A 139853-nucleotide genomic window follows, 5' to 3' on the forward strand; every position below is an offset into this window, starting at 1 on the left:
TCATTGGTATTGATTATCCCCTAAAAACCTTATTTCTAATGAATATGGATATATATGTATACTTAAAAAGAATTACCCATCTTTCAGTCAGTTCACACTCAACTCTCAATTACCCATGCGAACGTGAGTGACACTGAGAACTAGCATCTTTATTTCCTTGGCCCCACATGAAGTAAGGACACAGGGTGGGGACTAGAGGACAGTGGTGGTCAGATACAACAACGAACATGAGAAAGGATGAATTTCAAGTTCCCCTTGTATCAACTCTGCAGGAGCCATGACTAGTTTGTAAATTAAAGGCCATTAAAAAAAAATTAACAATCTTGGCCAGGCCCTGGTGGCTCACGCCTGTCTGCAATCCTGGCTATTCAGGAGGCTAAGATCTAAGGAAAATGACTCAAAGCCAGCCTGGACATGAAAGTCCATGAGACTCTCATCTCCAGTTAACCACCAGAAAACCGTGCTGTGGCTCAAAGTGGTAGAGCACTAGCCTTGAGTAAAAAAGACCCAGGGACAAGTGTCCAGGGTCTGAGTTCAAGCCCATGACCAACCCCAAAACAACAGAAAGTCTCTCAAGTATAGTCACTGTTTCATATATGGATAATGCAGAGTTGGTTGTAATCGTGTTCTTTGTGATTTCAGCCCTTTCATATTAAAAACTGACAAGAAAGCATAGTATGATAAAAAGATTAAAGACTGCCATATTACATCTAGAAGCATTTATTTTATGCCAAAAAACCCTTAAATATGATTAGGTGTACACAGAAAGTGCACACGTTACCAATGGCAAGAAACATACTATGTGGATTCAATAGCTGTGTGTAAGGTAGGTGAAACTGAGCCCAGACCAGAAACAGAAACCGACACTTACTTCCCAACAACACATGCTGAAGGCTGACATGACAGCAAAACCTCCAACTTCCTTACAAAGCTGCCAACAGCCAACTATTTGGAAAGAAAAAAAATCTTTTTTTACATCAATAATAAAAATCTGGTGACAAATATTATAAAACCAAATGTTGAGCAGTCTTTACTCCTTTAAACTTCCAAATATTCCAACTTAAGAGGAGTAAAAAACCACTTAAAGTGATAGGCTTTATGAAACAATATGTACATTTATTGCAAATTATATTAAACTAAAATGGAGGGGAAATCAAAATATGAACTGTTTGCTACTTGCAGATCAATAATTTTAATTTCTCACTCTGATAAAAATCAGAAAGCAACATTTATAAAATTGCCACAACATCACTTTTCATATCAGGGAACTGAAATCTGTACATCTCATTTTTGCAGAAAAGTAGACAGGCAGAAAGAATCATACATAAAATTTTCCAAAAAGGAAAACAAAAGAAATACGTAATCTTTTTTCTTCTAAAAAAATTAATTCAGTAGACTTCAATTTTTTTCTTGGGTAACATGGGAAATCCTGGCTCTAGAATGAATATTCAGTGTCAGTGTAAAGACATCTTGTTGTTATACTTTAAAATAGAAAACGCAGCATGGAAATTAATGGTGTATTATGCATTTAAACTCCAGATATGTAGGAACTGGAAGCAAGTGTTAAGCAATTTGCTTAATTATTGACTTTTCACAGGAAAAGTCTGGGGAAAGGGGGAACAGAGCTGCTTTAGCTTCTCTCTTTCAAGTTTCTGCTGTACATTTCCATCAAAGGACTCTGCTCATGTAAAAAGGAAGTCATAGTTTCAGTTTTCAAGGCAGAAAGTGTTTTGAAGTGAACTCCGTTTTCTGCTCAGAGACGTTTCTGAATCCATGTTTTTGCAGAAGCTGGAATCCGCTTCTGTTTGGCCTTCATTCTCTCCCTTTGCAAGTGATTTTTCTTTTTACCTTGAGAACAGAAGAACACAAAAGTTAGAAAAGATAAAAATGACAGGGTTGGTTTAGCTGATGCTGGTGACTCACGCCTATAATCCTAGCTACTCAGGAGGCTGAGATCTGAGGATCTTGGTCCAAAGTCAGCCCTAGCGGGAAAGTCCTCGAGATGCATGCGTATCTCTAATAAACTACTCAGAAAATGTTGGAAGTAGTACTGTAGCTCAAGTAATAAAGCGCTAGCCTTGAGCACAAAAAAGCTTGGAGACAGCATCTAGGCCCTTAGTTCAGGTCTCATTACTGGGAATAAAACAACAACAAAAAAATGGGTACAAGCCAAACCAGATGCTCAACTAACCTACTATATAGGCTTAATTTTCTTTCCCCCCTAGTTGGGTGCTGGTGGCTTGTGCCTATGATCCTAGCTACTCAAGAGGCTGAGATCTGAGGAGCACAGTTCAAAGCCGGCCCAGGCAGGAAAGTCCATGAGACTCTTATCTCCAATTAACCACCAGAAAACTGGAAGTGGTACTGTGGGGCTCAAGTGGTAGACCGCTAGCCTTGAGCCGAAGAGCTCAGGGACAGCGCCCAGGCCCAGAGTTCAGGGCCCATGACTGACCAAAAAAATAAAATACAAGTAAGTAACTTAATGAATATATAATTAAAAATAAGCTCTGATTCTTAAGCTGTGTAGACAAATATATTTTATATACTAAAAACAAAACCAGACAAACAAAAAGCAAAAAGCCGGTGTTAGTGACTTGTACCTATAATTCTAGCTCCTCAGGCTGAGATGTAATGACTGATGTCTGAAGTCAGACCAAGCAAAAAAGTCTGATAAGACTCTTTAATTGACCAGCAAAAAGATGGAAATGGAAGTGTGGCTGAATTAATTGGAAGAATGCCAGCTTGAGCAAAAAAAAAACGAAAAAAAAACCCCAAAAGGCTCTTGGCATAAACCTCAGATGTGTACAGGTTAGAGAGGATATAATCTAACGGTGTAGGAGGAGATTCTGGATAGAATGATAAAGACACCTTTCTCCCCACTGACACTGTCTAGACTTGTTCTCTTCTGTCCTGAGAAGTGCCTATTGGCCAGCTTGGCATTAATTTGGGGCAAGTTGTTACTAGGCCATCTTACTTATACTGTTTCTCCTTTTATTTCTTTTTTTGCAGTACTAAGAAACTCAGGGCCTTGCAGATGCTAGCAAGCACTCTTCCACCAGATAAAACTGGAAACTCTACATTTTTGTTTTTTAATAGGCACAGAGGATGGAGCCAGAACACTGAACATGCCAGGCAAGCACTGTAACATGGAGCCAAACCTGCAGAACTGTAGTCCCTTCCTTTGTTTCATTAGACAAGAAAACAGCTGAAGCTTCAAACCCTTGATCTGCCTCAGCCTCTCAAGCACTTGGATTATAAGGCATATATTGCGTATCCAACTTCATCTGTATTATTCATGGAATAAATAACTTAGAGGTACCAAGGTCTGAACTCAAGCCTCCCACTTGTTTTGCTTTAGGTGATTTTCCAGATAGGCCTTAAGAGCATGACTCTTCCATCCCTGCTTTGCAGCATAAACATGCCTGGTGTGTTATGACAGGGTCTGCCTACTTGTATGGCTTATTTTCAAGATAAAGTCTTGCTAATTTTTTGCCTGGGATGACATCTATTGTAGTCCCCATGTTTCTGATTCCTACATATATGAGATTATAGGCACAGAATAGTCTTCATACTAATAAAGCTGACTAAAAATATGGAGGAAGAGCAGGGCTCCAATAGCTTACACCCACAATCCTAGCTACTCAGGGGGCCGAGATCTGAAAACCATGGCTCAAAGTCAGCCTGGGCAGGAGGAGAATACACATGACTCTTATCTCCAATTAACCATCAAAAAGCTGGCAGTGGGGTTGTAGTTCAAATGACAGAGAGCAAGCCTGAGCATAAAACCTCACGAACAGTGTCTAGGCCAGAGTTCAAGCCCCAGGACTGGCATAGTATCACCCCCCCCCTCCAGTTAAAGGTAGGAAACAGCAGACCACCCATCGATTTAAAAACAACTAACAATAACATGGAACTTTTTTTAGTCTCAGGTAATATGTAATACATGTGTGTGAATTAAATTTTTGATTTTCAACTGGGTGCGGGTGGCAATACCTGATCTATAATGCATTTACAATAAAATATTACATAAATAACCATCTGTCTCTTTTTTTAACTGTTTTTTATTGTAAAAATACTGTACAGGGGGTTACAGTTACATGAGCAAGGTAATGAGTACATAAATAACCATCTGTATAAATGAATTGTGTTTACATTTGTCTCTTCTCCCCAAGTATCTTTGTTATGTATATGCAAATACTCCAAAATGCAAAAAAAATTCAAAATTTGACATGCTTCTGGTCCCACACGTTTCAAATAAGAATGTTCAACTTCTGTTTTATGAAGTTCTAAAACTGTGACATATTTGTTAACATCGCATTTGCCATTTTAACTCTGTGTGTGTGTATGTGTACACAAATACTAGAGTTCAAAATCAGGACCTAGGCACTATCCCTTAGCTTTTTAGCTCATGCCTACAACACCACTTCCAATTTTTGAGTGGTTTATTGGAGATAGGAGTCTCATGGACTTTCCTGCCCAGGCTGGCTTTTTTTTTTTTTGGTCGGTCATGGGGCCTGAACTCTGGGCCGGAGCACTGTCCCTCAGCTCTTCTGCTCAAGGTTAGCGCTCTACCACTTGAGCCAAAGCACCACTTCCAGCCTTTTCTGATTATGTGGTGCTGAGGAATAGAACCCGGGCCTCATGCATGCAAGGCAAGCATTGTACCTCTGAGCCACCCTCCTAGCCCCTCCCCCAGGCTGGCTTTGAACTGCAATCCTCAGATCTCAGTCTCCTCTGAGTAGCTAGGATTACAAGCATGAGCCACTGGGACCAGCTTACCTTAGCTTTTTTGCCCAAGGATAGTACTCTATCACTTAAGCCACAGATCCACTTCTGGCTTTTTAGTGGTTAACTGGAAATAAAAGTCTCAAAACCTTTTTCACTCTTTCCTTCAGGGTCATCACTAACCTTTCTATGTCTAGGAACTTAATTGTTCTAGGTACCTCATAAATATTAAACCATATAATAGCTCTCATTTGGTTCTGGCTTATTTTACTTTGTAGCCAGGCTTGCCTTGAGGTTATAATCAACCTATCTCTGCTTCTCAAATGTTGGGATTATAGGTGTAAGTCATCCTATGAAGCCAATTTTTGTATGTTTAGTGTATCAATCTGTTCAAATTATGAGAATGTTTTCTGTTTTCTTTTTCTGGTCAGTTATGGGGCTTGAACTCAGGGTCTGGGTGCTATCCCTGAGCTCTTTTGCTCTAGGCAAGAGCTCTACCATTTTGTACCACAGCCCCAATTCAAGTTTTCTGGTGGTTAATTAGAGACTCCAGTCTCACAGGCTTCCCTGCTTGGGCTGGCTTTGAACCATAATCCTTAGATCTCAGCCTTCTGAGTATAGTATAGGATTACAAGCATGAGGATCCAGTGCCTGCCTGTTTTCTATTTTCTAATAGAGTAGATAAGCTTCTTTTTCTTTTTTTTTTTGGGTCCAGTCGTGGGGCCTGAACTCTGGGCCTGGGTGCTGTCCCTCTGCTCTTCAGCTGAAGGCTAGTGCTCTACCACTTGAGCCACAGCGCCACTTCCGGTTTTTTTCTTTTGCTTATGTGGTACTGAGGAATCGAACCCAGGGCCTCACGCATGCAAGGCAAGCGCTCTACCACTGAGCCACCTTCCCAGCCCATGGATAAGCTTTTGAACTCACATGATGTGCAACACTTCAATCACTAAGTATTTGTTAAGAGAATAAGAAGTACAAAGCCACCAGACCCGGATCCATTTAATTCTTAGCACTAGTCAAAGATGAGTACCATGAGGTTGTTTTATAACAAGTGAATGAAAATTAACTTAGAGAGCCATTTACCTCCACATATTTCATTACTATCTTTTCTATCAGTTTGTATCCAAAATGAAGCATTTATATTATAAATACCCCCACGTAACCTTGTAAGACAAACAGCTAACATTCTCCTTGCTAACAGAAATATAAAAAATACCGTATAACTAAAAAACTGTATCATAATAAAAATTATCTAAAGAAGTCCAAATCAGTGCCGCTTAGAAGTGGAGATTATGAATGATAACTAAATGCTGTTTTTACTCTAATGGTATTTTGGGGGGGGAATGACAATGCTAAATTCTAAGTTCAGGAAGACTAGTGTGTATTACCTCTGTAGGTCAATTTGTCTCTCTGTTGGTGTTGCCTTTTTGGCCACATCTTGCAGCTTGGGCACTTTGGCATTTCCTGCTTCCCCAGGACTGTCGTGAGTGATAATAATTCTTTTCCTTCCCTTGCTAATGGGTTTGCTTATATCATCATTTTTGGTTACATTGCCCTGAGATTCAGACTTGGGTCGGCGTCCTCTCCTGGGTTTGGAAGGGGCAGGAGGTCCTGATTCATCTACTTTTTCATCTGATTTTTGTTGGACATTTTCTGTGCCAGCTGCTGTTACTGTTTTTTTCTTTCCTCGGTCACCACTGATGTTGCCTGGGGTAGCTTGATCAGAATTGATTTCCTAAAAGAGTACAAAAACAACTATAAATACAAAATTTTTAACATCAATAATATGCTAAAAAAAAAAGGATTCTGAAACTATTTAAAAAGAGTTACTATTCCTGGATTTATATCCTGTTAGAAAAGGAAATTCTAAAGATAAGACACTCACAACAAAACAACCAACATTTTTCCTATTTTCAGTGCCCAAGGTAAGCATTCTAACCCCGCCACAGAGCAGCACTCAAGTGGTATAAAACCTGGAGTAGCCAGGTGCTGGGGGCTCACGCCTGTAATCCTAGCTATTCAGGGGGCTGAGATCTGAGGATGGCAATTCAAAGCCAGCCTGGACAGGAAAAGCCATGAGACTCTTATCTCCAGTAAAACCCAGAAAACCAGAAGTGGTGCTGTGGCTCAAGTGGTAGGATGCTAGCCTTAAGCTGAAGAGCAGAGGGACAGAGTGCAGGCTGAGTTCAAGCCCCACAACTGACAAAAAAAAAGAAAACCTGGAGTAGGAATAGTTCATTAAACAGACTGGCTAGTATGTATGCAGGTGTTGGGCGCAGACTGGGCCAGTGTGCTGTGGCATGGCGTGGCCTGGAGCTTAGGATCCTCCGCTGCCTCCCTAACGCTGGTAGTAGAGGCCTTCTCAAGCACAGCTTTTTTTTTTTTTTTTGCCAGTCCTGGGGCTTCAACTCAGAGCCTGGGCGCTGTCCCTGAGCTTCTGCTCAAGGCTAGCACTCTATCACCACTATGTGACTTCTGGATTTTTGTTTATGTGGTACTGAGGAAGCAAACCCAGGGCTTCATGCATGTGAGGCAAGCACTCTAGCACTAAGCCGCATTCTCAGCTCAAACCTAACCATTTTTTAAAGTAAAAATAAAGCCAGACTTTATGTAGCTTGCACAGTGGCTTATACGTGTATTTCTAGCTCTTTAGGAAGCCGAGATCTCAGGATCATGGTGAAACCAGTGTGGCAGGAAAGGCAGAGAGACTCCTATTTTTTTTTGTCGGTCGTGGGGCTTGAACTCTGGGCCTGGGTGCTGTTCCTCAGCTCTTCAGCTCAAGGCGAGTGCTCTACCACTTGAGCTACAGCGCCACTTCCGGTTTTCTGGTGGTTTATTGGAGATAGGAGTCTCACGGTCTCTCCTGCCCGGGCTGGCTTTGAACCGCGATCCTCAGATCTCAGCCTCCTGAGTAGCTAGGATTATAGGCATGAGCCACCAGCGCCGGGCTGAGACTCCTATTTTTAAATAACCAGCAAAAACAAGCTGGAAGTAGACTGTGGTTCAATCAAAGAGGTAGAGCACCAGTTGGGGGCAAAAAGAAGCACAGGGATAGTGCCTAAGCCCTGAATTCAACCCAGAACAAGCACAAAACCAAACCAAGATCAAAACACACGCAAATAAGCCAGCCAAACACAGGTAGACAATGCCTATAATCCTAGCTACTGAAGATTCTTAGCTCTGTGGACTGCAGTTTAAAGTCAGGTGGGACAGGAAAGAGGGTCAGATGGCCATCTCCAATTCCCCATCCAACAGCCTCAAGTGGAGCTGTGCCTCGAGTGGGAGGGTGCTAGTTGAGCAAAAAAAGTTGAAGTTCAGCACCCAGACCCTGAGTTCAAGCCCTAGTAGTGAGGATGCACGCATGCACACGCGCTCACACACACACATGCGTGCTCACACACGCACACACACACACTCGCTCACACACGCACACACACATGCTCGCTCACACACACACACGTTAAAGTAAATAAACCCAATGTTTTTTAAATACAAAAGCTAAAAGTCAAAGGAGGCATCCAAGGAAGGAAAATAAAATTCGGAGAAAGCATCCATTTATAACTGGTTGAGTGGTTCTTTAATTAAAAATATTCCTTTAAGCTGGGTGCCAGTGGCTCACGCCTATAATCCTAGCTACTCAGGAGGCTGAGAGCTGAGAATCGCAGTTTAAAGCCAGCCCAGGCAGGAAAGACTGTGAAATACTTATTTCCAATTAACAACTAGAAAACTGGAAGTGGCACTGTGACTCAAAAGGCGCTTGCCGTAAGCTGAAGAGCTGAGGGACAGTGCCCAGGCCAGAGTTCAAGCCCCATGACCGACCAAAAAAAATAAATAAATAAAAATTTCTTCACCAATATTAAAACAGTATCTTGTTTTGTGAAAAGTGAAACTGACAGGAGAACAAAATATCTGAAAAAGAACCACAACAGTCAAATGAAAATGAAAATAATGGGAATATCTGTTACAATATTTGAGCCTGAAAAAACTCCAAAGAACTGTAAAATGTGCTGGCTGTTGTGTGTGTAGTGAAGAACTCCTTTTTATAACCTATTTATAAAGGTTACAATGATTCAGGAACATCAATATGAAACAATCTAAAATCAGTATTATATATATATATATATTCCTTGACTCTGCATTTCACTGAGTAAATAAAGCAAATGAAAGTAAATGCACCAGTACTTATGTGTTTAGGCAGAGAAAGGTCATATATAGGAAAAACCATTAAAAATAACATGGCCAGGGCTGGGAAGGTGGCTCAGTGGTAGAGCGCTTGCCTTGCATGCATGAAGCCCTGGGTTTGATTCCTCAGCACCACATATGCAGAAAAAAAAAAGCCGGAAGTGGCACTGTGGCTCAAGTGGTAGAGCGCTAGCCTTGAGCTGAAGAGCTGAGGGACAGCGCCCAGGCCCAGAGTTCAGGCCCATGACTGGACCCAAAAACAAAAACAACCAAAAATAACATGGCCAGGCATCGTGACACAAGCTTTTAATTTCATTAATTGGCATCCAGAGGAAGGAGAATTATAAGTTCAGGGCCAGCTTTAGTTACAAAGAAAACCCATATTCCTTGTCTTATTTGCATATATCTATATGTAAAAGGAGCTCACATAAAAGTCCTATGAAGAGGAAACCAGTTTTCGTACTAAAACTGGGAGAGAGGAAGGGAAGTGTGACATAATTTAAAATGAAATGTATTCATGAACCTGACTTATGTAATTGTAGCCTCTCTGTACATCAGCCTTAGAATAATAAAAAGAGGGGGCTGGGAAGGTGGCTCAGTGGTAGAGCGCTTGCCTTGCATGCCTGAGGCCCTGGGTTCGATTCCTCAGCACCACATAAGCAAAAAGAAAAAAGCCAGACGTGGCGCTGTGGCTCAAGTGGTAGAGTGCTAGCCTTGAGCTGAGGGACAGCACCCAGGCCCAGAGTTCAGTCCCCACGACCGGACCCAAAAAAAATAAATAAAAAGAAAAAAAGAACACTGGCAATATGGCTCTCCTAAATCTTAGTTTATTGTTTGCATGTGTGTGTATACACGTATGCATGTATGTGTTTCTATATGCATGCATGTGCACATGCTGGTGTATGAGGATGTTCTAGGGCTGAACTCAGAACTCTGAGCATTTTTTGCTCAAAGTTGGTGTTTCTCCACTTGAGCTACAAGTTATCTTCTGACTTTCTGCTGGTTACCTGGAGAGAAAAGTCTTTGGGATTGTCTGCCTGGCTGGCTTAAAGATCTCAACCCCCGCTCAGGCCCAGAGTTCAAGCCCCACAACTGACCAAAAAAAACCCAAAAAACAAAAAACTAGAACAAAACAAAAACAAAAAGATCTCAGCCACCTGAGTACTGTTTCAAGGTGTTGGGCCAGGCAGTATGGAGAAGCAGACCATTATGGTCTGTGTATGTGTGCACAAAGGTATAATCATTTTAGAAGAGCAGAAACAGCATAAACACATGCATAAAATTTTATTTAACTGCTGCCTGTCACTTTCTTACCACTATACAGGGTAAAAATATAAACTATAAAATATATAGGGAAAAAATCTACTAAGGAAAAATTCACTTGTTAAAATTTAAAAGCCTCTGCCTAAGATTTGGGTGTGCAAAGGGTATGGATTTGAACATTAGCACTGCAAATGAATGAATATTTACCTTATTCTTAACAGGGTCAATATTCTTTACAGGAGCGACAGAAATAATTCTCACAGGGTTCTCCTCATTCTCACTAACTCCGGTTTCTGCTGCCTCTGAACTCTGCTCCCTGGTAATTGATAACAAACACACACACAAAACAAGGCTTCTTCATCTCATGACACCAACATCAAGTTTACTCTTTAAAGTCTGCCAAGAAGGAATGTTGAAAACAATGCAAATGGTACAATGACAAAGGTTCAGATCTGTGCTCATTACACCATGCTAAGTAGCTCTTCCATTTAACATCAATAATGTAAGATATTGCTTAAAACTGCCTGACAAAAGAACTGTCAAGAAACACACACACGACTATTCTAATCCTCATCTCTTGGGGGTAGGAGATCAGAGTATGGCATGGTAATTTCCAGTGTTCTTAATGTTCTTCACAGTTAGGGGTTACCTCAGAAAAGGCCACTCAGGAGTTATGTGAACACTCTTTAATAAATCACAACTGTTCCACATTAATTTACTTTGCACTATAGAATTCTGTGGGAAAAAATTCCTTTTAAACATTGCTTAGTTTATGCTTAAAATTGGATGGTTAAGCGTCAGTGGCTCATGCCTATATAATCCTAGCTACTCAGGAGGCTGAGATCTGAGTATCCTGGTTCAAAGCCAGCCGGGGCAGAAAAGTCCCTGTGAAATTCATCTCCAATTAACCACTCAAAAACCAAAAGTGGCATTGTGGTTCAAGTGGTAGAGCGCTAAGCCTTGAGCACGAAGAGCTTGGTTCAAGGACAGTGCACAGGCCTTGAGTTCAAGCCCCACAACCAAGCCACAAAGAAAAAGGAAAAGAATGGTATCTCCAAAACTGCACTATTTAAAATGGTTCATTAAAAAAAAAAAAAAGGTGGTGCTGGGCCTTGCTGGTTCACACTTGTAACCTTAGCTACTCAGGACACTGAAGTCTGAGGATTCAGGTTCAAAGCCAGCCCAGGAAAGAAAGTCCATGAGATTCATCTACTGGAAGTGGCACTGTCGCTTAAAGTGGTAGAGAGCTAGCATGGAGCAAAAAAGCTCAGTGACAGTGCTGAGGCCCAGAGTTTGAGCCCCAGGACTGTCAAAACTGCAACAAGAGGGTATTTCAGTGCAGGCCTACTGCAGTCAGCAGGGGGACAAGTGTACCGGGTCCCCAGCATCAGGGTGAGACTGTATCATAAAATTAACCCCCTTAAAACACACACACACACAAAACCTTCCGTTTTTTAATAGTAAACTCAGTAGAAACTATTTATCTGTTAATATAGTAAACACAACATATTAAAATAATCATGGAAGACTTGGGACCTCACTCACTGGTACTTTCCTACCACGCATGGTGACAGATGTTTGATCCTCAACACTGAACAAAAAAAATTACCTCAAAATTTGAGTTAAAAACTTAAAAAGGATTTCAAATTATTTAAAAGTTATAATCTTAGCACCAAGGTCTCACGCCTGTAATCCTAGCTACTCAGGAGGCTGAGATCTGAGGATCATGGTTCAAAGCCAGCCAGAGAAAAGTCCATGACACTCTTATGTCCAATTAACCAGCAAAAAAAGCTGCAAGTGGAGGTGTGCCCCCAGAGGTAGAGCACTAGACTCAAGCAAAAAGCTCAGGAACAGTATCTGGGCCCCAAGCCAGGCACCAAACCCCAACAGGCACCAAAAAAAAAAAAAGTTTTATTTTCCATGGTATTTCTATATGTTGAATTTTGTTATATAAACAATATAAATATTTGTCAATTTTAGTTACATTACAAATTCCTATTTTTTTCTGGTTACTTTTTACAAACAGGAAACCTTTCCATTTCAAACTGTATAGTACGATATTGACTCTCATAATAAAAATACTAAAACTCAACAGCATGATTTTTGTATCACTTCTTAAGCCATGACTACATTTTGTAATACGCTTGAGGAATAAGTCAACAAGTGAGGAAGAAAGGAAAATCAACTTAAAAAAACTTGCCTTGAACGATTTCCGGGTGAAGGATTCATTTCTGAGTTTACATTAATGTTGCTTCCAGTCTCAGTACCAGCACTTCTAACATAAGGCTTCCTTCCGGTTGCAGATAAAGGTTTGTTTACTGTACCAAGTACTCCAGTTGGCTTTGGCTGAAAATCACACACACACACACACACACAAAAGCACGCACGCACACACACACGGTATTTTATATGTTAGTGAAAGAACCACATGAAAATAGGAGATCTTTGTTAGTGTAAGTCAAAGGATTGTTATCAACTCTGTAGAAATGTATTTGGCTGCCCAAATAAGGTTAAAATCATAAACATTTCCTCTACTTAACAATAACAAGGGAGGGCTGGGAAGGTGGCTCAGTGGTAGAGCGCTTGCCTTGCATGCCAGAGGCCCTGGGTTTGATTCCTCAGCACCACATAAGCAAAATGAAAAAAGCTGGAAGTGGCGCTGAGGCTCAAATGGTAGAGCGCTAGCCTTGAGCTGAAGAGCTGAGGGACAGCGCCCAGGCCCAGAGTTCAGGCTCCACAACCGGACCCAAAAAAAAAAAAACAAAACAATAACAAGGGAGTACTATTAGCCCTTATTTCCTAAAAAAGTGGCCCTTCAAACATTGATATACATAGTAAAATGTGTTTAAACAGACTCACTAATTGTAATAATACTACTTAAAAATTGTATTAGTTTTTTGATCTTTTAGGTTTCAATCACATTCAATATTTGAAAAAAAATTACTAATTCAATTAAAAAAACAGCTTCTGTATTTTACCCACCTTTTTCCTTTAACTCTTTTTCTTAGAAAATCTGTTTTGCGAATTGTAAATAAATTTCAAGCTAGAAACTCTGAAGAGAACACATGGAAAGGTGGCCATTGGGTAGAAGTTAACATCAGATAACGGCATTGAAACAGATGATATTCAAATCCAGAATAGCTGTTTGTTTAAAAAAAAGTACATAGAATCCCCAGAATGCCAAGTATATAATACCTTTCCAGTTAACAGAAGTACTCTTGTCTCTTCTGAAATGTAACTCTTGTCATTACAGAAGTCCTATTAGAAACAAAAAGGGAAAACATATTTTTATTCTCTAAATGTGGCTTTTGAGCCACTGAACCTTGCAACTGTTATATTTGTACTAATATATATATATCAAGTAAATATCTATGCAAATGTAAGAAGTCTCTCCAACTGCATATGCGTGTTACTGGAGATTCAGCCTGTGACCTTACCTTTACTAGGCTAAGGGCCTTACCACTGAGTGGAATTTTAAATAAAGCATACTGTTTTTTATATGTTTTAATGCAAAAAGACACAATACCAATATGTTCATTAAGTCATTTTCACCTTGACTATATTATAAATTTTACTCTCAGGGTTGCAGGGGTGGCTCAGATGATCAAGTGCCAGCCAATGAGCCAATGCGCCAATACAGGGTTTGAGTCCTGATCTTAGACAAAAATAAAATAAATTTTAGTCTGGGACTCAGTGAGTTAGTTGCCAAAATGGCACTATGCATTAATAGGCATTTAATATTTATTAAGGAAATTCACACCAAATTGTTAAAAAAGGATTTGTCATCTTAATTAAAAATATTTTTAGTTGGGTGCCAATGGCTTATGCTTGTAATCCTAGTTACTCAGGAGGCTGATATCTGAGGGTAGTGATTCAAAACTAGCCTGGGTAAGAAAGTCCTTGAGACGCTTATCTCCAGTTAACCACCAGAAAACTGAAAGTGGCACTGTGGCTTGAAGTGGTAGAGTGCTAGCTTTGAGCAGAAGAGCTCAGGGACAGTGCTCACACCCAGTGCAAGCTCTATGACAGAAGACAAAAAAAAAAAAAAAAAGTAAAGAAATACACACACATATATAAAATATGTAATATATTTTACACATATAAATATATTTTGAACTGTATGCAGTCATCTATACCTCTCACTCCAGAGTAAATTCCATGCCACTTAAGTTATAGAGTCCTTATCTCCAAAACAAAAGCAATTGTTTCTAAGAAGTATATATAGACCATCATAAAGGTAAATGTACCACCAAAATGTGTAATAGTGGTTTATACTTCTAATACTAGCTTTTTTTTGGGGGGGGGGGGGGGAAAGAGGGGTAGTCGATCATGGGGCTTGAACTTGGGGCATAGGCGCTGTCCCTGAGCTCTTTTTTGCTCAAGGATGGTGCTCTATCACTGAGCCACAGCACCACTTCTGGCTTTCTAGTGGTTAATTGGAAATTAACTGCCGTTCCTGTCCAGGCTGACTTTGAACTACGATCCTGAGATCTCCTGAATAGTTAGGATTACAGGCGTGAACCACCAGCACCCATCAACCCTAGTTATTTTGAAGGAGCAGACAGAAGAAGGATTACAGTTGCAGGCAAAACGTTAGCAAGACACCATGTCATCTACAAGCTAGGTGTGTAATCCTAGATACTTCCAGAGGCACGCAGGAGAATGGTAGTCCAACTCAGCTCAGGCAAAAATGTAAGATTCTAGCTGAAAAGTAACTGAAGTGAAAATGGCTGAGGGCATAGCTCAAGTGGTAGAACACCTAACTAACAAGTGCAAGGAAATGATTTCAAAGCCTAGTACTGCTGTAATTTTTTTCCACTTATTAATTTATTTCATACTAGTGGTATAGGAGAAACCAATTTAAGTGTGCATATGAAGAGTTCACACTCTTACAATGTGTGAGACACAATGAGATATCCTTTGCTTTGTTTTCTTTTTGACACAGGAGCCTCACTATGTATGTGTACCTTAGGTGTATTCAAACATGATTTGTTGTCACAGTCTCCAAAGTGCTAAGATTAGAAATATGGGAGTGGAGGTGTGGCTCAATTAATAGCGCCAGCCTTGAGCTAAAGACAAGCAAGAAGCCAGACACTTGTGGCTCAAACCTGTAATCCTAGCTATTCAGGAGGTTAAGATTTAAGGATCGACATTCAAAACCTGCTCAGGCAGGAAAGGCCATGAGACACTTATCTCCAATTAACCTGAAAAAAGCAGAAGTGGTGCTGTGGCTCAAAGTAGTAGAGCATTGGCCACTAGCCTTGAGCAAAAGAGCATAGGGATAGCACCCTGGCCCTGAGTTCAAGCCCTACAACTGACAAAAAAAAAAAAAGCAAGAGCACAAGCCCTGAGTTCAAGCTCCAGTTCTAGTATGCATGTATGCACATGCACACACGTGCACAGACATACACACACACACACACACACACAAAACAAAAATAAATGTTACAAAGCCTGGATAACCACGTTTAGTCACTTAACTCATGAAGAAATATAGACTCACACTATCTTATAAGCCTGGCATTCTAGTGACTGGTATTCTAGTGATTGAGTTTATAACATATAAAAAACAACATATTAGGAACAGCAATAACAAAAACACCAAGAAAGTGGTATGGTGAGAAAAAGAAAAAACTTATCCTCCAACATTTTAAGTTACAGATAATAAAAGAATCCACGCTCTTAGAAACTATTTATGTTCTTGCCGGTGTTACTATGGTAGCTGGGCTGGAACGCAGGGCACAGGGCCTGGCAAGCTCTCACCCATGAGTTACATCCATCACCTGGCTGTTATGAATATGCTATGTGGCATTATTCCAGTCAGGGTAAACCTAAATTCAAGAGTTCACTTAATATTTGTAAAACCACATCAATGTGGTATAAAAATAAGTAGGAAAAAAAAATTACCTTTCACAGATGGGAGGGGAAAACTGGGGGAAAGTAAAGGAAGGGGTGACATTGTCCAAGAGAGAAATGTACACATTACCTGAACTGTGAAATAGTAACTCCTCTATACAACACCTTAATAATAAACAATAAAATTATATATTTTTTGAAAAATTACCTTTTCAGGTTGTGTAAAAAATTTCATTGGAAGGACTGGTTCTTTTGGTGAATCTGCATTGCACAAAGCACTTTTACTGTTTATAACACAGAGAGCCACATCACATACTGTATAAAGTTTCTAGAAAGAAAAAAGGAAATCATATTATATCTAAAACTTCCATGATTGAAATAATCCTGATGACTAATTCCACAAAATATGTAAAGAAGATACAGGACCACTTACTCTTCAAACATTTCCTATTTCTGTTCACCATTGCTTCATCTTAGTAATTGAACACGAACGTCCAGTATGCGTGAGAATAACAGTCAACCGAACAAAGTACCCACTAGTACTCTTACTAGATGGAACACCCAAGACAGCACCATTAATTTTGTCGGGTCTTATTCTCCTGCATTGGTGAAGTTTTCGTATTCTTATTTTCCACTGTGATGCTAGGAATCAAACTGAGGGTCTTGTGCATGGTAGGAAAAAATTTTTTTTGTCCATTTGTGGGGCTTGAACTTTGGGCTTTGGTATTGTCCCTGAGCTCTTCAGCTCAAAGCAAGTGCTCTACTGCTTGAGCCACAGCCCCACTTCCAGTTTTCTGGTAGTTAATTGGAGATGAGACTCATGGCCTTTCCTGCCCGGCTAAATCCTTTACAATATTTTCTCCAGCCATACCTTTTCTAAAGACTAAGACAACAAAATTCATGTGATGAAATATAACAAAAATAGGCTATGTTTATTTTTAGAAACATTTTACAATTTTTATATTTATAATTCCCAGGAAAAATAGTGGTCAGTATGTTTTTCTATATTAATGTCTTAGTATCTATTTTCTTAACATTATCTTACTTCATTTGTTTTGGATTCATCTGGAGATTGAGCATCTCTGGTTAACTTGATGTTCTCTGCCATCTTCTTCATAAATGCATGGCTATTGTTTTCATTCTTTGTCATTAAAACTTCAAGCATGAACCATAGGCACCTAAACGGTAAACATATTAAATATACTAAAGTGAGGTGATTTTGCTTAATGAAATAAGTATCTATTAGAAAATTCTTTTATCTGAATATGTAAGATAAATGCTAAATATAATTCCATAAAAGACTGCTATAAGGAAAACTAGAAAACTCTCAAGAAACTAAAGAACAGCAGAAAATGCAAAGACCTCTTTCCAAGCTCATGGATTAGCAGAATTGGTATCATGAAAATAGGCATACTGGGGCTGGGAAGGTGGCTCAGTGGTAGAGTGCTTGCCTTGCATGCCTGAGGCCCTGGGTTCGATTCCTCAGCACCACATAAGCAAAAAGAAAAAAGCCGGAAGTGGTGCTGTGGCTCAAGTGGTAGAGTGCTAGCCTTGAGCTGAAGAGCTGAGGGACAGCGCCCAGGCCCAGAGTTCAGGCTCCACGACCGGACGCCCCCCCACCCAAAAAAAAGAAAAGAAAATAGGCATACTGGAACTCACCTGGGTTCCAACCAATGGTTTTTTTTTTTTTGTCAGTTCTGGGGCTTGAATTCAGTGTCTCAGCACTGTCCCTGAGCTTTTCTGCTCAAAGCTAGAACTCTACCACTTAGAGCCACATCTCTACTTCTGGTTTTCTGGTGGTAAACTGGAGATAAGAGTCTCACTTTCCTGTCTGAGATGGCTTTGAACCTCGATCCTTAGATTTCAGACTCCTGAGTAGCTAGGATTACAGGTTTGAGCCACCAAAATCCACCTACCAACTAATTTTTGACAAAGGACCAACAAACACTACGGGGAAAAAGAGAGCCTTGTCAATATATGTTGCTAGGAAAACTGGGTACCCACTTGATCAACTCCAATTGGTTCAAAGAGCTCAAACTGAGGCATAAAAATTTAAATCTACTATAGGAAAACAGAGAGAAAGTTATAGGATCACTCCTATAATCCTAGCTTCTCATGAGAATGAAATCTGAAGATGCCTATTAGAAGCCAACTTGACTAGGAAAATCCATGCAACATCTCCAATTAACCACCAAAAAGCCTGAAGTGGAGCTGGGGCTCAAGTGGTAAAGCATTAACCTTGAGCAAAAAAGTTCAGGTATAGCGTCCAGGCCTTGAGTTCAAGCCCTAGGACAAACACATACACACTCTGTCTCTCATCCAATTAATCACTATGCACGTGAACTGAACACAAAGCTCTCAGAAGAAATTCACAAATGGCTGACACATAAAAAGAAATCCTTAGACATAAAATGCAAATCAAAATTACATTAAGATTCCATCTCACCCTAGTCAGAATGGCATCCATCACAAAAAGCAACACAGGCAAAGACATGGGTACACACACATAATCCTCATTCACTGTTGGTAGGAATGTACACTAGTACAAGCACTAAGGAAATTAAACTCCTCGAAAGACTAAAAGTAGACTTTATGACTTCAATAAATATCCAAAGGAGACTAAATCTATATACCATGAAGAGACTTCATATCTATGTTCAGTATAGTACTGTTCATAATAGCCTAATAATGGGATGAACTGAGGTGCACAACAGGTGAACAAACCGTAGACATCCACATCTATGGAATATTACATAGTCTTAAAAAAAATGGGCTGGGAAGGTGGCTCAGTGGTAGAGCGCTTGCCTTATATGCATGAGGCCCTGGGTTCGATTCCTCAGCACCACATAAGCAAAAAAAAAAAAAAAAAAGCCAGAAGTGGTGCTGTGGCTCAAGTGGTAGAGTGCTAGCCTTGAGCTGAAGAGCTGAGGGACAGTGGCCAGGCCCAGAGTTCAGGACCCATGACCCGACCCTCCCCCCCCCCCCAAAAAAAGAAAAGAAAAATGAAGTGCCAGGCACCGATGGCTCATGCCTGTAATCCTAGCTACTCAGGAGGCTGAGATCTGAGGATCACGGTTCAAAGCCAGCCCTGGCAGGAAAGTCCGTGAGACTCTTATCTCCAGTAAACCACTAGAAAACTGGAAGTGGTGCTGTGGCTCAAGAGATAGAGCGTTCGCCTTGAGCTGAAGAGCTGAGGGACAGCGCCCAGGCTCAGAGTTCTAGCCCCACGATCAACAACAACAACAACAACAACAAAAGAAGTAATAATTTTCAGGAAAGTGGATGGAATTTGAGGACACCACACTGAGAAAGACAAGCCATAATAAAGAAAATCTGAACTCAGGATCTTGCATTCTTCTTCAGCTCTTCTGACTCATCCAGTTATCTTTTTGTTTGTTGGAGAATCTTTGGACTCTTTTGCACAGACTGGCTGCCCACAGTTCTCAGCTCTTAGCCTCCTAAATTGTTAGGATTATAGGCATGAGGCACCAGTGCCCAGCCTTGGATATGGATTCTTATATAGGACACAAAAGCTGTTAAGAGAATTCAACTCTGCTTCAGTAAAATTTAAAGCTCTTATTTATTAAAGGAGACCAGCTAGAAGAGGTTAAATCATATATCTCACAAGAAATATCTCAATATATAAATAATTCCTATAGCTCAATATTAGAGTAATTCAATCAAGATATAGGCAAACCAGGCATGCATATTACATATGTAGTTTCAGCTACTTGGGAAGTTAAGCCATGAGTGTTTCAGCATAGGAATTCAAGACTAGCATCTAGGTAACATAGATCTGGCAGACACAACGTGGCATTGTATTTATAGATCTATGAGAGAAAAACCTAAAACATTATTTTCTACTCAATTACACATTTTAAAATATCAAAACAAAATTTTATTTGGCACAAGTTCAAAAATACTAATAGAGAGGCAAGGGAAAGATGAGAGATTTTGACTCTGAAAGAGCCAAGTAATACATGAAATACTATGTTCTGAAGAGAGAATCTGGATGAACACTGGGAATCACAAAAAAGGTATAAGCATAAAGAAAAAGAAGAGAGAAAATAGCAGCCAACAGTTCCAAGCCTGTCCTGGCTCCCTAGGAGACAGAAGGGAGCCTGAAGATAGCATCAAAATGTACAGCGATAGGAAATTCTAGAATAGCCACATTTAGAAGACTGAAACTAAATCCCTACACCTTGCCTTACACTGCAATCTATTTCAAGTGGCTAGAAGATCTAAAATTCTGAAATTACTATGGTAAAACAACTGAAAAAAAAAGCATAGGCAATGACTTTTGAGCAGACAAATGGAATTGCATCAAATTTAAAGTTTACACACAACAAAAGAAATCACTACTAGAATCAGAAACCTACCCAGAGAATGAGAGAAAACTTTTGTCTGTTCAATGGATAAAGAATTCATATTCTATGTGTATGTGACTTTAAGCATCACTATCCCACAACACTGTGAAATTTGGGAAATTTATGTAATCACTTAATCACAATAAAGAATTTTAAAAAAAGAATTAGTATTATACATATACAAAGAGCTTATAAGTTAATCACAAGAACAAATAATTCAAGTAATAAATAGGAAAATGAGTTGAATGGTTCTCTCAAGTAGCACTATAAATAATAGTAATCAATATATGCAGAAATGTGCAGTATCATTAGCTATAAAGGAGCTTTCCATCTCACTCCAGTGAGAATGGTAGCTATCAAGAAAACAACAAATGGGCTGGGTATGTGGCTTATTGGAAGAGTGCTTGCCTAGCATGCATGAAGCCCAGGGTTTGATTCCTCAGTACCACAAAAAGCCTGAAGTGGCAATGTAGCTCAAGTGGTAGAGCTAGTCTTGAGCTAAAGAACCAGGGACAATGCCCAGGCCTTCAGTTCAATCCCCAGAAGGAGGAGAAGAGGGGAGGGAACAACAAATGGTAGTAGGACTGTAGGGGGAAAGGAACCCTCAGGCACTGCTGTTAAGAATGTAAAGTAGTATAACCACTATTGAAAACCACACAGGGGTTCTTAATAAAACTAAAATACCACTCGGGTATACAAAGTATTATTCGTGATAGCCAAGAGATGATAACCAGCACATGGTACTCAATGACCAAATAAAGAACACAATGGTGTGACAAAGAATAACACATCATTTGAAGGAAAATGGATGGAACAGCAGATTACTGTGTTGGACAGATATTACAACTTCAAAAATACAGTACTGCATGTTTTTACTTGTCTGTGGAATTTAAACCCATGTTGCTATTGATAATGATGGGTATGAATATAAAAGGGGCAAGGTTATGTGGAGTGGGGGGAGTCAGAGGGAAAAGGGGAGCAAGCACTGGGAAGTGAAGAGGATTGAAGTTATGTCACACATACACAAATAAATTACCATTTGAAGAGAAGGGAGAGAAGTGCTAAGGGAACACATGATGAATTTGTTTGAAGCACACTGTGTAAGTCCACGGAATTATCACAATGAAACAATCTATTGCTAATGTATGCAATTAAAATTTTTGCTAGGCTTAGAGGTGGGCCAGTGGTAGAGTACTTGCATGAGGCCCTGGGTTCCATTTCTCAGCATCATATAAACAGAAAAAAACCAAAGTGGCACTGTGGCTCAAGTGGTAGAGAGCTAGCTAGCCTTGAGCTGAAGAGCTGAGGGGCAGCACCCAAGCCCAGAATTCAAGCTCCATGACTGAAAAACAAAAATAGTTTTTCCTTCTGGCACATCATTAAACTATGCTATGGAAAACATTATTTAAAGTAAATGGTAAAAATGTTTAAAAATGAAAAGTGCGGGGCTGGGAAGTGGCTCAGTGGTAGAGCACTTGCCTTGCATGCATGAGGCCCTGGGTTCAATTCCTCAGCACCACATAAGCAAAAAGAAAAAAGCCGGAAGTGGCGCTGTGGCTCAAGTGGTAGAGTGCTAGCCTTGAGCTGAAGAGCTGAGGGACAGCACCCAGGCCCAGAGTTCAAGCCCCACGACCGGACCCCCAAAAAATAAAAAAATAGAAATAAAAAAGTGCTGCATGTGGAAGTGGCACTGTAGCTCAAGTGGTAGAGTGCTCGCCTTGAGCTGAAGAGCTAAGGGAAAGCGCTCAGGCTCAGAGTTCAAGCCCCACTACCTACCAAAAAAAAAAGTGCTGCATGTAAGACCAAACAAAATTAAGGACAAAATAATATGTGCCATTAATTTCAATTCTAACTCTAAAGACTCTGTGTAATTCAGTATTCTTCTTATAACAAAGCTTTTTTTTTTTTTTTTTTGTCAGTGGTGGGGCTTGAACTCTGGGCCTGGGCGCTGTCCCTCAGCTCTTCAGCTCAAGACGAGCGCTCTACCACTTGAGGTACAGCGCCACTTCCGGTTTTCTGGTGGTTTATTGGAGATAGGTGTCTCACGGTCTCTCCTGCCCGGGCTGGCTTTGAACCGCGATCCTCAGATCTCAGCCTCCTGAGTAGCTAGGATTACAGGAACAAAGCTTTTTTTTTTTAAAACTCTGGGCCTGGGTGCTGTCCCTCACCTCTTCAGCTCATGGCTCTACCACTTGAACCACAGCATCACTTCTGGCTTTTACTGCTTATGTGGTGCTGAAGAATCGAACCCAGGGCCTCATGCATGCGAGGCAAGCACTCTACCACTGAGCCATCTTCCCAGCTTCAAGCTGAATTTTTAAAAAAATTTATTTATTTATTTATTTATTTATTGTCGGTCATGGGGCTTAAACTCTGGGCTTCAGCTCAAGGTGAGCACTCTACCACTTGAGCTACAGGGCCACTTCCTAAAAAAATTTATTTACATGGTACCGTGGAATCGAACCCAGGGCCTCATGCATGCTTGGAAAGCATTCTACCACCATGCCACATTCCCAATCCTCAGCTGAAATTTAACAATGTAGTTTTAGAAAGTATTTACTTAGGGCTGGAGCTGCAGCTCAACTGTCAAGAATTCTTGTCAAGCAAGGCCCTTAGTTTAGGTAGTGGCTCACACCTCTCAACATAGTTACTCAAGCAGAGATTAGAAGATCATGGGGTGAGGCCAACACAAGCAAAAAGTTAATGCTATGTCCATCTCCACTAACAGCAAGATAATTTGGTGTATATCTGTTATTCCAGCTACAACGAGATTCGGAGGATTGTGTCCAGGTAAATCCAAAAGAGTTCACAAAAGACCTCACATCAACAGAAAAAGCTGATTGGGGTAGCACACCTATTATTTCAGGTATAGCAAGTAACATAAGTAAGTACAAGGATTGCAATTTAGGTAGGTGGATACAAAAGGCCAGATCTTATCTCAAAAATAACCAGAGCAAAACCTGGCATCAACAGTTCATCCTATTGTCTTAAGGAGCTAAGACCTACAGGATCACAGAAGCCAGTTAGAACAGAGTCTGTAAGACTCCATCTTCGATTAAACAGCAAAATGTTAGACTGGAGGTATTGCTTAAGTGGCAGACATGAGCAAGAATGTCAACCTAGAACATGATGCCCTGAGTTCCAGTTCCAGTACTGACAAAGGAAAAAAGTTCAAGAAAGAGCTGGAGATGTGGCTCAAGCAGTGGAGTGGCTTTCTAAAAGGGTAAAGATCTGGGTTCAACCCATAGTAATTCCAAACAACAAGAAAAAGGAAACTTGCAAATCAGTTAAATCCAAACTTTTTTTTTCTTTTGGGGGTGGGGAGGAGAAAAGGGGAGGCTCTGTTGGTCAGGGGGTTTGAACTCAAGGCCTGGGCACTGTCCCTGAGTTAAAAAAGCATTGACTTCAAGCCCCAGGACTGGCACACACAAAAAAAGTAGACTTTGGATTAGGAATGTGGTTTAGTGGTAGAGTGCTTCCTCAGTACCACATAAACAGAAAAGGCTGGAGCAGCATTGTAGCTCAAGTGGGAGAGTGCTAATCTTGAGCAAAAGCAGCTCAGGGACAGGGCCTAGGCCCTGTGTTCAAGCCACAGGACTGGCAAAATTAAAAAAAAAAAAAAAAAAAAAAAGGAGATTTCATGTATTTTAAATTAAAGGGTAACATCACATCACTGGGATGATGTGTTGAACAACAGAATGAGAAGTCCTCAAAATATAAGGATCTCATAATCTAATGCTTACAAATAATGTAGGACAATGAACAACATTTTTCCCATTAAGATTTTGACAAGGTTATCCACCAAATCTATACAATGCTTTAAATGCTGAGTTTTAAATCAGCTTAGGAAAAAGTTACTGTCTAGTAGTAAAAAATGTAATACTTTCAATATAATCTGACAGTATCAACTTGAGGGCAAAACAGCAATGAAGAAAGATAGCAAATATTATTTTATCATGTGTACATAACCTTTAGCCTGTTAATCTTTCATCCTGTGTCATATACAAAGTTTGGTATCATATACACTGGTTTACTATTTGTTTACAGACTAGCCATAGAATATTTTATGTATGGATAAGTATTTTTTATCTTCACTTTTCTGGTGGTACTGAGGGGGTATGAACTAATGTTCTCATGGTAGGCAAGTGCTCTATCACTTGAGCCATGTACCGAGAACTTTTACTTGAATTCATTTGGGATAAGTTCTGATATTTACTCCCAGGCTGGCCTGAACAACAATACTTCTATTTGTGCTTCCTAAACAGCTAGGATGACAGGCATGTACTACCACTTATGTTGATTGAGATGGACTTACAAAGTCTTTACCCAGGCTAGATTCAAACTGCATTCTTCCCAACTCTGCCTCTTGAATGATATGATTATAGATGAGTCCGTACTCCTGGCACTGGGATTATCTTTTCTTAAACTAAAGATTAAAGGAGATTGTTTTTCTTCTTTCTTTTTTTGGGTCTGGTTGTGGGGCCTGAACCCTGGGCCTGGGCACTGTCCCTCAGCTCTTCAGCTCAAGGCTAGCGCTCTACCACTTGAGCCACAGTGCCACTTCCAGCTTTTTTCTTTTTGCTTATGTGGTGCTGAGGAATCGAACCCAGGGCCTCATGCATGCAAGGCAAGCGCTCTACCACTGAGCCATCTTCCCAGCCCCAGGAGATTATTTTTCTTGTGGTATTGGGAATAGAACCCAGTGCGTTGAGTATAACACTATACAAATATACCACTACTAAGCTCTAACACCAACTTAAGTAGAGACGTTTCTAAATTACAGAACTGAGGCCTGTATCTCAATAGAAAGAACGTCACATATAAACACTAAGTCAAATGGATACATTTCAAAGGCATAGAAAGCTAAGTAACTGTACGATACTAAAACAAAACAGAAAGGGTTGGTTAGATGGAAATAATTTCTTTTCTTTGGGGGGGGGGGGGGGGGGGGGGGGTCCGGTCATGGGGCCTGGACTCTGGGCCTGGGCACTGTCCCTCAGCTCTTCAGCTCAAGGCTAGTGCTCTACCACTTGAGCCACAGCGCCACTTCCGCTTTTTTCTTTTTTGCTTATGTGGTGCTGAGGAATTGAACCTAGGGCCTCATGTAAGGCAAGCGCTCTACCACTGAGCCACCTTCCCAGCCCTGGAAACAATTTTGCAAAGAAAAATATTAAATATTCAAAAAATAAAACCAAAAAAGGTAATAAAAACTCCAACAAAAATAGTAATAGGAAAAGTTAACATCTTTAAAAAAGAAAAAATAACTCATGGAATTCCTGAAAAACAACATGACTTACTCTTTGATATCACGAAGTTGATCGACATCTTGTGATCTTGTAAAGTCTGGATCATGGGCTAGCAGGTGAATCATGTATGGAACTACATATTCAGGCAACAGTGATAATAATTTCTCTAAAGTGAAAAAAAATCAATATTAACAATTTTAATGGCTTTTATATAATACCTTGTTTGAGTGCTAGCCACTTTCGTTACCATTTTTTTCTCATCTCTGTAAAATTTAGTCACTATGAACAGAAAAATAGATATAAGCCCCTCCTTCATATGAACACACTGATAACAGATAAGTGCACACTGCCAACTCTGAGTTACTTACCAGTAGCCATAGGGTTCTGTTTAATGTACTCCCTGCGTATACTAATGTTTTTCAGTAAACACTGTCGTGCATGTGCTCGTCTCTCCTTCACAGGATCTTTGGCACACAAGGCAAAGATGGCCATGTACTCCAATGGGAGCAGTAACTTTACAAGTGCCTTGTGTAATTTCTGGGCAAATATCTGCCTTACTTGGTAACACTCATCCTGTATCAGTACAAAAAACAAAATATGTAAAATTGGGTAATCTCTAATAAGGGGGTACTTTAAGAAATTTTAGTATGTTGTTTTTACATCATACAGATTACTTAAATAGGTAGCAGCAAGCTCTTTATTTTTTTGGTCAGTCTTGGGGCTTGAATTCTAGGCCTGGGTACTGTCCCTGAGCTCTTCAGCTCAAGGCTAGCACGCTACCACTTGAGCCAGTGTCACTTTTTTACTATTTATGTTGTACTGAGGAATCGAACCCAGGGCCTCATGCATGCGAGGTAAACACTCTACTGCTGAGCCACCTTCCCAGCCCCAGCAACCTTTTTAATATGCATATTTATATATGAATCTATTCTCAAGGGCAGGTGTGATGCTACACAGGTACAATTCAAGCTATTTGATAGGGAAAGTGAGGAAAATCATTGCCCAATACCAGACCAGGCAGAAGCCTGAGAACCTGAGAAAACAAAAAAGGAGGCTGGGTGCTGGTGGCTCACATCTGTAATCCTAACTACTCAGAAGGCTGAGATCTGAGAATTGTGGTTCAAAGCCAGCCCGGGCAGGAAAATACCTGAGGCCTATGTCCAATTAATCAACAAAAAGCCAAAAGTAGAGATATGGCTCAAGTTGGTAGAGTGCTAGCCTGAAACAAAAAAGCTAAGGAAGCCGGGCATCGGTGGCTTACACCTATAATCCTAGCTACTCAGGAGGCTGACATCTGAAGATTCCAATTCAAAGCCAGCCTGGGCAGGAAAATCTGTGAGACTGTCATCTCCAATAAACCACTCAGAAAGCTGGAAGTGAAGCTGTGGCTCAAGTGGTAGAGCGCTTGCCTTGAGCTGGAGAGCTGAGGGATAGCGCCCAGGCAGAGTTCAAACCCCATCACCGACAAAAAAAAAAAAAAAAGCCAAGGAATGGCACTGAAGCATGCATGAATGCATATCTCCCCCCCCCCCCCCCCCCCACCACACACACAGAGCAAAAATAGGGCTGGGATTATTCAAGTGGTAGCCTGAGTTTGACATCTCAATAGTAGAAAAACATAAAAATAAAATAACAAAACTAAGAGGATCTGTATTAATAAATAATTTTAGCCTTTAAGGCAAAAAATTTATAAAAATAGATAATTACTTACATTAATGACAAGTGCACAGAGCTGAAACTGTTCTGGGGTAATAATTTCATGGTAACAAGGTTCTTGAGCAAGCTTCATTATGGCACTACCAGCAGCTAATCGCAAGCGAGACATGTCAGATTTACTATAAATAAACAAAAAAGAAATAAACATTTCCTATAACCATTATTACTCATAAAAAGCTTTTTTTTTTTTTTTCAGTATAAGATCCTTACGGGGCAATTTACGCTTAATATACAAAGCTGAGAAAGCTACTGTGTCCATGATCTCAAGGAAAGAGGCTCAAGCCATAGTGACCTGTTGCTAACAAATTTATCTGTCTTCATTCTTTATTGTGCTCTAGGTTACCCTTCTGCTCTACAAATAACTTAATATACTCTAACAACCAGCCTTCACCTGTTAAATCTGATTTTAAAATCCCAAAGAATTAAAAATCATAATTTTAAGTGTTTTCTCTGTTTTTAAAAATCTGTTGGCATTTATTGCAACATAATAAAAATTTAGCTTAATTCTATATAGATCTGATGAAATGGCATGGAGGAACAGAGGAGGGAAGAATTATCAAACACTGGAAAGGTTTAGATTGTATAAACTGCATAATGATGATGAATATTTTTTCAAGTCAACTGATAGTATCTAGTCTTCATGTACATTATGGAATGTTATTGATTAATAAGGCTATGCCTTTGCAATATATTACATAGTCATACCATATATGAACTTCTTGCTACCTCCAACTAGCTCTAATGATCACTGTTCTTAAAATGCTATCTCTGCCTTATTCTGCATGCAAATTAATTTTATTGTATTTGCTAAAGCATTAAAGAAAGCATCAATCTATTGTAAATGTTCATAATTCAACCCTTCAATTACATACTCTTGTGAGGATTTCTGTATCTATAAATATTATGTACTAATAGTACTAAACAAGTATTGAATGCACAAATGATATCCTCTTCTGTCCTGTCATACAAATTCTAAAACAGGAATGAATTAGAAGTGGAAATCTTTAGTTATTTCTGTTGGCCCTTAGTAAATAAACCAAGTCTTTGAAAGAAACAAGAAAACTGATATTGTTCCCATCTTATAAGGAACAGAAAGATAGCAATGTTACAGATTTGAAGAGTCCAATGGCACTTTCTTTTTGCATCTGTAGACTCTTCTATAAATTATCAGAAATCTTTGATTGTTTAAGCTATTTTTTCAACACGTTTAAGTTAATGCACTTATGAAATTACTCTGTAGATAAGATCATTTAAGGTAGGTACTGATCTATTTTTGCTGGAATACTACTCTCAGTGCTTTGGAAAAACTGGCAATTTAGCAGCTATTTGTTTACTTAACCAAATGCTGAAGACTGTAACGTTAGATTATACTTATTATGACTAAAAATTTATTGGTCTAAGTTCAGGTTTTAGAAGTAAAACACACCCACACATGTCCTATTAAAAGTACAAAAGACATAAAACCCTTGAAAACTATCTAAGATTTCACCCGAAGGTACATAGTATTATTCCAAAATTTAGTATTAATCAGATAAAATACTGTTATATAAATGTCTGCCTGTTTTTGAGCTAAGGAAATTGTAAAAAGAAAAAAAAAAGAAAAAGAAAAAAAGAAAAATCTCACCTGATCCTCTTTTGCTCTGTCAGATCACCCTCACTAACCAACATTGCTGATAATAACCGAAGAGTTGAGTTGGCAGATTTAGACTGGTTATTCTTCATACCCAAGAGCCATCTTACCAAAAGTTTAATTGCTTGTACCTATAAAATATTAACATACTAAAAAAAGGAAGGAACTTAAATTTCCAACTAAAGAGAACATTAACTATGTAAGTTGATCAGCTTACTTATCCTCATCAGTAGATACATCTTACTTGCCAGTGGGACAGTAATAGTAAGAACTAACATTTATTCCATGCTTAATCTGATATCAGTTGCTTTTCCCAAAGTTGTACACATCATATTATCTTAGTTAGCTTCCAAATAACTTTATGCCAACAGAGAAAGCAACTGGGACATAGTACTATAATATATAACTTGCATATGGTTGGGCTCTAGAACTCAGGGTTAACATTCGAAGACTTGTCCAATATTTTTTAATAATTGGAAAAAACTAAATAGAATAACTATTTAGTATACTGGTAACTAATGACTGGAAAGGGATAGAATAAGGATAATTAACTGATACAGGAATGAAGTTGAATAGGAAAAAACGTGAATTGTTCCACAGTAAAGATGGATAATTATAGTTAACAATAATGACTTGAATCTTCCAAAATATTGAGTAGAGGATTAGGAGTATGTCTAATGTGGTAGAGAGCCAGCTCATCAAATACCATGGCCTAAATTTAAACCCAATAAACAAAAAAAAAAAAACATAAAAATATCACCAGTACCTGGGTGCTAGTGGCTCACACCTATAATCCTAGCATTCAAAAGGCTGAGATCTGAGGATTGCAATTTGAAGCCAGCCCAGGAAAGAAAGTCTGTGAGACTCTTATCTCCAATTAACCACCAGAAAACCAGAAATGGATCTGTGGCTCAGAATGGCAAAGTGCTAGCCTTAAGCATAAAAGATCAAAGACAAAAAAAAAAAGATCAAAGACAGTGCCTAGGCCTTGACAAAAAAGGGAGGGAGGGAGGGATGGAAGGAGGGAAAAAAGGAGGGAGGGAAGGAAGGAAGGAGGGAGGGAAGGAGGGAGGGAGGGAGGAAGGGAAAGAAGGAAGGAAGGAAGGAAGGAGGGAGGGAGGGAGGGAAGGAAGGAAGGAAGGAGGGAAGGAAGGAAGGAGGGAAGGAAGGAAGGAGGGAGAGAAGGAAGGAAGGAAGGAAGGAAGGAAGGAAGGAAGGAAGGAAGGAAGGAAGGAAGGAAGGAAGGAAGGAAGGAAGGAAGGAAGGAAGGAAGGAAATGAGAAGTAGACTTAAATTCCATCTCCCACATGCCACCATAGTCATAAAGCCATGGCTACCCTAGAGTGCACTCAGGCTCCTGACCTGTTTCTCTCTGTTGTATTAGTCTTGGGCTGCCAACCTGTTGATTTGACATGAACCAAATACAACCAAACTTCCTACCACAAGTTCTTAGCTGGGTCTGCCCAGGTCCCATCCAAACCCTATGTCAGCAAAATTACAGGAGAAAGAACAACTAGCTGGTCTATAGTGTGTATAAAAGTTATCCCCAGTATAGGAGCAACTTCAAGTTCACATATTTCAAATTGATATGTTGTCTGTGAAATATGCTTTTTCTAAATAATTGACCTCTACTACTTTAATCCAGATTATAACTTAGAAGCAGTGACTGCTCACATTTTTTCTGAATGGCACAGCTGCTAGTATATTACAGGTTATAAGATAAAATATTTTCTTACACTAGTATTGACTAGTTAAGAAAATAAATAAGCCAGGCCCAGGTGGCTCACACCTGTAATCCTAGTTATTCAGGAGGCTGAGATCTGATGATCGAGGTTCAAAGCCAGCCTGGGCAGGAAAGAAAAAGTGAGTAAGACTCTTATCTCTCCAATTAACTACCTAAAACCTGGAAATGGAGGTGATAATCAAAGTGGCAGACCACTATGTGGACAGCACCCAGGCACTGAATTCAAACCCCATGGCCATCAACAACAAACACAAGAAGAAATTAAAAATAAGTTAGTTTAGAAAAAATGGTATTTGAAGGTTTCCAATACAAAGAGTAGTAACTATCTGACATAATATGCTAATTACCTGCGTCTAATTACTTATACATGTACTGAAACATACCACACTGTTCCACACAAAATGTACAATTACTATGTATTTCATTAAAAAGATAACATTTTAAAATAACATGTGGCTTAGGGGCTGGGAATATGGCTTAGTGGTTGAGTGCTTACCTAGCATGCATGAAGCCCTGGGTTCGATTCCTTAGTACCACATGAACAGAAAAGGCTAGAAGTGGTGGTGTGGCTCAAGTGGTAGAGTGCTAGCCTTGAGCAAGATGCTCAGGGACAGTACCCAGGCCCTAAGTTCAAGCCACAGGACTGGTAAAAACAAAATAAAACAAAACATGCGGCTTAAAAACAACCATTTAAATAGGCACCATTGGCTCAGGCCTATAATCTTAGATACTCAAGAAGGTCAGTCCAGAAGAACTAAAGTTTGAAACAAGGCTGAGAAAAAAAGTCTTATGACAGATATCTCCAATTAACCAGCAAAATCTAGATTGGAGGCATGGTTCACTTGATAAGAGTTGCCAAAGAACAGGAAGAAAACTGAACAAGAATTTGAGGTCAAGTTTAAGGCTTGGGACTGGCACAGAAAACCAAGCAAACACCTATTATAATGGAAGAGATAGAAAGGCAAGTGGGGGGTGGGAAGGTGACCCAGAGTTCAGGCCACACAACCAACAACAACAACAAAAAGACAAAGAGGGCTGGGAAGGTGGCTCAGTGGTACAGTGCTTGCCTTGCATGCATGAGGCCCTGGGTTCGATTCCTCAGTATCATAAAAGCAGGGGAAAAAAAAGCAGGAAGTGTGCTATGGTGCGCTAGCCTTGAGCTGAAGAGCTGAGGGACAGCGCCCAGTCCCAGAGTTCAGGCCCCATGACCGGACCAAAAAAAAAAAAAGGGGGGGGGGGGGGTTGGGAGGGGCAGCGCAGAGATGGTACCATGGTTTGAAATCTGAGCTCATAAACTTTCCTTCTTGGGCTGGCTTCCCTCACAAATACTCAGATCTCAGCCTCCTGAGTAGCTAGGATTACAAACAGGAGCCACCAGCAACCAGCTAAGTACTATTTCATCTATAAACAAAATGATCTCAATGAAAAACTTGGTAACTATTAGCATATAAAAAAAGAAGAGGAAGGGAGGGAGGGAGGGGATGGTAGGGGGAAAACAATGGAGGGGGGTAACAATGTTCAAGAGGAAGTGTACTCATTACCTCACTCATGTAACTGTAACCCTCTGTATAGTTATCTTTACAATAAAAAAAAAAAAAAAAAAAGAAGAGGGACTGGGAAGGTGGCTCACTTGCATGCATGGGGCCCTAGGTTCAATTCCTCAGCACCACATAAGCAGAAAAGGCACTAAGTGGTGCTGTGGCTCAAGTGGTAAAGCGCTAGCCTTGAGCTGAAGAGCTGAGGGACAGCGCCAAGGCCCAGAGTTCAGGCCCCATGACCAGGGGGTGGGGGCAGAATACTGTTAAACATTCCTTTTTTTCTTGTTTGTTGTTTTTTGCCAGTCCTGGGGCTTGAATTCAGGGCCTGGCATTGTCCCTGAGCCTCTCTGTGCTCAAGGCTACACTTTACCACTAAGCCACATTCCTAGTCCTAAACATTCCTTTTTTGAACATAAATTTAAAGACTTTTACAAACTTACCTTTGCCAGTACTTCAGGGGAAACTTCCTCATCTGGAGACCATAATTTTCCATTCTTTTCACCTGTTGACTATAGACACCAGAAGAAATTAGCTTGTATTAAAGAACATTTTTAAAGTTGAGAAATGTTTTCAGAAAATCTATAGCAAAAGCTATAGGTCTAAAAATGTTATATAAAATAGTATGGTCCATACTACAAGATTAACATAGTGAGCAATGGGAATAAAAAAGAACATCCAAACAACTGTTACTGCATTTATATGGTCAATTCATTTCTAACTGGGCTCACTTGAAACTTCAATCTTGAGGTCTCAGCTTCCTGAGCAGCTAAGATTATAGTGGTAAGCCACTGCAGCCAGTTTGACAAGGCTTTTATAAGGAAGTCTCAACTCAACTACAAGTGGTTATAGAATTGAGTAAATAGCTCTCCAAAGATACACAGATGGCAATCAACCAAGCAGATGAAAGCGGTCTTCAACATCATTTATATAGGTAAGACAAATAAAAACAATAATGAGATTAGGCACATGTATCTCATGAAATGCTACTCAGTAGGTTAAGATCTGATGAACATAGTTTGAAGAAAGCCCAGGCAAGAAAGTCCAATTATCAGTCAAAAAAGCCAGTAGTGTGGGGCTCAAGTGGTAGAAGAGTATCCTTGAGTTCAACACCCAGGCCTGCAGTTCAAGCCCCAGTACCAGCACAAAACAAACAAACAAACAAAAAAACAACAACAAAGCAAACCTATAATGAATTACTACTTCATAGCCAATAGCACAAATATTACTCTGTTAAGAAATAGCAAGTATGAAGACAACTTGAACCTTCAAGTATTGTTGGTGAGAATGTAAAATGGTACAGACACTGTGGAAAACAGTCCAGTGGAGGCTCAAAAAGTTCAACATTCAAACTGGATGCTGGTGGCTCACACAGATAATCCCAGCTACTCAGGAGGCTAAAATCTGAGCATTACTATTCAAACCCAAAGCCCTCCTGGGAAAGGAAATTCTATGAGATTCTTATCTCCAATTAACCACCAAAAAGCTAGAAGAAGGGCTGTGGATCAAGTGGTGGAATATGAGTCTTAAGCACAAAAGTTAAGAGATAGTATCCAGGCCTTGAGTTGAAGCCCTAGTACCAGAACAACAACAAGAAGTTCAACACAAAATGAGCATGTGATCTACCCATTTTGCTATCAGGCACATACTCCAAATATCAGAAAACAGGTAATGAAATGTACCTATCAGCTTTGCAAGCATTATAACATTGGAAACAAGTGTCTATCAATAAATGAATACACAAAATATGAGCTATAAACAGAAAGGAATATGTTTCAGCCATAAAAGTAACATGGTTAACTTGCTTAGTGAAATAAATGAAATACCAAACAAGTATTACTTTACGAGATATCTAGAATCAGTCAATTCATAAAGCCAAAAAAAACCCAGCTGTAATGATGGGCTATGGCAAAGAGCAATGAGGATGTTAATGAGTACAGAATCATCTATTTGAGATGATAAATGAGGTCTGCAGATAGATGGATGGTGGTGGTGATTAGTGACCCTATACCTAAAATGGCAAAATCTGTATTATATAATTGAGCATAATTACAAAACATTTGGTTAATGGGTATAAAGAAGCATGTGGACAGAACTACTAATATCCTATAACACAGTAAAGGATAACTAGAATAAACAATAATGGAATTATTTCAAAATTGTTTTTAAACAGGATTTAGAATGTTTACAAAAGAGTAATATAAGCCTAAGATGAAAAACTTACCAATTACCCTGATCTGACCATTACATATTGTGTACATATATTAAAATATCATACTACATGTTATTTTATCTATCACTATGTGTAAGTTTATTTGTCTATCAAAAATAAAATGCAGGGGCTGGGAAGGTGGCTCAGTGGTAAAGCGCTTGCCTTGCATGCATGAGGCCCTTGGTTCGATTCCTCAGCAACACATAAGCAGAAAAAACCGAAAGTGGTGCTGTGGCTCAAGTGACAGAGCTAGCCTTGAGCTGAAGAGCTGAGGGACAGCGCCCAGGTCCAGAGTTCAGGCCACACGACCGGACCAAAAAAAAAAAAAAAGCATAAAAGGAATTAGCCGAAGTACTCTAAATACAAAAGACACACTGGTTAAGTTACCAAGATAACTAACTATATGGTTAGGAAAGATTTGGATAGTTTGCATTTGTGATAAATTAAAACAAAGTCATCCACACTGAAAAATTTTAAGAATAGTTTGTGTCCTTTTCAATAACTCTTTTCAATTTATATCCATTTGGTAAAGTAGAAATCCTTCCTTTGCTTTCTTTCACTTTTGAAACAGGGTCTTACTATGTGGTTCTGAGCTTGTGATCACCTGACTCCCAAGCAGTGTTTGTTTTGGTTTGTTTTGTTTTTCTTTACATGCTAGTACTGGAGCTTGAACTCAGAGCCTGGGTGCTACCCCTGAACTTACTTTCTTTTCGTTTTTTTGTCAGTCGTGGAGCCTGAACTCAGTCTGGGTGCTGTCCCTCAGCTCTTCAACTAGCTCTCTACCACTTGAGCCACAGTGCCACTTCCGGCTTTTTCTGCTTATGTGGTGTTGAGGAATCAAACACAGGGCCTCATGCATGCAAGGTGAGCACTCTACCACTTCCCAGCCCTGCCCCTGAACTTTCATGCTCAAGGCTAATGCTCTACCACTTAAAGCACAGCTCTACTTCTGATTTTTTTGGTGGTTAATTGGAGGTAAGTTTTATACTTTCTTGCCAGGACTGGCTTCGAACAGTGTTCCTCAGAGCTAAACGTTCTGAGTAGTTAGGATTATAGGAGTGAGCCACCAGCAACCAGCCCAAGTAGTGATTCTTAATCAGATTATATTTCTGAAATGACATAGTGAAGCTTCCCTATTTGTACATTCTTGGGTTCCAATCTAAAAGTAAAAACACATCCACACATAGTTCAGTATCTGAAAACAATACGTAAGTCTAATGCCAAATGTGCAATAAAATTAGTAAAATTCAAATCCATTAATATTTTTAGTAATGATAGAAACAAGAGTGGTAGAAAAGGCAACAATAGAACTCTAGAAAACTGTGAATGTACAGTAATAGTATCTCAATTTTATCATTCATCTCTCATTTCCTTCCTTCCTCCATTGAAACAAGACTTTACAGCCTGGGTACTACTGACTCAAGTGGTAGCCCTGAACAAAAAAGCTCAGGCATATATCCAAGCCCTGAGTTCAAGCCCCAGGACCAGAACATACATAAAACCCTCCCAAAACAAGACTTCCCTATGTAGTTCTAGCTGGATCCAAACTCTACATATTTCTGCCTCAGTCTTCTGAGAACTATAATTACAAGTGCCCCAAACCACAATAGTCTTCTTAAATTTCTATTTTTGGGGGGCCAGTTGTGATGCTTGAACTCAGGGCCTGGGTACTATCTATGAGCTCTTTCCCTCCTAGCACTCTACCACTTTAAGCCACAGTGCCATTCTGGTTTTCTAGTGGTTAACTGGAGATAAGAATCTCACAGGGGCTTTCAGTCTGGGCTAGCTCTGAATCATGATCCTTAAATCTGAGTCTCCTAAGTATCGAGGATTACAGTCATAAGTCACTGGTGCCCAGCTTTAAAATCTTTCTTAAAAGGTTACCTCTGGCAATAGGTATCTCAAACACAGAAAGTGTTTGGGATAATTTAAATGGAAAAATGTGGAGGTGAAAGTACAACTAAGTGGAAAAGCTATGGTTAGTAAGATCAGTTCTTAAAATACATCACAACATACAAAAAGACTGAGAGGAAGAGAAGGAGATGAAGAAGTGAAGAGACTTCAGAAAAATAAAATGCTTCTGTGAAAAGGTGTAGTCAATTCATTTAATTAAATGAGAAACTTACCCTGTCATTCATTAGTAGATCTTTCACAATAAAATTTGCTACTACAGATTTCATTGGGGAAGCAAACTGATCAGGTGCCAACATAGAAATGTGACCTAGTGAAACTAATGGAGTAATAAGTTGTTCTGGTACATCAGCATTCAAACTCCTACTGAGTGGCTAAAAAAGTAAAAGAAACAATTACCAGTCTGTTTTATAAACATTTACATATTCTAAAATAAAAATTTCCTGAGTCTCCCAAAGTTTCCTTATCAATTTATTTTAATGATCTGACAATAACTGACTTAAGCCATATTAGGTATTTGGTTTTTAACTTACCTACTTAAATTTAACAAAATTGAAAGAGTGTACAGTAAAATAAATAAGGCTGTGGCTCAAGAGGTAGAGGCCTACACCTAGTCTTGAACTGAAGAGCTGAGGGACAGCACTTAGGCCCAGAGTTCAGGCCCTACGACCGACTAAATAAATAAATAAATAAATAAACAAATAAATAAATAGTGAAATAAGAACAGTCATATCAAATGTGCATTAGTTTCTGCCATTCTACATTATGTCTGCTAAATTGATGGATTTATTATTCTGTGAGGACATTTTATATAATCGTCAATCATAAAAAGTAAGTTTTATGTTTACTACCCTCAATGTATTAAAAAGAAAGAAATCAAGCCGGCGTTGGTGGCTCAGGAAGCTGAGATCTGAGGATCACAATTCAAATCCAGGCTGGGTAGGTGGCTCAGTGGTAGAGCACTTGCCTTGCATGCTTGAGGCCCTGGGTTCGATTCCCCAGCACCACATAAGCAAAACGAAATAAGCCGGAAATGGTGCTATGGCTCAAGTGGTAGAGCGCTAGCCTTGAGCTGAAGAGCTGAGAGACAAAAAAAAAAAAAAAAAAAAAAAAAAAAAAAAAAAAAAAAGAGCTGAGAGACAACGCCCAGGCCCAGAGTTCAGGCCCCACGACTGGACCCCAAAAAAAAAAAAAAAAAATTGTCTCACAATTCAAATCCAGCCCTAGCAGAAAAGTCTGTGAGACTCTCATCTCCAATAAACCCTAGAAAACTGGAAGTGGTGCTGTGCCTCAAGTGGTAAAGGGCTAGCCTTGAGCTGAAGAGCTCAGGGACAACGTCTAGTCCCAGACTTTAAGCCCCACTGTGTATATGTGTGTGTGTGTGGGGGGGGGGGGGGGGGGGGGGAGAAGAATCATGCATCCAAGAAACTTATATAATAGGGTAACATAGTTTTTTGAAACTCATCTAGATTCCATAAAACCCACATAAAGAGCTTACAAAGTAAAATCCATATAAACATATCCTATGTATTATAAATACCTCAAAAATCTGTGCGAGCTGGACTTCTTTATTTGTGAAAATGGCATGTATACAGTGCACAGCTTGTTTTGCTTGGTGTGGTGTACCCCTCTTTGCTTTCTGATGTAAAATGGGAATTAATGTCCTGCAAAAAATAGTATCATAGTTGTCATTTTGTTCAGCCCATAAAGTCACAAGTATTATTAGTCTCATTGTCTTCCACTTTGCATAATTGGGTATGCGTTGCTAAGAGAACACTCTGAGAAATTATTTGATGTGGAGAAAGATTGGAAACTACTTTTCTCTCTCTTTTTTTTTTTTGGTCAGTTGTGGGGCTTGAACTCTGGGCCTGAGTGCTGTCCCTGCACTCTTCAGCTCAAGGCTAGCGCTCTACAAGGCAAGCATTCTACCGCTTGAGCCACAGTGCCCCTTCCAGTTTTCTAGTGATTTATTGGAGATAAGAGTTTCATGGACTTTCCTGCCTGGGCTGGCTTTGAACCACGATCCTCAAATCTCAGCCTCCTGAGTAGCTAGGATTACAGGCATGAGCCACCAGCGCCCAGCTTGGAAGCTACCTTTCTATCCTAAAGTATGAATTAAGAAAAAGAAATACCTCATGATAAAGGTCATAAGACAATTCTCATTTTAAATCTAGCACATAAATATGAAGAAACAGTAAACAAGTCTCCCTTATTCTATAAACTAAAGCTTGTCCCAGGATACACTTTTACATTTACCTTCTAAGTAGATATTCCTATTTTCCAGTTTTTTAAAAATAAGTTCCTATATTTATATCAAAGAAGACAAAGAAATCAGAAAAATAAAACTTATATTTTAGCAAATAGTTGGAATGATACTGGCAAAAATAAGCAAAGTAAATCTATGATATTGGACAAATACTAAAAATAAGTTCAGTGTTGTCTCTACTCTAACTCAACTATTAATAAGGTAAAATGTTTGGTGGATTGAAGTACTAGGGATTGAACTCAAGGCCACATACTTGCTAGGCAGATTTTCCAGCCCTAGGTTCACAGGTATTTGTTTCCATAGCCCTAGAGATTAAATCCAGTGCTTCTGCATAGTGGTAGGCAAGCATCCTACCACTATGCCAACATGTCCAGCCTTGCTTTCAGCTTTTTATGATGAACATATAAGTTAAACTTAAGCAATGTAAAAATTTAAAGATACTTTTTCACATTTTATAAAATTAGAAAAGATGTATTTTTAGAAAAGTTTGGTGATGTCAAATGAAATGATGCCTTGACAAGGTTATCTTATAATGAAGGACTAGACTTCAATAGCAATATACAAGGCCCAAGCTGTACACCCTCAATCAAAAAAGCTGAGACACATGTTGCTAAGGATAAGTTTGATTTTATATTTAGGAAATGCTTCAAGATGTTTTCCATGGATATTTGATTATGAATATATATTGTTATGTTCAAATACCTACCCTTGACTCGGCATAATTTAGTCTCTCTTTGTTAACTCAGGAGAGTAACATTTTTTACTAGCACCAGTGAATAACTAAAGACACAGTTTTGATTAAACTCTTCATTAAACATAGTATTAATTCATCCTGGAAAACCTGTAATGTTAATAAGTGAGCAAACTCTATGCTTTATTTATGGAGTGCTAAAATCAAATGGTATCATCAGGACTAGTATTGAAGCCTTTGGTGGTGTGTTTCTGTTTTCCATTAATTTCTTCTTGCCCCAACCATTCTTTCTTCTCTCCCCATTTTTTTCTTCCTTCTCTGTGTGTGTGTGTGTGTCTGTTTGTCTGTCTGTGTGCACGCACACACACTAGACCTGGGGCTTGAACTCTGGTCCTGGGTACTATCCCTGAGGTTTTTTACCCAAAGCTAGTGGTCTACCACTTGATCCACAGCTTCAATACCAAACTTCTGGTGGCTAACTGGAGATACAAGTCTAATGAATTTTCCTGCCTAGACAGCTTTGAACTGTCAACCTCATGCATAGTTAAGATTAGAGGTGTGAACTACCGGGACCCAGGCTCGACTATATTTATCTACTTCTTCTCTTGGGATACAATTCTTTTAGGGATAGATTCTGTGATAGGAACTAATGGCTCACATGTATAATTCTACTCAGGAAGCTGAGATGTGAGGATCAAGGTTTATAGTCAACTAGGCGGGTAAATCCAAGAGAATCATTGCCAATTAACCAGCAAAAAGCCAGAACTAGAGGTGTTGCTCAAGTGGCAGAGCACCAATCTTGAGAGAAAGAGTTAAGAGGGAGTATAAAGTCCTGAATACTTTGATTTTAACAAATAAAAAGAAAAAACAGCAGGGTGGGAATGTGGCTTAGTGGTAGAGTGCTTGCCTAGCATGCATGAAGCCAGAAGTGGGACTGTGGCTCACTCAAGTGGTAGAGCGCTAGCCTTTAGCAAAAGAAGCTCAGGGATAGTACTCAGGCCCCAAGTCCAAGCCACAGACAGGACTAGCACAAAAAAAAAAAAAAAGGAAAGGAAAACAGGTTATTTTTTCTTTGTTGCTGCTTCTGTTTTCTTTTCCTTCTTTCTTGCTTATTTTTCTGTCTTTGGGAGCGTAAGGGAGGAACCACAGAGGGATAAAAGGTGAACAAATACAGCAGTGGTACTCACCAGACACTATTCTAGCTTGTGGGTAGGGACAGGAGACAGACTGAAAGAAGGGGTGACACTGTCCAAAAAATGTACTCTCTCCTGACTTAATGAGACTATAATCCCTCTGCATATCACCTTTATAAAAAATTTTTTAAAAAATAACATGTAAGATAAAAAAGGGACAGCTTTTTCTCTTTAAAGAAGTCAACAGCTAGCCAGGCACCAGTGATTCACGCCAGGAGTCTGCGATCTGAAACCAGCCTGGGCAAGAAAGTCCCTGAGACTCATATCACCACCAAACTACTCAGAAAAGGCCAGAAGTGGTGTTGCTCAACTGGTAAAGTGCTAGCCTTGAGCACAAAGAAGCTCACGGACATGGCCCAGGTTGAGTTCAAACCCCAGGACCCATAAAAAAAAAAAGTCAACAGAAACTCTTTCCTAGAGTTTTATATTTTCAGATAATGTATACATAAAAATTATCACGAAACTATCAACTCCTGGAAAGAATTGATTGATAGGTTAATTACTTTGTATTAACTACTACAGAGCAGAGTAAAGAGACTGTACAGTAAATATTGAATTACTTTACATATTAGCTCACAAGCTTAAAACTTCAGGAGTCTACTTGTATTATCCTATGAGAAAAAACTTGTTTTTTATAATTTACATTTTTCTTGAGCATGAAAATATGATTCAACAGAAATTAGCACTGTTTTTCCTTTAAAAAATGTCTCTAATGTATTTTAAATCTAAATAGAAACACTCAGGAAAAGTTGGACCCTAAGATACCAAGTGAGGGCTGGGAACACGGCTCAGTGGTAGAGTGCTTGCCTTCCACGCATGAGGCCCTGGGTTTGACTGCTCAGCACCACATAAGCAGAAAAGGCCAGAAGTGGCACTGTGGCTCAAGTGGTAGAGGTAGAGCACTAGCCTTGAGCTGAAGAGCTGAGAGACAGAGGCCAGGCCCAGAGTTCAGGCCCCACGACCAGCAGCCAAAAAAAAAAAGATACCAAGTGAAAACATACCAAACTACTGAACTGAACTCGTCTTCTCTTTTTTTCTCTGTACTGCATCTTTTTCAGGGTTTTATAGTTGCTAGGCAGATACCTTACCACTCACTTGAGCCTCATCATTCATTTGTCCTTTTCAGTGTTTCTGCCTAGAACAGCCTACGCAAAACCAAATGTTTTTTAAAAATAGGTTTTGTAACTCATCTCCCAACTAGTTATACTATAATGCTCATCCAACAATGTTCTTCATTTTTATGAGTAATGCTACTTCAAAATAAGTAACTAGCTAATAAATACCTATAAAGCATCAGTTGAATGCTTGTTCTTTTAACCTGGTAGTACAAGAAGGTAGCAGCTATTAAGTTTGTAACCAAGTTATTAAGAAAAAGGTACTGCAATCTAATGGTAATGGAGTAAGGCAGGGGACAAATAAAACACCTCAACTGAGGTATATACTCACGATCGGATCTGGGGAAGGTCTGTTTCTATTTTGTGGCCTGTATTTCTAAAGATTTGTATTGCAGCTTCTGCTACCTTGTCATCCTCCATTCTTAGGCACTGTAACAAGGACTCATATGTCTCTGCAGAGTGGAACGAGGTAGGATGTGTGAAAGACAGAACCTGGAGGAATAGATGTAGCTTTAGGAGTATAGACAACTGTTCTAATCCATTATAAAAGAATTAGGTATATTTCAGTATGGGAATATTTATTTAAAGTAAAAGCTTCACATTTAATGACTCAATCTTTGTGTGATATAAATAAAGCTTCCATTTATTTTAGTGTCAAAAAATAATCTAAATAGAAATTAGTTAAGCAAAATCTACCACCTAAAGTTCACTCATAGTTAACTATCAACAAAGAAATCATCATTGTAAAGTTTTTTTTATTTTTTGTTTTTTTTTACCTGTTCTGGAGCTGGAACTCAGGGCCTGGGTGCTGTCCCTGAGCCTCTTTGTGCTCCAGGCTAGCACTCTTATCACTTGAGCTACAATGCCACTTCTGGCTTTCTCTGAGTAATTTATTGGAGATAAGAGTCTCACAGACTTCTCTGCCCAGGCTGGCTTCAAACCCATTATAAAGTTTTAATTACAAGTATAAAAATATATCCTAGCTGGGTGCAGGTGGCTCACGTCTATAATCCTAGCTACTCAAGAGGCTAAGATCTGAGGATTGCAGTTCAAAGCCAACCCTAGTAGGAAACTCCATGAGACTCTTATTTCCAATAAACCACTCAGAAAACCAAAGTGGTGCTGTGGCTCAAGTAATAAGAGTGCTCACCTTGAGCTGAAGGGCTGAGGAACAGTGCCCAGGCCCAGAGTTCAAGCCCCACGACTGACAAAAATAAATAAGTTCCAAGCTACCCTCGGTCATGTGGCGAGAACTTGTCTAACACACACACACACACACACACACACACACACACACACACACACACACACACACACACACACACACACACACACACACACACACACACACGAAAAAAGAAAAAGGAAAATAAATAAATAAAGCAACCAAAGAGAGAAAAGTTCACAAAACACAACCCCAAAACAACATAAAAAGGATGTATGTGGGCTGGGAAAGCGGCTTAGTGGTAAGAGTGCTTGCCTACAATTCCTCAGTACCACATTCTCAAAAAAAAAGCCAAAAGTGGTGCTGTGGCTTAAGTGGTAGAGCTCTAGCCTTGAGCAAAAGCAGATCTGGGACAGCACCCAGGCCCTGAGATCAAGCTCCAGGACTGACAAAAAACTTGAAAGAAATAATTAAGATCATCTCAGTATAATCTGGTCACTTTCTTTTCTACCGAACATTGACCTGGTTTCTCTTCAACTTTTGTTACCTCTACTTCAATAACTTATTGCTCAATTCAATGGAAGAGCTATTATATTTAGTATCTGGTAAAAAAGACACCTTCCTGCTCCTCTGATAACCCATGTTTTCTCCCACTATGTCCTAAAGTAGCACTTTTCTCAAATTAAACCATGAAATTGAATCATCTGAATATTCCTAATTCTTTTGAATTCTTTTCCATGTATTATGATTATGAATTGTTTTAAAACTCCTAACCAATTAGGTGTTGTCATATAACCATTCTAATGGGGCGTCAATTGCTGGTTCTTTGGAAAGAGATTAGTTAGCATAAACTGTCCCAACCATAGCATAAACACAAATGAATCAAACAGGAAAATACAGAAATATTTATAATGTAAGGCAATAACATTAGAATGCTTAAAAATATTTTTTAAAACTTCTACTACTATTATTTTACTTTAGTTCAGAGGGGGTAGATATTTCATTGCTGCATCTCCACATATGGTTACACTGTATTCTATTGATAAAATATTTTACCCCAAAATTTTAGAATTTTGAAATTCTCCAATGAAATCAACATGACTCCTTTATATCCTAAAGGGAATGTAAATCATGACTCTATGGAAATAAATGGAAATAAAACTGTTTCAAAAATACCTTAAGAAGTTCAAGTCCTGAACGAATAGCAGTATCTGGACTTACACCCTCCTCTTCATCATCTGCAGTCCCCTCAATTGATTTATTCATCAATTTTACTAGTGCACTATTAAAAAAAAAAGTATAAATTAGTAAGACTACTAGATCAAAAAAATAATAATTACAATCTTTTTTCCTGCATGTCAGTTCTGGGGCATAAGACCTTGGTGCTATCCCTGAGCTTTTTCACGCAAGTATTCTACCACACTTGAACTACAGTTTCACTTTTTACTGGTTAACTGGAGTCTCACAAACTTTCCTGCCTGGGCTGGCTTTGAACCACAATCCTCAAAGCCTCTTGAGCAGTTAGGATTATAGGAGAGACTCACTGTCCCTGAATTGGATTTTCTTTAATGAGCATATATAGAACAGAAATATACATAATTTTTTAAGGTGGTTTAAACTAAAGTCTTATGCTTGATAGGTAGGCATTTTGTCCCTTAAGCTATTTCCCTCCCTCAAGAAAGAATTCGTCTTTGACAGATACAGGAGCTTAAATTAAGGGCTTTAAGCTTGCTAACTCAAGGCTAGCACTATCACTTGAGCCACACTTCCAGTTTGGCTTCTTCCTGGTTAACTGGAGGTAAGAGTCTCTTGGGCTGTTTTGAAACTTCAATCCTCAGTTTTGTCACAGCTTCCTGAATAGCTACAATTATAAGAATAAACCACTGGTGTCTGGCTGGCCAAAAACTTAAATAATACAAAGCACCATAAAAAGCCATATAAGATGAAAACTGTTTCATTGCCACTAGGAGAGGTTCACAGGAATGTCTATTGTAATGTTCTTTGTAATGTTCCAAAATTTAAACTTACAATATTGTAGCTTAAGATGAAAATTGTTTTTTAGTATGTTTATTCCCTAGCTTACCTTATAGCTTCTGAATCAATATGTACAGGTGCAATTCGTTCCAACAGAAATTTGACCATCTCTAGAAAAGGATTAGTTGGTTGCTTAGGATTCGCAAGTTTCCGAGCTATTTCTCTCTATAGAAAGAAAAGAGTTACTTTGAGTATAATTTACTTCCATGTTTTTTCCAAATAAAAATACTGTATAAAAAATTAAAGACTTAAAACCTGAATAAAGCATTTTTCTCTTTTAGACCCACATTAAAATTCATACTTTCAGTAATGAATGGAAAATCTGGATAGTAGAGAACAGAAGGGAATGAGATTTTGTAGTGATTTTTGCTTTTATTTCGTCCATGAAATTGCTTAGAAAATCTTTTAAATGTATTATTTTTGAAACATATATCCTCATGAATGTTTTGTTTCTTGTTATTTTAGAATTTGATGAAATCTTGTGTTTTCTTTTAGCAAGACACAATGTCACATATTTTTGGTTCTAGCTATTTAGCTTCTTGCTTCAGCTCATGAAAAACTACTTGAGACCAATCTGGACAACCATAGAGAGACCTGGTTTCAAAGAAAAGGGTAGGATAGGGAAATACTGAAAAGTTCTAGAGGAAATTGTCCAGGAATAAGTGAGAACTGCAAACTTCTGCCTCTAGAATTTTAATTATTAATAATCTGACCATCAAATTATTCCTAGGTATTCCATAAGGAACTGTATCTAGTCTCTGGTTAATTTTTTTTTTTTTGGACCGGTCGTGGGGCTTGAACTCTGGGCTTGGGCGCTGTCCCTGTGCTCTTCAGCTCAAGGTGAGCACTCTACCGCTTGAGCCACAGTGCCATTTCCAGTTTTCTAGTGGTTTATTGGAGATGAGTCTCATGGATTTTCCTGCCTGGGCTGACTTTGAACCACAATCCTCAGATCTCAGCCTCCTGAGTAGCTAGGATTACAGGCATGAGCCACTGGCTCCCGTCTCTTAAATTCTTAATATAGTTAAAAAATAAGTCATTCTTGTATAGTTAAACTTTCATTTTTTAAAGAAAGAATCACTTCCTATGTACATTAATCCCTGTCATACATTTTCTCCTTAACCAATTAAAATAATTCCAATGGGGGGGGGGTAATATTAGTATGTACAATTTACAGCTAGAATCTGAAAGGCACACTAATTTCTCATAAGGAATTCCCAAAGGCTTAACTCTTAGACTGAAGTATCATGTACATCATTCTCACTGAAATACAGAGCAGTGGAAGGGGCAATCAGCTGGGCTCCAGTGAATCATATTATCCTAGCTATTAAGGAGGCTGAAATCTGAGGGTCGCAGTTCGACATCAGCCCAAGCAGGAAAGTTGGTGAGACTCATCTCCAATTAATTACTAAAAAGTTGAAAGTGGAGCTGTATCAAGTGGAAGAACATTAGCCTTGAGCATAAAAAAAATCTCAAGGGACACAGCCCAGACCCTGACCTTCAATCTCCAGAAACGGCACAAAACAACAAAAATCCTAACAAGTATTCCTTCCAATCTTCTCAAGGATATTTAACTATGCTAAATCTTAAGTCCCAAACATCTCAACTCAACTCAGAGGCCACCCCTGTTCATCTTATATACTTACACCATTTCTTCTGATGCCCAATCTTAACTAGAATGAGTGATGCACTTCTGCATTACCAAAGCATATGATTCTACTAGCGTACTTATCACACTGTATTGTTTATCAAAGTATATGTGTGTTTTTCATCTAACCTATAAGATGAGTGAGAAACTGTTAACAATACTATCATCTGAAACACTACGTTATGTAGTGAACTGTAACAGGATGGACATGTTGGAGGGAGGACATATGATCAAGTGACAATATTTGAACTTCCTAAGAATAATCCTATAGGCAGGTGTCCCTCCTGCCCCAGACAAAATGTAGTTACTGTAGCCCTGGCTAGCCTCAAAATCACTATAAAGAATGTCAAGTTCAGAAATATTTACTTACTGACTAACATGGTATTAAGTGGCACAGATTCAGGACTATCTTACTAAATGTTAAACTTCTTAGAAAACCTTAAAATTTGGAAGTAGCTATCATAGGAAAGCAAAGCAATATAAACCAGCAAGCACAGCTGTCCTTTTATAGAACCTATATGTAGATACATAAAACCTAAAGTCAAAATGAAATATAATATTACAAACCCTCTTGCACAGTCATCACTACATACATGCACACACACACATACCTAGTATGTCTCTATTAATATGCCTTGCTAAAAATAGTTTCCTAAAAATTTTTCAAAAATAGAACTTGGAATACAAAAGGGAACTAGTAGAGTTACGTTCTATAAATTCTATTACTGAAAAATGTCCATCTCTGGTGAAGTGAATGAATCCCTGAAAGATGGGATCAAAATTATACAATATTATAGACTAAAATTTGCATTTATGTTTTTTTCTCCTTACTCTCTCCTCCCTCTTTCTTACTGTGTCAGCCCTTGGGCTTGAACTCAAGAGCTTAGACACATGTCCCTGAGATTTGTTGCTCAAGACTAGCAGCCTCCTACTTGAGCCTCAGAGCCTCAGCTCTACTTCTAACTTTTATGGTTAATTGGAGGTAAGTTTCACAGACTTTCTTACCCAGGTTGGTTTTGAACTGTCATACTCAGATCTCAGATTCCTGAGTAGCTAAGATTATACACATATGCCACATGTGCTTGTTTTTTGGTGCTGGTCCTGAGACCAAGAGTCTGGGTACTTCCCCTGAGTTTTGTGCTCAAGGCTAGCACTCTACCACTTGAGCCACACTTCCACTTCTGTCTTCTTGGTAGTTAACTGGAGATCACAGTCTCACAAACTTGTCTGCCCAGGCTGGTTTTCAATCAGCAGATCTCAGCCTCCTGAGTAACTAGGATTACAGGTGTACAAGTGCCCAGCCTGGCTTGTACATCAGAACAAAGATATAAGAGAAAATATATAACTAACGTTAAGTAGCCCATGGGAAAAGGAAGAATAATGAGAGGTATTCTGGACAAAGGCACGAAGCTGTTTATTTCGTTTTTGGAGACAGACTCATGCTATATAGCTTATACTGGCCTCCAACTATTAATGTTCCTGCTTTGGATTATAGGCATGCAATATGGCTGCATTTCCCTGATTTCTAAAACCAGAAAGAACTTCTTGGCACTGTATAACTTATACAATAATTTCAGGATTATATTGGTCAAATCATCTGTTTTACATATGTATTTTACATTTCTAGTCTGACAAATATCACTTGGGTATTTTCAAGCTATTTTACTCTAGAATTCCAACAGTAGGCAGACAAATGGAGAGGAATGGCAAGCAGTCATAATCCACAATGTACATATGTGATAATGGTACTAGACACTTTACAAGTGGGCATGTGGATGATGAAAGAAGTCACAATGATCGAGAAGCATTGTACATATAAACAAGCATGTTAAGTTAAAATTCTTATCATTTGAAGATAATTTTTAAAAGTATATGTATATAAGCATGTATGTATAATAGATTTTTCTGTAGGATAATAATATGAAACTCAAAAAGCAAAGAGAGCAAATAAAATCTTTCTTTAAATGTTATCAGATGTGGCATACCTATAATCCCAGCTACTTGGGAGCCAGAGAAAAAATTGTGCCCCAAGGCCAACATGGACAAAAAGGTAGTGAAGATCCTACCAAACAAGCCACACCAGGTGGGTAGCTCACATCTGTAATCCTAGCTACTCAGGAGGCTGAGATCTGAAGATCATGGTTCAAAGCCAGGCCAGGCAGGAAAGTCTGTGGTACTCTTTATTTCCAACTAGCCACCAGAAAACTGGAAGTGGTACTGTGGCTCACAGCATTAGAATGCTAACCAGTCTTGAGAAAAAAGAACTCAGGGACAGCACCCAGACCCCTGACTTCAAGCTCCACAAGTGACAAAAAAGAAAAAAGAAAAAGAAAAAGAAAGATGTGAAGGCATGCTATACAGCAGGCAGAGGTAGGCATAAAATAACTATCCTTCTCTTATTGATCTCTGTAAGCCTGGTGCCAAAATAATATGGATCATGTATGAATACTATAAGGTATATAGTGTAATTCAATCCAGGACCATACATTAGGAAATAGTATAGTATATATAAAATCCTAAGAGATTGTTAGCATATATAGGTGAGAAAAACAAGCTCAAAAAAATTGAGTAACTTACTAAAGGTCACATTGGTAGTAAATGGTAAAGCTGAATTCAAACCTAGGACCCTGTCTCTTAAAATGCTGAATAAATGAACAGATGAAGTTTTCTTTCTTGACAGTTTCATGGTTTTCTACAAAATAAGGAGTCCAAGAACAGAATGAGGACAAAAGTTTACATAGGAATTTGCCTTATCTGTAAGTGAAACCACATACACAGACATTTAGATAGGTAATCTGTTGACAGGTTATTTCATGTCAATACATAAGAAAATAAATGCATGCACAAAAAGCATTTAGAAAACTCTTGCATTCATTCAGTGAGTGTCCACTAGATACAAAACTCTTTATCTTGTTCAATTCCTAAAAACAGTTTCTTGGGCTTAGGCAAATCTGTTAGTTAGATCTGTAATTGGAGCGTACATAGTCAAGAGTGTATAGTCAAGAGAACTAAGTTGAACACAGATACACGGTTAAGTAACCAAATCCTCACAATTTTGTTTACACAAGCAGTGAATGTAAAAAAGGTTTTAATGAAATATTTCTATAACTGAAAGTAAAAATATCATTTACTAACCACACAAACATCTGCCTGTTTGCATGAACAGGTTGGGCTGATAAGTAACTCCAACTGAGACCGTAGTTTCTCATCATCACCAAGAACCTGGTTAAATTTCTTCACAAAATCTTGTGCTTTCCCAGGGTCAGGCAAATTCTCTACAAAATTAAGAATAAAGAAATATTAGTAAAGAAAAACTACTAGCCAAGCACCAGTGGCTCATGCCTATAATCTTAGCTATTCAGGGTGCTGAGATCTGAGGATTGCGGTTCAAAGCCAGCCCAGGCAGGAAAGGCCATGAGACTCTTATCTCTAATAAACCACTCAGAACACAGGAAGTGGTGCTGTGGCTCAAGTGGTAGAGCGCTCACCTTGAGCTGAAGAGCGCAGGGACAGCGCCCAAGCCCCAAGACCGAAAAAGAAAAAAAAAGAAAAACTTTAAATAAAAAGTAAGCTTCTTTAAAAGTGAAGTGGGGGAGGGAGGGATTGGGAATGTGGCTTAGGGTTAGAGTCTTTGCCTCGCATGCATGAGGCCCTGGATTCAATTCCTCAGCACCATATACACAGAAAAAAGCCAGAAAGTGGTGCTGTGGCTCAAGTGCCAGCCTTGAGCAAAAGAAGCTCAAGGACAGTGTCTAGCCCAGAGTTCTAGCCCCAGGACTGGGAATCAATCAATCAATCAACATACATTTTTAAAAAGCGAAGGGATAGCCAGACACCAATGGTTCACACCTGTAATCCTAGCTTCTCAGGAGGCTGAGATAGAAGCCAGCCTGGTCAGGAAAGTCTGTAAGACTTTCATCTCTAAATAAACTTCTCAGAAAAAGCTGGGAGTGGCACAGTGGCTCAAGTGGTAGAGCACTAGCTTTGAGCAAAATGCAGCTCAGGGACAGCACGCCTAGACCAGCAAGTGAAAGGGTGATACTATTAAAAAATAATTGTACTTGCAGGGCTCAGGCCTGTTATACTAGCTACTCAGGAGGCTGGTATTTAAGGATCATGGTTCAAAACTAGCCTGGGGCAGAAAAGTCTGTGAGCTTTTTTGTAAAAAAATTGTGAAAATACCGAATAGAGGTGTTACAATTACATGGGCAAGATAATGAGTACATTTCTTATCAAGCATTGTTGCCTCCTCCTTTGTCATCCCCCCCCACCAAAGTTATAAAGTTTGTTTTTTGACATAACAACTTGTACATCTCATTGTTGCAATAGGTCCACCTGTATCCTCTTATCTCCAATAAACCACCAGAAAACCAGAAGTAGAGCTGGGGGCTCAAAGTGCTAGTGTTAGCCTTGAGCAAAAAACTCACGAACAGCTCCCAGGCCCTGAGTTCAAGCCCCACAACTGACCAAAAAAAAAAAAAAGTACTCATTACTGACTTATGAAGTGGTAACCCTTTTGAACACCACCCTAATAATTACAATAAAAATTTTAAAAATACTAAGCAATTAAAGAGAAAAATCAGACAAATATAAATGCAATCAAGATAAGGATTACATTTCTTTTTTATTAACTTATAATAAGCAGTTGTACAAAGGGGTTTCTATTCAACCAGTCAGTTTTTAAGTATACTCCTTCTCCATAAATATTACTCCTTCCATTGTACAGAATTAGTTTTTGAAAAATTTCATTCATATTGGATAAATTAATGGATTTTGATATTCATTATATATTTACTGATAACTAAATATACTCACTTGCTATGGTCATCAGTTTCCCAAACATGGCAGAACAGTTAGCCTCTGACTGAAATTTAAAACAGAAACAGAAGAACAAGGTGTCATATGCAGTAATAAATTTCTCCAAGAAAAATCAACTCTCATTACTGTGCAATGTGGGTCATACTTAAAAATCACAATGTATAAGCCTGGCGCTGGTGGCTTACGCCTGTAATCTAGCTACTCAGGAGGCTGAGATGTTAGCCTGAGCAAGAAAGACAGAAACCAAATTTGGTAAACCATGCAGGAAGCTCTGGGTTTGACTCCTCAGTACCACATACACAGAAAAGCCAGAAGTGGCGCTGTGGCTCAGGTAGCAGAGTGCTAGCTAGCCTTGAGCAAAAAGAAGCTCAAGGACAGTGCCCTGGCCCTGAGTTTAAGCCCCAGGACTGGCAAAAAAAAAAAAAGAAAAAAAATGAACACTGCAAATAATTGATGACTTAAACCATTCAGGAACCTACAGTAGGCTGCTTGTGCAAATCCAATAGTTCCCGTACATGACTCCGAAGCATGTTCTGACACTTCCACATTTCATTGAGAGCTCTATAAAGTTAAAAATATAAGCATACATTAATAAAAAAAGAATACATTAATTGAATATAACTTTTCTTATTGTTGATATGGAAACACTACTTTTGTACATCCACATAAAAGTTTTTAAGAAACAACTTATTAGGATTTAAGTACAAATATAAGGGTTTTCATAAAAGGAATTTTTTAGTTTTCAGTGAACGCTGTGCTGGGATTCAAATCCAAAGCCTCATGAATGCTAGGAAAGAACTCTACCACTGAGAGAGAGTTCACAAGTCAGTAAGATCTTGCCAGGTAAACAAACAATTTTTTGAAAGTTGTCATAAACAAAGGCAGCTACAGAGTTCTAGACCAGGAAAGATAAAATGTCTAAATGTGTGGCATATACATGCCTCAAGTACAGAGTGGGAATGGTTGTCTATCAGACAAGAAGCAGAAGGCAAGGGACAGGTATAGGGATAATCCTGTATCAAGGGTTTGAACCATGAAAAATAAGGTATCTTATAATGATGTAGATTCCAGAAAAACACTTATTTTTAAATGTAAGTTTTTTGTTATTAAGGTGATGCATAGAGGGAATTATCATTTCCAGAAGTCATGTAATGAGTACATTAAAAAAAAACACTTTAAATGGTTTTTATTTTATTCTCTTTTCCCTATAAACATTAACTTCCTTTTCTCAGATCCTCTCCATACATTCAGGGTTACAAAGAGCACTTGTAGAAAGCTATTGTATCTGAATACTTGGGACAGATACATACAGTGGCTGATAAAAACAGTAAACCAGGATTGTTTTTGCCACCAGGAGTCAGAATTATCACTCATTTGCAAAACTTTAAAATAGTTAACATCTGCTGATGTGGTATATCAGGAATATAAGATTATCTTCACAGAATTTCTGCTAAAAAGATATGATATAGTGTAAGACATGGGTGGGGAAAATCAGTCCACAGGCTGTATAAAGCCCTCTAAATGATCTGGTACATAATGAGAGACAAATATGCTTGTCAGCTGATTGAGACCATTAGCCTGTACTCATATGGCCCTCTTCTGCTGATATAAATGGCCCATGGTTCAAAAAAAAAGTTCCCTACCTCTGGTCTAAGAATAAGGAAACATTGGGAGAATCCAAATTGAGACCATATGACATAAAACAATTGCCTGTCTGCAAACTCTTCCAAAACACATAAAAGCAAAGCAAAGATTAAACATGGCTCCAGATCAAGAGACTAGAGATATAATAACTAAATATGTAACTACAGGAAGGTGAAACATAAAAAACATTTTAACTGCAGTAGTGTTAATTTCTTATTCTTTTTTGCCCAGGTACAATGGTTCATGCCTAAAATTTCAGTGTTTTGCAGACTGTGCTAACAGTATCACCAAGCCTGAGGTCAGTATGGGCTATCCTGAGTTTAAGGTTAGCCAGGGACATATAACAACACACTATTTCTACATATATAAGTAATAATATTTTTCTAATATAAAAAACAAAATTCACATAAGAAAATGAATCAGTCATTTGGAAGTAACTTACTTTACAGCATTTGGATCCAAACTAGCATACAAATAATATAAGCATTTCATTCTTTCTTCTGTTTCCAGGTTGTGGGGAACAAGATACTGGGCAAAAATTTTCTCTACTAACAGTCTAGAAAACAACAAAATAACCCCCAAAAATATAATTAATTTAGAGGCCATAGTCATTTTAGCCATTTTAAAGTACACCAGTAGTCGTAGTCACAGGCACATATACAATGATCAGTTCCTTTAGCTGGAAGATTTACAGTTTGTACTGTGGCTTTATTTACACTATCATCTATGATTATGAAACATTTGCTCTAGAATTGTAAAGTATTATTTTGAGTGTGTGTTTATGCGCACGCACATGCACTGCTTCTGGGTCTGAACTCAGGGCTTAGGAGCTGTCCCTGAGATTTTTGCTCAGGACACAGTGCTCTACCACTTGGAGCTCCATTTCAGGCTTTTTTGGAAGTTTATTGGAAACCTGGGCTGGCTTCCAACCTTGATCCTCAGATCTCAGCCTCCTGAATATTATTCTTAAATATAGAAAGTTAGGCTGTCACATCCAATTCTTAGAAGTCTAGAACTCCAGTAAATTAGGTAAGACTACATACAAAGGTATGGTTCCAGGTAAAGGTAATTCTCAAGAAACACACTAACTTCCTCCAATTATAATTTGTTCCTTTTCCATCCTTCATGTAGTAAAAACAGAAGAATTTATTTTCCGTTATTTCCTGAAAAATGTGCACATTGTTTTTTTCTTCCTTATCAACAGTGGAATATTCTTCCTGCTTGCTTTAAATATACTACTCATTATCAGTGGAATAAGAGAACAAAAGCTTTTCATTTAACCAATGGAATATATATCCAGTGATAACTAAGCAATTTCAATTCAATGAAACATTGCAAAGTATTTCGTAACAACCAAAGGTTATTAGTATAATACAAAATAGAATCATAAAATGAAAGCAAATCAGTATTTCTTTGATTGGTAGAGATTGTAATGCAAAAATAAATTATCAGTGCTTATTATTATGGGAACTGCACCATGATGCTTTATATTTATTTAATCCTCATGAAAATCCAGTAAGGAAGGCATTATTATTTTTCACTTTTATATAAAACAGACACAGGAATTACATTCTAAATTGTAAGGGGCAGAATAAAACTTTAGTCTCTAGTATACCTCCAAAGTCCATGTTTATTTCACTATTAGGTTACTATTCAATCATAAACAGGGTCTTACTTAAATATACAATGTATAAATATGCAGAAATAACTGCTAACTTAGAAACAAATTATTTAAAACTGAAATAGACAACACAAGTGAAAAGCAGATTACATTAAGGTTTTAACCAACATATTAAGACTCACTTGTCATCAATGCTGTTCTGATAATAAATATGTAGAAGTTTGTCCTTTATCCAGCTGACTTTCTCTGCAGCTTCCTTTCCTGCTTCACCATGAAGACAGTATTTTTTATAAAGTTGTGCCAGACCCATCATAGCTTCTTTTCTTACTCGCCACTAGAAAATATAACATTCATTAGATAACAATCTTTATACTAATCTGCAAACACTGCTAAGGCTTCACCAGTTAGAACAAACAATTTTATGTAGAAATATATTGTAGAAGAATATTTTTTAAGCAGCTTTTACAAAATTACCAATTACTTTCAATGTTCTTACTTGGAAATGAGACTACTTTAGTTTGTATAAATAGATCCAAGCTGCCATAGATATTACCAATTTTTTATTTCTCTCAAAGCAACAGTAAATGTTATAGATTATTTCATTTGATTCCCTCTAAAAACATACTGGCCAAGTTTTAGATGTGATTACAAATTTAAAAAAATATATATAAAATCACTCTGTAAATCAGGGCTTTAACATATAGGATGATTTAGTCTGTTTTAGTACCACCCCAGAATAAGAAGAAAAAAATTGAAGCTGGGATGATAGCTCGGTGGTAGAGTGCTTGCCTTGCATGCATGAGGCCCTGGGTTCGATTCCTCACCAACACATAAACAGAAATGGCTGGAAGTGGCGCTGTGGCTCAAGTGGTAGAGTGCTAGCCTTGAGCTGAAAAGCTAAGGGACAGTGCCCAGGCCCAGAGTTCAAGATCCACGACTGACCCCCCCCCAAAAAAAATTCATTATCAAGAATCAAAGCAACAGTTAGAAAGAATTTATTCCATTTACATGGTAGATTCAAAGGGAAATTCAGGTACTGTGTTAGTTGGTAAAATACACTAGGATTCCATGTTGTAAATAGCACAATGAAAGCTGGGCGCCGGTGGCTCATGCCTGTAATCCTAGCTACTCAGGAGGCTGAGATCTGAGGATCAAGGTTCAAACCCAGCCCGGGCAGGAAAGACCGTGAGACTCCTATCTCTAATAAACCACTAGAAAACTGGATGGCACTGTAGCTGAAGGGGTAGAGCACTGGCCTTGAGCTGAAGAGCGCAGGGACAGCACCCAAGCTCAGAGTTCAAGCCCCATGACAGACAAAAAAAAAAAAAACACACACACACAACGAAGTCCCTTTATACAATTACGGGGGGAGACAAAAAAGAGGCAGGCACTGGTGGCTCATACCAGTAATCCTAGCTGACTCAGGAGGCAAAGATCTTCAAAGCCAGCCCCGGAGCCAAGTCTGTGAGACTCTTATCTCCAATAAACCACCAGAAAACCGAAGTGGTGCAAGGAAGCTCACAAGTTTGATATCAACTTTGCCTATACAGTAAGTTCAAAGGCAACCTGAACAATGTGTTAGTATCTTGCTTAAAAAAAAAAGGAATACCTAGGAAACCTAAAACTCAGAATTTAATAGTTAGTAATCTTAGTTTTACATAGAAAAACTATAACTAATGTTACAGAATAATGCTTCTGTGTGTATGTGTGAGTACACTTATCACACCAGGGCTTATACTCAGGGTCTCAACCTATCATTCTGCATTTTGCTCATGTCTGGCACTATACCACTTCAAACAACTCCACTGTTCTAGCTTTCTGCAGACTAATTGGAGTTAACAGTGTCTCTTATCTATCTGAGCTGGATTCAAACTATGATCCTCAGATCTCAGCCACCTGAGGAGTATAGGCATGAGCCACCACACTCCACAAGAATAATGGTTTTTATTATAGAAAATAATGAATTCGGGGCTGGGAAGGTGGCTCAGTGGTAGAGCGCTTGCCTTGCATGCCTGAGGCTCTGGGTTCGATTCCTCAGCACCACATAAGCAAAAAAAAAAAAAGAAAAAAGCTGGAAGTGGCGCTGTGGCTCAAGTGGTACAGTGCTAGCCTTGAGCTGAAGAGCTGAGGGACAGCGCCCAGGCCCAGAGTTCAGGCCCCACGACCGGACCCAAAAAAAAAAAAAAAGAAAATAATGAATTCATTTAGCAAACAATTTAAACACAGTAAGTTAGGAAAGAATAAAAGTCCTAACACTTTACCCGTTTATCCAGTGTCCTTTCTCTTACGAAGCCAAGTAGCTGGTCATTTACTAAGGCAAGATCTCTTTTGGCAGCTGTTATTATAGTAACAATGACATCATGACGAATAGCTTCTTCTGGATCATGTGATCTAACCTTCAAATATTCTATAAGGAAAAATAAACTTAAGGTAAATGTTAGGTAATTTGTCATGATTCAGAATGACAGAAGAATAATGCTTTAAGTTTTTGTCCAAATTCAAACTGTATAAAATGTTGCACAAAATGAAAATCATTTTAATGTAGTAGTAAGTACTCTGTGATAGTAAGAAACTCCTTATGTCTGTATAGTACAGTTTTGTTGTTGTTTTTTTGTTTTGTCTTGTTTTGTTTTGGTGCTGGTATTGGGCTTGAACTCAGGACCTGGGTACTGTCCCTGGGCTATTTTAGTGCTCTACCATTTGAACCACAGCACCACTTATGGCTTTCTTGCTAAATAACTGGAGTCTTATAGACTTTCCTGCCCAGGCTGGCTCTGAAACATGATCCTCACATCTCAGCTTCCTATGTAGCCAGGATTATAGGCGTAAGCCAGTGCTATACCAGGCTCATAGTACATATTAAGAAAGAATGCATTTTAGTGAAAAAGTGAAATAACACACTATTTGATTTATTTGGAATTTGTTACAACTAAAAGACGTAAAAAGAAATACAGAAAAATGATAAGAAGTTAGGTGATAAGTGATTGATATAAAATTGAGTATAATACAACTGTAACACATTCTTCGGCAACTTATCACACAAATTAAAACCAAAAAGGAAACCTATTTGGTACTATCCAATAGGTAGGTTCAAATGGTTTAACTGAAGAATAAATAATTCTAGTCTAATCAAAATGTCATCACTTTTCCAGAAGATAAATGCTTTTTGCCAGTGCTGGGTAGTATCCCTGAGCTTCTTTGTGCTCAAAGCTTGCGTTCTATCACTTCAGCCAAATCAACTCTCCTGTATTTTTCTAAGTAGTTTATTGGAGATAAAAGTCTCACAGAGGGCTGGGAATGTGGCTTAGTGATAGAGTGCTTGCCTAGCATGCATGAAGCCCTGGGTTCCATTCCTCAGTACCATATACACAGAAAAAAAGCCAGGAGTAGTGCTGTGGCTCAAGCAGTAGAGTGCTAAGCTGCAAAAAGAATCTCAGGGACAGTGCCCAGGCCCTGAATTCAAACTCCAGGACTGACAAAATAAAAAAATAAAGTTTCAGACATTCCTGCCCCAGCTGGCTTCAAATTGCTGTCCTCAGATCTCAGCCCTCCTGAGTAGCTTAGGATTATAGGCTAGTGTCACTAGCACCCTGCTTACAATTACTTTTTCTGTTTATTGGTAGATATGACTTGTGAATATGCCAAAAGGCATATGTTCTCAAAGGCTTATCTTCTCAAACTATGGTTCCTAAAATATTTTTTAAGTTAATTTTACTGTAAAGAGGCTGTACAGAGGGGTTGGATGCATGAGTAAGGCAATGAGCACAGTAGTTGTCAAGCACTGTTACCCCTTCCCTTGTTGTAAAGAGGCTGTACAGAGGGGTTGGATGCATGAGTAAGGCAATGAGCACAGTAGTTGTCAAGCACTGTTACCCCTTCCCTTGTTGTAAAGAGGCTGTACAGAGGGGTTGGATGCATGAGTAAGGCAATGAGCACAGTAGTTGTCAAGCACTGTTACCCCTTCCCTTGTTGTAAAGAGGCTGTACAGAGGGGTTGGATGCATGAGTAAGGCAATGAGCACAGTAGTTGTCAAGCACTGTTACCCCTTCCCTTGTTGTAAAGAGGCTGTACAGAGGGTCTGGATGCATGAGTAAGGCAATGAGCACAGTAGTTGTCAAGCACTGTTACCCCTTCCCTTGTTGTAAAGAGGCTGTACAGAGGGGTTGGATGCATGAGTAAGGCAATGAGCACAGTAGTTGTCAAGCACTGTTACCCCTTCCCTTGTTGTAAAGAGGCTGTACAGAGGGGTTGGATGCATGAGTAAGGCAATGAGCACAGTAGTTGTCAAGCACTGTTACCCCTTCCCTTGTTGTTCTCTCACTATCCCTTCCCTCCCCCATCTAAAAAATTTCAAATGGCCAAAATGTGAAGATTTAAGTTATAATTTTATTTTATAAAAATGAAATCATTTCTCATTCCATAAAAAATAATTATTTGAAACTATGCAGGGCAAGAGCGGCTGGCTCACGACTATAATCCTACTCAGGAGGCTAAGATCTGATGATCCCAGTTGAAAGCCAGCTTATGCAGACAAATGCATGAAACTACTGTTTCCAATTAATAAGCAAAAAGCTGAAAGTTGAATATGGTTCACGTGGTGAAATGCCAGCCTCAAGTGAAAATGCTATGCAAGCACATATCCTGAGTCCAAGCCCCAGTAGCAGCACCAAAAGGAAAGAAGGAAAGAGAAGAGAGGGAAGGAGAGGGGGTAAGGATTAAATCCTATTTAGAAACTGAAGTTAAGTCACAGGGGACATTTAAAATTTATTTTGGCAGGAGAGATCAAGGTAACATTGTCCAAAAAAATAAATAATATTCCCTGACTTATGTAACTACAACCCCTCTGTACATAACAATTTCTAACAAAACAATTTTCATAACAATTTAAAAAAAAATTTATTTTGGGTTTTTTTTTTTTTTTGGGGGGGGGGGGGGAGAGGGGTCTGGTCGTGGGGCCTGAACTCTGGGCCTGGGCGCTGTCCCTCAGCTTTTCAGCTCAAGGCGAGTGCTCTACCACTTGAGCCACAGCGCCACTTCCAGCCTTTTTTTTTTTCCTGCTTATGTGGTGCTGAGGAATCGAACCCAGGGCCTCATGTATGCAAGGCAAGCGCTCTACCACTGAGCCACCTTCCTAGCCCTGGGGTTGTGTTTATAGCTCAGTGGTATTTTGTCTGGCATGTACAAGTCCATGGGTTATTTTTGTGATTAATATGTGTAATAAACTACCAGGTAACTCAGGTAACTTACCTGTAAGGTCCTTTGCTAAATCTGGATGATTCATTAAACAGTGACTGGCAAATTTTACACTTTCTAATCTCACAGGAACATGAATGTCGTTAAATCTACATAGAGAACATAAAAGTTATCTTCAAGGATAATCCAATATGTAAATGTTTATAACAAAATGTTATGACCGCTAATATGCTCTGATGAAAGAATATAAAGTACAGAAGTAAGCAAAAATATACATAACTTAAAAAGTATTTGAAAAAATTGAATTTACCATGCTAAAACAAGTAAAAATCAGAATACTATATAATCCCAATACCAAACTAATTTTGTAGACCTAAAATGCCGAGACCTTTTCATTTATGCTAAAACAAGAAAAATTCAGAACACAAAAACAGTCTGAAAAATGTTTAAAAGAATTAAAAAATTTGGGTATAAAGCAAACCTTAGCTGGGCACTGGTGGCTCATGCCTGTAATCCTAGCTACTCAGGAGGCTGAGATCTGGGGATCATGGTATGAAGTCAGCCTGGAAAGGAAAGTCCATGAGACTTGCATCTCCAATAAAGTATTCAAAAAAAGCCAGAAATGGCACTGTGTTTCAAGTAGTAAAGTGCTAGCCTTGAGCCAAAGAAGTTCAGGGACACAGCCTAGGCCCTGAGTTCAAACCCTGGGACCAGCACCAGGTTAAAAAAAAAAAAAAAAGCAAACCTTATATAAAAGGAAGATCCAGAAGATCAAAAGGGACTATACAAAAGGGTGAACCATACTGCTTTCACAACAAAAATTTAATCTGGACAGGATCAACTTATAGAAGAATACTCTTTTAAAGATCTGGTATAAGAATCCAATGAATAGGAAACACAATGTGCAATTATCTAATAATGCTAAGTCTATTAATTCAGATTTGAGATAGACTGTACAACTTTTGAATGTATTTACTAATAGCAAATTACATTGGGCTAGGGTGTAATTCAGTATTGGACCATGTTCTCAAAAATGCGTGGCCTTGGGTTCAATTATAACTCTATAGTAGGGTAATAATGTGATTCTAACTGAATAGAAATATTTTTGTTTTTTAAGTGATCTCATAAAAATAACCAAATAGCCAGGTGAAGAGGTTCAAGCATATAATTCCATTTATTTGGAAGGCAGAGATCAGACAGAGTAGCTGAGCGCAGTTGCAAGTGCCTCTTATTCCAAGGTAGGGAGAAGCAAAATAGCTAGTCATAGTGGCACACACCTGTCATCCCAGCATCAGAAGAAAACACAAGGAGGGCAGTACTTCAGGTCAGCATGGCCATAAAGTAAGGTCCTAACTAAAAATCTATATTTTTAAGCAGAGTGGCTCCAAACTATAGAAGCCTGAATTTTCTTACCGTCCAAGAAAACATTGCCAAAGAGGACGATTTTGAGTTGCCAAATCAGAATCTTTAGAGCCAAACAATTTTGCTAAAAGTCGAACAACAGCTAATCTTTCTTCTCCATCATTGCTCTACAAAGTAAAAAGAAAGTAAATGAGGCCAAACTTACACTATTCAGATTACAAAAAAAGGAAAAACTTTCCAATAGACCTAACCTTGCAATTCTGGTTATAATGTTGACAACTTTAATATATCGTATGTGTTTTATTTACTACCAGAAATGTTTCCATGTTAGATCATCTGGTTCTTTGGTATTATCTCACAACAAAAATTCTGTCAAGGACAAAGCTACAAATAATTCTTTTTATTTTATTGTTCATGTGGCTTGTACTCTGGGCCTGGGTGCTGTCCCTGAGCTCTTCAGCTCAAGGCTAGTGCTCTACCACTTGAGCCACAGCTCCACTTCCAGTTTTCCGGTGGTTTAACTCAAGTGGTTGAGTGCTAGCTCAGGGAGAGTACCCAGGCCAGGGTTCAGTCCCCAGGACTGGCCAAAAAAAAAAAAAAAAAAAAGTAAACATATACTCAAGCCAGGCGCCAGTGGCTCACGCCTGTAATCCTAGCTACTCAGGAGACTAAGGTCTGAGGATCATGGTTCAAAGCCAGCCCAGGCAGGAAAGTCCATGAGACTCTTATCTCCAATTAACCACCAGAAAACCAGAAATAGAGCTGTGGCTCAAATGATAGAGCACTTGTCTTGAGCTGAAGAGAGCAGGGACAACACCCAGGCCCAGAGTTCAAGCTCCATGACCAACAAAAAAGAGGAGAGAAGAGGGGAGGAGAAGGGAGGGGAAGGAAAGGAGAGGGGAGGGGAGGGGAGAAAAAAGAGTCTCATGGACTTTCCTGCCCAGGCTGGCTTTGAACCACGATCCTCAGATCTCAGCCTCCTGAGTAGCTAGCTACGATTACAGGCATGAGCCACAAGCTCCCGGCTGAAAAAAACTCTTAAACGCAAAATGTTATTCATTTATTGATAGTATTAGCCAATGAATGCTGCTAGGTTACAAAACTCCAAGGAATCTAACTCTCTGGACGCTGGAAGTAGATTATGTATACAACCTGTGTCCAATAGCACATACAGAGAAAAATCAATGGAAGTTTTAGTTGAAGGATTTTCTAAGCATTTTTAATGTTATCAAAGGAGTACAACCAAAGGTTCTGAATTGTAACAGGCTGAGTCTATAGGGTTTGGAAATAAAACTGAAGAAACCACCACAGTCATAAATTTTTCCTAGGTTATATAGTACATACATATGACATCAAAAGGGTAACCTAATTGCATCTACTACCAAAACTAATCAAAACCTCAGTTTTTTTCAATTGAAATGAATACCAATACAAGCTAGAATTTCAGAAAGGAACAAAATATAGGTGATAGCACATGTTTCTTACTGTTGTAAGACAATAAAAAATTTTACATGACAGATAATAAATTAGTACTGGTTCAGTATAAAGCGTTAAAAGAATATTGAGACTGTGAGTTAAGAGAAAAAAAAAAAAAAAACACCTCATAAGCCATTTAAGATGTTACTACCCAGTTCCGGCCACTTTGTAGTCATATAAAGACTATCAGCCCAGCCAGGTTCCAGTAGTACACATTTGTAATTCTAGTTACTTGGGAGGCTGAGAATGGGAAATATCTGATTTGAAGTCAATCTGTGTAGAAAAGTTTATGAGACACTTCTTTTCATCTAGCTGGGTACAGTGACATGGGCTTGTCATCCCTAAGCTATAGGGACACTAGGAAGACTATGGTTCCAGTCAGAACGTATCTAAAAACAAAAAAACAAAACAGGGCTAGAGGTTGTCCTCTCCCACCATATCCATGTCAGAGTTCAAAACCACAGGTCTAGAAAAATATTTTCTTAAAAACTTTTCATCTGGACATTTAACAAAATCTTAAATTTGTAAATTTATACATTCGTCTTAGTGCTTGTTGAAAATTAAAACAGGGGCACCGGTGGCTCATGTCTGTAATCCTAGCTATTCAGGAGGCTGAGATCTGAGGACTGCAGTTCAGTATCAGCCCAGACATGAAAGTCTGTGAGACTCTTATCTCCAATAAACCACTCAGACCACCAGAAGTCACCTGTGGCTCAAGTGGTAGAACATTAACCTCAGGGACAAGGTATAGGACCAGACTTCAAGCCCCACGACCAATTAAAAAAAAAAAAAAAACTCCTTGGGGCTGGGAAGTTGGCTCAGTGGTAGAGTGCTTGCCTTGCATGCATGGGGCCCTGGGTTCAATTCCTCAGTATTACATAAACAGAAAAAGCCAGAAGTGGTGCTGTGGCTCAAGTGGTAGAGTGCTAGCCTTGAGCTGAAGAGCTGAGGGACAGCGCCCAGGCCCAGAGTTCAGGCCCCACGACACGACAGAGAGAGAAAGAGAGGAGAGAGAGAGAGAGAAAGACACCCAAAACAGTAGCTTTCCTGTAATTCTAGTTATTCAGGAGGCTGAGATCTGAGGGTTGAGTTCACAGACAGACACACAGACACACATACACACACACACAAAAACAGTAGCTCTCCTGTAATTCTGGAAATGAAGCAGTGGAGAATGCCCTACTCTTGAGTTTAAGTCCAATACAAGCAAACAAAAGAAGGCTTTTGATCTGCACTATAAACATGTCATAAAATTGTTAAGACACGCCAGTGGCTCACATCTGTAATCCTAGCTACTCAGGAGGGTGAGAAATGAGGATCATAACTGAAAGGCAGTCTAGGAAGAAAAGTTTATGAGACTCCTGTCTCCAATTAGCCAGGAAAAAAAAAAAAAAGTGGAAGTCAGGCGCTGGTGGCTCACGCCTGTAATCCTAGCTGCTCAGGAAGCTGAGATCTGAGGATCTCGGTTCAAAGCCAGTCCGGGCAGGAGAGACCGTGAGACTCCTATCTCCATTAAACCACCAGAAAACCGGAAGTGGCGCTGTAGCTCAAGTGGTAGAGCGCTCGCCTAGAGCTGAAGGACAGCGCCCAAGCCCAGAGTTCAAGCCCCACGGCCGACCAAAAAAAAAAAGTGGAGCTTGGCTCAAGTGATAGAGTGAGCCTTGAAGCAAAAAAGCTGAGGAACTGTGCCCAGGACCTATTCCAAAACAAAAGGGGGGTACATTTTTGAGCACTTGATTTTAAAACTTCTTTTATTTGTTTTGTGCCAGTATTTTAACTTGTAATCCACCTCAGTTATATTTGATCAAAGTTGTGCCACACCTCCATTCCACCTTTCAGCCAGTTAATTGCAAATAAGAGTCTCATGGACTTGTCTACCTGGGCTGGCTTCTAAATGCAATGAGCCACAGGCACCTTGCTGAATTTGACATCTTCTTATGTTTAAAAACGCACCAAATGTAATAGACAAATACATTCATACCATTAATACCAACATACAGAATATTATACATTTCAAGGATAATACTATTTTCTTCTCTATTACTGTATCAATATATTGAAATTTGGGTGTGTTATGCTTCTTTAGTGCAAATTCTGCTCTCACCTGTAACGAGATGCTGTTTTATTCAAATGATTAAAAAAATACTTAAGTAAATGTAGAGATAAAACTAAATCCAAATTTTGGTCTTTTATAAAGTATCTAGTACACATTTTTTCTTTAAAACTTAAAAAATCTTTGAAAATTGGTCAATCCTACCTTCAATTTGAATTCAAGCTGCGGCATGACAGATAATAATAAATGAGGATCTATAGCAAAAAGTTCCTGAATCAGATCAAAAACATGTTCTGACAAATCACTCACTGATGATCTTCCCAGCACCAGGACTTGATTGAAGAACTGTAAGAAATATTAAAAACAAAAGTATGTATCTCATTTAAAAACCTGACTTGTTCTCTATGAACATGCATTTAAATGATATATGCAATGAAGAAAATGACACAGAATAGGCATTTGAATTTTTAATGTACAATAGGACAGCCATCTGATAGCAGAAAAAGTAAACTTTCATATATTATCAAATCTTGACTACAACAGAAAAGATTTTTTTTTTAATTGGACTATGGCTGACTTTCAAATAAGCACAAAATTGCTGAGATCAATTTTCATTAAAACAAAACCATTCAGACAACTTGTGTTCATTACAAATAATTCTGTAGAGGGCTGGAAAGGTGGCTCAGAGGTAGAGCGCTTGCCTTGCATGTATGAGGCCCTGGGTTCGATTCCTCAGCATCACATAAGCAGAAAAAGCCAGAAGTGGCACTGTGGCTCAAGTGCTAAAGCACTAGCCTTGAGCTGAAGAGCTGAGGGGCAGTGCACAGGCCCTGAGTTCAGGCCTCACGACTGGCAAAAAAAAAAAAAAAAAAATCTGTAGAGATTATTTCTTTATAACAGTGAAAAAAATTAAACTCAATCTCTCAATCTCTACCATGTTATGTAAAAATGATTCTTTTATCATAAATTTAATGGATATGAGGTGGTGAAGTTGTGGTCTGTTATTATTGTTAGCACCCAGAGAAAATGAACTACATTTTGATTATAAGACAAAAAGACTGATCACAGAAAAGCTAGCTGAGGGCTAGTGGCTGGTTCAAGTGGTACAGTGCCTGCCCTGCAAACACTAGGCTCTGAGTTTAATCCCCAGGACCAGTAAGTTAATTAAAACAATTTTAAAGCCAGCTGGTAATTTTTAAGTATTACAAAGAAAGAAGAATACAACTTAAAAGCTATTTCCTTCTTGCCTTAGTAGTTAAGTACTAAATTTTTTAAAAATGTCACCAAGGAAGCTGTATGCAAAAAAGTATGCTATTTCCAGTATCCTAAAATATTCATTTGAAAAAGCAATATAAATGAAAGGAAAATATTCAGCCAGGTGGAAATACTCAGTGGCTCACAATCATCTCCTTAGCTACTCAGGAGGCTGAGATCTAAGGATCTGTAGTTCAAAGCCAGCCTGGGCAGACAAATTCTTATCTCCAAGTAACCAGCAGAAAGTTAGAAGTGGAGATAAGGCCAAATGAGAGTATAAGGCCCTAAATTCAAGCTCCAGTAAGGTAGAAAAGAAAAGATTTGTATTTACTATTGGACTTACAAAAAAAATAAAACTGACAGGTTTAGCGAAACAGCCAAACACAAATATACACAGAATGTTACTTTCTAAGAACTATATGAAAAACTATTGATATTTCTGAAAGTTAAAAACAGTATATTCAAGGTTGACAGATACTGACTTTTCAATGCATAATCTTGTTACTATTTTTGCAATCATTTTACATACTTAATAGTTTAGTGAGAAAATACCAATACTATGTCATTTAAATTAATATTTTATTATAAGATAAACAATTCAATAATAAATGTTACACTGAAGAAGATAATTTGTAAAGGAAAACATTTTTTAAAAGCTTTAAGGCAAGGCAATAGGGAAATGGATTTTTATTAATTTTAAAGTCATAGCCATTCATATTATAAAATTAAAATGTGAAAATATATATGAATGAATGACAATGAAACACAACTCCATATTAACATAGTGGAACATTGAGTTTTATTTCTTTCCTCACAAACTATTTTTTTACTTAATTTTTTTAAAAAACCAAAATTGTATTCTTAATTTTTTTGTTTTCATTCTTCTACCAAGAAAGGGTCATACTATGTAGACCAGAGTAGCCTGAAACCTGCTATGTAGCCCAGAGAGGCTTCTCAAACTCACAGTACTTCTGCCTCAGCCTCCCTCCCAAGTGTTGGGATTACAAGGGTATGCCACCATGGTTGGCTCAATGAAATTTCAAGTATTTTTATACCACCTATTCAAGAAGAAATAGAAGGGTTTCAGAAAAATGATCTAGAAGACAGAAGAAATTGCGTATAGATACAGAACTTCAAAGGTAAAGATGCAGGAGAAATTGAAAGAGATTAGCATATTTGGGAGATATTAAGTATAAACACAAAAGCCAAAGATGGGTTAGAGACAAACCTTTTTAAATAAAATCTACCACTTTAAAGCACTCCAATAAAATTACAAAGTTATGCTGTCTTTTAAAAAATTGTAATCACATTCAGATATAAAAGCTTTTATATATGTTCTTAATACAATGGTTCAGACAATAAATCTGAATGTGAATAGTTCTAATAAACATACATTTTATTAAGAATTACACAATTATAAAATATAGACAGATAATACATACATTAGCAATGCACGCCTCAATAGTCTGGACTGTCCTTTTCAACAAGACTTTTGCAAGGTCAAAAGATTGTTTATTTAAATTCTGAAAAATAACAAAAATGTGAAAAATTACAAAAGAATTGAATTTATGAAACACCATCATAACACTACAGTCTCAAATCTACTAAAATATGAAAGATGAAACAAATACAAGGGAATTCCATTTAAGGTTTAACCATCTACTTTAGTCAGGGAGTCACAAATGCCTAAGTTGCTGAATGAACTTCAGCAAATCCCAAAGTGAAATACAATATAAGACACTAATAAGTGGAATCCTCTATTAAATTTTGCTGTACTTAAAACAGACATAAGACTTCTTGGCTTTGTTTATATACTGATCAATATGAACTGGTAATTATATCCACGTATCCTAAATACCCTTGACCGGCGCCCCTCCCCCCATTCTAACCCATCCATGTTAAGTACTTCATTGCCCAATAAATTTCTTTAAGAAGAGTATATCTGGAAAGTGTTCTAAAAAAGGGTCTGGTCATTTGTTATCTGACAATGGTAACTGCTTAAATCTCAATATACCATAATCAATTAAAGGATCTAATAAAGACCATAACAATGACATATTCTTGATTTTTAAAAATTTACTGAAGAAATTATAAATTGAGGATTTGAACAGAAGGGGAAATGAATGGGGGAGAATGAAGGAAGGGCTGATACTGACCAAGAAGTACTGTATTTACAACACGACTTATAGAATTAACCCCTCTGGTACAACTAATAATTTTTAAATGAGTATTTTATGCACAAAAAAGAAAAAAATTCTTATCTTGAAAAACACACTAATATCTCTCTATACTATAAAGTTGTTTGTTTTTTTTTGGTCGGTCATGGGGCCTGAACTTTGGGCCTAGGTGCTGTCCCTCAGCTCTTCAGCTCAATGCTAGCCCTCTACCACTAGAGCCATAGCACCCCTTCTGGCTTTTTCTGCTTATGTGGTGCTGAGAAATCAAAACCAGGGCCTCATGCATACGAGGCAAGCACTCTACCACTCTACCCAGCCCTATATTATAAAGTTTGGCACCACAGTGAAATTCATTCATTATGGTTTTGTACTTTTCTCAAAAAGTGGATATGAAACTATACAGTATAGACCAATTATCATAATTATTATCAAATTAAGTAAAAGGCAATATAGTAATGATTTCAGGTTTTGTGGGTTATGGGCATACAATTCTGCTGCTATTGTTTGAAATCAGTCATAAAATAAAAAGATGCTCAGCCAGGAGCCAGTGGCTCATGCCTGTAATCCTAGCTACTCAGGAGGCTAAGATCTGAGGATCACAGTTCAACCAGCCTGGGCAGCAAAGTCTGTGAGACTCTCATCTCCAATAAACCACCAGAAAACAAGAAGTGGTAATATGACTCAAGTGGCACAGCGCTAGCCTTGAGCTGAACAGCTGAAGGACAGCACCCAGGCCCAGAGTTCAAGCCTCACAACCAACTGACTAAATAAAGGGCTGGGAATGGGGCTTAGTGGTTGAGTGCTTGCCTAACATGCATGAAGCCTTGGGTTAGATTCCTCAGCATCACATACACAGAAAAAGCTGCAAGTGGCGCTGTGGCTCAAGTGGTAGAGCGCTAGCCTTGAGCTAAAGCAACTCAGGGACAGTGCCCAGGCCCTGAGTTCAAGACCAAGACTGGCACACACACCAAAAAAAAATTAAAGGAAACACTATGATTTTTCTTTCACATAACTGAATTGTGGGCATTACTACCCAGGACATGATTAAGTAAACAAGGGGTTTTTTAATACACTGCCACTGTGATAACAATCTTTCTCATCAATGACTAACTAGCAGATAGCATATACACTGAGGATATAGTGACCAATAAGGATTTACAATAGACGAGATGATTCATGTCAGGTGAAATGGAACAGGTAGTGAGAAATATATACCATACTAGTCAGAATGGTATGCAATTTGAACCTTATGAACTATTTCAGGAATTTCTCATTTAATGTTTGTGGACTATGGCTAACAGTAATATATGGTGCAGAAAAGCATAGAAATTATTGAGAGGACTTAACTGACTTACTATCAATTTTTTCATCTATTAGCAATAGCTTCCAAATTCTCACTCTAGGCTTTTATTCCACAGGCAAAAAAAAAAAAAAAAAAGGATAAACTAACTTAAAATTACCTTACTATTTTTCTCTTCTTTTTTAAATTGGTGGTCCTAGGGTTTGAATTTGCGGGGCAAGTGCTCCACCACTTTGCCATGCTCCTAACCCTTTTTTTGCTTTAGTTGTTTTTCAGGTCAGGTCTTGCTTTTCTGCCTAGGATCTGAAACAATTCTCCTACCGTGACACTGCTAAATATGTGAAGCTAGGATCACAGGTGTATTCCACCACACTAGGCTCACTGACTGAGATGAGTGCCTTTTTGGTTGGGCTAGCCTTGCACTGTTATTCCCTTAATTATTTGCTTCCCAAATAGCAGTGATTGTCAGTGTGAACCAATGTGATTAACCTATGTTTCTTAATGAAGGGCACATTTCACACTAAAAAAACAAACAAACAACCATTATTCCAATTCCAAATTTCCCTTATTCTGCCCAAGGAATTTTTCTTTTTCTTATACTATCAAAAACATTCCCTAGCAGTTCGTGCCTATCACTCTAGATACATGGGAGCCTGAGATCAAAGACATAATGGATGAAGACCAGCATGAACAGAAAAATCCAAAGGAGAGGTTATTTAATGAATAGGACCATAATCCCATCTATGCTGAGAAGCCTAGAACAAAAGAAATGTAGTCTAAGCCCAGGCTTTGGTTCAGACCCAAGCAGTAGGTCCTTCTTCAAATAACCAGTGAAAAAAGGGACTAGATATGGCTCACAGGTAGAGGAATTGCCAAACAAGCTCAAGTCCAAGGCCAGGGTCAAAATCTAGTTCAGATGGACCCAGTGGCTCATGCCTATAATCCTAGCTACTCAAGAGGCTGAGATCTGAGGATCATGGTTTAAAACCAGTCCAGGAAGCAAAGTCCCCATGAGACTCTTTTCTTCAATTAACCACTCAAAAACCAGAAGTGGAGCTATTGCTCATATGGTAGAGCACTAACCTTAACAAAAGAGCTCAGGGACAGCAACTAAGCCAAGTTCAAGCCCCATAACTAAGAAAAAGTAAACCTAGTTCAGCTAACAACAACTAAAAAATCTTTTCTCCAACTATAGAATCATTTGAATTAATGAAGTATAAGCAGTTAGATATGCAAAGAATTAAATATTAATCACATATTTCAGTAGCTAAGTACTATTAGAAGCACTGGGTAAATAACAAGTTCAGAGTAGGCTTGAGTAAATATCTCATAGGAAGTCACAGCAATGGGGATGAATGGGACAGAACTGAATCATCCTGTCCCCCGCCCCACAACATTAATCATATACTCTCACTTCTGCCTATTCTTTTCCTGAAAGTTCCTAAGAAAACTGTGCAATAAGACTTCTTAAAAAGAAGTTCCAATTCCCACTGTGTTTAGTGGTACACACCTGTAATATTATCATTTGGGAAACTAAGGTAAGAGGATTGCCAGTTTGAGAGCAGCCTGATATCTACACAGTAAGGCCCTATCTTAAACTTTAAAAGAGCAAAGAAATCTAATCTCTCAGGTTCCATATCTGTGTTACAAATAAGGAAAGACAACAGCCCAACCATTATAATTTCCGAGTTGTTTGTGAGTGGTGAATACAAAACACTTCTTTTTTTTTTTTTTGGTCAGTCGTGGAACTTGAACTCTGGGCCTGGGCGCTGTCCCTCAGCTCTTCAGCTCAAGGCGAGCACTCTACCACTTGAGCTACAGCGCCACTTCCGGTTTTCTGGTGGTTTATTGGAGATAGGAATCTCACGGTCTCTCCTGCCCGGGCTGGCTTTGAACCGAGATCCTCAGATCTCAGCCTCCTGAGTAGCTAGGATTACAGGCGTGAGCCACCAGCGCCTGGCACAAAACACTTCTTATCCCCATAAAATAAGTAGCACTTAGCTGAATGAAAATCTTTTTTTTTTTTTTCTTGGTTCCGGTTGTGGGGCCTGAACTCTGGGGCCTGGGACTGTCCCTCAGCCCTTCACCTCAAGGCTAGCGCTCTACACCACTTGAGCCACAGCACCACTTCCGACTTTTTTCTTTTTGCTTATGTGGTGCTGAGGAATCGAACCCAAGACCTCATGCAGGCGAGGCAAACGCTCTACCACTGAGCCACCTTCCCAGCCCCCTGAATGAAAATCTTATACAATGTTAATGAGCATATCTTCTAAAAATAATAGCTATAAAATACTGTGGAAAATGGCAGTAGGAAAAATTACATAGGATTGCAAAGAGCCAAAACTAATCATTGATTTGTGTGTCTAGCATTACCTTTAAATATTAATCAATATCTTCAAACAATACAGACCTTATGTGCAGGTATGAGGTTAATAAGAATGGAGTCCAATAATTCTTGAGTAACTCCATCTCCTTCCATGATGATAGAACTCATCAAATCTAGCATGTGCATTTGTACCTTCTTATTGTGGCTATTGCTAAAAAAGAAAAAGAAAAGAAAAAGATAATAATTTAAGTATATAAAAAAATATAAACTTGACAATTCCACTGATTATTTTTCCTTTTTTTGTGAGACAGAGTCTAATTATATAGCCCAAGTTGGTCTTGAATTTGTGATCCTCTGTCTCAGTCATCCAAGTGCTAAGACTACAGAAAAATAATGCTATGCCATGTCAGCTACATTTCCCAGTTTTAACAATAATCACAGATATAAAAAGGATTCTTCATTTGAGAACTATGCTCACAATGTCAAATTAGGCTGTAAAGAAGTTTTTGTTTCTATCTTGAGTACTACAGTAGCTGTAAGATAGTATTGAAAAGTATTTCACAAAAACAAAGAGTACTTTAATTTCTAATGAAGTCCACATCCTCTACAATTTACTGATCTCTACTCCCTAACACACACACAAGAGAAAAAAAGATATTAAATGGGTGAATGCATGACTCAAGAGGTAGGTAGAGAATATTTGCCTCTCAAGCACTAGAGCCCTCAGTTCAAAATCTACATCTCAAAAAAGAAAAGAAAGAAATGGTGTCATCTATACTAATATTATAAATATGCAACAAGGATTAAGACTCAGGAATCACTTACAACTCTTTAGAATTAACTTGATTATCATGAATAACTCAGCCATTTGGTATTCAGTGATAATACACAAAGCTACAGTGAGTACTGGTGGCTCACCCATGTAATCCTAGCTATTCCGGAGGCTAATATCTGAGGATTTGGGTTCAAACCCAACCTAGGCAGCAAAGTCCACGAAATTCTTATTGTTATTAATTAACCACCAAAAGGTAGATATGAAGATGCAATGCTAGTGGTAGAGTACCAGCCTTTAAATAAAAAGCACCGAGATCCCTATAGAATTGTTACACACATTAATAGCCCCATACCAACAACAACAAAAATCCAACTTACAAGTTGGTAAGAAAATTGTCACTGTTAGAAACTTACAAGTTTGAGAAAGTCAACTTTTCACTTCTTCACCAAAATATCTTGTATATTTTACAAAATACCAAGATTATGAAGCATCAACTAGAAAGTTCTATACATGAAAGAGGATAAAAGACTTTCAGTCTGATAAAACAAGAAAAGGCAAAGCAAAACAAAAATCTATGTACTTGACTCTCTGATCCATATATACTTGAGGGTAAGAAGATAGGAGAAAAGACAAAAAATTTCAGATTTCAGAAGCCTCTCAATCAGTAACTTTTCTAACAAGATGCAGGAACATTAACAGAGGCAAGATTGTAACTGAAACCAAAAACTGGGGAAAACACATGCAACAGCCTTTGGAGGGAAAAACAAAACCAGATCATTTTCAAGTCAACTGCCTAGAAAAAGTGTAGGCTGTATGGGCAAGAAGCCATCAAAGGGCCTGATGATTCCCCAGAGTATAGATTAGTTTGCAAGTAGTGTATTAGAAGAGATAGAAATACTGACAGAGTAAGCTCAAAGAATCTTCAAGTGCTTAATGATCAGCTTGATGATCACACAAGGAAATGCCTTGACTTTAAGAACCCACTGAATGGAGAAGAGGGAATAATCCCTGGAACTTTTTAATAGAGTAATATAATTTAGTATAAACCCACATATCCTAAAAGCTTAATAAGCATACACACAGACTGGGAAGGTAGCTCAGCAGTAGAGTGCTTGCCTTGCATGCATGTGGGGTTTTGTTGTTTGTTTTTTGATGCCAGTACTCTGCCTTGAACACAGGGCCTCATGCTTTTGGTAGCTTTTTAGTTCAAGGCTGAAAATCTACTATGTGAGCCACAGCCCACTTCCAGCTTTTTTTGTTGTTGTTGGTTGGTTGTGGGGCTTGAATTCAGGTCTTGGGCGCTTTCCCTGAGCCTCTTTGTGCTCAAGGCTACCACTCTACCACTTGAGCTACTTCTGGTTTTTGAGTGGCTAGTTGAAGGTAAGAGTCTAATGGGGACTTTTCTGCCCGGTCTGGCTTCGAAATGCAAACCTCAGATCTCAGACTCCTGAGTAGTTAGGATTACCACTGGTGCCCAGCTTCTTCTAGCAATTTTTTTTTGGGGGGTGTCCCAGTTGTACTAGTTGATCTCTGGGCCTAGGCGCCATACCTGAGCTCTTCAGCTCAAGGTGAACACTTTACCATTTGAGCCACAGTGCCACTTCTGGTTTTCAGGTAGTTAATTGAAGATAAGAGTCAGAGACTTGGGCTGGGAAGGTGGCTCAGTGGTAGAGCGCTTGCCTTGCATGCCTGAGGCCCTGGGTTCAATTCCTCAGCACCACATAAGCAAAAAGAAAAAAGCCGGAAGTGGTGCTGTGGCTCAAGTGGTAGAGTGCTAGCCTTGAGCTGCAGAGCTGAGGGACAGCGCCCAGGCCCAGAGTTCAGGCCCCACGACCGGACCCAAAAAAACAAAAAAAAAAGAGTCACAGACTTTTCTGCCAGGGCTGGTTTTGAACTGAGATCCTCAGATCTATCTCAGCCTCCTGAGTAGCTGAGATTACAGGCTTGAGCCACTGGTTCTGTGCTATTCTTAATGTTACTCTTCGCTCTCCTCCTCCCCCCCACCCCAGCTACTTTTCAGATATTTTAAATTTATTTTTAGGTAATTATGTATCATAACTAGTATTTCTTCCTTTTTGTGTATATGCGTATTTATTTTTGGTCGGTCATGTGGCCTGAACTCGGCCTGGGCACTGTCCCTGAGCTCTTCAGCTCAAGGCTAGTGATCTACCATTTGAGCCACAGCAACACTTGCAGCTTTTTCTGCTTATATGGTGCCAAGGAATCGAACCCAGGGAGGGAATTTTCAAACATACAAAAAATAAGAGAATTCATCAGCAGCAGACCTACACTACCAGAAATGGAAATACGGGCTGGGAAGTTGGCTCAGCGGTACAGTGCTTGCCTCACATGCATGAGACCCTGGGTTCAATTCTTCTGCACCACATAAGCAGAAAAAAGGCAGAAGTGGCACTGTGGCTCAAGTGGTAGGGCACTAGCCTTGAGCTGAAGAGCTGAGGGACAGCGCCCAGGCCCAGAGTTCAGCCCCCACGACCGACCAAAAAAAAAGGAAATGTTAAAGGAAGTACTCCAGACTAAAAACTCTACAAGATATAAATGTGCATATGAGTAAAAAAACAAAGCATTTTGTAAAGAAATAATATGTGTCTGCCGGGTGCTGGTGGCTCACGTCTGTAATCCTAGCTACTCAGGAGGCTGAGATCTGAGGATCACAGTTCAAAAGCCAGCCAGGGCAGGAAAGCTGTGAGACTTTTATCTCCAATTAACTACCTGAAAACCAGAAGTGGTGCTGTGGCTCAAGTGGTAGAGCACTTGCCTTGAACAGAAGAGCTCAGGGACAGTGAGAAAGAAAAAGAAAAGAGAGGAAGGAAGGAAGGAAGGAAGGAAGGAAGGAAGGAAGGAAGGAAGGAAGGAAGGAAGGAAGGAAGGAAGGAAGGAAGGAAGGAAGGAAGGAAGGAAGGAAGGAAGGGAGAGGAGGGAGGGGAGGGAGGGGAGGGAGGGGAGGGAGGGGAGGGAGGGGAGGGAGGGGAGGGGGGAGGAAGGGAAGGAGGAGGGGAGGGAGGAGGGGAGGGAAGAGGGGAGGGAGGAGGGGAGAGAGGGAGGGAGGAAATGAGATGTGTCAAGTACAAATCAGTAAGTTCTTTTAAGACTTTTTTTTTTCCTGGGGGGGTAGGGGCCGCCAGTCATAGAACTCAGGGCTTGAGTGCTGTCTCTGAGCTCCTTCTGTTTGTTTTTGACTGTGGGTTTTTGTTTTGTTGTCTTTTTGTTTTTGTTATTGCACTTGCTAGGCAGGCACTTTACCACTAAGCTACATCCTAGCCTCTGAGCTCTTTTTGCTCAAAGATAATGCTCTACCACTTTGAGTCAGAGCTCCACTTTCAGTTTTTGAATTGTTAATTGGAGATACAAATCTCAAGGGGATTTTCCTGCCCAAGCTGGCTTTGAACTGCTATCCCCAGATCTCAGCCTCCGAAGTAGCTAGGATTACAGGCGTGAGCCACTGGCACCTGGCTGCTAATTATTTTAATGAGAGCAACATTAACAGTCTTCAGACTCATTAACTAAAAAAAATTTTTTTTAAAGCCAAGGACTAAAGCTGGGCACCAGTGGCTCATGCCTGTAATCCTAGCTACTCAGGAGGCTGAGATGTGAGGATGGTGATTCAAAGCCAGCCAAGTCAGGAACGTCTGTGAGACTCTTATTGCCGAGGGACTAGCTGCTCACACCTGTAATCCTATCTACTGAGGAGGCTGATATTTGGAAGATCACAGTTTTGAGGCCACCTTAGACAGAAAAGTTTACAAGATCCCTTCTCACTTGAAAGTTGGACACACAAGCACATGCCTGTAATCCTAGCTGTGATGAGAAGCCTAAAATAGGGGAATTGTAACCCAAGCATACATTAGGGAAGGGAGACTTATCTCAAAAATAATCAGTACAGACAGAGGCGCACAACCTAAAATCATAGCCTACTCAGGAAGCTAAAATCTAAGGATAAACGTTAAAAACCAGACCAGGCAGGAAAGTCCCAAAGACTTTTATCTTCAATTAACCACCAAAAAGTAGGGAGTAAAACTGTGTCAAGTGGTAGAGCACTAGCTTTGAACTAAAAAAAAAAAAAAAAAAGCTCAGGATAGTGCCCAGACTCTTAATTCAAGCTCAAGGAGTACACAAAAACAAAACAACAAAAACAGCATGGAAGAGAGCTTGAGGAGTGGCTCAGAGGAAGACACATGCTTTACCAGGTCCTGAGTTCAAACCATAGTGCCAGCCCACCCAACCCAAGCCCCACCCCCAAAAAAGGGATTTTGTGATTAAATAGTCCCAAAATCAGAGTAACTACAGAATGAGAGGTGGATTTAAATGCATAGTGAGAAAGGGGTAGAACAATAATATTAAAGCTATTATTGAAAGAATTTTTTTTAAAAAGCGTCCAAAAATGAGGTAGGAGAACAATGGACATAAATTGTTCTCACTGGGGTACATACATCCCATGACAACGTTGTCCTTATCATCCAAATATGGAGCTTATTTGACCAATCATTACATCTAAGGATTTACCTATGTTTCTGGCTTGACCAATCAAACCAAAGGCTTAAAATTTTCTTTTGCAGTAAGGTTTGCATTTTCATGTATTTCTAAAACCTAGTCAATCTATTAAAATGCTGGCCTGGCCTGCTAGGGAAAATGAAAAATAAGTGATTTAGTTGTACTATTACTTCAGCCAACTTCCAATGTCCTAAGAAAGGACTGCAAACATGAGGAAGAATCCAGAACAGACATAAACAACTGTTAACCAAAAACATAGGCTAAATAAAATGGTAGCTGTCTTAACACTATCAAGTTGAAGGGCTCTGATGGTTTCCTCTTTCTTTTTCCTATCTTTTTTTCTTTTCTTTCCTTTTTTTTTTTACATTTTTTCCTCAGACCAGCCTTAGACTGAAATGCTTCCACTCTGCCTGCCAAATAGCTGAGATTATGGATTTTAATTAACATATCCATCCTAATTAGGGTTTCCTATTAACTTTGCTAGGGCCAGCCTTGAATTCCTATCCTTCTATCTATACCTTCCAAGGAGCTGGGATTGTAGGTATGATTTTTATTCTGTTTTGTTATACTGTAGAAGTTAACTAATACAAAAATTTACTTATTCTATCATTTAGTCTAATGGTCTACTGGTAGTCAAATCCTACCAAAAGTTTTTTTTTTTCTCATTCAATCTTTTGCATAGATTTCTGTCTTAAAATTAGGCCTGTCTGATTCTTTACTGTTTATTCTAGGTTAATATTAATTTTATATTCTATTCCGTTTTTATTTAAAAAATCCATAGAAAACTGTTCTCCATAATGCAAATCATTACCTATATATGGCTAATGAACACTTGGAAGTATGGTCAGAGTCATTTATTAAAAGGATATTTAAGCCCGGCGCCAGTGGCTCATGCCTGAAATCCTAGCTACTCAGGAGGCTGAGATTGGAGGACTGCGGTTCAAAGCTAGCCCGGGCAGGAAGGCCATAAGACTCTTATCTCCAATAAACCACTAGAAAACCAGAAGTGGCACTATGGCTCAATTGGTAGAGCACTAGCCTTGAACTGAAGAGCTGAGGGACAGCATCCAGGCCCAGAGTTCAAGTCTCACAACTGACAAAAACAAAACAACAACAACAACCAAAGGATAATTAGCCAGGTGCTAGTGGCTCATGCCTGCAGTCCTAAATTACTCAGGAGGCTGAGATTTGAGGATCATGGTTAGGAGCCAGCCTGGGCAGAAAAGTCCCCTTGAGACTCTTATCTCTAATTAATTAACCATTAAAAAACCAGAAGTGGCACTGTGGCTCAAAGTAGTAGAGCATTAGCTTTGAGCAAGAGGAGAGCTTAGAGACAGCACCCAGGCCCTGAGTTCAAGCCTCACAACTGACCAAAAAAAAAAGGATAATTCTTTTGGACATAGTAGAATTGATAATGTATTAAAATAAATTGCATGTTCTTCCTACTTGTCTGAATTTTGCCATTAGAAATTTAAAATTTATGTAAGACATTGTTTACATATTCAAATGCTTTATAATACAACTCATTAAGATGCTTTTTTTTTTGTCCTTTGTAGGGCTTGAACTCAGGGTCTAGTTGTTGCCCCTGAGCTCTTCTGCTCAAAGTTAGCCCAGCAAAAGCCTTTCTTAACTATAAGAAAAATACAAAACATCATTTTGAGATCTTTTGTCCAGTAACCTGTTCGAAGCCAACACTCTCATGCTGTATTACTTTCCCTATTTCTATGAAACAAAAGCTGACTTAAGCAGTGTTTTATAATTTTTCCCCAATCTCTAAACGGGAATGGAAGAACTTTAGTTCTCCCAAGGAAAGGCCATAGAAAATTATCAAAACAAACCAGATAGTCAAGGGAGCTGATGAGAAACATACATTTGGTACATGCCATGCACCAAATGGTTACTTTATACATGGATAAAGGTATCAAAATCAGTATGCTTAAGGATTTGGATATCATGCTTCTCATCACTAATGGTACACAGATCACTTGTGATTTCTTCTCATAATTTGCTATTTCATGACTTAAAATCTCACATCATTCATGTTCCAACTGTATGTTACTGCTTCTATTGCTAAGTTTTTTCAAAACAAGGTCTCTGCTTAATACTTCTCTACTATTTCACAACAACCAATAAATTTGTATTATAAATTCAAAACAGCAGTATAATGACAAAGATAACTTATTTTCCTCTTCATATTACCACTTCTAAAGAAACAATCTTTTAAGTCTAAAAATTCTCCAAACACAAATTAGAGCATAAGAGACTTCAATATATACAGAGGAAAAAAAAAGAAACAAATGATTTGAAAAGAAACTTACTTGATTACTGAGAAGAGAGTCCTAAAAAGCTGGATAAAAATTTCATTGCAATCTTCCAATTCAAAGCAGATGTTATACGACTTAACCCAAGCTAAATTCTTAAAATGAATAAATAAAAATAATTAATCTCATATGTACAGAATAGCAACGCAAAACTAAACTTATTAGTAAATTTAAATTTTTATCACTAGTAACATTTAACTTTTAGAATTATGAATTTTTATTAGAGCCTATAATGACTCAATGTATAAACTACAAGTGTTAAATAGTCTACATTTAAAAAGACATACACTTGATAGCATGAACTTTTTTCAGATTTATTAACAGAGAGATTGATAAGCATACATAATATACATAAACAGAATGTTAAGGAGCGCTGAAAATCTATTTTAGATCAGAAAAGAATAAAAACAAATAAGATACAATGAAAGCTGGTTTCAAACTAATCTGCATCCATTAGAATACATTTATCTTTTCAAACTATAAGGAACAAAGTAAGATTTTCTTTTCCTTGTAAATGTAAAAGGTTTTTCATTAGGTAGATTTCTATAAAACAATGGTTCATTTAATATCATAAATATAAAAATTTGCTAGTATGCAGAACCGACATTTATGCAATAGAGTGTTAGGATTTTTTTTACCTCTAATAAATAAAAGTATCTATTAAATTGTGGGCTCTTTGTATCCTCCAAACCTTTTAATTGTCTGGTAATAAACAAAAATATGTCCTGTTAAAAAAAAATAAAATATATTAATTTAGACATACTTATCATTCCTTCACATCACATTGTCTCTATATTCTCTATATATTTGTTACAAAAAACAAATAAAACTCTCCTTTAACTGAATAACTTAAAACTACGCAAGGCCCATTATTCACAATGACTGCGAAATAAGAAGCAAAAATAAAGATGGTTAGTTATATTCATCTTTAACCTTTCTCTAAGAACCCAGCGTCTGTGTCTTATTCAACTGTATTACTTCTACTACAGAACTTCCACATCACTCAGTATCTTCACCTTGCATGTCAAACAACTATCTTCATTTTTAAGAAGCTGAATAAGCCAATCCACTATTTCCTACATATAAATATCAATTTTCATGACCCAGTTTTGATGTGCATCTACAAAGATGTAAACAAGGGCTGGGAAGGTGGCTCAGTGGTAGAGCGTTTGCCTTGCATGCTCAAGGCCCTGGGTTCGATTCCTCAGTACCACATAAGCAAAAAGAAAAAAGCCGGAAGTGGGTGCTGTGGCTCAAGTGGTAGAGCGCTAGCCTTGAGCTGAAGAGCTGAGGGACAGCGCCCAGGCCCAGAGTTCAGGCCCCACGACCGGACAAAAAAAAAGATGTAAACAACTAGTACAAGAGTGATAATTGTGCTTGATAAGACAATGCTTGATAAGAAATGTACTCATTATCTTGCCCATGTAATTGTAACCCCTCTGTACAGTATTTTCACCAAAAAAAAAAAAAAAAAGAGTGATGATTGTGCTTTAATTCTTTTGTTGTTGCTTTTATTTTGAGGCAGGATCTGATTCGGTAGCCTAGTCTGGCCTCAAATTCTCACTCCTCTAGCCTCAGTCAATAACATTCTACGACTATAGATGTCAGCTACCACCCTGAGACTTTTCATTTCTAGTTGAACTTTCTTTAGAACTTTTAATTCAAAATAGTACCAACGTGCTACAATATGAGTTTTGCACTACTATAATTCTCCCTTATACAGAGGGAATATACTCCGAGATTACCAGCAAATGCCTGAGACTAGACATTAATAAACCCTATAGTAATTTTTGCTTTTGGGTTTTTTTTTCTTTTTTGCCAGTTTGGAGGCCTGAACTCAGGGCCTGGGCATTTTCCCTAAGCTTCTTTTGCTGAAGGATAGCACTGTATTACTTGAGCCACAGTGCCACTTACGGCTTTTTCTGTTTATGTAGTACTGAGGAATCAAACCCAGGACCTTCATGAATGCTAGGCAAGCACTCTACCCCTAACTCACATTCCCAGCCCCCTACAATAGTTGTTTTTTTTTTTAACACTATATACACATACCTATGAGAGCTGAATACATAAATTAGGCATGGTAAGGGATTAACATTAATAATGAAATAAAACAAAACAATACGTTATAAAAGTTTGCGGGGCTGGGGAGGTGGCTCAGTGGTAGAGTGCTTGCCTTGCATGCATGAGGCCCTGGGTTCGATTCCCCAGCACCACATAAGCAAAAAGATAAAAGCCAGAAGTGGCGCTGTGGCTCAAGTGGTAGAACGCTAGCCTTGAGCTAAAAGAGCTGAGGGACAGCGTTCAGAGTTCAGGCCCCACGACCGGACCCCCAAAAAAAAAAAAAAAGTTTGCATCTGGGAACATTAAGTAAAATACGGTGACAGTTGGTAACTGAGACAGCCATTAAGTGACTAATGGTCTGGCAGCATATACAGTGTAATACAGGATAGAGGGATAATTCTTGTCTCAGGAAAGATGAAGCAGAAGAGTATAATATTTCACTATTCTCTGCAAAACAGTGAGATTTTGACATTTCTGAATCATTTATTTCTAGAATTTTCCATTTACTACTTTTGACCATAGTCAGCTGTAAGTGACTAAAACTCTTACTATGGATGGGGAGGGAACCCTACAGCATTTACCAGAAAGTTGTCCAAAAGAGTAAAACTTTCCAAGAATAATTGATTTTATTATTCATATTTACTTTTCATGTTTTTATATTAATTTTCACTTTAGTTTTCATATTACTGAAATGAAATCAGTTCAAGGGAGCTATATAAATGTTCCTGAAACATTTTGAACGAAGGAAGAATCACCAATATAAGCACACAGTTTTGCTTGTTAAGTAACCTATAGGGGAATATAGCTATTTGAACGTATAAATTCTAGTACAGCACAGTTTTAAAAACCATCATTAATCTACTATTAATATGTAGGCTTTGTGATGGGCTAGCTTAAAGGATAACTTTTAATTTTTACTTTTCAAAAGCTCAGAGTAACACTATTTTTGGAGACATGAAAATTGTCTAATAATACAATAATTAATATAATAAAACTAATAATACAATCAAAATTGTAAGAATATAAAACATGTTCATAAAGATAAACTATACAACAAAAATAAGTCAATTTTTACTTTTGTAAAAGTTTATAAACATTGTATTTACCTTAAGTTTATCATGGGAAGTATATGGAGCTTCTGGGGCATATATGCGAAATATGTCAGCCAAACAACAAGCTACAAGGAGACGTACATCTTTATTAGGGTTCCTGAGGAAGAATTCAGATGCAAGATGCAAGGCTAGTGGGAGATACTGCTGCTTTTCATCTTCTGAATCTTGATCCATATCCATAAAAGTTTTTACTACCATCTGTAAAAATATACAAATGAACAATATATGATCAACTATGGTACTTAGTGATGACTAGGAAAGCAATTTGATTTTTTAAAAACAAATGTGCGCCGGGCTCCAGTGGCTCACATCTGTTATCCTAGCTACTCAGGCGGCTGAGATTTGAGGATTGTGGTTCAAAGCCAGTCCCAATAGCAAAGTCCAGGAGACTCTTATCTCCAATTAACCACCAGAAAACTTGAAGTAGTGCTGCGGCTCAAGTGACAAGAGTGCTCTAATTTTATATCTAGCTCAAGTAAAAAGGTCTAGGCTTTAGCCTAGCGCCAGTGCCTCACACCTGTAATCCCAGCTACTCCAGAGGCTGAGATCTGAAGATAGCAGTTCAAAGCCAGCCTGGGCAGGAAAGTCTGAGACTCTTATCTCCAATAAACCACTCAGAAAACTGGAAGTGGTGCTGTGGCTCAAGTGGTAGAGCACTAGCCTTGAGCTGAAGAGCTTAGGGACAGAGCTCAGGTCCAGAGTTCAAGCCCCACAACAGACCAAAAAAAAAAAAAAGGTCTGGGCCTTAGATGTACAATCAAACTGACTTGATATTTTACACCATCGATTGCTTCTTTTATATTTTATAATCAAAGTTGTTTTATGTGCTTTTGTAAAAACTGCTACTTTAACATGATTATGATGTCACAAAATAAAGCCATGTTTAAATGTTTCCATATAGCTGTAATTATAAATTTTCCTATTATTTATGGCTATAAAACAAGTGTGTTTTATTTTTCATTTGAAATGCTACAACCGAGCCTAAGGCTTTGTGTATATTTTAAGCCACATACCCTTAGCCTCGCATATGCATTTTGTGATTTCAATAAAGACAAATACATAAAAGAAAAATTCTCTATTTTTTTTTGGGGGGGGGGTCCGGTCGTGGGGCCTGAACTATGGGCCTGGGCGCTGTCCCTTAGCTATTCAGCTCAAGGTTAGCGCTCTACCACTTGAGCCACAGCGCCACTTCCGGCTTTTTTCTTTTTGCTTATGTGGTGCTGAGGAATCAAACCCAGGCCAGGGCCTCATGCATGCAAGGCAAGCACTCTACCACTGAGCCACCTTCCCAGCCCCAAATTCTCGATTTCTTAACCCTAGAAAATAATCGCTATTCACATTTGCTTCTTGATGCTGGCCTGTTTTCTCTGCAAATAATTATTTATTCATGTATCAAATAATTAGAAACCAATTATACAAAAGGAAAAGCTAATTAAACTGACTGCCCTCTAGCAAGAATAGAAAGAAAAAAGACAAGTCACAAATTACTAACATCAGAAATAAAAAAGGAGATGTATTATATACATTAGGTAGAAACACTACCTGTCACATGAAATACAACAATCTGCATATTCCTATTCCCACAAAAAAAACTGAATATAAATAAAATAAACATATAAAATCTTCAGCAACAGTATTCACTGGTGAAAAGGTCCAAAGTTCACAATAGATAAAGTATACTAGAAGTTATTCCATTCATGACAGCAAGCCCCTCTCTGCCATTCTGCTCTTATTAAGCTACGGATCTTGGTGTAGAAATACTGTCTGTGGTTAGTAAAAAGTGAAGTTAGGATTTTTTAAGCTTTATATATTCTTCTACTAACATTTTAATAGATAGTTATCTGATTGGAAGAAAAGAATAATACATAGACAACATCTGGAATATAGGAATACTAAGAATAAAGACAGATGGGTGCAGGTGGCTCACACTATAAATCCTACCAACTCAGGAGATTGTGATCTGAGGCTCACCATTTGAAGCCAATACAGGTTGAAGCCAATCCCAGAGACAAATCTGTAAGACCCTCATCTTCAATTAACCAGCAGAAAGCTGTAACTAGCAGCATGGCTCAAGTGGTAGAAGACCATCCATGAACAAAAAAGCCAAGCAAAACTTTGAAGCCCTGAGAGTTCAAGCCCCAGTATTGGTAAAAAGAAAAATAAGGGCTGGGAAGGTGGCTCAGTGGTAGAGTGCTTGCCTTGCATGCATGAGGCCCTGGGTTCGATTCCTCAGCACCACATAAGCAAAAAGAAAAAAAGCCAGAAGTGGCGCTGTTGCTCAAGTGGTAGAGCGCTAACCTTGAGCTGAAGAGCTGAGGGGCAGCGCTCAGGCCCAGAGTTCAGGCCCCACAACTGGGAAAAAGAAAAAGAAAAAGAAAAAGAAATAAGAAGCAAAAGAGATGTTAAGAAATAAAAGACAATCGTAACAATCACAACAGTAGAACTAAGGAGGTTACCTGAAATCACCTTACAAAAAAGTTTTCTGACATAACTTATCTAATAGCTTCACCCATTAAAAAAAACTTTATGCCAGGCGCCAGTGGCTCACGCCTGTAATCGTAGCTATTCAGGAGGCTGAGATCTGAGCATCATGGTTCAAAGCCAGCCCAAGCAGGAAAGTCCGTGAAACTCTTCGCGCCCCCCCTCCCCCGGGTCCGTTCGTGGAGCTTGAACTCTGGGCCTAGGCGCTGTCCCTCAGCTCTTCAGCTCAAGGCTAGCGCTCTACCACTTGAGCCACAGCACCACTTCTGGCTTCTTTTCTTTTTGCTTATGTGGTGCTGAGGAATCGAACCCAGGGCCTCAGGCATGCAAGGCAAGTGCTCTACCACTGAGCCATCTTCCCAGCCCTGTGAGGCTCTTATCTCCAATAAACCTCTAGGAAACTGGAAGTGGTGCTGTGGCTCAAGCGGTAGAGCGCTTGCCTTGAAGAGTGCAAGGGCAGCGCCCAAGCCCAGAGTTCAAGCTCCACGACCCACAAAAAAAAAAAAAAACCCTCTTATTTACAGATAAATAAAGTTAAGAGTTTAAATTTCATGTACGAGAAAAGCCAGTCTAGCCAAACACCAGTAGCTCATGCCTGTAATCCTAGCTACACAGGAGGCTGCGATCTGAAGATCGCCTTTCAAAGCCAGCCCTGGCAAGAGAGTCCTTGAGATTCCAATTAACTCCAGAAAACTGGAAGTGGAGTTGTGGCTCAAGTGGTAGAGTGCTAGCCTTGAGCTGAATTGCTCAGGGACAGCACTCAAGCCCAGAGTTCAAGCTCCGTGACCAACCAAAACAAAAAAAGAAAGAAAAGCCAAAGTATATAGCATGCAAATACTGCAAATAGTTGGCTTTTATTTTGAAATCAAAAAAGGAAAAAATTTTAAGGAAGTCCTACTGTTCAGTTTTCAGCATAATATAATTTGCATCTCATGAAAATACTTCATTAAGAGGTACTCAGTAAAGGAATGTACAAGTTGACACACCCATTAAACCTAATTCAGTGGGACATTCAAGTCATTAGACATCAGCATTCTAAAGCAGTTTCAGGAAGGTGAGAAAAGTGAAATAGCTGGGAAGGTGGCTCAGTGGTAGAGTGCGTGCCTAGCATGCATAAGGCCCTGGGTTCCATTCCTCAGCACCACATAAACAGCCATAAGTGGTTCTGTGGCTCAAATAGTAGTGCTAGCCTTGAACTGGAAGAACTGAGGGACAGCACCTAGGCCCAGAGTTCAAGCCCCACAACTGACCAAAAAAAAAAAAGGAAGTTACCAAAAAAGTACTTTTAAAAAGCCGGGCATGGTGGCTCATGCCTGTTATCCTAGCTACTCAGGAGGCTGAAATCTGAGGATAGCAGTTCAAAGCCAGCCCAAGCAGGAAAGGCTGTGAGACTCTGTATCTCCAATAAAACCACTCAGAAAACTGGAAGTGGCGCTGTGGCTCAAGTGGTAGAGCACTAGCCTTGAGCTGAATTGCTCAGGGACAGCACTCAAGCCCAGAGTTCAAGCCCCACGACTGACCAAAGAGAAAAAAGGACTTTTACAAAGGGTATAGTAGTACTTTATTTATTTTTTTCTTTTTTCAGTACTCAAGGTTGAACTGAGAACCTAAATGTCCCTTAGTTTTTTTTTTGCTCAATGCTGGTACTCTACCACATGAGCTACAGTTCCACTTCTGGCATTTTTTAGTGGTTAATTGGAGACTATAATCTTCAGATTTCAGTGTTCTGAGTAGAGAGGAATGCAGGTGTGAGCCACCAGCACCAGGAGTGTTACATTACTTTAATTCCAGCTCTCGTGAGGATGAAGCAGGAAGCTTATTAGTTAAGAGCCAGCCTGGGCTGTACAGCAATTTTTTTTTTTTTTTTTTTTTTTGGTGAGGTTTCCAGGGCTTGAATGTGCTCAAGGCTAGTGCTCTACCACTTATGCTCCATTTCCAGCTTTTTGGGGATGGTTAGCTGGAGTTAAGACATTCAACAGGACCATATAAGATGATGCTAAGCAAAATGAACCCCAAGACAGGGACACAAGTCATTTTATCTTTCTTGCTGTTGTTTTTTAATGTATTTATAATGTACTATGTGGGGTTTTTTTTGTTTGTTTCTCTTGTATGTTCTTCCCCCATGGTATAACCCCTTTTTTCACTGTACTTGATTCCTGTGCCCTGCATCTTGTATATACATTTCTCTAATTTGGGGAGAGAAGGGTAGTAACAAAATGCTGAAATAAGGGTACAAGTTGACCCATTGTAACAATAAGATGTACAAGACAGTATGTTGAAAACAAACTTTACAACTTCCAGAGGTGGGGGAAGGGCAGAGAAGGAGATGTTGGAGAGGTGGAGAGGGGAAGGGATGGTAGGGGATAAACAAAGGAGGAGGTAACAATGCTCGACAGGAAATGTACTCATTACCTTCCTCGTGTGACTGTACCCCTCTGTACAGTATTTTTACAATAAAAACTATGTAAAAATTTTTTTTTAATTTTTATTGTTTTTCTTAAAGCATATTTTTTTTGTTTTTGTCGGTCATGGGGCCTGAACTCAGGGCCTGGGCTCTGTCCCTCAGCTCAAGGCTAGTACTCTACCACTTGAGCCACAGTGCCACCTCCAACTTTTTTTTATTTTTCTGCTTATGTGGTACTGAGGAATGGAACCCAGGGCCTCATGCATGCAAGGCAAGCGCTCTACCACTGAGCCACCTTCCCAGCCCTAAAAATTTTTTTTAAAAAGACATTCAACAGGGGCTGGGAAGGCGACTCAGTGTAGAGCGCTTGCCTTGCACACATGAGGCCCTGGGTCGATTCCTCAGTACCACATACATAAGCAGAAAAAGAAGCCGGAAGTGGCACTGTGGCTCAAGTGCTAGAGCACTAACCTTGAGCTGAAGAGCTGAGGGACAGTGCCCAAGCCTAGAGTTCAGGCCCCACAACTGACTAAAACAAAAAAAAAAAAAAGGCATTCAACAGTCTTTACTTCCCCAAGCTGGCTTTGAACTGTGATCCTCATAGCTCATCCTCCTGAGTAGCTAGGATTATGGGCATGAATCACCCGTGAACAGATTTTTTTTTTTTTGGCGGGGGGAGCCTTCCTGGGGTTTGAACTGAGGGCCTGGACGCTGTTCCTGGGCCTCTTGTGCTCAAGGCTACCCTCTACCACTTGAGCCACAGTGCCACTTCCGTGTTTTTCTGAGTTGGAGATAAGAGTCTCACAGATTTTCCTGCCAGGGTTGGCTTCAAACTATGATTCTCAGACTTCAGCCTCCTGAGTAGCTAAGATTACAGCATGAGCCATTGGCGCTCAACTCTTTTCTACTTTTTACAAATAGAAAACAAGACATATTTTTGTCATCTATTACTATATAACATTAAACAGTAAACATTTATCACAGATTTTCAGAATAAACAACTGGAAGGCTGCCTGGGCTGGGTGGGTTCAGCTTGGAATTTCTCATAAGGTCGCACTTTGTCGTGCGTGCAGTTGTCTGAAGTTTGACAGAGACTGCAGGATATTTTTTTTTGGGGGGGGGGAGAGGGGTCCAGTCATGGGGCCTGAACTCTGGGCCTGGGCACTGTCCCTCAGCTCTTTAACTCAAGGCTAGCGCTCTGCCACTTGAGCCACAGCACCACTTCTGGCTTTTTTGGCTTATGTGGTGCTGAGGTATCGAACCCAGGGCCTCATGCATGCGAGGCAAGCGCTCTACCACTGAGCCACCTTCCCAGCCCCACCTGCAGGATATTTTGATGGAAGCTCTTTCATAAGGTTCTAGTTCGGTACTATTATAAAAATACCTCAATTAGATACTATCTTTTTAGACAGAAGAATGAAATGCCCTTTATGGAAAGCCTTCCTCCAGCAGGTTATCTAAGACAGCAAGTCCTAAGTGACAATCTTTAGGACTTAACCTCAAAAGGAATATAAAGTGGGCTGGGAAGGTGACTCAGTGGTAGAGTGCTTGCTTTGCATGCAAGAGGCCCTGGGTTTGATTCCTCAGCACCACATAAGCAGAAAAAGCCGGAGGTGGCACTGTGGCTCAAGTGGTAGAGTGCTAACCTTGAGCTAAAGAGCTGAGGGACAGTGCTCCCATGACCAACAACAACAAAAGGCATACAAAGTGATTTCTACAGTAGCTTATTAGTTGCTAATAGATTTATTCATGTGAAAAAGGACTACACAATCGAGTAAACACAAGGAAACAAGGATCATTTGGGGGTTATCTTTGGACTATACCATACAATCTCCCCTACTATTTATACCATTGTAGTCTTCTCCCATGATTTAGGATTAATCAGGGGGATTGGGGGGAGGGGCGGGGGGAGGCTGGGAAGGGATGTGAAGGGTAAACAAAGGAGGTGGCTGCAATGCTTGATAAGAAATGTACTCATTATCTTGCCCATGTAATTGTAACCCCTCTGTACAGTATATTAACAAAAAATTAAAATTAAAAAAAAGAAAAGCAGATATTTTAAAATGGTTCTCTAAATTAATGTGCATATCTTTATTTCTATTTGCCTCTTCAGTATATCACTACCCAATGATAAACCAATAAAAATAAAAAATGCCTATTTAGTATTTAAAAAAAAAAAAGGATTGATCAAAGGCACAATAGGCAGCCTAATATAAGAGGCAGTTTGATAAGTATTTATACATGACTTCAGTGGTATCAGAACCCAGTATCAGGATCCTAGGAAACCCAGACCAAAAAACAAACAACAACAACAAAAAAAACATGGGCAGAGCCCTGAAGATGAGCCATTACACAGAACATATAGAAGAGAATGGATGCCCTAAATAAACACCAATCTAAACTTAGCACCAAGACACCAAATGGAATGAGAACCTCCACACAGTAAATTTACAAAAGTATAAGATGACTGGGAAATACTTCAGATATACAATGCTTGCCTAGCATACACAGGTCCTATAAAATAAATAAATGAAAATCTATTTATATGTGTTTTCTGAGACAGGTTCTGGGGTTTGAACTCAGTCCCTTCCTTTTGCTAGGCAAGTGTTCTACCATTTTGAGCCACACCTTCAGCCTTTTAAAAATTATGCTGCAGATTTGTATGAGGAAAGAGGTTTGGTTCCTTAACCCCTTTCCTATGCCTCCCACATAACTGGGATTTAAGGCATGAACCACCTTACCAGCTTGTTGACTGAGGTACGGTCCACTTCCTCAAGTAGCTGGAATAACAAGTATAAGTCACTATGCCCCAGTTAATATATATTTGAAAATTAGCCTCCGTAGGTTTATTACCATCTAATAAACTATATAGCAATTGCTAAGACTAGAAAATATTCATAGTTCCATATCTGTGCTTACTTAAAACTATGAAATAAGAATGATGTTTACCGAGGTTGGGAAGGTGGCTCAGTGGTAGAGCGCTTGCCTTGCATGCCTGAGGCCCTGGGTTCGATTCCTCAGCACCACATACGCAAAAAGAAAAAAGCCGGAAGTGGCGCTGTGGCTCAAGTGGTAGAGCTCTAGCCTTGAGCTGAAGAGCTGAGGGACAGCGCCCAGGCCCAGAGTTCAGACCCCACGACCAACAACAACAAAAAAGAATAATGTTACCTAATTAATAAAACCATGAATGGTTGCTAACAACAACAACAAAAAAAAGAAGCTAGGCACTGGTGTCTTACACCTGTAATCTTAGCTACTCAGGAAGCTAAGATCTGAGGATGGAGGTTTGAAGCTAGCCTAGGCAGTAAAGTCCCTGAGACTCTTATCTCGAATTAACCACTCAAAAACTGCAAGCAGTGGGGTGGCTCAAGTGGTAGAGCACTAGCCTTGAGCTGAGCTGAGGGACAGCGCCTAGGCCCAGAGTTCGAGCCCCACGATCAACCCCCCCCCCCAAAAAATAAAGATAACCTTAGGTGTCTGATTTTGAAGTATTTGTGAGGTAAAGGACAAATAATAATATAAAACAAATAAATTATTCCACATTTTAACTCATATAATTTAGAAAAAGTACAATTTATATGTCTATTATGGGTGAAAACATTTGTAATCATACTAATCTAACATTTATTGAGTTCCTGCTAAATAGCAAAAAATTCAAGAAATTTAAATATTCAATTAATTCATTTAATACGATGATATCGTTTGTGAGACATTATTTATTTTGAGATAGCAACCTGCTAAGTTGCCCATGGTGGTCTCCTCAACTTACACTCTTCCTGCCTCATTCTCCTGACCATCAAGTTTCAAAGGCAGAGCCAAAACATTATTAATTGCTTCACTTAGAGGAAACTGAAGTCATGTAACTTCCTAAGGGCATAGCAAGGCACTATGGCTAATCACTCTTACTTTACACCCTTATCTATCTTTTATCGATCTATAATGTCTGTAAATATATGTATATAAAATTGTGTGTGTGTGTGTGTATATATATATATATATATATATATATATTATTATTACAGGAGGAAGGAGTGACCAAAACTGACTACAAGAAAATAAAATATATGTATTATGTTATATAGACTAAAGGACATAATAGAGATTATAACTGATTTTTCTAGGTTAACTCCAAATTATAACTGATGTTTTCTAGGTTAGCTAGGCGAAGAGTACACCAGAAAAATTGGAGATGACACTTGTAAGTTTTACACTGTACTTGTAAAATAATCATTATTTAAAGCTTTTTCTAAAAAAAAAAAAAAATGAAAAGCAATGGTTTTTGGGGGGAGCAGGGTTGGTTTTGTTTATTCTTTCATTAAATAGATTAACAGTTGGAAAAATGAGATTCACAACGATAAGTATCTGTATGTGAGAAGAGACACATGGAGTTAATTATGCTATGAGCTGAGAAAAAATCAACAATAACTTCAGGGAAATTCCGTAGAAGCAAGATGAAAAGAGGGAGTAGCAAAAAGTAGACACTGGCAGAGAAGCAAGAGTAAGCAAAGCTTTCCAACACAATACTTAATGACAGAAAAAGGGAACTAAAAAAGTTCTTAAAATCTCTTCACTCAGCTAATATTAAGCAAGGAAAGAAAAAGGATTATTAGATTCATAAATGAAAAACAATATTACCAACTGTATAGAAATAGACGGATTATAGAGCACCATATGGATAATTGTATTCCGACAAATTAAATAACTTAAATGAAATGTACAAAGTCCTAGAAAAAAAGACCACCAAAACTGCCTGAGGAGAACCACAAAATCTGAATAAGGCTAAAATAAATGAAGTTGAATTAGCAGTCAAAGGATACACACAAATAAAAGCCCAGGCCCAAATACCATGACTGCTGAATTTGACTTGATAAACATAAAGAACTAAAACCATTTTGACTTTGACAACAGCAGTAACAACAACAAAACAGGAAGCTCAAATATTTCCAAGTAAAAATTTTTTTTGGAGGTGGGTGGGGTTGGTCCTGGGGCTTGAACTCTGGGCCTGGGCACTGTCCCTCAGCTCTTCAGCTCAAGGCTAGCAATCTATCACTTGAGCCACAGCCACTTCCAGTTTTGAGTGGTTTATTGGAGATAAAGAGTCTCACAGCCTTTCCTGCTTCGGCTGGCTTTGAACTGTTAACCTCAGATCTCAGCCTTCAGAGTAGCTGGGATTATAGGTGTGAGCCATCGGTGACTGACTCAGTAAATTTAATGTATGAAGTTTTACCCTAATTTTAAAATCAGAATTACAGACAAACAAGTAACTCTTACAATATAAGTTTTCAACAAAATACCAGCTAATTAAACTGAGCAACATATAAAAACAATTATAACATGATGACAATTTACCTTGTGAAAATTAAAATGTGTGTGACTCTAAGTATCACTATTCCACAATACTGTGAAATATGTGAAATTTATGCAATCTTACCTAATCTCAATTAAAGAAAAAAAGTGAGAGAAGGGATGTGTTAAGAGAGATGGGTGACAATGCTGTCAGACACTTTGTACTCATATACTGTTTTGTAGAATGGGAACTTCTTTGTACAACTACTTCAAAGATAATTTTTTTTTTTGGTCGGCCGTGGGGCTTGAACCCTGGGCCTGGGCGCTGTCCCTCAGCTCTTCAGCTCAAGGCGAGCGCTCCACCACTTGAGGTACAGCGCCACTTCCGGTTTTCTGGTGGTTTATTGGAGATAGGAGTCTCACGGTCTCTCCTGCCCGGGCTGGCTTTGAACCGCGATCCTCAGATATCAGCCTCCTGAGTAGCTAGGATTACAGGCGTGAGACACCAGCGCCCGGCTTTAAAAGATAATTTTTTAAATAAAAAAAAAAAATTATAAGCCAGGTACCAGTGGCGCATGCCCCTAATCCTAGCTACTCAGAAAGCTGAGATCTGATGATTGAGGTGCAAAGCAACCTTAGGCAAGAAAATCTATGAGACTCATCTCCAATTAATCACCAGAAAACCAGAGGTGGCACTTTGGCTCAAGTGGTAGAATACTGACCTTGAGCTGAAGAACTCAGGGACAGTGCCTAGGCCCAGAGTTCAAAACCCACGACTGGGAAGAAAACAAAAAAAAAAAAATTATATACTATTACCAAGTAGAATTTATACCAGGAATCCAAACTTGGTTTAATATCTGAATATTCAATAATGGAATAAATTATATTAGTAGAATACAAAAGAAAAACCATGCAAAGATGCTGAAACTGTATTTCATATCACTTGATGATTAAAAAATAGCCAGGTACCGTGATTCACACCTGAAATCCTAACTACTAAAGAGGCTGAGATTCAACAATCCTAGTTCAAAAACCAGCCCGGATAGGACAGTCTATGACTCTCTTATCTCTCTCTATATATTTTTTTTTGTCGGTATGGAACTTGAACTCTGGGCCTGGGCGCTGTCCCTCAGCTCTTCAGCTCAAGGTGAGTGCTCTACCCTTGAGCCACAGTGCCACTTCTGGTTTTCTGGGTGGTTTATTGGAGATAAGAGTCTCACAGACTTTCCTGCCAGGGTTAGCTTTGAAAGGTGATCCTCAGATCTCAGCCCCCTGAGCAGCTAGGATTACAGGTGTGAGCCACAAGCCCCCTCTAACTATCAAGAAGCTGGAAGTGGGGTGCCAGCCTTGAGTGAAATACTCAAGAAATTATAAGATTAGAGGTTAAAAAACTATATTCAAAGCTCTGAGAATCAAGAAAGAGAAGAGATAATAGAACTGTTAAAAAAAAAAAAAAGCATGAAGAAACAACAAAAGAGAGAAAGAGACAGGGACAGAGACAGAGAGAGACCCAGAGAGAAGTATGAAGCAGTTAGCCCTACTAACTAGTTCCTAAGTAGGGAGAAGAGGCCAAAGTCATACAAGTACAAGGCAAGTCAGGCAGCTCTTGGTGACAACAAAGTCCAAGCCACAGGAGAGAACTGACAGTTCTCTTAGTTTTAAATCCAGCCTGAGAATTTGGCAACAGCAACTCTTATGTGACAGGCTAGCACTGAAGAAATTCATTGCATTATCCCCAAACCTGTTGCCACTGTGAGCGGCAGTTTGAAACTAAGCTATTCTGGGGAACTCAAAACAATCATAAGAAACAAATCACAAGTCAGAGAGATCCTTGGGCATACCCTGCCAGAGAGTATGGATGGAAGATGGCCACAAATGGCAGTTACTGACAGAAAGGAAAGTCAGATACAGACCCCCTGGGGTTAAGCAAGCAGCAGGGGTCTCGGACTATGCTGTGCAGACACTTGGTATCTCAACTCTGTGTAGCAAGGATCAAGCCCCTACCACTTGTTAGATTACTATGGCAACTGAGAGCTCTGAGACTGCAGACTGCTCAGACTGTAGAGCTGCCTCACTGAAGTATGAGGACTGCTGCCAAGTAGGACTAAGAACTCGAGTCCAGGTCTCTAGGATCTCTCGGTTTCTGCAACATTTTTCCTCCCACAGTTCACTGTGAACTGGAGTCTAAAAGCACTAAAATCAACAGGTTGTATCAGGTTCCCTTGGTTCTCCCCATCCAGTGCAGACCTTAGTGCTGTTTGTGTACCCTACTCTTTAGCCCTTGGCTAGACCTCTTGGCTTGGGTATTTATGTTGCCTATGGATGCACAAACTGGAGAGGTGGGAGAAAGGGAGGATGGGGAAGGGGTGGAGGGGAACCAACTGTAAAAGTTTCCCTGGACCAGAAGCACTTAAGTTTATTTACTGGGGCCAGAAGTTCCTAGTAAGCAACAGGAAGGTTCCGAAATGAATGTAGCCTGACACTGATAACATTCCCAAACCAACTCAACTTTTATCATATAGTACCAATTAGTATGGTGGGAACAGAGAAGAATTACTAGATTCTAGTTACAACTACTACCCCTCTACCTTCCATTTCAGACCTGCCAGATTCCAACATTAGAGGACCTGAAAGTGTTTATTTTTCCACTTTTTTTTTTTTACTATTTTTTAAGTATTTTTAAAATCTATAAATACTTTCATTTTTTAAAATTTTCTATCTCATCTTACCTTTCTTATTTGCATGTTTTTCTTTATTTTGAATTCATTTTTTTTTGGGGGGGGGGTTCCGGTCGTGGGGCCTGAACTCTGGGCCTGGGCGCTGTCCCTCAGCTCTTCAGCTCAAGGCTAGTGCTCTACCACTTGAGCCACAGCGCCACTTCCAGCTTTTTTCTTTTTGCTTATGTAGTGCTGAGGAATCGAACCCAGGGCCTCATGCATGCAAGGCAAGCGCTCTACCACTGAGCCACCTTCCCAGCCCTTTGAGTTCATTTTTAAGGAATTTTCTTATTCTTTTCTTTTTCCTCACATTCCCTTCTTTTCACTTTTTTTTTCTACCTTCCCCCCCCCCTTTTCTTGCACCCTACTTTATTTCATTCTTTCATTATTCCTTTTACCTTTATTAACTTTTTTTTTTTTGGTCGGTCATGGGGCTTGAACTCTGGGCCTGGGCGCTATCCCTCAGCTCTTCAGCTCAAGGCGAGCACTCTACCACTTGAGCTACAGGGCCACTTCCTGTTTTCTGGTGGTTTATTGGAGATAAGAGTCTCACGGTCTCTCCTGCCCGGACTGGCTTTGAACCGCAATCCTCAGATCTCAGCCTCCTGAGTAGCTAGGATTACAGGCATGAGCCACCAGCGCCTGGCTTACCTTTATTAACTTCTAACTTCATAATTTATTCTACATTACTTGCCACCATCATTTCTATAGTTATTAGCAATGCAGTCATTGTCTCTAAGATTTCTGTCTGGTTTGCTATAGTGTCACTGTTACAGTGATTTGTTTTCTCCTAAAGGTACAGGAAATGAAGAACTCAAGAGATGACAGTTCATAAAGAAGGCCTACAAAAGAAAAGCAGAGCCAGGCATCAGTGGTTCATACCTACAATACTTGCTACTCAGAAGGCTGCAATCTGAGGATTGTTGTTCTAAGCTGGAGCAGAAAAGTCCCCATGACACTCTTATCCCCAATTAACCACTGCAAGTGGTGCTGTGGCTGCTCAAGTAGTGAGCACTAGCCTTGAGCACAAAAAGGCTCAGGGACAACATCCAGGCCCCAAGTTCAAGCCCCACAACTGATAAAAATAAATAAAAAGCAGTAGAGCTAACTATCCTTAACACCCACACAACTCCCAAAGCTGCAAACAATAAATATAAAGATGGCAATATGGCATGGTGTAGTTAGCTCATGTCTGTAATCCTACCTACTCAGGAGACAAGATCTGAGGATCATGGGTCAGAGCCATCCAGGTAGGAAAGTCTGTAACACTTTTCTCCAACTAACCACTACAAAATTGGAATTAGAGCTGTGGCTCAAGTGGTAGACACCATTTTTGAGCAAAAATAACAAAGTGCCAGTGCAGAGGCCCTGAGTTCAAGCCCCGGAATTACCACAAACACATGAAAAAGGGCAACATGATTCCTCAAAAAGTTCATTCATTTTAAACTACTTTTGTGCCAGTCCTGGGACTTGAACTCAGGCCCTGGGCACTGTGGCTGAGCTTTTGTGCTCAAGGCTCAACCAGAGCCACAGCTTCATTTCTTCATTTTGGTGTTTTTTGTTTGTTTTTTTGTCAGTCGTGGGAGCTGAACTCTGGATCTGGGCGGTGTCCCTTAGCTCTTGAGCTCAAAGCTAGCACCCTACCACGTGGGCCATAGCGCCACTTCTGACTTTTTTCTGCTTATGTGGTGCTGAGGAATCAAACCCAAGGCCTCATTCATGCGAGGCAAGCACTCTACCACTGAGCCAACTTCCCAGCTCCTTAACTGAAGATGAGCCTTCCTGATGCTGCTGCCAGAACTGCCTGAACTGTAATCCTCAGATCTCAACCTCTTGAGCAGCAAGAATAATAGGCATGAGCCACCAAAGCCCCACAAGTTTCCAAGTCTTTAAAAACTAAGGCCAGGGCTGGGACATGGCTCAAGTCATAGAGTACTTGCCTAGCAAGTACAAAGCCCAGAATTCAAATCCAAGTACCACTAAAACAAGAAAAACTAAAAATAATAACTTAAGCCAAAATATTTCAATGGGTGAAATGTCTGACCAAGAACTCAAAATAATTTAAAAATGGCTGGCCTTATAGTAATCAAAACAGCTTGGTATTGGCATAAGAACAGACCTCAGGACCAATGGAATAGAATTGAAAACCCAGAAATGAACCTACAGACCTATAGCCATCTAATCTTCGATAAGGGAGCTAAAACAATAGAATGGAAGAAAGACAGCCTCTTCAGTAAATGGTGTTGGCAAAATTGGTTAACGACATGTAGAAAACTAAAGCTAGATCCTTATATTTCACCCTGCACCAGAATCAACTCCAAATGGATCAAAGACCTTGAAGTCAAAGCAGACACTCTGAAAACATTATAGGATGGAATAGGAGAAACCCTAGGTCTCCTTGGCTCAGGCCGAAATTTTCTGAATAGAGATCTGGAAACACAACAAATCAAAGAAAGGTTGGACAAATGGGATTGCATAAAGTTGCAGAGCTTCTGCAGGGCAAATGACATAGCTAGCAAGATCAATAGAAAGCCCACGGATTGGGAAAAGATCTTTACTAGCCATACAACGGACAAGGGTCTCATATCTAAAATATAATTGGAACTCAAAAAATTAAACCCCCCAACAACAAATCCTCAAAGAAACAACTGCCCAATAAGTAAGTGGGCAAAAGACTTAAAGAGAAATTTCTCTGAAGAAGAAAGAAGGATGACCAATAGACACATGAAGAAATGTTCAACATCCCTAGCCATAAAAGAAATGCAAATCAAAACAACATTGAGATATCACCTCACTCCAGTTAGAATGGCAAAAATCAAGAACTCTAACAACAACAGATGCTGGAGGGGATGTGGACAGAAAGGAACCTTACTTCATTGTTGGTGGGAATGTAAACTTGTTCAACCACTTTGGAAAGCAGTATGGAGGTTCCTCAAAAGACTTCACATAGAACTCCCCTATGACCCAGCAAACCCACTTTTGGGCATTTACCCAAATGTTTACAAACAAGACCACACTAAAGCTACCAGCACAACTATGTTTATTGCAGCATTATTTACCATAGCTAAGATATGGAACCAACCCAGATGCCCCTCAGTAGATGAATGGATAAGAAAATGTGGTATATATACACAATGGAATTCTATGCCTCCATCAGAAAGAATGACATTGCCCCATTTGTTAGGAAATGGAAAAACTTGGAAAAAATTATATTAAGTGAAGTAAGCCAGGCCCAAAGAAACATAGGTCCCATGGTTTCACTTATTTGCAATATCCAGTATATGTACGAGTCAAGCGGAAAAGGTCAGATAATGTGATGTCAGGAAAATGAACCCTTAGATATGTATCTTAATGTTTTTTTCTTTCATGCATGTGTTTCTAACGCATTTATAAGATTATTTCTTTGTTGCTTTGCATGTCCCTCCCCCACAGTATAACCCCTGCTTTCACTATATTTGATGTCAGTATAACTTGTGGAGGAGATGGGGAAAAACCAGTTGTTTAAGGATACAGGTGGACCTGTTGCAACAATAAGAAGTACAAGTTGTCATGTCCAAAACCAGCTTTACAATGTCGGAGGGGGAGAGGGGGGGAAGGAGAAGGATTGGGATTGGGGGGGAGGGGGGAGGCTGGGAAGGGATGTGAAGGGTAAACAAAGGAGGAGGCTGCAATGCTTGGTAAGAAATGTACGCATTATCCTGCCCATGTAATTGTAACCCCTCTGTACAGTATGTTCACAAATAAAATAAAATTAAACTGAAAAAAAAAAAATGGCTGGCCTTGGGGCTGGGAAGGTGACTCAGTGGTAGAGTACTTGCCTTGCATGCATGAGGCCCTGGGTTCGATTCCTCAGCACCACATAAGCAGAAAAAGCCGGAAGTGGCACTGTGGCTCAAGTGGTAGAGCACTAGTCTTGAGCTGAAGAGCTGAGGTACAGCGCCCAGGCCCAGAGTTCAGGCCCCATGCCCCCCTCCCCCCCAAAAAAGAATCTTTTGTGGTCATGGTTTAATAGTCATGAATTGCTTTAGTTTATACTTGATTTTGAAGGTCTTCACTTCTAAGGAATAATTTGGTGGATATAGTAATCTTGTTTTAGGGCTTGAAATGCATCAGTTCCTTTTTTGTTCTAAGTGCTTGGCATTTTAACTATAACACAATACGGAGAGGGTTTTTTTCCTGGCCATATTTATTTGGGATTCTCAGAACCTCCAGTACTTGGGTCTCCATTTCTTTGCCTATATTTAGAGGAACTTTTCTTCAATAATTTCATTAAATATTTCATGTATGTGTGTGTATATGTGTTTGTATATGTGTGCGTGCACGCTTTCTTTTGCTTGGTATAATCTATTGATGATGATTTCCATTGCATTTTTATTTGATTTGATTTATTGAACTTCTTCAATGTTTGTTTAGTATGTTTCATAGTCTCTTTTTGCTCAATTTCTTGTCCAGATGGTTAATTACCTGTCCAAACCTTGACTCTGATTTCACTCAGCTATTCATCTGAACTGTCTTTGAAGCCAGCCATTTTTTTTTTTTTTTTTTGTCAGTCGTGGGGCCTGAACTCTTTACCACTGAGCCACCTTCTCAGCCTCTGCAGAAGACTCTTAAAGAAATGCTACACATGGGGCTGGAAAGGTGGCTCAGTGGTAGCGCGCTTGCCTTGCATGCCTGAGGCCCTGGGTTCGATTCCTTAGCATCACATAAGCAAAAAGAAAAAAGCCGGGAAGTTGCGCTATGGCTCAAGTGGTAGAGCACTAGCCTTGAGCTGAAGAGCTGAGGGACAGCGCCCAGGCCCAGATTCAGGCCCCACGAACTGGACCCCCCCCCTCCCAAAAAAAGTAAAAAATGCTACACTCAAAAGAGGAACGAAGATACAGTTGTATACACAATAACAAGTTCTCATTTAAGAATAAATCTCACTACACCAGATAAATAATTGGGGAAGAATCAAACAGTAACTCTGCTAATCACCAAACCTTGAAAAGGAGAAATCAGTACCTAAGCTTTCAACAATAATCCTAAATTTTTTTGTAAATGGTCTTTTATTCACTAATTGAAAAACTAAAAGTAACCAAATAGATTAGAAAATGAAATCCAATCAGGTACTGGTGGCTCACGCTCGTAATTCCAATTACTCAGGAAGCTAAGAGCTAGAGGATTGAGGCTTGAAGCCAGCCTAGGCAGCAATGTCCACAAGACTCCATCTCCAAAATACCTAGCGAAATGCCAGGCTGGAGATGTGACTTAAGTGGCAGAGTACCAGATATGAGTTAGCCCTGAGTGAAAGAGCTAATAAGGGACAGCTCCTAGACCTTAAGTCCAAACCCCACTACCACCTTCCATACACACACACACACACACACACACACACACACACAAATCTGAAAAACAGCAATTATTTTATTAGGATTATCTCACACTTGTAATCCTAGTTACTCAGGGGGCTGAGCCAGCTTAGGCAGGAAAGTCTGTGATCTTATTTCCAATTAATCACCTCCCCCCCCAAAAAAATCTAGAAATGGAGCTTTGAGCAATCGAGAACTGAGCATGATTGTGAAGCCCTGAGTTCCAGCCCCAGTACAGACACCACAAAAAAGTCAGAATAGCCAAAGAAGATAATTAGAGTAAAGGAACAATCCATCAATCCAATATTATAAGCTGAACATGCCTGTAATCCCAGCACCAGAAGGTAAAGAGGACTGGGAGTTTGAGGTTTAGGGTGCATGGCAAGTTTTCAGACCCTGTCTCAAAGAAACCAAGTACTGGAGATATACTTCAGTGGTACAGCAAAAACATACCTAGCATGAGAAACTATGGGTTGTAAATATATATATATACACTCAACACTGATATACTCAATTTCATAAAAGTTACACTTATGAACACTAAGTGACAGGCTAGAGGTGTGGCTTGAATGGTAGAGTATGTGCCTAATAAGCAGAGAGCCATGAGTCCAAATCCTAGTACCACCAAAATAATAATAGGCTAGATAGCCATACCTCACTATCACTGATAGATCATCTGCACAAAACGATAGATAAACAAAGAAACCAGTTAAGCTACGTCACTGACAAGGTAGACCTAACTAACATCTCCACAACATTCCATCCAATAGAGGTGCAACACACATTCTTCTTGACGTATGGAATTTTCTCCAAAATAACCACAGTTTGGCTATAAAGTAAGTCTTAACGAACACAAAAAAATAAAAAACACCTGAAACCATTTATTGTATCTTATCAAATCATAGGGAAATAAAATTAGAAATCAGTAAAAGGGGACACTGAGCACACTAGTGGCTTACACCTGTGATCCTAGCTACTCAGAAGGCTGAGGTCTGAGGATAACAATTCAAAGTCAGCTTGGGCAGGAAAGACTGAGACTCTTTCCTCCAACTAACCACCAAAAAGCCAAATGTGGAGGTATGACTAAAGTAGAAGATGGCTAACCCTGAGTGAAAGAGCTAAGGGACAGCTGCTAGATGCTAAGTCCAAGGCCTACTACATCTCATAAAAACACACAAAAATCTGAAAAACAGTAATTTTTTATTAGGATTATCTCACACCTGTAATACTAGCTACTGAGGCTGAGATCAAAAGATCTCAGTTCAAAGCTAGCTAAAGCAGGTACGTCTGCAAGACTCCTCTCTCCAATTAACTGCCAACAAACAAAATCTGGAAATGGAGTTTTGAGCACCAAGGGTCTAGGATAGAGTACAAGCCCTGAGTTCAAGCCTCTAATCAGTACCCCAAAAAAATATACAAATAAATAAATAAATAAGAATTGAATAGAGGACTGGAAAGGTGGCTCAGTGGTAGAGTGCTTGCCTCGCATGCATGAGGCCCTGGGTTCGATTCCTCAGCACCACATAAACAGAAAAAGCCAAAAGTGGTGTTGTGGCTCAAGTGGTAGAGTGCTAGCCTTGAGCTGAAGAGCTAAGGGACAGCATGCAGGCCTAGAGTTCACAACAGACAAAAAAAAAAAAAAAAAATTGAGTAGATAAAGACTACATAAAATTATTTCAAAGAGATTTTAAAACAACCTGGGCACACACCTATAATCCTAGCTATTCAGGCTATATAATGCAAGCAATGTATCTAGGCAGAAATGGACATAGTATGTTCAGGATACCAAAAGACTAGTAAAACCAGACATAACAAAAATATTGAAGGTAAATTTTTTTATTTTTTTTGGTGGGTTGTGAACTCTGGGCCTGAACTCTAGGCCTGGATGCTGTCCCTCAGCTCTTCAGCTCAAGGCTACAACTCTACCACTTGAGCCACAGCGCCACTTCCAACTTTTTCTGCTTATGTGGTGCTTAGGAATTGAACCCAGGGCCTCATGCATGCGAGGCAAGCACTCTACCACTGAACCACCTTCCCAGTCCCTGAAGGCAGATCCTTGAAGACAGAAATTTAAATTTCTGCTGTAAAAAGTATATCTCGCTCTTCCAAAGATATACGGTAAGGGTCTGAAGAGTAGCTCAAGTGACAGAGAACCAGTCTAGCAAGTGTAAGGACTGAAGTTCAAATCTCAGTACAGCCAAAAGTTTAAAATAGCCAAGTAGGGGCTGGGAAGGTGGCTCAGTGGTAGAGCGCTTGCCTTGTATGCCAGAGGCCCTGGGTTCGATTCCTCAGCACCACATAAGCAAAAAAAGAAAAAAGCCGGAAGTGGCGCTGTGGTTCAAGTGGTAGAGCGCTAGCCTTGAGCTGAAGAGCTGAGGGACAGCGCCCAGGACCAGAGTTCAGGCCCCACGACCGGACCCAAAAAAAAAAAAAAAACAAATAAAATAGCCAAGTACCAGTGGCTCACCCCTGTAATCTTAAGATATTAGGATGAAAATCTAAGGATGAAGCTTCAAAACCAGCCTGGGCAGGAAAGTCCATGAAACTCCTATCTCCAATTAATCACAGAAAAAGCCAGGAAGTGGTGCTATAGGGTAGAGCACTAGTGTAGAGCAAAAGCAGCTTAGGAACAGCACCCAAGCCCAGAGTTGCCCAGAACTGGCCAAAAATAAACAAGTTTAAAATATAAGCTTCAAAAACACTGGTGAAGAAAACCGGAAGTGGTGCTACGGGTCAAGCAGTAGAGTGCTCGCCTTAAACTGAAGAGCACAGGGACAGTGCCCAAGCCCAGAGTTCAAGCCCCTCGACCTACAAAAAACAAACAAACAAAAACACTGGTAAGGGTCTGGGAAGGTGACTCAGTGGTAGAGTGCTTGCCTGGCAAGGATGAAGCCCTGGGTTCGATTCCTCAGCACCACATAAGCAGAAAAAGCCAGAAGTGGCGCTGTGGGTCAAGTGGTAGAGTACTATCCTTGAGCTGAAAAGCTGAGGGACAGTGCCCAGGCCCAGAGTTCAGGCCCACAAGCGAAAAAAATACCCACTAATGAATGACTCGTGTCTACAATCCTAAAGCTGAGATTTGAAAACTACAGTTTGAAATCAGCCCAAGCAGACAAATCCACTTGACTCATATCTCCAAATAACTGGCCAAAAGCTGGAAGAGGAGGTATGGCTCAAGTAATAGAGTGACACACATGCAAGAGCATAAGGCAAGCCCCAGTACTGCACAAAAAGTAAACTTAGTAACAGTACCCTCCCTTTGGTTTTATGAGCTGAGGTTTCACTATGTAGCCAAGTTTGGTCCCAAATCCACAATCCTCCCTCCTGAACCTGAAGATTACAGGCTGTACCAGCATGCTTAGCATAGTTTAAAATTTTAAGAAAAAAAGTTGCCAGGCCCTGGAAGCTCATGCCTGTGAAACTGAGATGTAGATCACAGTTCAAAGCCAACCCCTAGCAGAAAAGTTCATGAGACTTCATTTCCAAAATAGCAAAAAGCTAGACTGGAGGTATGGCTCAAGGGGTAAAACATCAGCTTGACAAGTAACCTGAATTAAAATCCCAGTATGACAAAAAAAAAAAAAAATTAAAGCTGTTAAGCTGGGTGCCAGTGTCTTACACCTATAATCCTAGCTACTCAGAAGCTGAGATCTGAGAATCTTGAGTTAAAGCCAGCCCAGTCAGGAAAGTCCAGGAGACTTTTTACCTCCAATTAGTCACCCCAAAACTGGAAACAGAGCTGTGGATTTGAGCGAAAAAGCTAGGGAACAGCATCCAAGCCCCAATTCAAGGTCCATGACCCACAAAAATAAAATAAAAAATAATAATAGCTGGGCACCAGTGGCATACATCTGTAATCGTATTCAGGAGGCTAGGATCTGAGGGTCACATTTCAAAGCCAGCCCAGGCAGGCAAGTCCATGACTCTTATCTCCAGCAAACCAGAAGTGGCGCTGTGGCTCAAGTGGCAGAGCACTAGCCTTGAGCTGAAGAGCTGAGGGACAGGGCCCAGGCCCAGAGTTCAAGCCCCATGACCAACTAATAATAATAATAATAGTTATATATATATGTGTGTGTGTGTGAGAGCGAGGGCATGCGCACACACACTTGTACTCCCAGAACTTAGAAGGGTGAAGCAAGAGGATCTTGTTCAAGGCCAGTGAAATCAGTACCTCAAATTTTTTTTTTCTTGGAAGTAGGACATTCTAATTTGGTTAAAATGTCTGTCAACTTCAATTTCTAAAAGAACTCAATAAATGGACAACCCAACCCAATGCTCATCCTAGGCTTGGTTGTAAGTCCATTTATAATCAACAGTACTTCTGATATTCAACCTATTTTCAAATGAAAATGTATATATAGTCATAGCTTTTTTTTTTTTTTTGGTCTGGTTGTGGGGCCTGAACTCCGGGCCTGGGCACTGTCCCTCAGCTCTACAGCTCAAGGCTAGTGCTCTACCACTTGAGCCACAGCGCCACTTCCAGCTTTTTTCTTTTTTTGCTTATGTGGTGCTAAGGAATCAAACCCAGGGCCTCATGCATGCAAGGCAAGCGCTCTAACACCAAGCCACCTTCCCAGCCCAGCTTTTTTTTTTGTACTTAGGTTTTAAATGTGTTAACCAAAGCATAAGCAGGCTCTTTACCACTTTCCACTTAGGCCGTACTTCCAGCTCAACTTCCTACATTTTTTTAAATTGGAGTTTGAACTCAGGGTCCTGTACTTACTGTGCTAGCACTTCACTAACAAAGCTACAATGTGCAGCCCACCTTTCTGCTGGTTAACTAGCAATCGTATCTTGTGGACTTTTCTGCCCAGGCTGGCTTCTAACCTTGATCCTCTGGGTCTCAGCCTCCTGAGTAACTAGTATTAATTATAGGCTTGAGCCACTGCGACCAGCTCAACTTTCTATTTTTTATCCAGATTACTCACCAACAGAATTCAAGGTTTTAATATTCTTTTTGTTGTGTGTCAGTCTTAGGGCTTGAATTCAGAGCCTGGTCTTTGTCTCTGAGCTTTTGTGCTCAAGGATTGTGCTCTACTACTAGAGCCACAAGTCCAAGCTTTCTTTTTCCTTTGGTAGTCAATTGAAGATTAAGAGTCTCACAGGCTTTCCTGAAGGGGCTGGCTCTGAACTGCAATTCTCAGATCTTGGCCTCCTGAGTAGCATGGAGGTCAAGACTTACAGGCATGACTCACCGATGCCTGGGCAGGTTTTAATATTCTTCATTGAAAAATTTAGTAAAACTTAAAAGATAAATATACTACATAACAGCATTACAATTCACAGGTTTATATTTCAGCTTTTCAGATTCTTGCTTTAAAACCTCTAACTTTAAAAAGCATCAATTAAGTAACTCAATTCATGTGTAATCTTTAGTATCAAGTCTAGGGATGTGACTGGGTTGGCAGAGTGCCTCTTCAGTGAGGAGATGGGTTCAATCTCTCAAGACACACCAAAAAGATTTGTTTTAATGAAAAAAAAACTGCCTAATTTCTCCTAAAAAGGCAATAAATGGAACCTAAAACACATGATTGTCGGGCACCGGTGGCTCTTGCCTATAATCTAGCTACTCAGGAGGCAGGAAAGTCCATGAGACTCTCATCTCCAATTAACCACCAGAAAACCACAAGTGGTGCTGTGGCTCAAGTGGTAGAGCACTCGACTTAAGCTGAAGAGCTCAAGGACAGCACTCAGGCCCAGAGTTCCAGCCCCATGACCAACAACAACAAAAAAGACATAACATCACAAACATTTATTAGACATTATACTACAAACTCTTAAAAGCATAACTGTCAGTTCCTACAAATAAGTTTCACCAAGGTGACCAGAGAGACACCTTCTTGCTTCATATTCCATCATCTAGTCTTATTGTAACTTTGAAACCTCTCCATCCAATCATTCCTTCTTTACATTCCTATTTTAAAATACTTTTAAGCCAGGCGACAGTGGCTCACACCCGTAATCCTAGCTACTCAGGAGGCTGAGATCTGAAAATTGTGGTTCAAAGCCAGCCCAGGCAGGAAAAGTCTGTGAGACTCTTATCTCCAATAAACCACTAGAAAACCGGAAGTGGCGCTGTGGCTCAAGCGGTAGAGCGCTTGCCTTGAGCTGAAGAGCTGAGGGACAGCGCCCAAGCCCAGAGTTCAAGCCCCATGACCAATCAAAAAAACAACAAAAAAATACTTTTAACACATTCATCAGGACTAGTAATAATAATTTTTCCCAACAGCGCATTGTCTTGCTCTCTACCAAGCTAGTCCCAGTTGTGACAAGCAACACTTTCCATGTCCTCTGAAGTGTAAGGATAACCAATGTCGCAAATGCACACTTGTTAGGAGGCATACTATAGCGAGTTCCACTTGAGCCATACCTCCAGCCCAAACTCAATCACTACTTCAAGCTAATCTCATAACAATTACAGTACTCTGGCCACAATTTATGTCCATGATGTCAGAAATGTCTCAGGATGTTGAGGTGCTGTATAGGAAAAAGGACAAAACTCAAAAGGAACTCAGCAAGGCAAAGTGGAAGGGTGCACCATCAGCCAAAAAGCTGGCAAGAAAATATAACACAGGCCAGCAGCTCCTTTATGATCCCTGAGGCAGTAGGCCCTGCCCCACTGCTTGAATTGGCCAAACTCAGGTTCACAATGTGCATTCAATTGGCTATTTGAAGAGGATAAGATGGTCACATATGGTCACATAAAGTGACCATTAAGACTCTGTGATAAGATTAACAGAAACAAGCAATCTCAAAACATACACCATCTATTTTCTTGAACAATCTGAAGTTTGTCTGAATTCTGTCTCAGAACAACCAGCTAAGGGGCTGGGAAGGTGGCTCAGTGGTAGAGTGCTTGCCTTGCATGCATGAAGCCCTAGGTTTGATTCCTCAGCACCACATAAGCAAAAAGAAAAAAGCTGGAAGTGGTGCTGTGGCTCAAGTGGTAGAGCGCTAGCCTTGAGCTGAAGAGCTGAGGGACAGTGCCCAGGCCCAGAGTTCAGGCCCCACGACCAGACCCCCCCCCAAAAAAAGAACCAGCTAAAATCTTACAATGCAAAAATTCTCGTTGTCCAAAAAGAAATGTATTTATTACCTGACTTATGAGATGGTAACACACCCTTGAACAACACTTAATAAAATAAAACTGTATTTTTTAAATCCTTCCTTATCCCAAAGCATTTTCTCTTTCTTTAGTCACTGATGTTGTCTTAGCAGAATAATCAACAAGAGCCAACCCATCAAGCCAAAATAGGAACTTTTAAGCAACCTACTTTGATAGAAAAGATGGCTTTTCTCACAATGAAACAGAAAGCAAAAACTGAACCAATGTAAGTCCTTAGGGCTGCCGTGTTTACATACTACATAAGCAGAGGCTTCACAAAAAGCTATAATAGTGTTTCTTAAAACTCCTTCAAATGTATATGCACTTAGATCATCATCTTAAAGCTACTAACCCAATCACATCATGTATATGCAAATATATGTATATATCTTCTGACTATTCAAAAATTAGTGGCGCTGTAGCTCAAGTGGTAGAGGGCTAGCCTTGAGCTGAAGAGCTGAGGGACAGTGCCAGGCCCAGAGTTCAAGCCCCACGACCAAAAGGGGAAAAAAAAAAAGAAAATTGCGAGAAATTAGGTGGAAAAAGTTCTTAAATCAGTTCTCTCAGGAGCTGATGAAAACTGGAACGAACATTCCCAGACAAATTATTGCCCATAATCAAGGTAGCAGGCCATATCATAACACAATATTCTCATAAAATACAAGTGTTGACAGAAATAAAACTTTTAAAACACGCTAGAGTTCCTGATGCTTGAAAAACAGTAGGAGAGAAAAACAGACGTCTAATAATTCCGTTCCTGAGGAACTTATTAAAAAATATACCCGAGAGAACAATTTCAGAGGGGATAGGAGAAGACAATATATATGGTAACATTTAAGAGCTTAGTAGGTGAAAACTTCTACTGAAGGCCAGGCCCAGCGGTGCAGTAACGTCACAGGGAGAAAAAAGACATGTGGGAGACGCAAAACAACCCAACCTGGCCAGCCGCTTACCTTCAATCGCTTGATCATTTCGTCCGTGGTGATCTTGTCAGTGATCTCCTTCACTCCGGGAGGGTAAGCGATCTTCCCATCGGCACTCACCACGCCACAGAGGGCCGTGGCAGGCTTGGGCTGCGCGGTGAAGTCCATCCTGGGGGAGAACTTTTCCTTCACAGTCCTCTACCGGCCTCTATCGGTCAGAAAACCAAAGTTCAGCGGCAAAGGGGCGACTTTGTAACCTCTTTTTTTCATTTCAAAAAGCTCTTAATCTGGAAAAGGCTTCTCCTCGCCCCTACCCCACCCCCAGGAGGCCGGGGACTCGGGGGTGCCTCCCCCCGGACACTCTGCTCTTCTTTGGGGGCTCGGACCCTGCCAGTCGCCCGCCTCCCCCACCCGCGCCAGACCTGGGCCACAGGACTCCCCGCCGGTGGCGGCGGCGGCGGCGGCGGCGGCGGCAGCAGCCGCGGCCACGGGAGGCGCCGAGCAGCCCCGGAGTTGCCCATTCCACCTTTCACAATGAAATCCACCCCTAAGCACCCAGGTCCGAAGTTGGGGGGCCTCGAGAGGCCGGCAGGGAGTCCGAGGCCTCCGCTCAGCCAGAGAGAAGCCCCGAGTCCCCGGCCCGGCCGGCCGCCTCCAGGAAAGGAGACGCGAGGCCTAGAGAGCTCACGGCTTAGGCCGCAAAACTAGGGACCCAAGCGGACCGGCCCGCAGCGGCGCCTCCCGGGAACAAAACGCCCTTGCCGGGGCCGAGCCCAGGGCCGCGGCGGTGCCCGGCGCGCTCCCGCCCGGGCCCCGGCCCGCTCCAACCCCCGCGCGCGGGGAAAACAAGCCGCCCTCACCCCCAGCCCCGCGCCAGGAAGCGGCTGACGCGGCTCCGCACTTCACATTTTGTTCCTTCAACTTCAGCCCGGGGACCCCGGCCGATTCCCCACAGCCCTCCACCGCTCGGCGCCGCCCGGTGCCGCCGAGGCCTGAGCAGCGCCTCCGAGCAGCCCCGCCGGGCCTAGGTCCCGCGCCCCCCCCTTCCCCCGCCTCCGATCTCCCCTTCCGTCCCCTCCCTCCCTCCAGCAGCCGAGGGCGGGAGCGCGGCCGCCGCCGCCGCCGCCTTTACCTCCTCCTCATGCGGGCGGAAGGTGCATCGAGCGCCCGGGCCTCTGTCAGGTGGTTGCGCCGCCGCCCCTCGTCGGGCTGAACACAAAGCGGCTCCGCGGGTCCCGCCGCCGCCGCCGCCGCCGCCACCCGCCCCGGAGCCGCTCTGGGGCTGGCGGTGCCGAGGAGCAGCCGCCGCGGGGGGAGACGCGGGGCGGGCGTGCGCTGGCTGGGGAGACACTGCCGCTCTCCGTCGGGCCAAGGAAGAGCAGCCTCGGAAAAGGCTCCACCGGGAGCGCGTGTGCGCGTGAGTCCGCCCGGAACCCCCGCAAGCCCGCCCGCGCGCCCCGCACGCACGCACCTCGCGCCGACCCGGACCCGGACACACTTTGCAATCGCGCGCGCCCGCGCGCGCGCCCCCGACCTGCCGTCCGTGCTCCCGGGAGCCGGCGCGTAGCGTAGCGTAGTGCACACACCGGCCGGTCACGCGAGCGGCGCGAGAGCCCGCGAGAGCCGCGCGCGCGCGCGCACCCCGCTCCCCGCCCCTTCCTCCGCCCGCTGAGCCTCCGCCCGCCGAGCCTCCGCCTCCCCCGGGCCGGTCGCGGCCGCGCGCGAGATCGACAGCGCCACCACTCGGTTGGCGCCAAAATCTACGGCGCGGGCGCCTCTGGGAGGAGCGCAGCCGGGAGGGTGAGCGGAGGAGGAGCCCGGGTGGCGGGAAGTGAACCCCTGCCTGGGCGGCCTTGGGCGCCTGGGATTCGGAGCGCTCCGAGCTTTATCTTCCGCCGTGACATTGAGTTCCCGGCTTCTGCAGGATCGTCTTGAGGGATGTGGACAGAACGGGGTGAACACTTGGTTAGTTACTCGTAGAAAAAGCACCGATCCCCCCCCCTTCTCACCCTTGCTCACACCCTGGGACCGAGCCACGAAGTTGGCAACCCGAGACAATGTGGCTGCTCGCTCCTTCCTTTGACAGCCACCGAGTTCTCACCTTCCTACCTCAGTCTTGGAAAATTAATCTTTTGAAGGCTGAAAAATAGGAAATTGCCATTGGAAAGAGAGGGGGCGTGGCTCAAGTGGTAGAGCGCCTGCCTAGCAAGTAAAGGACCCAAGTTCGACCCCAGCATCCCCCCCCCCCACACACACACACACACACGAAAAAAGCGAATTAACATTCAGAAGTTCTCTTGGTGTTGTCTTTGGTCTGCTGGCCTCCCAGACATTTAAATTACAGCTGGAAATCTAAGTCTCCCCCTCCCCCCCACTTAAATCTACAGGAACAAAAGTTCTGATAGTGGATCTCAAAAGAAAAGCATTTTTACTGGGAGAGAGTGAGGGAACAGAAGACACTTTAAGAAAGGAAGTGTACTCATTACCTGACTATGTAATTATAATCCCTCCGTAAGTCACCTTTTTAATAACAAAGTTAATTAAAAAAACATTTTTACATATTAACTACATACTGTAGTTATGCATGTGGGAGATCTATTTTTTTAATGATATAGATGTAACACAGATTGACCTGTTCTTTCATCCAAAGACAAACTAGTGTCAAGAAAAAGTCAGGACTGGAGCAATTTAAGATAAATACGAAAGCAAATGATCCTCAGAAGTACACACATAATTTCAGGATATGAGTCGAAAATAGAGGGCTGGCTTACTTCTCTGCCTACTCTTCAAGAAAAAAAAAAAGAAAGAAAGAAAATAGAGGGCTGGGAATGTGGCTTAGTGGTAGAGTGCTTGCCTAGCATGCATGAAGTCCTTGGTTCGATTCCTCAGTATCACATAAACAGAAAAAACCAGAAGTGGCTCTGTGGTTCAAAAAGAAGCAAAAAGAGCACAAGAAGCTCAGGGACAGCGCCCAGGTCCGGAGTTCAAGCCCCAGGATTTGCAAAAAGAAAGGAAGAAGGAAAGAGAGAAAGAAAATAGAATACAATAACACGAAATAGCATTCATCTTTTGAAACTAACCACCTTCATAGTTTGAAATTATATACAGTTACTTAAATTACAGTTGATGGATATGCTTTGATTTTCTTTTTTCCATATTCTTCAAGCTGGCTCTAAAAATAGTAAAAGTACTTCAACTCACAGAGTTGTTTTTCAGATATTACCAAAGGAGTAATCATCTTGGAATCTAACATTCCACAATTGCTTATTTGCTGGATCTCTGAATAGCAGGCAGAATCCATTTAAAATTGTGCTTCCAAACTATTAACTCTGCCCAATCATTTTTAGGTACTTCTGGTCACTTCTCATGTGTCTTTATCTGATATTTAAATAATGAAAGATCAATGAGTTTCATTCTCAAGCTCAGTAACTTTCCTATAAATAGAATTTTCTATCTACTCATACATTTTAACTTTATACAATGTATTACTTTATTTTTCTACAACTTTGTAAACACTCAAAGACTACTAAGTCCTAAGACTTTCAACACATAAACATAATGAATTTGTGAAGTAATCTTTAAAATACCTGTCTTGTTTTCTTCTTGTTGAATTTTATGAGACAGAGACTCATGATGTAACTCAGGCTGGCTTTGGACTTGAGATAAATTATTGCAATCAGCCAGGTGCTGGTGGCTCATGCTTGTAATCCCATCTACTCAGGAGGATGAAGTCTGAGGATTGCAGCTCAAAGCCAGCTCAGAAAGGATAGTTGTAAGATACTTACCTCCAGTTAATCACTAAAAAGCCAGAAGTGGAGCTGTGCTCAAGTGGTAGAGTAGTATAGCCTTGAGCAAAAAAAGCTCAGGAACAAGTTCAAGGCCCAGGACCAGCAAAAAAAAAGAAAGAAAAAGGAGAGAGAGAGACAGAGAGAAAGAGGAAGAAGAGAAAAAGAAACTGGAAAACAAACTCTCAGATAGGCAGGTTTATGGCTCAAGCCTGGAATCCTAGCTACTCAGGAAGCTGAAATCAGGATCTCAGTTCAAAGGTAGCCCATGCAAGAAAGTCCATTGAGACTCTTTTATTTCCCATTAACCACCAAAGAAAGAGCCAGAAGATGGGTGCCATCGGCTCACACCTGTAATCAGGAGGCTGAGATCTGAGGATCACAGTTCAAAGCCAGCCTGGGCAGTAAAGTCCATGAGACTCTTATCTCTCCAATTAACCATCAGTACAACCGGAAGTGGCCCTGTGGCTCTTCAGCTCACTTAGAGCTGGGACAGTGCCCAGGCCCAGAGTTCAAGCTCCATGACAGACAAAAAAAAAAAAACGGGGGCGGGGGAGGAGCCACAAATGGAGCTATGGTTTAAGTGGTAGAACACTAACTTTGAGGAAAAACAAAACAAAACAGGACAGCACCTATCCCCTGAGATCAAGCCCCAGGACAAGCACCAAATAAAATAAAATCTTAAAAAAAAAAATTCAACCTCAAATAAATTTGTCAGATAAAGGGGAATTCCTATGTAGATTTACGGGCCTATGGGAACTCTGATTACAGTGGAGAATTATTAGACTGATTAAATAGAATGATAAGCTATGATTTATGTCCTCTGACCTAGGTAACCTTGAACAAATTAGCTTTGTTGTTATTGTTGTTGTTGTTTGTTTTATTTTGTTTTTTGTCTGTCATGGGGTCTGAACTCTGGGCCTGGGTGCTGTTCCTCAGCTCTTCAGCTCAATGCTAGCACTCTACCACTTGAGCCACAGCGCCACTTCCAGCTTTTTCTGCTTATGTGGGCTAAGGAATCGAACCCAGGGCCTCATGCATGCAAGGCAAGCACTCTACCACTGAGCTACCTTCATAGCCCCACAAATTAGTCTTTCTATGCCTCATTATCTTCATCTGTAAAGCAGGTATAATAATAGTACCTAAGCCGGGCGCTGGTGGCTCACGCCTGTAATCCTAATAGTCAGGAAGTTGAGATTTGAGGATCACAGTGCAAAGCCAGCCAGGGCAGGAAAGGCCATGAGACTCTTACCTCCAATTAACCACTCAGAAAACCAGAAGTGGCTCAAGTGGTAGGGTGCTAGCCTTGAGCTGAAGAGCTGAGGACAGCACCCAGACCCAGAGTTCAAGCCTCATGACCGACAAAAAAAAAAAAAAGTTTCTAATGGAGTGCCTACCTGGCAAGCAGGAGGCCCTGAGTTCAAGCCCCAATACTTCGTACATAGTGTAGAAGTAAGGTAACCTGGCATAAGACAAATGCAAAACTCCCAAGGATAGATGGTAACAAGAACCAGGCAAATAAGTGGAGGTGATGAAATGTAATATAAGAAAAAATAAGGAGTCTGGTGCTGGTGGCTCACACCTATAATCTAGCTATTCAGGACACTGAGATCTGAGGATCATAGTTCAAAGCCAGCCTGGGCAGGAAAGTCTGTGGAACTCTTGTCTCCACAAAACTACAAAAGAAAAAAAAACGTGAGAAGTGGTTCCATAGCTCAAGTGATAGAGCACTAGCCTTGAGCAAAAGAAGTTCAGGGACAGTGCCCAGGCCCAGAGTTCAAGCCCCAGAACCAACACCAAAAAGAGAAAAGTACAGAAAAGAAAAGAAAAGGAGGAAACAAGAAACCAGAGATGACTTTGAAGTTTTAGGCCTCAGTACCTAGAACAATAAAATAAAGTTAACAGTGAGATAGGAAGTACTATGCTTAGTGCACCATTAGAACCACAATATCTTTTAGATACAAAAACAATTCAGCTGAGGTTGGTGGCTCAAGCTTGTAATCCTAGCTATTTGAGAGGCAGAGATCAGGGAAATGTGATTTGAGGTCCACCAGGGCATAAAATAAGCTTGAAACACACCATATCCATCATTGGCTGGACACTGTATCATGCACCTATCATTCCAACTCTGCAGAAAGCACAATGACTGGATGCAGTGGCACAGTCCTCTTATCCCAGAGATGCAGGAAAGCACAAATAGAAGAATCATAGTCGAGTAGTCAAGGCTAGCCTGGGGAATAAACCAGGATGCTATCTGAAAAAATAACAGGAAGAAGCTGGGCACTGGTCCCTCACACCTGCAATCCTAGCAACTCAAGAGGCTGAGATCTGAGGTTCTAAGACAGTCCTAGCAGGAAAGTCCTTGAGACTCTTACCTCCAACAAACCACCAGAAAACCAGAAGTGGTGCTGTGGCTCAAGTGGTAGAGTGCTAGCCTTAAGCTGAAGAACTGAGGGACAGCGCCCAGGCCCAGAGTTCAAGCCCCACAACTGATTAAAATAAATAAATAAAAATAAATAAATAAAATAAGAAGAGTTCTGATAGAGTGGCTCAAATGGTAGATCACTTCCCTAGCAAATGTGAGGTTCTGAACTCAACCTTCAATACCACACACACACACACACACACACACACACACACACACACACACACACAAGCAATTTAAGATGAACAATTATTGAGCTCCTCTAATGGTGAAAATAGGATGCTAGGCACTAGGAGAATTTTTTTTTTTTGAAGGCTAAACTTCTGCTTTTGGTATGACCACAGTCCATTGGAAGGAGCAATGACATGCAACAAATTACAATTTGCAACATGACTAAGATACATTCTGTAATGGACACTTGAACTACATTGTCTGGGAGCCCAGAAAAGGAATGTTCTAGGAGATTCCCAAAGGGAATGGTCACATGAGGTTGAGTCTTGAAGGGTGAATTGTTGTGTGGAGATGATAATAACTAATAGAAGTAACCATGAAGGCTTAAACAAAGACTTCAAGGTGAATAAATCTAAATTTTTTTGGGGGGGAAAGAGCTGAGTTAGGGCTGGGGATGTGGCTCAGTGGTAGAGTGCTTGCCTTGCATGCATGAAGCTCTGGGCTTGATTCCTCAGCACTACATACACAGAAAAAGCCAAAAGTGGCACTGTGGCTCAAGTGGTAGAGTGCTAGCTTAGAGCAAAAGCAGCTCAGGGACAGTACCCAGGCCCTGAGTTCCAGCCCCAAGATTAGCAAAAAAAGAAAGAAAACCATAGCCGGGCGCTGGTGGCTCACGCCTGTAATCCTAGCTACTCAGGAGGCTGAGATCTGAGGATCACAGTACAAAGCCAGCCTGAGCAGGAAAGTCTGTGAGACTTCTTCAATAAACCACTAGAAAATGGGAAGTGCCACTGTGGCTCAAGTGGTAGAGTGGCCTTGAGCTGAAGCACTCAGGGACAGTGCCCAAGCCCAGAGTTCAAGCCCCATGACTAACAAAAAGGAAGGAAGAAAGAAAGAAAGAAAGAAAAAAGAAAGAGAATGAAAGAAAAGAAAGAAAAAAAAAGCCAGAAGTGGTGCTGTGGCACAAGTGTAAAGTGCTAGCTTTGAGCAAAAAGAAGCTCAGGGACAGTGCTCAGGCCCTGAGTTCAAGCCCCAGGACTGGCAAAAAAAAAAAAAAAAGAGTTGTTAATGGTTACACAATAATGTGTGTTGTTTTGTTTTGTGATGTTAATCAAACCTGGGACCTGGTGCATGGTATAAAAATATTGTACCACTGAGACATACCCCTAGCCCAAATGTCATGGGTTTATGAATCTTTTTTTCTATTCACAATCAAGCCCTCTCGTACACGCGCATGTAAGCTCATAATCTATAAGCAAAATGTTATCCAATACACTTCTAGGACAAAGCCCGTAGTTCTCAATTTCAACTGCACTACTAAATACAAAGTCTTCCTGTATATAAATACTATATTCAAATGCTAAGGCAGTACTGCCTAAACTAAATATGTGCAACACTAAAAATGTTCCTTATTTGTACTGTCCAATAGAGTAGCCATTAACCACATGATATACCACTTGAAAAGTAGTTAGTGCAAGAATATTAATAGATTTTTAATTATTAAAAAAGAAATAAGAATATTAATGGATTTTTAATTATTAAAAAAAGTTTTATGCCAGTGGTCATAGCTGTAATTCTTGTTACTCAGGAGGCTGAGATCTGAGGATTACAACTTCTAACCAGCACAGGAATGAAAGTGTCTAACTCTCATCTCCAATTAACCACCAAAAAAGCCAGAAGAAGAGTTATGGTTCAAGTGATAGAGAGCCAGCCTTCAGTGAAAAAGCTAAGGGACATTGTACAGGCCCTGAATTCAAGACCTAGTACTGATATATGCACGTGTGTGCGCGCGCGCACACACACACACACACACACACACACACACACACACACACACACACACACACAGGACCAATAACTAAATTGTAATTTTGTTCTTCAACAGAGTTACTGATCAATAAGACCCAAATAACACTGATGATGACTCTTGAGACACATTGGAGAATGCACGGGAGGGGCTCTGAGGTCTTGTCTTCCTCAGAGAGTCCCAAGTAAGTTTTTTTCAAAGGATCAGACTGCTCTTTTTGCTTTGGACCCTCAATATTTTTGGCTTTCAAAGCCAGCTTGGAGTATAAGAAAGCATCATGACCTTGTGGTAGGTACTAACAGTCACTGTGTGCTGTGAGAGAGCATATGACCTTTCTGGGTTTGTGGTAGCTGGTAAATCACAGGCGAGTGGGGAAGCCTAACAGAAATAGGACTGGGTTTTATTGGGAAAATCCAATGTCTATCAGGGCCAGAGAAAAACTGATGGAAAATTGAAATTATTACAGGAGATATGAAATCAGGTTTTCTCCTCCTCCTCCTCATCTTCCTCTTCCTCCTCCTCCTCCTCCTCCTCTTCCTCCTTTTCCTCCTTCTGTGCATAGGTAGAGGAAAATCATTGGCCAAGTTGGTCTAGAGGATCTCAAAGCCAAACCCACAATTTGGGAACTTAAGAACTATCAAAAGGAGCTGGAATGTGGCTTAGTGGTAGAGTGCTTGCCTAGCATGCACAAAGCATGGGTTTGATCCTTCAGTACCACATAAACAGAAAAAGCCAGAAGTGGCACTGTGGCTCAAGTGGTAGAATGCTAGCTCTGAGCAAAAACAGCTCAAGGACAGTGCCCAGGCCCTCTGTTCAAGCCCAAGGACTATTAAAACTATTAGAGGGACTACCTCTTGCAGGCTGGTAGCTCACACCTATAATCCTAATTCCCAAGGAGGCTGAAATCCAGAGAATCACAGTTGAGGCCAACCTGGGCAGAAAAATCCAAGACTATCTCCAAAATAACCAACAAAAAGCTGAACTGTAAACTCAAATTGATAGAGTGCCAGCCAAATGAGCAAGCCCAGCAAGGGTGAGGATCTGAGTTCAAATCCCAATACAAATAAAAAAAAATAGATAACTAAAATAAGACTACCATGTAGGCAGGCTAGATAGCATAGGGCAAGAGGCAGCTTCATGGTAGCTAGAGACTGGTGCAAAAGAAGAGCTCTGTTATAGCAGTACATAATGTTACTGTTCAAACAGTAAAAAGGAAGATCTTGTCAGAATTGCCTAGTACCACATGGCAGACCAAGACCTAGATAACTATCTATGTTTTTTGCTTTTACTGTAATGGCATTTCTGTACTGTTAGCATTGTGGTTTTAGCTGTTCCCATCATCCTTTGATGCCATGATAGCTGAAAACTCCACGTGAGGACAGAAAATGGGAAAAGACCGTTCTGCACCCTACTCTTAGCCTATGAATCAGCTTCCCTTCCATTAAATTTACCCATAAAAAATGCTTCCCCTAGCCAGGCGCCAGTGGCTCATGCCTGTAATCCTAGCTACTCAGGAGACTGAGATCTGAGGATCACAGTTCAAAGCCAGCCATAGCAGGAAAGTCTGTGAGACTCTTATCTCCAATTAACCACCAGAAAACCTGAAGTGGTGCTGTGGCTCAAGTGGTAGAGTGCTTGCCTTGAGCTGAAGAGTTGCAGGGATAGTACTTAGGTACATAGCTCAAGCCCCAGGACCAACAACAACAACAACAACAACAAAATGGTGCCGTAGAAGGGGTGACATTGTCCAATGACACCCGATTTATGTAACTAACCCTCTATACATTACCTTTAAAATAAAAATATTTTTTAAATGCCCGAGACGTACTCTGAGAACTTCTACACTTATCCCTTAAGTGTATTCCTTTTTTGTGTAATAAAAGTGCTCCCCCAGTTTCTTAATTTATCTCACCTCTGAGTTCAAGAACTTGGAAGGTAAAAGTTTCTCTGTTCCTTTCTGAAACTCCCCAGCTCCCACAGTTACTAACACCATCAGAGAGCCAAACCAGATTAGAAGGAGTTGTTGAATTTGAGTTTTCATTCTATCTAATTCCATTTTACGCTATTCTATTTTTTTTTCCGGTCATGGGGCCTGAACTCTGGGCCTGGGCACTGTTCCACAGCTCTTCAGCTCAAGGCTAGCGCTCTACCACTTGAGCCACAACACCACTTCTGGCTTTTTCTGCTTATGTGGTGCTGAGGAATTGAACTCAGGGCCTCATTCATGCAAGGCAAGCACTCTACCACTGAGCCACCTTCCCAGCCCTATCTACTCATTTTTACTCCCACTTGGCTAGCACTCTTGAGCTATACCTCTACTTCTGGCTGTTTTTGTTTTTGTTTCTGTTTTTTTGTAGGCTAATAGAGATAGTCTCGTGGACTTTGCTGCCCAAGTTGGCTTCAAACCCTGATCCTTAGATCATGGTGAGTAGCTAGGATTATATGTGTAATCATCCCTCACCTGGCTTCTTCTGAGGTAAGAGCTCTTTAATCCTTTCTTACTAGGTTAACTCTGCTCTCTCCCTCCTTCAGTCTTTTTAGCAAGAGGCAAAATGGAGGTCACTCTGCTTCCAATTGTGTGTTGATATTCCATGGTATCCATTCCTCCACTACAATGTATTTGATAATTGGTCATTTGATACATCACTCAAGTCTTTTCTGACTCCTTCTAGTCCTGAGAGACCAACCCTCCTAAATCCTGATCGGACAACCCTTGCTGACATTGGGACAAGTCACAGTTCCTCTGCACTAGGGATGCCTAAATGACAGGCTCCTGGGATTAAGATGTCGGTACCCAAGGATGACATCATATAAGTTCCCTCCTAGAGCATTGATTTATTTCTTTTTCTTTTTTTTAGGTTACTGAAAGACAATAAACTAGTCTCATAGCCATATTCCTTGCATACCTGCTAGCACTCCCTTGGGCTACGTAATCCACCACTGTAAAAGCGACCATTAATCTTTGGGGGGGGGGGGGGTCATGAAATTGATCCTCATTTTCTTTTACTCTCAAATGTTGGTAGGTGACCACCCTCCTGGATCTATTGGTAGTTTGGTGTCTGGTCTGGGGGTTCCTCTTGTTCAGACACACAAGCTTGGTTCTTGTGCAGCAGAGATTTAAATTCCCTGTTTAGGTTTATTTTTCCTGTCATCTCTTCACTGGTATATTCTGATTTGCACACCACTACCCATCTTTCAACCACAGGGACAAATGGTTACTTTATGTCTTTTAACTAATTTAGGCTTCTGCCATTTGTCTGACAGGAAAGCTTGGACTCTATTACTTTGTAGTGTTAACAGACAGGAAAGGGACATATGGCACACACAGAAACTAGGGTATTTGAGATCTCAGTTATGATTTGCATAAGAATGAAAGGCATTGACTATATCTCCGTGTCCCCTAGGGAAAATCCTAACTGCTTAGTCTATTTGTAATTTATAGACCAATAACTAAAAAGGAGGATTGACTCTTGAGAAACAGGTTGGCCGAAAGGTCTGAGTGAACTCATATTTAATATATTTCTGTTATGTGTCCTTTTCATTTTTTGTTATTCTATCCTCAACATGATTACTGATTTAATGTGATTGTTCGCATGTCTTTTGTGTCTGGTAGTCTGTGATAAAGGCTAAAAAAAGTCTGATGGCTGCAGGAACAGATTTATTTATATGAGGGTCCTCAGACTCCAAAGAAGAGACGTGTTGTTAGAAAAATGAGTCCCTTCCCATAGCTTAGTCCACTCCTTCCCTTCTTGACAGCTTAGCATGCCCCCTTCCTAGGCAACACCAGGCCCTTGTAGTAAAGGCAGTAAATAATCAACTTCCAGCCCCCTTTACCTTGGGATGGCACTTCTCTGGGGCAGCTACCACCATATAAGGCAACAAGAGTCCCTTGGAGTGACCTTCAGGTCTAGGCAGATGCAGAACCCTTATCTACTATTTGGATAGCAGCCATAAATCCTAGTCCACCATGATGAAGCCCCTGGCCCACACGTCCACACCAGTGTCTCTGCCTCCTAGCTCCTTATAGCCCCTCCTGAACCTCCTAGGTTATATAGGTTACCCCAGACAAGAGCCAGTGCTTCTTCTCATTCCTCCCTTGTGAGGAGTCTTGTAGGCCCCCCTCTACCAACAATAAACCTTCCTTTGTTCTATGTACCGGATGTCTGCGTGGTTCTCTGGCAAAGTCTAATTAATCATATTTAAGCTAAGGTATGTTCTAGGTGATTAAGATGGCATTCATTCTGTGTTATTGTATCTTGAAAATATATAACTCCCATTTTGATTTTCTACGGCTCACAGCTAAGAGTTTTGCTGGAATATCAGAGGAGACCTTGGAATTGGGTACTTGTGGTTTATATAATCCTAGCTACTTAGGAGGCTGAGATGTGAGAATCATATCTGAGCTCTGTACTAGTATACATGATTTACACACAAAAAGACTTTGGGCTTAGTCTTGAACATTCATGTTGGAATTGTTGAGATTGTACTAACTGTTGGAGATAAATTAAATATATTTTACAAAATAAGAAAGTCATGAGTCTTTGGATGTTATGGTTTAATTATGAAATGCCCCCACAGGCTCATGTGTTAAAACCTAGACAATAAGCTGAGGAAACTGGGCGCCTGTGGCTCACTCCTATAATCTTAGCTACTCAGGAGGTTGAGATCGGAAGATTGAGGTTCAAAGCCAGCCCAGGCAGGAAAGTCCGTGAGACTCTTATCTCCAATTAAACACTAGAAAACTGGAAGTGGTACTGTGGCTCAAGTGGTAAAGCACTACCCTTGGGCTGAAGAGTACAGGGACTGCACCCAGGCCCAGAGTTCAAGCCCCACAACTGACAAAAAAAAAAAAAAAAAATCTGAGGATAGCATTTTGGAAGATCCTGGACCACTTTAGAAAGTAGGGCCTTCACTGGATAAAGTATTTATTTATTTATGTCGGTTGCTGGGCATGAACTTAGGGCACTGTCCTGGGTGCTGTCCCTGAGCTTCTACCATTTGGAGCCACAGCTCCACTTCTGTTTTTTGGGTGGTTAATTGGAAATAAGAATCTGATGAGGGCCGGGCGCTGGTGGCTCACGCCTGTAATCCTAGCTACTCAGGAGGCTGAGATCTGAGGATCGCGGTTCAAAGCCAGCCCGGGCAGGAGAGACCGTGAGGCTCCTATCTCCAATAAACCACCAGAAAACCGGAAGTGGCGCTGTAGCTCAAGTGGTAGAGCGCTGGCCTTGAGCTGAAGAGCTGAGGGACAGCGCCCAGGCCCAGAGTTCAAGCCCCACGACCGACAAAAAAAAAAAAAAGAATCTGATGGGGCTGGAAAGGTGGCTCAGTGGTAGAGTGCTCACCTTGCATGCATGAGGCCCTGGGTTTGATTCCTCAGTACCACATAAGCAGAAAAAGCCAGGAGTGGTGCTGTAGCTCAATGGTAGAGTGCTAGCCTTGAGCTGAAGAGCTGAGGGACAGCTCCAGGCCTAGAGTTCAGGCCCCATGATGGACCAAAAAAAAAAAAAAAAGAGTCTTACGGATATTCCCAGTAGAGCTGGCTTTGAACTGCTTGAACTGTGATTCTTAGATCTCAGCCTCCTGAGTCGCTAGGATTATGAGCCATCAGTGCCCAGTGCCCAGCTGAAGTAGATTTTTTTTTTTTTGGTGGGTCATTGGGCCTGAACTCTGGGCCTGGGCGCTGTCCCTCAGATCTTCAACTCAAGGCTAGTGCTCTACCACTTGAGCCACAGTGCCACTTCCAGCTTCTTCTGCTTATGTGGTGCTGAGGAATGTAACTAAGGGCCTCATGAATGCAAAGTGAGCACTCTACCACTGAGCACCTTCCCAGCCCCTGAAGTAGATCTTCAAGGGAGATTTTTAAAGGTATCCTGTCCTTCTTTCTCTTCTTGGCTACCATAATGTGAACTGTTCTGTTCACTATACCCACTATCACAATGGACTGAAATTGCTGAAACGGTTCCAAAATTATTATTATTTATTTTTGTAGTAGTAGTGGGACTTGAACTCATCAACTTTGGCACTACCTCTACATATTTTCAGTCAAGGCTACCACTCTACCACAGCCCTACTTTGTTGTTGTTTTTTATTTTGCGGTTAATTGGAGATAAGAATCTCAAGGACTTTCCTGCTCTTGCTGGCTTTCAACTTCCATCTTCAGAGCTCTGTCTTCTGAGTAGTTAGAATTACAGGTGTGACCCATCAGGATTCTGCCTAGCTGGTAACTCAAAGTTCTTAGCTGTGAGCTTCCTTAATTTGTTCTCTCAGGTATTTTGGTCAAAGCAATGAGAAAAGTAACTAATATATTCAGCAAGACCCTGACTTATCTCTGCACAAGGTACAACTGGTAAAAGAGTTTTTATTTTTACTTTGTAATAAAGCTTTCTCTCATTTGGACACCTGCAGCTCACACCTGTAATCCTAGCTACTCAGGGGGCTGAGATCTAAGGATCATCATCCAAAGCCAATCCTGGCAGAAAAGTCCATGAAACTCTTCTTATCTCCAATTAACTACCCCCCCAAAAGCCAGAAGTGGAGCTACAGCTCAAGTGGTAAAACACTAGCCTTGAACAAAAAAAAGCTAAGTGCCCACGTTCTAAGTTCAAGCCCCAGCACAGCACAAAATACAAACAAATACCAACAACAAACCCAAACTTTATCCCAACATTTTGTGTTGTCTCGAATTCTTTCTCTGGTGGAGACAAGTCCCTGGAAACACTGGGTAGAGGTCTCTAATTCTTCCTGAGACAATCTTCAAAAACAGCAACAAACACTATAAAAGGATAAGCTGAGGCCGAGTGATGGTGGTTCACGCCTGTAATCCTAGCTACTCAGGAGGCTGAGATCTGAGGATTGTGGTTCAAAGTCAGCCCAGGCAGGAAAATCTGCGAGACTCTTATTTCCACTTAACCACCAGAAAACCCAAAGTGGCTCTGTGGCTCAAGTGGTAGAGTGCTAGGTTGAGTTGAACAGCTCAGGGACAGCGCCCAGGCCCAGAGTTCAAGTCCCATGACTAACCAAAAAAAAAAAAAAAAAGGATAAGCTGGTCACTTAATGGAGTAGTACCTGCCTCAAGAAAACATCTGTAGCCCGGCACCAGTGGCTCACACCTATAATCCTGGTTACTCAGTGTAAGATTAATTAGGTATTAAATAGGTAGGTTTCATTAGGTAGCCGATGAAGAGAACACCACATGTTATTCAGGCAGGAAAAGAAGTTTATTTACCAAACTGCTGCCCCCACCATGCATGGTGGAGAAGCATGGCTGATAAGGAAAGGGGCAAGAGAAAGCAACCCACTCCTGGGCCAGGACTTATCTAGGCCAGGGACAGGAAGAGGTGTGGCCACACTGGATCTGGATGTGACCTTAGGGTCTAGGACCCTCCTAAGGTCAGATGGGAGGCATGTGACCAGAGGTGGCCCAGGATATGACCTAGCAGGAGGGGAAGATGACTGCTTCCAGGTCTGCCAGTTACCTTAGTAACAGATACTGGGAGGAAACTTAGCCAAGAGGGAGGGAGGTGTCCCTGTTCAGACCTTATCCTCAGGAGGCTGAGAGCTGAGGATTGTGGTTCAAAGCCAGTACTGGCAGGAAAATCCGTGAGACTTTTTTTTAATTTTTATTTATTTTTTATTGTGAAAATACTGTACAGAGGGGTTACAATTAGACGGGCAAGATAATGAGCATTGTAGCCTCCTCCTTTGTTTCCCCTTCCCATCCCTTCCCAGCCTCCCCACACCCCCCTACCCGATCCTTCCCCCCCCCCACACACCAAAGTTGTAAAGTTCGTTTTCGACATAACGACTTGTACTTCTCATTGTTGCAACAGGTCCACCTGTATCCTTATTTAAACGACTTGTTTTTCCCCTTCCCCTCCACAAATTATACCGACATCAAATACAGTGAAAGCAGGGGTTATACTGTGGGGGAAGGGTCCATGAGTCTCTTATCTCCAGTAAACTACCAGAAAACCAGAAGTGGCACTGTAGCTCAAGTGGTAGAGTGCTGGTTGTGAGCTGAAGAGCTGAGGGACAGCACCCAGGCCCAGAGTTCAAGCCCCATGACCAAAAAAAAGAAAAAGAAAAAAAAAAAGAGGCTGGGAAGCTAGATCAGCGGTAGAGTGCATGCCTTGCAAGCATGAGGCCCTGGGTTCGATTCCTCAGCACACATAAACAGAAAAAGCCGGAAGTGGCGCTGTGGCTCAAGTGATAGAGCGCTAGCCTTGAGCTGAAGAGCTGAGGGACAGCGCCCAGACCCAGAGTTCAGGCCCCATGACCGGCAAAAAAAAAAAAAAAAGAAATAAAATTAAAAAAGAAACATCCGTGCAATGAGGTACAATGTTAAAGCATTACCCAACCCATTCCTACTCCATTTCCCTGTTTGTTTGTTTTTACTTTGTTTTTGTCAGTCGTGGGGCTTGAACCCTGGGCTTGGTCGCTGACTGTGTGCTCTTCAGCTCAAGGCGAGCGCTCTACCACTTGAGCCACAGCGGTATTTCCTATTTCCTGGTGGTTTATTGGAGTCTCACAGAGTTTCCTGCCAGGGCTGGCTTGGAACTGTGATCCTCAGATCTCAGCCACCTGAGTAGCTAGGATTACATACATGAGCCACCCACACCTGGCTTATATAAATCCTTAATTTTTTGTTTGTTTATTGTTTGGGTGGGTTGTGGGGCTTGAACTCTGGGCCTGAGCACTATCCCTCAGCTCTTCAGCTCAAGGTGAGCGCTCTACCACTTAAGCCACAGCACCACTTCCCCATTTCCCTGTTTGGCTTTTATCTTAGCCTTGGGAGACTCAAATTCAGTGTAAATTTCTAAAGAACTAAATGTAGCTATTATGCAGACTGGTCCCAAGCTTTAAGAAGTACATTTAAAGGAAGGACTCCTGGGTTCTGTGTTTGATACCTGACTGTGCTCGAAGTCCAGCGGGTCCTCTCCAGGTCCTCTGCACCTTTCTGTTCTTGGTGCTGTAACCTCCTCAGCCTGCCAAGACAGCGATGCAAGCGGCCAAGAGGGTGAACATTCGCCTTCCACCCGAAGTAAATCGGATTTTGTATATAAGAAATTTGCCGGGGCTGGGAAGGTGGCTCAGTGGTAGAGCGCTTGCCTTGCATGCCTGAGGCCCTGGGTTCGATTCCTCAGCACCACATACGCAAAAAGAAAAAAGCCAGAAGTGGCACTGTGGCTCAAGTGGTAGAGTGCTAGCCTTGAGCTGAAGAGCTGAGGGACAGCGCCCAGGCCCAGAGTTCAGGCCCCACGACTGGAACCCCCCCCCCAAAAAAGAAATTTGCCATACAAAGTCGTAGCTGAAGACATGTATGATATCTTTGGGAAATATGGACCTATTCGTCAAATCAGAATGGGAAACACACCTGAAACTACAGGAACAGCTTATGTAGTCTATGAAGACATTTTTGATGCCAAGAATGCATGTGACCACCTGTCAGGATTCAACGGTTGTAACAGATATCTTGTGGTTTTGTACTATAATGCCAACAGGGCATTTCAGAAGATGGACACCAAGAAAAAGAAGGAACAGTTGAAGCTTCTCAAGGAGAAATATGGCATCAACACAGATCCACCAGAATAAAGGTTTCTCACATTTTCATTTTAGACTAACACCTATGAGTGACCACTACTACCATTTTTTCCTTTGTAATTAATACTGAATATTGTTGTTTCTTGAGATTTAAAATGACTTGCTTGGCTCTTTGATACATGTTAAAATATGTTAATAAAACTTGTAGCTTTTTTTTTTTTTTTTTGGGTCTGGTTGTGGGGCCTGAACGCTGGGTCTGGGCGCTGTCCCTCAGCTCTTCAGCTCAAGGCTAGCACTCTACCACTTGAGCCACAGCGCCACTTCCGGCTTTTTTCTTTTTGCTTATGTGGTGCTGAGGAATCGAACCCAGGGCCTCATGCATGCAAGGCAAGTGCTCTACCACTGAGCTACCTTCCCAGCCCAAAACTTGTAGTTTTTTGTAAAAAAAAAAAATAATAAAGTAAGGACTCCTGAATTAGAACTATGAAAGGAGACCTATTAATACACAGAAGATTGTAAGCTTTTTTTTTTTTAAGTTTTTTTTTTTTTTTAAATTTTATTTTATTTTATTTGAGAACATACTGTACAGAGGGGTTACAATTACATGGGCAGGATAATGCATACATTTCTTACCAAGCATTGCAGCCTCCTCCTTTGTTTACCCTTCACCTCCCTTCCCAGCCTCCCCCCTCCCCCCACCCAATCATACCCCCCCACACCGACATTGTAAAGCTGGTTTTGACATGACATTTTGTACTTCTCATTGTTGCAACAGGTCCACCTGAATCCTTAAACGACTTGTTTGTCCCCGTCTCCTCCACATGTTATACTGACATCAAATATAGTGAAAGCGGGGGTTACACTGTGGGGGAGGGACATACAAAGCAACAAAGAAATAATCTTATAAATGCGTTAGAACACATGCATGAAAGAAAAAAAAACATTAAAATACATATTTGAGGGTTCGTTTTCCTAACATCACATTATCTGACTTTTTCCACTTGACTCATACCTATACTAGATATTGCAAATAAGGGAAACCATGGGACCTATGTTTCTTTGGGCCTGGCTTACTTCACTTAATATAATTTTTTCCAAGCCTTTCCATTTCCTAACAGATTGTAAGCTTTTAAACAATTGTTTCTCTTTCAAAAGCTCTTAACAAAAACCTTAAGTGATTGATTTTCAAAAATAAAATCTGGGGGGCTGGGAAGATGGCTCAGTGGTAGAGTGCTTGCCTTGCATGCCTGAGGCCCTGGGTTTGATTCCTCAGCACCACATAAGCAAAAAGAAAAAATCTGGAAGTGGTGCTGTGGCTCAAGTGGTAGAGCGCTAGCCTTGAGCTGAAGAGCTGAAGGACAGCGCCCAGGCCCAGAGTTCAGGCCCCACAACTGGACCAAAAAAAAAATAAAAAATAAATTAAAAAAAAAATGCTTTGTCCTGTTTCTCACTGGGCTCTACCTGCCATGAACTCAGTAATCTAGATAAGAAACAGAAGCCAGGGGATGGGAATGTGGCTTAGTGGTAGAGTGCTTACCTAGCATGCATTGGATTTAATTCTTAAGGATCACATAAACAAAAAATAAAGCAAAGAAACAAAATTAAAAAGAGAAAAAAGAAACATTAAAAATATTAAAAAAAAAAAAAAAAAAAAGGAATCAGCAGCCAATTTGAAGAGCTACTTTCCTAATAATTTGGTCTCCAAAATATGTCTTCACAGCTGGTTATTTTGAATAGGCTTCCAGATTTTCTCTTAGGCTCCTCTGGGTTCTTGTAAAACTGTGGTAAATTTTCTGTTGTCTCAGCATTCATTTTGAATCCCCTTCTGTGTCTTGCCTGAATGACACCCACACCAAATTCTGGTTCCAGTGACTATCCTGGTTAGAGTAAATTGGACACAGGCCACTCCACAAGGGCATCTGCCAGGAAAAACAAATTTCCTGAAGGAGAAACACTGGTTGTAGATTGGGCATTTATTCGTTAGACTAACCACTAAGATAAAGAAGAATCTTGTGAAAATCTCACTATACATAATATATGACCAGATACCCTGGATTCATTTCAAGGTAAGGCTAGAGTTCCCAGCTACTTTCCTAGAAAGAAACTTCAAGATCAAAAACAGAGGAAGATGTGTCAAATCCAGCTTGAGCAGAAATAGATGTTTTGTTCACCCAAATGAGCTTTGGAGGCAATGAGATGGAAAAGGTTGTTTTACAATCACTGTAAAATTTACCTTTGTTAAGAGGCAACCTGTCCTAGATTTTTATAGAAAACTTGCAAATACAGGGACAAAGAGTGAACAAATGCAGCAGGAATACATATTAGACACTATGTTTAAAATTAGTTTCTTAGCCAGGCGCCGGGTGGCTCACGCCTGTAATCATAGCTACTCAGGAGGCTGAGATCTGAGGATTGCAGTTCAAAGCCAGCTAGGACACGAAAGCCCGTTTGACTCTTATCTCCAATAAATCACTCAGACAACCAGAAGTGGTGCAGTGGTTCAAGTGGTAGAGCACTAGCCTTGAGCTGAAGATCTGAGGGACAGTGCCCAGGGAGTTCAAGCCCCAAGACTGAAAAAAAAAAAGTTTCTTTTTTTGCTCAAGGCTAGTGCTATACCACTTGAGCCACATCTCCATTTCTAGCTTTTGGGTAGTTAATTGGAGATAAGAATCACAGGCATTCCTGCATGGACTGGCTTCAAACCATGATCCTCCCATTTCAGCCTCCTAAGTAGCTAGGATTACAGGCATGCGCCAACGGTGCCCCTTTGACTTCATGAATCTTAATCATGACTCAGCTGTACTGAGTCAAATAGTGTCTCCCCAAAATTCATGTTCCAATGTCACTGAAACTTCACAATGTGACCATATGTGGAAGTACAATTTTCTCAAAATCAGCTAAAGTCAAGTTAGATTAGATTAGGTGGGTCCTAAATTTAAGGGCTGGAGTCACAAGAAGACCATGAAAGCTCATAAGGCAAGGTAAGAGAGGAAATTGTTTAAGTGGACCAGCTTCAAGCCAAGGATTGCTAGCAAGGCAGGCAAGGTATCTTCCTTATAGCCTGCAGACTTCTGTAAGAGAATGTGTTTATGTTGTATTAAACCATCACTGAAAAACATTACAACAACCCCAGGAAACCATCTTAAAGTGATATAGTTGTAGCTTTGAGCAAGCAAAAGTATTTTATCTTCTCAGAGACAAAAGTCATTACTTTATTGGGACTTAAACTTTTATGGATTTTCTTTTTCTTCTTTTTTTGTTGTTGTTGCTGTGGTGTTTGTTTTTCCTTTTTTTTTTTTTTTTTTTCCTGCTTATGTGGTGCTGAGGAATAGAACTCAGGGCCTCATGCATGCAAGGCAAGCACTCTACCACTGAGCCACATTCCCGGCCTGTTTTTCCTTTTTTTATATATGCTAATGTTCCTTTTGATGAGAGAGTGCTGCTAGGCAGCTCAGGCTGGCCTGGAACTCACCATATGGCCCAAGCTGGCCTTGAATTAGGATCCTCCTGCTTCAACATTGGCAGTGCTGAGACTTAAGAGATGTGAGCCACCACACCCAGCTACACCTTTGCTTTGGGAGAGAAACCAGAGAACATTTGTAAGTCAGTGAACAACAGCTTCCCTAATTTATACAAGCAAATATTTAAGTAATTACACAGCTAACATGAAAAAAAAAAAACAGGAAAAAAATGAAACTTGGTTGGCAGAAAACACCACTAAAATTGGACCCAAGTATTCATTTGTCAGCTGATGTACTAAAATCCAAAGTAAAAATTTAAAAGCAATTTAGTAATGGAAATAAAGTGTACTAACTGAATTTGCACAACATTGAAAATACTAAAAAAGTCAAGGAACATTGCAATAATCAAGTAATCAATATTTTATGTTCATTTGAATGTTCTAAATACTTATTTAATAATCAATTTTCTCATTTTATTGACTATGTTTTTTTTTTTTTTACAAGAGAAATATATTCTATTTTTTAAAACCAGCCAAATGTCAGTGAAACAAGTACTTGACTTGAAATTTCCAGTTTAACTGGAAATGTAAGTTCCTGAACTGGCAACCAATGCCATCTGACTTGTCCAAGGACTGTGCCAAGAATTTGCACAACTCTTGCTTTGTGAATTTTCCCAAGCAATTCCAGAAACTGAATAGTTTTTAGAACGTGCACTACCTAGATAAATACTATTTTGGAAAATCTCTTCAGAATTTATGTATGCAGAACTTGTGCGGAGACTAAAGAGAAGTAAACACAGGTGCGAAGAGACTCATGCCTGTAATCTTAGTTGCTCAGGAGGCTCCGGGTTGAGGATCGTGGTTCACAGCTAGCCCAGGCAGAAAAATCCCATGAGACTCTTATCTCTAATTAACCAGTAAAAACTAGAAGTAGAGCTTGGGGCTCAGGTGGTAGAGTGCCAGCCTTGAGAAGTGCTAAGTTCAAGCTCTAGTACCAGCACAGAAACAAACAAAAATTCTTAGAGAAACATATTTATGAGGAGAGCCTCAGCATCCTGGAAAAGTGCTGTGATCACACTTGTTTGTACATTAGACATAGTATAAACTGCAGCCACTCAATTGGAAAACTGAAGCAAAACGGGAGTAAATTGTCATCAGCATGACTGGGCCCAAGTAGTGACGCTTAATCACCAAAGGCAAGATCTGTAATAATATTCTTGGGCTAGGAGGTAGCTCAGTGGCAAAGCACTTGCCTAGCAAGTGCAATGTCCCAAGTTTGATCCCCAGGACCGTAAACAAAAAGATGAAAAAAATACCATTATAATATGCTTGTTATGCCAACCTTCTTATGTTGCTACTAGGAGGCTTAATATATTAGAGGGAAAAAATCAGACATCTGGTAGAAAGGAAAAAGCTTTTTGCTGTCTTTCCATGCTGCCACAATGCTGCACATGAATGCCCCAGGCAAATACTCAGTAATGCTGAACACTAAGCCAAATCCAGCTGTGCTCCAAAGTCATGGATGGTTCCTTGCCATGATGATGAAGCATGGTTACACAGTGCATTTGAAATCACTGATGATTACGGAGCTGGGAAAATGGTTGTGAACCTCACGGCCAGGGTATACAAGTATGGTACAATCAAACCCAGATTGAATTTGCAGCTTAAAGACCTTTTAAAACGGCAGAATAATCTGCTCCCTCATTAGTTGGGTTTCATTGTACTGACAATTTCAGCTGGCATCATAAGCCATGAAGAAGCATGACAAAAATGTACAGGAAAGGAAGTACTGGTATTTTTTTTCTAGGAAAGCAAAACATGCATATAAATAAAATGCCTCACTGAGTGAACAGAAAAAGGAAAAGAAAATAAATATACAAATTCCTGTTTAAAAGTAAAACCGTTGATGGGGCTAGGAAGGTGGCTCAGTGATAGAGTGCTTGCCTCACATGCATGAGGTCCTGGGTTTGATTCCTCAGCACCACATTGTAAGGTCCGCTCCTGGATGGCTAGCAGACTCCACCCTCCTTGCAGCAAAGTCTCCACCCAGTACCTGTGTTACCTAGGCAACTGGGACACCTGGAAGAGGTCACATCTGAATTTTTTTTTTTTTGGGTCTGGTCGTGGGGCCTGAACTCTGGGCCTGCGCACTATCCCTCAGCTCTTCAGCTCAAGGCTAGTTCTCTACCACTTGAGCCACAGCGCCACTTCTGGCTTTTTTCTTTTTGCTTATGTGTTGCTGAGGAATCGAACCCAGGGCCTCATGCATGCAAGGCAAGTGCTCTACCACTGAGCTACCTTCCCAGCCCTGTCACATCTGAATTTGATGTGGCCACACCTTTCTCTGCCCATACCCTAGAAAAGGCCTAGCCCAGGTCCAGACGCCCTCTCTCTGTTCTTTTCTAGTTCTTTCTCAGCTCTTTCCTTCTCTCTCTTTCCCAGCTCTCTTCTCTTTCCTAGCTCTCTCTTTCCCAGCGCTCTCTCTTTCCCAGCTCTCCCAGCTCTCTTTCCCAGGCCTTTCCTCACCCTGTGGAGGACAAGATAGCCTGGTGCCAGCCGCGTGGAGTACCAACCTTGCCTGGTCCCAGCAGGTCTACTGAATAAACCTACCCCTTACCACGTGCGTGGTGCTGTTCTTACTTGGCTACCTCTTTTTAAAAACCTAACACACATAAACAGAAAAAAGCCAGAAGTGGCATTGTGGCGCTTAAGTGTTGGAGTGCTAGCCTTGAACTGAAGAGCTCAGAGATAGTACCCAGGCCTCGACAATAATAATAATAATAATAATACAGTTGATGTGGTTGTGGAGAATGTTGAAAGGGGTGACATAGCTCAAGACCCATTATACTTATAAATGGATATGTTGAAACATTGTACAACTACGAAAGACAATGACTAAAGCAGCTGCCTATGGCTCACATCTGTACACCTCGCTACTCAGGAGGCTGAGTTCACATAGGAGAAGCCAGTTCATATAGGAAAGTTCATAAGATTCTTATTTCCAATTAACCACTAAAAAGCTGGAAGCAGAGTTGTAGCTCACATAGTAGAGTGTTAACACTGAACAAAAAAGCTCAGGAGGGCTGGGAAGGTAGCTTAGTGATAGAGTGCTTGCCTAGCTTGTGTGAAGCCCTGGGTTCCATAAACAGAAAAAGCTGGAAGTGGCGCTGTGGCTCAAGTGGTAGTATGCTAGTCTTGAGCAAAAGAAGCTCAGGGACAATGCCCAGGCCCTGAATTCAAGCCCCAGGACTGGCAAAAACTTAAAAAAAAGGGGAGGGGGGACAAGTACCTAGGCCTTGTATATAAATAATACAATTGATTGCAGGGAAATGCTTGCAGATGATTAAGTGTGGTAAGTACTAAGAAGTACAGAAAATAAAGGTGAGTCGTGAAGGACTCTTCCTGTCCTTTTTATGTGTCTCATTTGTGTGTGTGTGTGTGTGTGTGTGTGTGTGTGTGTGTGTGTGTGTGTCTGTTTTGTCAGTCATGGGGCTTAACTCAGGGACTGAGTACTGTCCCTGAGCTTTTGTGCTCAAGGATAGCACTCTATCACTTTAAGTCCCAGCTCTACTTCTGGCTGTCTGGTGGTTAATTGGAAATAAGAATCTCCGGAACTTTCCTGCCTAGGCCAGCTTTGAACCATAATCTCATTTATCAGCCTCCTGAGTAGCTAAGATTATAGGTGTGAGCCATTAGCACCTGGCTAGTGTATGTATTTTCAGACAGGATTTTGCTATGTTGCTCAGACTTTTTTCAAACTTGCATTCAGCTTTTCTACAAGCTGGGACCTCCCCCCCCCCCATCTTGTCAGTTGTGGGGCCTGAATTCTGGGCCTGAGCGCTGTCCCTCAGCTCTTCAGCTCAAGGCTAGCACCCTACCACTTGAGCCATAGCACCACTTCTGGCTTTTTCTGTTTATGTGGTGCTGAGGAATCAAAACCAAGGCCTCATGCATGCAAGGCAAGCGCTCTACCACTATCACTGAGCCACCTTCCCAGCCCCTTATGTGTCTCTTCATAGTATTTTTCACTCTACTGTACCAGCTTACAAGTGCTAAAGAGTAGAAGTATCTTCGTTGTTTTTTTTTCCCTAGAATTTTACATTTTTGTACATTTTCCCTCATCTGGCATATAGTTTTGCCCAATAATGTTTATTGGAGAAAGAACAAAAAAGCAGGGGAAAAGGTGAGGGTTTAGCTCAGTAGCAGAGTGCTTGCCTATCATGTGCAAGGTCCTGGGGTTCATTCTTAGCATTTCAGGGGGGAAAAAAGAAAGGAAAGTGAAGAGAAAGAAAAAGAAAGGTAGGTGTGATTGGCATATATCGTGGAAAAAGGGAAACAAATATACCAAAGAAGATTAGAGGGAAAGAAATAAAGGTAAATAACATCACTTACAATTAGTTTCAGCTGTACAGAACGGAAAACACAAATGATGGCTTATAAGACAGCAAATTACTTTTCCTTTATGTAAAAAACAAGTAAGCTGGGCATTAGTGGCTCACACCTGTAATTTTAGCTACTCAGGAGGCTGAAATCTGAGGATTGTGGTTCCAAGCCAGCCAGGCAACAAAGTTTGTGAGACTTTTATCTCTAACTAACTATCAAAAAGCTAGAAGTAGACATGTGGATCAAGAGATATAGCACTGGCTGGGAAGTTGGCTCAGTGGTAGAGTGCTTGCCTCGCATGCATGAGGCCCTGGGTTCCATTCCTCAGCACCACATAAGCAGAAAAAAGCCAGAAGTGGCACTGTGGCTCAAGTGGTAGGGTGCTACCCTTGAGCTGAAGAGCTGAGGGACAGCGCCCAGGCCTAGAGTTTAGCCTCATGACAGACAAAAAAAGCAAAGAAAGAAAAGAAAAAAGATATATAGCACTAGCCTTGAACACAAAAGCTTAGCGACAGTACTTAGGACCATCCCTCCCCAAATAACCACCTCCCCCCCCCCAAAAAAAAAAAAAAAACCCACCACCATATCTGGGACAGGTATTTCAGGGCTGGTAAAGAAAGACTTATTTCACAAATTGTACTTATATTGTTACTTAAAGATGTTATGGGGGGGGGCATTGTGGTTTTTTTTTGTTTACCTTACAATCCAAAATGACTGCTTATTTCTACCCATCATGTCCCCATTCAAGCCAACAAAAAAAACAGTGATACAGGTTAGTAGAAAAGTAGCCTATGCTTATAGACTTGCAGATGGCAGGATAAGCTGAAAAACCAAAACCTGCTTGCCAACCAAATTGGGGCAAAGGGCTACAAAAGAATGAGAAAGTAAGAAGGGCAAAAGAGTAAGGAAATAAGAACGAGGCATCACTACCTTACAGGAAACAGAAAGGAGACCCACCATCAGAACGCCATTTGATTTTCATTATTTAATCCAAGACCAAGCTTTGTAAGGAAGAAAACAGTCAAGATAGCGGAAGGAAACTGAAGTGCTATCTTCCTCAGGGAATATCTAGGCCGTATGCTCTCTTTCTCTACCATATTTCTCTTCTAATAAACTTTCAAGTCTTGCCTAAATTTTTCTCTTGCCAGATATAAGGACAGAGGTTGTTTAGCTGGTCTAAACTTTCTGGAAAGGTATTTGGTAGTTTGACCAGGAAGTTAGGGATTAAATACGGCTTTTTCTGATTTGGACTCATCAAATGGTTACAATAGTTTAGGTGCTGGTGGTTCACATCTAATTCTAACGAAGGAGGCTAAGAGTGAAAGTATCACAGATTGAGTCCAGCCCAGGCAGAAAACTTCACAAGACACTATTTTTAATAATAATAATAACCAGCAAGCCAGGCTCACATCTGTAATCTCAGCTGCTCAAGAGGCTGAGATCTGAAGATAATGATTCAAAGCCAACCCAGGCCAACAAGTCCAAGTTTCTCGAATAACTGGCAAAAAAAATGCCAGACTGGATGTATGGCCCAAGGAGTAGAGTAGGAGTCATGAGAGGAGAGGTTTTGAGTTCAAGTCTCAGTGCTGGCACAAAAACAAAAAGGAAACAGCAAAAAAATAGGGCTGGAACAGTAACTCATATGGTAGAATAACAGCTATGAGCTGGTGTGTGTGTGTGTGTGTACACGCTTGATTACTGGGACTTGATTGAACACAGGGCCTTGGCGCTGTCCCTTAGTTTTTTTCTCTCAAGGCTGGCACTCTGCCACTTAACTGTGACTTAAGCCACAGTTCACCTTCCAGCTCTTTGATGATTAATTGGGATAAGAGTATCATAGACTTTCTTGCCTGGTTGGCCCTGAACCATGATCCTCACATCTCAGCCTCCTTAGCAGTAGTTGAGATTATAAGCATGAAGGACTGGTGCTCAGGGTAGGAAAGATAAGCTGTAGTTCTTCCCAAAGACAGTCAACATTAAAATGTTGATGCATGGGGCTGGGAAGATGGCTCAGTGGTAGAGTGCTTGCCTTGCATGCATGAGGCCCTGGGTTCGATTCCTCAGCAACACATAAGCAAAAAAGCCGGAAGTGGCGCTGTGGCTCCAGTGGTAGAGCGCTAGCCTTGAGCTGAAGAGCTGAGGGACAATGCCCAGGCCCAGAGTTCAGGCCCCATGACTGGCGGGAAAAAAATAAATAAAAAAAAATAAAATGTTGATGCATTTATTTACAATGAATTGCCATAGCTACTCTTGCCCAGAACAAGGGACCCAATCAAATTCTTTTCTTTATACTTAAACAGGAAAAGCCATGTAAAAATAGACAAATGGAAAAGTTTGTTTGCTTGTACTTTTCCCATCATCCCGCAGGATATGTGAATATTACTGTCTCAGGAAATTTCTGACCACCCCTCTTCCTCAAAACCTTGATTAGATTCCTTCCTGAGGTGTTTCAATAAACTCCTAACTTTCTTTACACAAAACTATCAACTTGGGGCTGGGAATGTCATTTAGTGTTTAGTGGTAGAGTACCTGCTTAGCATGCATGAAGCCCTGGGTTTGATACCTCAGTACCACATAAACACAAAAAGCCAGAAGTAGCACTGGGCTCAAGTGGTAGAGCACTAACCTTGAGCAAAAGAAGGTCAGGGACAGTGCCCAGGCCCTGAGTTCAAGTCCCAGGACTGGCAAAACAAAACTATTAACCTGGGGGGAAAAAGCACAAGAGAGTCTCCAAATAATATATTTGGGAAATAAATATATTTATTTTTATTATTTGTACTACAGTATTACAATGAGAATGTGCATGTCATAGTCAACTATGGACAAATAGGCAAGAGGAAGGTGTGTGTGTGTGTGTGTGTGTGTGTGTGTGTGTGTGTGTGTGGTAGTCCTGGGGCTTGAACTCAGGGCCTAGGCACTGTCCCTGAGCTTCTTTTGCTCAGGACTAGCACTCTACCACTTGAGTCACAGTGCTACTTCTGGCTTTTTAAAGTTTTTTGCCATTTTAGTGGAGATAAGAGTCTCACAGATATACTTGCCCACTCTGGCTTCCAACTAAGATCCTCGGCTTTCAGCCTCCTGAATAGCTAGGATTATAGGTGAGCTTTCGGTGCCTGGCTCAAGTGCACTTTTTTTTTTCTTTTTGTGCCAGTACTGGGGCTTGAACTCAGGGCCTAGGCACTGTCTCTTAACTTCTTTTGCTCAATATTAGTGCTCTACTACTTGAGCCACACTTCTACTTCTGTTTTTGTTAGTGGTTAACTGAAAATAAGAATCTCATGGACTTTTCCTGCTTAGGCTGGCTTTGAACTGTGGTCCTCAAATCTTAGCCTCTTGAACTACCACTGCCCAGCTTAGGAGAACTTTTTAAAAATTAATTTACTTTGTTGTTGTTATAGAGGTGATATTCAGAGGGATTACAATTGTATGCGTCAGGTAATGAGCACATTTCCTTTGTACAGTGTCTTCTGTTCCCTCATTCTCCAAGTCTGTCTTTCCTGTCTCCACCTACAAATTGTATAGTTCATTTTCATCAGTGTCCAGAGAGCTCCACTGCTGCGCTTTTTTACCCTTTTTCCCTTGAGTTTGTATCGTCCCTCCTACCCTCCTGAAAATAGGCACAGAAATATACCACACATAGGAAAAGAAGACAGAATCATTAAAAAAACTTAAAAATTGAAAATAAAAAAGACATTTCTTATTATCATATCTTGGAGTTCATTATCATTCATATATATATATATATATATATATATATAGAGAGAGAGAGAGAGAGAGAGAGGCACTTAGGCATTGTGCCTTTGTATATTTTTCTCCTAAGAGTATCCTCTTTTGGTTTCACTGTGTGTGAGTATCTAGAATCTTGTATAATTTATCATATCCCAGTGTATTTTATATCTGATTTCCACATATCAGAGAGAACATGCATCATTTCTCTCTCCAAGTTTGGCTTACCTCACTTAACAAGATTTGTTCTAGTTCCATCCATTTCCCTAAAAATAACGTTATTTTATTCATTCTAATGGCTGTGTAAAATTCCATTGTGTATAGGTATACCACATTTTTGTATCCACTCATCTATTGTGGGGCATCTGGTCTATTTTCTTATTTTGACTATTGTCAATATTGCAGCATGAATATGGATGGACAGGTGTCTTTATCATATTTAGGGGAACTTTTTCTTTTTCTTTTCCTTTTTTTTTTTGTCAGTTGTGGGGCTTGAACTCTGGGCTTGGGCACTGTCCCTGAGCTCTTCTGCTCAAGGCTAATGCTCTACCATTTGAGCCACAGTGCCACTTCCGGTTTTCTGGTGGTTAATTGGAGATAAGAGTCTCACAGACTTTCCAGCCTGGGCTGGCTTTGAACCTTGATTGATCCTCAGATCTCAGCCTCCTGAGTAGCAAGAATTATAGGCATGGGCTACTGGTGCCTGGCAGGGGAACTTTTTAAAGAGAAAAGTGAAGAGGTTTTATTATGTATTTTGAAACAATAATCTTTGGACACAATAATTCCTAAAAAGAGTAGCACGAAGCTGGGTGCCGGTGGCTCACGCCTGTAATCCTACTCAGGAGGCTGAGATCTGAGGATTGCGGTTCAAAGCCAGCCCGGGCAGGAAAGGCCATGAGACTTTTATGTCCAATAAACCACTCAGAAAACTGGAAGTGTCTCCAGTGGTAGAGTGCTAGTTTTGAGCCGAAGAGCTGAGTGGCAGCGCCTAGGCCCAGAGTTCAAGCCTGACAACTGACCAAAAAAAGAAAAAGAGTGTCATTAGTCCAAGGTTGAACTTTGGGACCAAGGTTGTTAGGCAGACATCCTTGTAAAACTACTTTTTGTGTATGGTTTCAGTGAACTTGTGAAAGCTGTGGTTCTAGTAAGTTTTTTTTTTTTTTTAATTGTAAAGATACTATACAGAGGGTTACAGTTACATGAGTGAGGTAATGAGTACACTTCCTCTTGAACATTGTTACCCCCTCCATTGTGTTCTAGTAAGTTTTGAGATTTGTACATTACTATTAAGCAATCTGTGAGAGCCTGTCCTTCATAACCTTCTGATTCTATTTATTCCCCATGACTGCTAGGCAAGCACTTTGCCACTGAGACAGATAACATGCCAGCCTGGTGAGTCTATTTTAATTGTGACAACTTTCACAGAATGTGGCACATTTATTATACCATTATACCATCTGCCTCCCCTCCAGAGAAAGGACAGAGACCCTCACTCTTTTCACTGTGGATCTTCAGGCAATTGCATTTCTTGACTTAAAGTACTAACTTGCAAGAATGTAATCAGCACTACTGCACTCCTTCCAATTTTCTGCTGCTTTTGATTCCCTGCTCTGGGGCCTTTATTTGCGCTACTCTTCTCCTTAATTGACCAGTCCTGTTTGTGTGTGTGTGTGTGTGTGTGTGTTGGTATTTTCTGCTTAAGACTAATGCTCTACCACTTGAGCCACTGTTCCACTTCTGGCTTTTTGGTGAGTAATTGGAGTTAAGAGTCTTATGGACTTCTCTGCC

At 40.4% G+C, this 139853-nt stretch overlaps 1 protein-coding gene across 5 annotated transcripts; it reads right to left on the reverse strand.

Annotated features, from left to right (window-relative positions):
- Positions 1-706: 706 nt before the first annotated feature.
- Pds5a (PDS5 cohesin associated factor A) lies at positions 707-110317 on the reverse strand. 5 transcript variants are annotated; one of them, XM_042678061.1, is made up of 33 exons: positions 109898-110317; positions 108796-108973; positions 82496-82699; positions 79967-80053; positions 79326-79423; positions 71808-71934; positions 67363-67443; positions 64871-65011; positions 61189-61304; positions 59830-59924; positions 56844-56989; positions 54765-54916; positions 53404-53517; positions 51797-51878; positions 51315-51363; positions 49635-49774; positions 44901-45016; positions 43994-44099; positions 41984-42144; positions 37928-38051; positions 36603-36761; positions 32708-32776; positions 28980-29116; positions 27351-27474; positions 26008-26212; positions 25691-25805; positions 17072-17204; positions 16235-16354; positions 13366-13428; positions 12371-12516; positions 10378-10486; positions 6114-6460; positions 707-1848 (listed from the first exon to the last, which is right to left on the reverse strand). In XM_042678061.1, the coding sequence occupies exons 2-33, from the start codon at positions 108931-108933 to the stop codon at positions 1845-1847; spliced, it is 4008 nt and encodes a 1335-aa protein (XP_042533995.1). In that variant the 5' UTR covers positions 108934-108973; positions 109898-110317; the 3' UTR covers positions 707-1844. The 5 variants fall into 5 exon arrangements, with proteins under 5 accessions (XP_042533995.1, XP_042533994.1, XP_042533997.1 ...); XM_042678060.1 differs by having other exon boundaries at positions 10378-10482; positions 12367-12516; positions 109898-110316; XM_042678063.1 differs by having other exon boundaries at positions 10378-10482; positions 12367-12516; positions 110237-110314.
- Between the last annotated feature and the right edge of the window lie 29536 nt (positions 110318-139853).

The sequence above is a fragment of the Dipodomys spectabilis genome, unplaced genomic scaffold, assembly GCF_019054845.1.
Source record: "Dipodomys spectabilis isolate Male_0828 unplaced genomic scaffold, ASM1905484v1 ptg000043l, whole genome shotgun sequence".
NCBI classification, from domain to species: Eukaryota; Metazoa; Chordata; class Mammalia; order Rodentia; family Heteromyidae; genus Dipodomys; species Dipodomys spectabilis.

Bases quoted from the DNA above. Each gene is read 5' to 3' on its own strand.
- Pds5a (XM_042678061.1), bottom strand. From the start codon at position 108,933: ATGGACTTCACCGCGCAGCCCAAGCCTGCCACGGCCCTCTGTGGCGTG. The intron at 51,879-53,403 runs GTAAGTTACTTC...TTAACTTTATAG, and splicing joins TTGGATCCAAATGCTGTAAA to AGCTCTCAATGAAATGTGGA. The intron at 12,517-13,365 runs GTATTATATACT...TGTGATTTTCAG, and splicing joins TACTTCTGTTAACTGGAAAG to CCAAAGCCAACTGGAGTACT.